This window comes from Schistocerca nitens, chromosome 8 (assembly GCF_023898315.1).
Source record: "Schistocerca nitens isolate TAMUIC-IGC-003100 chromosome 8, iqSchNite1.1, whole genome shotgun sequence".
Lineage (NCBI taxonomy): Eukaryota > Metazoa > Arthropoda > Insecta > Orthoptera > Acrididae > Schistocerca > Schistocerca nitens.
The window spans coordinates 337,031,159-337,175,337 of NC_064621.1; the positions used below are offsets into that span (position 1 = coordinate 337,031,159).

Here is a 144,179-nt window from a genome sequence, read left to right on the forward strand (position 1 = left end):
TTGATCACATTTCACCATCATATGCACAGCTATCCTGGCTGCGCACAGACAACTGCAGAGATTCCCATACCCGCTGTCATCTCTGTTCTCTTATCGACATACACTTTCCCTCGTATCTCTCCTCAACCTTAAAGCTCTTGCCTGAACGACATGGTAGGAACACTCGTTCCCATCAGAGCAAAATCCTTTCCGTTCCACTCGTTCAGCCACTTTTTCTAAGTACTTCACAATAGTAGGAATCCGACTCTGGAATAACCTCCTGCTCTGCATTAGAGATTCGAATAAACCTCCAGCTTCAGAAGACAGTTAATGACATATTTACTATACTAACGCAACAATAAGAATGACCATCGTCCCTGTACGTATTCGTTACCCTTGTACATCGCTCCTACCAACCTAACCTCCTCATTTTCTAGTATCCTTAGCCGATGTAATCTCCTTAAATTTCCTTTCCCCAGAACTCGCTACATCAGAAAACATCTCTTTTGTACATCTATAAATCTTTATTCTGTCTGCTACTATAATTATTGTTTTAATTTTAATTATAATTGTCATTATTTTTATTATTACTGTTGTCACGATCAGCAGCAGCAGCTGCAGTGCCAGTATTAAATTTATTTTTTTATAATCAGTATAATTTACTCATACTGACACTTGAGACAATCAAATTATTTTAATACTAGCTGTCATAGTGAAACTGTTATTTCTCTAGTATCTGTGATGTAAAAAAAGGTACTGCACGTTTGAAAGCATGGTTCGATGTAAGGGAGGGCATGATTGCCCTAATGAGAGCAGGTAAATAAATAAATTGTTGACAAAGGACACTGAGTAGAAAGACTGATAAGTGTATTCTATTAGTTCGAACTGAAAATTAACGAGACTATAATTATCACGATGCTTACAAGACTCGTATATAGTGCTTTATTCAGAGTAATCACATTACCAATTCTCTTCAATTCCAAGCCTGCAGTAGGATAGGTAATGTTATATACCATAGCATAAAAGTTAAACACTACTTTATATTTCTTACACATCTAGAAATGTACCACATTTCCCTTTGAGAGGATAATATACAAAGAATCTCTTCGTAGAACAATATTCGTATTAGTTAGTAAGAATAGTAGAATATGGTTTCATTTCATTACACGAATTTCACGAACAACAAACATTTGCAAGTACTTTATCACAGTGGAAACAGAAGAATAATGCTTTTTATCATAGTACAATATACTTACTCTATACAAAACCAAAATAATAATATCTGTAATGGCTCAACTGGGTCACCTCTTGATATAAGGGCTATTCGGAAAGTAAGGTCCGATAGGTCGCGAAATGGAAACGACATTGATGAAGCTTCACACAGATATGTTCGGCAATGTCTTTAGTATGCCTGTCAACCACGTCACGTCGCTCTTTTCAGAGTGAGGACTTAAGGATAGCTAGAACAATAGTGTCTCCCACCAAGTGTGGGTGGCTGCTGCAAGGTTTTGCCTGATTTCATGCAACCCCTCACAACGTACCTGTCATGCATTTCCTTCTTGATCACCCACCATACAGCCTAGACTCTGCTCCCTCTGATGTTCATCTCTGCTCACATTAACCGCTGGCTATGAAAACAACATTTTGGCACATACTACATAATGCAGACCAGCATAAAGAAGTGGCGGAAATCACAGTCAGTTGCCTCCTATGACGAAAGTATTGGGAAGTTGGTACAATGCTACGACAGATGTATAAGTCAGAACGGCGACTATGTACAGAAGTACCTGGATGGTGATGCGAACTGTTGCAAATAAAACATTTTTGATTTCATTGTGGGTTCCATTTCCAAACCGATCGGGTCTTACTTTCGGAATATCCCTCGTACCTTTGTCCACGACATTGTGTCATTGCTTATTGAATTTTCTTGCTCTAAATTTATATGAACATTAGAAATTATAGCTAAACAGTCGTTAGCTGTCAAAATTTTGTAGAGTCAGTTCATGTGAAAATGTAGCTACAAGTATGATCGGATGGATTTGGTATTGGATCAGATAGCCCTGAAATCACGTTGAACGTTAAGCCACCTGACTGCCTCATCTTCTTCTGTGGGAGGTCACCACATTAGGGTGTTGACCAACAGAGCCCCCACCATACCCAGGGCGAAAGACACCGTGCTGTCCAGTTTTGGCGCTGCAGAAGATGGATTGCACGATGTCACTGCAAACATAACAAGAAGGTCGTCGCTAATCGTGAAACATTTAAAAATGTTTTGCTGTATGTACCACACGTAAAATAATTACTAGAGCAATTTCCATGTCTTGGATTACACACTGTCGACCTCTGGACAGGTGACTGAACAATTAAAAATGTTTGAACATTGCCAGACTGAGCTGGGATTGCAGGAGTTGTAACTGTTTCCCACAAACATCTTGGAATGAGTGTGAATGAATACGTGAAATGTGACGAGACAATTGTTCTTGACAGACTAGAAACCAACAGACGCAGTAATAATCCAGGTATATATGTCAACAAATAGTCACGAAGAGGTTGAAAATAACATGAGAAGAGATTACAGGAAGAACTGAACAGTATGAAAATCTCATAATTTTTCAGGATATGAATACTGTCGTTGGTGAGGGAAGAAGAGCTAATTGAGGAGTTTGGATCGGGAACAAAGAATGAAAGAGGAGACAAATTTACAGAGATCTGACAAAGATACAAACTTTGGATCATAAGCGACTTCTTCAAGATGATTTAAGTGGCAAATGCCTAGTGATTCAACAGATACCAAATTGGTTTCCTAATTGTTAGGCAGAGATTTAAAAACGAAGTCGAAGACAGTAGGCCTTACCCAAGCTGTAATGTATGGACGGACCAAACATTTGTAATGATGAAAAATGAGTTACATTTCAAGAGATTAAACAGAGAAAAAGATGAAAACGGGAACTAACTGCACTAAAAAAAGGAATTTTAGCCGCAGTCAGAGAAGTAATGGGAACGGAAAGCGTAAAGAAAATAGAACAGTGGATTACTACAGACTTACTGAATATTCTGGAAGGAGGATAAAACTAAAAAATTTAAACAAAGAGGAAGAAATAGATAAACATAGTCACCCAGCCTACTGATATATACAATTATGAGATGAGTAATAAACAGGAAGAGGTATGCTACATTTCTCCAGCCATACACTGATGTTAAAGAACAACGTAGAAAAGATTCTGTGGAGCTGCATGCTCAATTGCTGTCTGTTTTATTATTCAATTTATTGCTCAAATTTCATTTCAGAGATTTGTAGCTACATTACTCCATACTGTCTCTCTCTCTCTCTCTCTCACTCAGACACACATACACACACACACACACACACACACACACAAAACCTCCATCCCTCTCGCTCTCTTTAACGCACATATACGCATGATACCGACTAAATATAATAATTCAAAGTATTATAGAAAATATTCCACTGTTCGCATCATAATTTTTAAAAGTGGTTTGCGGTTGTTAGCTAATAATACACTTTCTTTTCCTATATCAGTGAGTAGTATGTGATGAGAACTTGACTGAAAAGGAGCTTGTGTAATCAAACCATCCACGTAGCTTCAAGCAATGTAGTAAAATTTTTTCCACCTTCTGCTACCAGACAGTCCCACAGGTTACACAAACGTCGTACATACTTTACGTTCTTGCCTTGTTAATCAGCGTACATTCGCTAATTGATGGATTTATAATCCTCCGAAACGCTTTGTGGAAAGTAAAATATAATGAAAGGGACTGGTAACAGCAATTTGTGTTTTCCGTTAACGTTTATAACCGTCACTATCTATCTATCTATCGCTTGAGCCTTGTCCTGCAGTTACGCAGGGTCAGCCATCGTTAATCGGATTTGGCATGTTAATGTTTAAGGGGTGGCCGGATGCCCATCCTGCCGCCACCCCGTACCCCCCGGGACAGAATTAGTGGACCCCAACTGTCTGCGCCGAGTGTAATCCATGGAATAGTGCGAATGTGTTCAGATGTCTGCGAGCAAGGTAACTGAGGCGGAACATGGGGACCAGCCCGGTATTCACCTAGCGGGATGTGGAAAACCGCCTAAAAACCACATCCAGGCTGGCCGGCACATCGGCCCTCGTCGTTAATCCGCCGGGCGGATTCGATCCAGGGCCGGCGCGCCTACCCGAGTTCTGGAAGCAGCGAGTTAGCGCTCTCGGCTACCCTGGCGGGTGTTTATAACTGTCACTATCAAGCGTAAACTAAAATGTTCACATTTGAAGATATGAGAACCTACCAGTTAGCCATGAGAGCAACTTTTGCACATCACCTTCGGAAGCTAGAAGTTATAAAACTGTTTCGTTAAAAGAGAAATTTTTGGACTTTTTGTGGTACTACTTTCTGAAATGCTTTGGTGTACTAGGAATCTCCAACTGTACCCACACACCTAAAAGTAGGTTTCCTTACTGTCAGTGGCTGATAACGTATTTCCTTTTCAATTAAGTCTCCGAATTCATCCATACATCATTACAAACAGCTCATGACTGGACTATAATTTACTGCCAAATTAGGAACTCTGGTGTCATTACCGATACATAATGTACTGTCTCCTACCAAATATTCTGCAAAGCCACTACAAAAACGCAACGTTTATTCATTTGGCTCATGGCTTAAAGAAGCTGATGAATAAGCGTCTCAAATGCATAAGCAATGCCTTTTGTACAGTTTGCATAAGTGCTGACCCCTTAAGTTGGAGAAGTGCTGACCTTGCAAATGGGTACAAACACCGAATTGTATGGGTACAAAATATGGGAAACAGTATAGATACCTTTATTAGGCCAAAATGAGTCCTCGTAGTAGGCCAGCAGCTGGACATCAGTCATAGTTATATTGGCGGCTGTGACATTGCCGACGATGTCCGCTTCAAGGACTGTTGTTCCGTAGCACATGGACACGACTCCCAGCGGCGCCTTGAATAGTATCTGGTTACTCACAGACAGCTCGACTACAGCACCTGGAAGAAAATAGACAAAGTCATCTTAGTGTGTGGGTAGAAGAGGCGAGCACCCAACATATAAGCAGCTTATGCATGACTAGTAGAATGAAGGAAGGCCGAACCTTCACTGCAAATGTCCACTAGGGACTAAAGCTCCGACTCTAGTGGCGAAATGAAATGATCACGTAAGGTCAGTTATAGGTAAAGAAGGCGAAAGAAGTTAGCTCATTACCGAGATTCTGCGAAATCCAAGCAGTCTGAAAAGTACATTGAAGTGACAAGAGTCATGGCATAGCGATATTCACATATACAGATGGCTATAGTATCGCGTACACATTGTAGAAAAGGGCAGGGCATTGGCGGAGCTGTCATTTGTAATCAGGTGATTTATTTGAAATGATTTCCAACATGATTCTGGTCGCATGAGGGGAATTAACAGACTTTGAACGCGGAATGGTAGGTGGAACTAGACCTCTGGGACATTACATTGTAAGATGGCAAGAACTATGCCCCTTACATGAAGTCATTAAAGATCACCTAACTCACGTTGAGCGAACAGTAGAGCTGAACAAAATGACTGGTAGGGCTGAACAAAATGACTGACAAGGCACAATGCATCTTGTAGAGGGTATAGTATGGACGTATTGGAATAATTAATGTCGGGTGATGGATTTAAAGTAATTCACACGACATGAAAACTTTGTGGAAATGAGTCGATTTACTGGATGCTAGTTTACCCCAGGGAAGTATTTAGAGTTGACCGTGGCCGGCTGGGGAACGGCGAAGGGAAGCAACAATAGGCAGCTCAGGGCGGCTCAAGCTCTGAGAAAGCGGTAACGTGGCGCTGCCTCCAGCCGCCTTAAGATGAGTGACAGCATGGGAGGTTGACCCCGACCCCATGTTGGTGTACCAGGAAACAGACAGAGAACTTGTACGCCTATTGATAAATGTCTGTCGTCCTGTTTTCTGTGAAACATGCGTGAAAGCTGAGCAAAGCTAAGGTGGAGCAGTCAACAGAGGTCAAAATATGCGTGTTCATGACTATAGCAAATTCACACTGAATTCACAGTCTGCAGAGTCTGAAGCAAATCAGGCAAAGAGCGACAGAATTAAATACGCTGGCCTCCAATGGGAACGTAGGACCAAGGAATTTGAAGTACTCTCCTGGGAGTCAGAATTCTGGAAAACTTGGTGTTGTGCAGACGCTAAGCTTGATGGGTGGCCTGGGAAGAGCTAAATAACAGAAGTTGAGAGGAAGGGAAATTTTGTGGGAATTTGTTCACTTCCCAGAGCAGGCATTGGTCAGCACTGGGAAGCGACACATAATTAACACAACTTGCGCTGCAATTGGCGTAAGGGATTTTGCTGGAGGGGAAACCGAGGCGAAGAGCAGACTGTGAGAAGTCTCCATAGAGGTCTTCCGTTCACTGCTTGCCTAGAGTGCGGACGTGGGGTTCTTGACTCAGCTTGCCTGAGAAAGAGTGAGTATCTCAGCAGTTTACGACTTAGCAAATGGAACGCTTGAGCTTGGAGATATGAAGTTTTGGTTCAGCTGTGTACTGAGCAAGATAGCTAGGAGTGAATAGACGAGCGCAGCCTTGCAGCACCACGAGGTCGGCCGACATGCACACAACGACGCCGCTCCGCCACGCTGAATTCGGTGATATTGCGCCCGCTCCGGCCACTGATTAATTTGTTGGATCACGTCGGCAAAGTTTCCATGAGGGTTTCATGGGCCGTGTATTGTAGAATTCTTCTCGCACTTCGCATTACGCCTGGGTCAGTCGATAGGAATTACTTTTGATTTATCGCGCTTTACTCCACGCAAACGCAATTTATTACCACTGCCTGTTAGGACTATGTAATGTGATGACTGAAGGTCGTGTGTTAAAATAAATCTGTGCTAATCGACTGCATCTGTTTTCAATCAAGTAGTTGAAATCCCAAGTCACTTTCTTAATTAATTTTATGTTCAACATTTGCATCTGGTGTTCAATAGCTGAATATAACATCAATGTGCACCCCTTTTTAATTAAAAGGGATAAATTCTGAATCAATTAATGTCAACACTGCCACCGCAGTTCAATCAGGAGCCACAGGACCTTATTACTTTCTTTGCGTTATCCGACATTGCGGCAGTTTTGCACTCTCTGTTGATCTGTTCGTCAATTACCTGGGGTGAACACACACCAAAACCAGATAAGTGACGGGTGGGGTGTTACATATGGCTGACCCATGCCAGGATACGTTACTTTGGGGTTTGCTAGGAAGTAGTCTTAAAAAAGGGAAATTTTTCCACGTGATCCATTGCTTAGCCATTTTTAATTGAAAAACGGGTAGCATTAGTTACAATAAGTTACATTGTCTTCTTCATGTGCTCTCGTTTCAAACTGACATTTATAGGTGCCTCTGCATTGTATTTGTGAGTTGTTGGAGTACTTATGATGTGCAGTGTCGTAATCAGCCGATGCTGAGAACACAGAACACAATCATTGGTACTCGCCTTTTTTGGGGGAATTCTTTATGAACTGTTTGTCGGGTCATTGCTCACACCCAGTGTATCAATTTGTGTCTCGATATATGTTTTATGTTATCTACTTATTGAGTGTAAGGGGTACCTGGGCTCTGAGTTTTCGTGTAACATAAAAGTGCAAATGATAACGAGGGGAAAAACCAAGACAACGGCAGAATATAATCAGAACATGGATGATAGTAGGGAAAGCTCTACTGATGAGCGTGACGAACGCGAGCTGCAACTTCCTGAAACAGCGTCTCACGACTGGTTTATTCCGCTGAATAGCAAGGACGTTGATTCAGGCAGTGATACTGAGGGCTCGGGGGACGCAGGGAGTACAGGAGTAATCCATAAGTATGGAAGATCCAGCCTAAGAAGCCAGAGTGTGTTGGAACAAAACAGTGTCCGACCATTATCAAACGATTCATTCACAAGTAATCCGACAGGGGCGCGGAGACGGTACTTGTCTAGATATCGAAGGTTCCTCAGAACAGAGGAGAAGAGTCGCATTTTCAACCACAAAAGAACGAGGATCAAAATGCGGCTACTCTCAAAAATATTACGGACTGTTGCAACAGATGCAAACGGTGAACTTAGAGCAGAACGCCAACCTTAATGCCGAAATTAAAAAGGCGAATTCGGAGTTGAAAGAGCAAGTAAAAGAGGAGGTAAAGAATCTCGGCGTCAAAATAGAGAGAGAGATTGCCATCATCAAACGAACGGCAATTGAAGCCAAATTAATTGCGAAAGGTGCAAGGAAAATAGCGAGAGAAACTCGGGACTCCACGCAAAGCACGGCAAAAGTAGGAAAGGTCATGTTATCAAGGCTACAAAGCCGGATAAAACGTGTTGAAGAAAAGCAACAAGAGCAACCAGACATGTTGAACCAGAGATGTTGAAAGAGGAGGAGGCGATATTAAAAAGAAATTTAGAGGATGAGGTAAAACGTCTCATTACAGAGACATCAGGAAAGGAGAAGGATGTAATTACTGCGTCGACTGAACCGTCACTTGGCGGAACACAGATAACCGCTTCACGGTGTGATAAAGTTGACACTATAAGCAACGGGAGCCACGCCTTCATTCACAGCTCTGAGGCAACGAGCGAGGTAAACACGGACAGCGCGCAGCAGTCCAGTGATCACAATTGCTGCCGGCTGATTAGATGTACCGAACAACTGTCGAACATACAGAGGGGGAGAGATGACTATAGCGTGTCGGAACGAATTAGTCCACGTCCCGAAGTTCAAACGAATCGTAAGAACGGTCGAAATGATAACTGGAATGATGACCGGTTTGACTACAAGCATTTCGTATCAGTCCGAAAGTTCCATCTCTACAAGGACGAAGGTAATAGCTTGCATCCAAAAACTTTTATGGGACCATTCGAGTTATATTTGCCTCCACACTGGCCATTGATGTACCAGCTGGATTTTGTGTGCTCCCATATGGAGGGCGCGACCACTGAGTACATGAGAAATGTAGCGAAGACGAGCGTCTCGCTCGAAGAATTCAAAAATGCCTTCTTGGGCAAGTATTGGTCTAAAGAAATCCAAGAAAGGATCAAACAAGAAATTATGATGTCCAGAGATATGGAAGGGGCAGGGTACCGGAGTCCGGTCAAATTTTTTGAAAATATGACAAAAAGGAACCAGTACCTAGACAACCCATGTAGCGGTGCGGAAATCATCAGATTATGCCACATGAAACTTCCCATCTCGTATCAACAATCACTTGCCGGTCGTTGTGGTAGCGATACTGAGGTGTTTAAGGGCATTTTGCGCGAACTGGAATTCGCATTTCAAGGGGAACAGGCGCGGGAGAAACGCCGACAGCGGGAACAAAATAACAACCGTCGCAATAATGGACCCCAGTGGGATAGTAGGCCAGTACCGAACTACAACGGCCACAATCAAAATAAGAGTAATGACAACTCGAAGAGAAGGTACACGGAAGAAGAGCGACACTCTCTGGGGCAACATAGTAAATCACAAAGGACCTGGGGCGGTAATCAGCAGTCGGTAAGGGACAGGAATTATGGTTACCAAAATAACAACCAGGAAGAGGTCGAAGAACGCCCTCCGAAGCCTGGTACATCCCACCTTAACGGGCAGGATTACGAATGACTAGACCAGAGCGCGGACAGGAGTTGCAAAACGTCCGTAACCTCGGAACTAGTCAGTAACATAAACATTATCGAATACGAGGATGTCACCGAGTTACTCCTCGAAGAAAAGGAAGGGCAACAAAATAAAGAAATACACCCAGTAGTCAAAATTAAAATAGTTGACTTAACGGTGGCCGCTATAATTGATAGTGGAAGCCAGCTTTCAGCGATCTCAGAAGAGGTATTTAAGACATGTAAGAATGTACTGAACCCACCGACTCTTTCCACACAAAAGACGAAGGTCAGGGGTGCATTACTTGGAAAGAGTATAGAAATATCTCAACAGAGACGTTTAGAATTCGAATGTCAGGGACATCAGTTGACTGCTAATCTTTTTGTCATTCCTAAACTGTCCACCGATATTATCATTGGTATGGATTTCCTATCAATGAACAAAGCCATAATCGATTTGGGCCGAGGAGAAGTCACATTAGGAGAGGGTGACAAAATCCATCTTCGTTTCGATGAACAGGCAATCCCAGGGCAGGAACATAAGAGCTGTCTCAGACTACAGTTTCCAAACCAGGAGGAGTCAACAGGTGAAGTCGACGGCGGACAGGACAATCGAGATAGTACTTCGAAAGAAGCACAGTTAGTAGAAATACATAAGGAAATAAGCGAGAAATTGCAGGGCATAAAGGTCATAAGAGACGCAGGCAAAGAAGGGTTAGACAATGTGCTAAGAAGGAATATTGAAGTTTTTCTCCCCAAGACGGGCTCCATAAAGGGCTATCAATATAAATTTGACGTAAAGAGGCACAAACCGTTTCGAGTACCGCCATGCCCGATTCCGTGGGCGTGCCGAGATGGTGTTTTTATCGAACTCCAGCGGATGCAGAGGGAGGTTGTGATAGACCCAGCAAAGTCACAATACAACAGCCCCCTCAGGATCGTAGACAAAAGGAACGGGGAAATTCGACTTGTGTTAGATTCGCGGCAGATCAATACGATCATAGTTCCGGAAACCGACAGAGCCGAGAGGCTCGATGAGTTGCTGCAGAAATTCCATGGAGTTTCGGTGTTTCCCTCTCTGGATTTGAAATCCAGCTTCTGGCAAATCGAGTTGGATCCGGAATGTAGAAGATACACAGCGTTCATCGCATTTGGTAGATGCTATCAATTTAAGAGACTCCCCTTTGGCCTGAATATTTCGCCTGCAGAATTTATAAGAGAATTAGGAACAACTTTGGATGAGGGGTTAAGGGAGAGAATAACATGTTACGTTGATGATATCCTCATTGCGGAAATGACATGGGGATCTCACAAAAATCTTCTAGGAGAAGTGATCTCCAAATTAAGAAAACATGGGGTGACGGAAAATATAAAAAAAAGTCCTGTTTTGGAGGAAGACAAGTACATTTTTTGGGTCATGTCATCTCAGGGGAAGGAATTATGCCAGACCCAGAGCAGATGAGGGCAATCGCAGAATTTGCAACGCCTACCACTAGGAAACAGCTGAGAGGCTTTCTCGGTGTCGTGAATTTTTACAAAAAATTCATATATATAGAGGCATTGATGACACCACGACTGTGTCAATTAACCGGAAAGAATGCGGCGTGGGTATGCGACAATGATGCAGAAAGCGAATTCAGTATGCTAAAATCAGCTCTGGTAAAGGCTCCGATTCTGTCACATCCTGATCTGGCGCATGACTTCCGTATGGCCACGGATAGCGCGAAAACTGGGCTAGGCGTAATGGTCTTCCAAGAATATGAAGAAGATGGAGTAAAGATACACAAAACGATCGCGTTCGGGAGTCGGGTGCTGAGGAAAAGCGAAAGAAACTACTCAGTAACCGAACTGGAGGCCCTCGCGATAGTGTGGGGGTTCCAGAAGTTCAAGTACCTTTTATTCGGACGTAAGACACATGTCTATACCGATCATAGAGCTCTGGAGTTATTACTTACGGCAAAATTAACGCATGGGAGGCTTTCGAGATGGCTTGCTGTCCTCCAGGAATTCAATTTCACAATAGTCTACGTACCGGGACCCACAAATGTAATAGCGGATGCGCTACCCCGTTCCCCTCTGGGGATAAGCGATTATCAGGCTGAAGAACTGGAACAGGAACATTTCTCCTTGTTCTATCTACGAAAAGTGGCATTTGAAAATTATATCACAGTGACAATGCGTGATATTGGGCGAGAACAAGACAAAGATCCTGTGCTGAGAGGGATAAAAGAAAAGCGGAAAGACAGAACGCAAGCCAGGCTTAGGCAGCATTATCTGTTAAGAAAGGGGGTCCTGTTTTACAGAAGAAATCCGGGTGAGACGTTGTGGGTCGTGTGTGTGCCAGAGGAAGTAATAAACAAACTCATCTGATATACACATCTCAGTTATGCCCACCTCGGACCCAGGAAGTGCTTCTTGAAACTAAAATGCGTCTGTCAAAAACATGGAGAGACGAATACGCAAGGTTCTCGCGGTATGTAAGAAGTGTCAGAAGGCGAAAACAAGTACTGTAGCCATGCAGCCGCCTCCGTACCCCATTATTCCGGAGAAATTAAGACAAACAGCGGCGACGGACTCGATGGGTCCGTTACCAACCACACAAAGGGGTTATAGATATATCATGGTGGTCTTAGAATTAACGTCTAAGTACGTCACCCTGACACCATTGAAAAGAGCAACCGGGACAACGGTGAGCAGGGCGCTACGTGGAGATTTCCTGGCACAGGTAGGACCAGTAGAGTATATTTTGTCAGACAATAGGCCACAGTACAGGTCGGAGGTATGGAAGAGAACACTTGAAAGTCATGGAATTAAACCAGTTTTCTTATCCCGCTTCCACCCCAGTTCTAATCCCTGTGAAAGAACAATGAAGGATTTACGAAACCTTCGCAGCTTGTACTGCAGTAAGAAGCACGCCACATGGGACATCTTCATCAAAGATTTCCGGGAAGTAATTAATGAGATACCCCACAGCACCACCCTGTTAGCTCCAATCACGGTACTAAAGAACCGGGACCCGCCGGACAGGCTCCATCTGTTAGTGGAGTTTCCTCCAAGAACACGGCAGCGACATGGGACCGTCGTGGAGAAAGCCCTACAAAATATCCGACGTGGAGGCGAGAAGCGATAAGCACGAGCGGATAAAGGGGCGGGAGTACGACAATTTGTGGTTGGGGAAAAGGTACTCATTAAGACACACCGACTGTCAAACAAGCGAAGGAAGTTGTGCCACAAATCCTTCGCCGCGTGTAGTGGGCCTGTGCGCGTGCGGAGAATAGCGCATGCTAGCGCATTCGAAGTAGAATCCATAAAAACAGGAAAATCGCTGGGAGTGCATCCGATAACACATTTAAAGGCATTTGTGGAATGATGAACGGCAGACTTTGTACATGGAATTATAGTAAATATAGGCTTAGAATAATGATTTTGTTAAAGTCTCTTGTTTGTTTGTGTATATACTGATCTTAGTGGTAGAATGTCTCGTTTGTATGTGCCTATATTTTGTCTTTATTATTAATAATGATATCTCGCCTCTCGATGTTGTGAAAGTGAAGCACTAGATTATTTTGTAAAAAACACATGATTAAAGAACGCAATACAAGTATTTCTGGGCATACCTCTAGAAAAAGATAGCTTAGGAACTCTGTAAATTACAGAAAAGTTCCCGTAATTGTATCTCCGTCATTGGAGAATATATTTAAGGTGGCCAGTCCCGTAGGTCGTTACGAGGACGCACCGACGCATCTCGTATGCCCCTGAATACGTAAGAGGTGGACAGCTGTGCGCAGTTGCGTGAATTAGCTCACCCAGTGTATGTTAAAATGAAGGATGTAATCATCTACAGAGAGAACAGCAGCATTGATACGCCAGAAATACTTGTTGATACCAAGACAGTGTAACAACAGCGAGTGTGAGCAGTGAGCTATATTTCTGTTGTGCCATTATGACATTGCTAATCCGAAACATGTTCACAGGCCTTATAAAACCATTCGTGACAAAAGGAGAAAACGGGAAGAAAGTAGAGGAGAGAAGAAGTGTCGCAGGTACAATAAGAGAGACGTCTGCCACATAGGGAATTCAGAAGAAAAAAACAAGATTAGAGATAAAAAGCAGTAAATAGTAGGTATCTAGTCGGGTTGGTCAACACCGTGTTAGTCGTAGGAATTAGTAGCTAGAAATGGTGATGGGATCCTGTCCAGATAATATTGATTCCCTATCCCTTGATTGTGTGTGTGTGTGTGAACGATTGTGAAGGAAGTTGTCTTGTACATTTTATGTTTATGTATAAAAAAGTTCTGTTACATTTCTATTTTAATTGATCCTGAAGTTGATTTACAAACAAGTAAAATTATTCCTTTTGTAATGAAACCAGTTCATTGTCTTAAAAAAAGTATGGTACTGATGGTTAAACATGAGCACTTTCCATGTACTAAAATTAGTTAGTGTGTTAAGGTGGCGTAACTGAGCAAGAGGGAGTTGAAGCAACGACACCTGGCACACCACACACCAGCTGACAAGGAACGAGGACGACAGCAATGAGGGGAGCATACAGCTGACGATGGTGATGGCATGCAGACCACGCCCTGAATCGATGGACCGGTGGTCAACTCAGCAGCCAAGGAGAGGTGACATCCAGCACCTCTGTGTACGACAAAGAGGTCGGTCCTGGTCTCTGTACACGGTACGGATCGCGGGCAGCAATGAAGAGGTCCAAGAAGGTTTCTATATTTATTGATCGCCACGTCAGGTGGAGCGACAGCCCAGCTGACCTTTTGTGTCTAATGACACCAACTTTGAGGGCCTGAGCAAAAAATAGGCTCTCGTCTTATCACGGTCTCTCCCTTGCCCTAAAACGTCTATAGAAGGAGCAATGACATGTGGCTGAGCCGCGAGAGGTCACCGATCATAGATGCACCGATGGGGTCTTGTGCCTGTCGGTCAAGATGTCAACAACGAGCTCTTAGGTGAGAGTCATCCTGCCTCAAGAAAATGCGGACGCCTGTGGCGCCATCTCCGTAATCGACGTTGCTCTCTTCTCAGCCGTTAGCCAGCCCTCAACTTGATAGTCAGAACTAATGTCACTTCTGTTCCTGCAAGAAATTTGTGCCGTGTGGGTGAATGTGTCAGTGTGAATTCAAATGAGTAACATGCGCCTCAACGAATGTACTCATTTGTTCTGTTTATGAATTATGTTAAAAGAAGGTTATGATTTTATAAATGTGCCATTTGTTAAAACGTCATATATTTGCCATGCCACATCTGTTTGTGTTAGAATAAGATTTCATACTTATACCATGTTACAAATACACAACAGTGGTTGCTCAATACGCAATGATTCTTGTCATTTTGCTTGTGTTTTACATATGAATATCTCCGGATGTAATTAACATTTTATAATGCAACAAACGGCACTGATTACCTATTAGTTTATATGTTCAGATGTGCTAACAGAACTAACGGGGTTCCATTTAAGAAAACGTAGGTTTGTGTTAAAAACATACTTCCGTGCATTTTTTTATGGTTTGTATTAACCAATTACACTAGCCCCTCTGCTCACGTTCGGTCTGTGGAATCGATTCGTCAGTATTTGATGTGGTTTACGAAATATATCCAGCGGTAATGTTAGGTGACTCACCCTGTATATATAAAAGTACAAGTGTGTACACAATCCAGACACTGGACTGGGCCAGACCTTGTTGAATTGTGTAAAGATGACACTTACACCGTGCACAATATAAACGTCCTGAGACAGACACAAAAAAACCTTTATTTATAAAATGTCAAAGGGGGGTTCACATATAATTTAATGAGAGCAACTACTATCAATGTCACAAAATGTTACACGAATATTGTTCATGTATGTTTTTAGTAATTTAAGTCGAGTAGGGATGGATAACCTGGAGTGGATGGACCTTAAGTTATAATTGCGGGTCTTGCCATTCAAATAACAAGCACAGAGGTGCTTAAACGTGTGTATTTGCCTTTTGCAACGTGTGTCCTTGTAATATAACTGTAGTTTTCTTTTGGGTACTCTGACCAATAACTGTCTCAGGAATCGGCAGAGATTAGAGTAACATTAGAATAAATAATGACCACGTCTTTAACAGTAAATCCAGTCATTGAAGGCAGGTACCCTAGGAATGAGTGGGATTGTGCATCAGAGAGGAGGCAGTGGTAATCAATCGCCCGTAACTACTCACGTGAACGAATTAAAAATACCAGTTATGGAGATATTAATTTTGTACCACAGGTGGTAACACCATAGGAGTCATCACCTGTACTACAAAATTGATTTGAAGAGAGGAGCTATGTAAGACGGCAAGTACTATGCCCCTTACATGAAGTCATTAAAGATCACCTAACTCACGTTGAGCGAACAGTAGGGCTGAACAAAATGACTGACAAGGCACAATGCATCTTGTAGAGGGTATAGTATGGACGTATAGGAATAATTAATGTCGGGTGATGGTTTTAAAGTAATTCACACGACATGAAAACTTTGTGGAAATGGGTCGATTTACTGGACGCTAGTTTACCCCATGAACCTTGGACCTTGCCGTTGGTGGGGAGGCTTGCGTGCCTCAGCGATACAGATAGCCGTACCGTAGGTGCAACCACAACGGAGGGGTATCTGTTGAGAGGACAGACAAACGTGTGGTTCCTGAAGAGGGGCAGCAGCCTTTTCAGTAGTTGCAGGGGCAACAGTCTGGATGATTGACTGATCTGGCCTTGTAACATTAACCAATACGGCCTTGCTGTTGTGGTACTGCGAAAGGCTGAAAGCAAGGGGAAACTACAGCCGTAATTTTTCCCGAGGGCATGCAGCTTTACTGTATGATTCAATGATGATGGCGTCCTCTTGGGTAAAATATTCCGGAGGTAAAATAGTCCCCCATTCGGATCTCCGGGCGGGGACTACTCAAGAGGATGTCGTTATCAGGAGAAAGAAAACTGGCGTTCTACGGATCGGAGCGTGGAATGTCTAGATCCCCTAATCGGGCAAGTAGGTTAGAAAATTTAAAAAGGGAAATGGATAGGTTAAAGATAGATATAGTGGGAATTAGTGAAGTTCGGTGGCAGGAAGAACAAGACTTCTGGTCAGGTGACTACAGGGTTATAAACACAAAATCAAATAGGGGTAATGCAGGAGTAGGATTAATAATGAATAGGATAATAGGAATGCAGGTAAGCTACTACAAACAGCATAGAGAACGCATTATTGTCGCCAAGATAGATACGAAGCCCACACCTACTACAGTAGTACAAGTTTATATGCCAACTAGCTCTGCAGATGACGGAGAAATTGAAGAAATGTATGATGAAATAAAAGAAATTATTCAGATAGTGAAGGGAGACGAAAATTTAATAGTCATGGGTGACTGGAATTCGAGTGTAGGAAAAGGGAGAGAAGGAAACGTAGTAGGTGGATATGGATTGGGGCTAAGAAATGAAAGAGGAAACCGCCTGGTAGAATTTTGCACAGAGCACAACATAATCATAGCTAACACTTGGTTTAAGAATCATGAAAGAAGGTTGTATACATGGAAGAATCCTGGAGATACTAAAAGGTATCAGATAGATTATATAATGGTAAGACAGAGATTTAGGAACCAGGTTTTAAATTGTAAGACATTTCCAGGGGCAGATGTGGACTCTGACCACAATCTATTGGTTATGACCTGTAGAATAAAACTGAAGAAACTGCAAAAAGGTGGGAATTTAAGGAGATGGGGCCTAGATAAACTGAAAGAACCAGAGGTTGTACAGAGTTTCAGGGAGAGCATTAGGGAACAATTGACAAGAATGGGGGAAAGAAATACAGTAGAAGAAGAATGGGTAGCTTTGAGAGATGCAGTAGTGAATGCAGCAGAGGATCAAGTAGGTAAAAAGACGAGGGCTAGTAGAAATCCTTGGGTAACAGAAGAAATATTGAATTTAATTGATGAAAGGAGAAAACAGAAAAATGCAGTAAATGAAGCAGGCAAAAAGGAATACAAACGTCTCAAAAATGAGATCGACAGGAAGTGCAAAATGGCTAAGCAGGGATGGCTAGAGGACAAATGTAAGGATGTAGAGGCTTATCTCACTAGGGGTAAGATAGATACTGCCTACAGGAAAATTAAAGACACCTTTGGAGATAAGAGAACCACTTGCATGAACATCACGAGCTCAGATGGAAACCCAGTTCTAAGCAAAGAAGGGAAAGCGGAAAGGTGGAAGGAGTATATAGAGGGTCTATTCAAGGGCGATGTACTTGAGGACAATATTATGGAAATGGAAGAGGATGTAGATGAAGATGAAATGGGAGATACGATACTGCGTGAAGAGTTTGACAGTCACTGAAAGACCTGAGTCGAAACAAGGCCCCCGGAGTAGACAACATTCCATTGGAACTACTGACGGCCTTGGGAGAGCCAGTCCTGACAAAACTCCACTATCTGGTGAGTAAGATGTATGAAACAGGCGAAATACCCTCAGACTTCAAGAAGAATATAATATTTCTAACCCCAAAGAAAGCAGGTGTTGACAGATGTGAAAATTACCGAACAATCAGTTTAATAAGCCACAGCTGCAAAATACTAACTCGAATTCTTTACAGGCGAATGGAAAAACTAGTAGAAGCCGACCTCGGGGAAGATCAGTTTGGATTCCATAGAAACACTGGAACACGTGAGGTAATACTGACCTTACGACTTATCTTAGAAGAAAGATTAAGGAAAGGCAAACCTACGTTTCTAGTATTTGTAGACTTAGAGTAAGATTAGGACAATTTTGACTGGAATACTCTCTTTCAAATTCTAAAGGTGGCAGGGGTAAAATACAGGGAGCGAAAGGCTATTTACAATTTGTACAGAAACCAGATGGCAGTTATAAGAGTCAAGGGGTATGAAAGGGAAGCAGTTGTTGGGAAGGGAGTAAGACAGGGTTGTAGCCTCTCCCCGATCTTATTCAATCTGTATATTGAGCAAGCAGTAAAGGAAACAAAAGAAAAATTCGGAGTAGGTATTAAAATCCATGGAGAAGAAATAAAAACTTTGAGGTTCGCCGATGACATTGTAATTCTGTCAGAGACAGCAAAGGACTTGGAAGAGCAGTTGAATGGAATGGACAGTGTCTTGAAAGGAGGATATAAGATTAACATCAACAAAAGCAAAACGAGGATAATGGAATGTAGTCGAATTAAGTCGGGTGATGCTGAGGGAATTAGATTAGGAAATGAGACACTTAAAGTAGTAAAGGAGTTTTGCTATTTGGGGAGCAAAATAACTGATGATGGTCGAAATAGATAAGATATAAAATGTAGACTGGCAATGGCAATGAAAGCGTTTCTGAAGAAGAGAAATTTGTTAACATCGAGTATAGATTTAAGTGTCAGGAAGTCATTTCTGAAAGTATTTGTGTGGAGTGTATCCATGTATGGAAGTGAAACATGGACAATAAATAGTTTGGACAAGAAGAGAATAGAAGCTTTCGAAATGTGGTGCTACAGAAGAATGCTGAAGATTAGATGGGTAGATCACGTAACTAATGAGGAGGTATTGAATAGAATAGGGGAGAAGAGGAGTTTGTGGCACAACTTGACAAGAAGAAGAGACTGGTTGGTAGGGCATGTTCTGAGGCATAAAGGGATCACAAATTTAGCATTGGAGGGCAGCGTGGAGGGTAAAAATCGTAGAGGGAGACCAAGAGATGAATACACTAAGCAGATTCAGAAGGATGTAGGATGCAGTAGGTACTGGGAGATGAAGGAGCTTGCACAAGATAGAGTAGCATAGAGAGCTGCATCAAACCAGTCTGAGGACTGAAGACCACAACAATAACAACAATTTACCCCAGGGAAGTATTTAGAGTTGACCGTGGCCGGCTGGGGAACGGCGAAGGGAAGCGACAATAGTCAGCTTAGGGCGGCTCAAGCTCTGAGAAAGCGGTAACGTGCCGCGGCCTCCAGCCGCCTTAAGATGAGTGCCAGCATGGCTGGTTGACCCCGACCCCCTGCTGGTGTACTGGGAAACAGACGGAGAACTTGTACGCCTGTTGATAAATGTCCGTCATACCGTTTTCTGTGAAACATGCGAGAAAGCTGAGCAAAGCTAAGGTGGAGTGGTCAACAGAGGTCAAAATATGCATGTTCATGGCTATAGCAACTCCACACTGAATTCATGGTCCGCAGAGTCTGAAGCAAATCAGGTGAAGAGCGACAGAATTAAATACACTGGCCTCCAATGGGAACGTAGGTCCAAGGAACTTGAAGTACTCTCCTGGGAGTCAGAATTCTGGAAAACTTGGTGTTGTGCAGATGCTAACCTTGATGGGTGGCCTGGGAAGAGCTAAATAACTGAAGTTGAGAGGAAGGGAAAGTTTGTGGGAATTTGTTCACTTCCCAGAGCAGGCATTGGTCGGCACTGGGAAGTGACGCATAATTAACGCGACTTGCGCTGCAATTGGCGTAAGGGATTTTGCTGGAGGGGAAACCGAGGCGAAAGCGGACTCTGAGAAGTCTCCGTAGAGGTCTTCCGTTCCCAGCTTGCCTAGAGTGCGGACGTGGCGTTCTTGACTCAGCTTGCCTGAGAAAGAGTGAGCATCTCTGCAGTTTAGGACTTAGCAAAGGGAACGATTGAGCTTGGAGATATGAAGTTTTGGTTCAGCTGTGCACTGAGCAAGATAGCTAGGAGAGAATAGACGAGCGCAGCCTTGCAGCACCACGAGGTCGGCCGACGTGCACACAACGACGCCGCTCCGCCACGCTGAATTCGGTGATATTGCGCCCGCTCCGGCCACTGATTAATTTGTTGGATCACATGGGCAAAGTTTCCATGAGGGTTTCATGGGCCGTGTATTGTAGAATTCTTCTCGCACTTCGCATTACGCCTGGGTCAGTCGATAGGAATTACTTTTGATTTATCGCGCTTTACTCCACGCAAACTCAATTTATTACCACTGCCTGTTAGGAGAGTCATGTAATGTGATGACTGAAGGTTGTGTGTTAAAATAAATCTGTGCTAATCGACTGCAACTATTTTCAATCAAGTAGTTGAAATCCCAAGTCACTTACTTAATTAATTTTATGTTCAACATTTGCATCTGGTATTCAATAGCTGAATATAACATCAATGTGCACCCCTTTTTAATTAAAAGGGATCAATTCTGAATCAATTAATGTCAACACTGCCACTGCAGTTCAATCAGGAGTCACAGGACCTTATTACTTTCTTTGTGTTATCCGACATTGCGGCAGTTTTGCACTCTCTGTTGATCTGTTAGTCAATTACCTGGGGTGAACACACACCAAAACCAGATAAGTGACGGGGGGGGGGGGGGGGGGTGTTACAACATTTCGGAAACCGTTAGGGAACACAATGTTCTGAGATCCATAGTGTCATGAGGGTGCCGAAAATACCAAGTTTCAGGCCTTACTTCTCACCATGGACAAAGCACTGGCCGACTGCCTTCACTTAACGAGCGAGAGCAGGGGCGTTTGCGTTGAGTTGTCATTGCTAACAGAGAAGCAACACTGCGTGAAACAACCGCAAAAACAAATGCGCGACGTTCAACTAACTTATCAGTTAGGACAGTGCAGCGAAATCTGGCGTTAACGTGCTGTGCCAGCAGTGGTGTTCACCCAAGGACGTCATGTAGGCACCTTTTCAAGGAGTTAGGTATTTTAACTGCACCATCAGAGCACATGTATTCGCTAATGAAAAACGTTACAAATAATCCATCTCAATACGCGAAGAACAGTGATGTTCATATGTGCAACACTAGAGGGAAAAACGAACGTTCTTATCCGTTATTGAAGTTGTCAGTTGCTCAAAAGGACGTATATTATTCAGCAATAAAAATCTTTGATCGTTTGCCCAACAACATAAAGTGTCTGGCAGGTAGCAGATCAAGTTTTAAATCTAGCTTAATACCATTTCTTTTGGACAACTCCTTCTACTCCATGGACGAGTTTCTGTTTCAGAAATGGTTAAAAAAAAGTACCTCTAAATGTAGTTGCATGTGTAGAACTAAAAATTTCAGTAATATTAATATTAGCACCATTCATGTGTGTATATATATCAATCTGACTTGTTCCACATCATATCGATAAAATAATGGGGAAAATGATGTTCGGAACATGACATAACTAAAACTAAAGCTAGTGTCTTGGCTAACAGCACAACCTCCGCTGCAGTGTCTCTCCTGGGCTCGTGATCATATCGGTTGGCCCCTAGACTGGAAAACCGTGACCTGGTCAGATGAGTCCCAATTTCAGTCAGTAAGAGCTGACGGTAGGATGCGAATATGGTACAGACCGCACGAGGCCATACATCCCACTTATCAACAAGACACTTTTCAAACTGGTGGTGACTCCATAATGGTGTGGGCTGTGTTTGCATGGAATGGACGGGGTCCCCTTGTCCAACTGAACCGATCATGGAAATGGTTACGTTCGGCTACTTGCAGGCCACCTACAGCCTATCACTCACTTCATCCTTACAAACGACGATCGAATTTTATCGATGACGATGCCCTATGCCAGCGAGCCACAATTGTTCGCGATTGGTTTGAGCAACATTCTGCACAATTTGAGCGAATGGTTTGACCACCCAGATCACCCGACGTGGATCCGATCGAATATTTATGGGACACGATCGCGAGGTCAGTTCGTGCACAAAATCCTGCACGGGCAACATCTTCCCAGTTATGGAATTCCAACGACTTGTTGAGTCCATGTTACGTCAAGTTCCTGCACTACGCAGGACAAAAGAATATCCGACGTGACTTTGGTCATCTCAGTGGCACGTGTGCGACCCATCTTAGAATAATGCTCAAGTGTGTGGAGCCGAAATCAAACAACTCTAACGGGGGATATTAAAAGTACATAAAGAAGGGCAGCAGGAATGGTCACAGGTTTTTTTGGGCCTCGGCGTCATGGAAGTGCTGAAAAACTGAACTGGCAGACGCTTGAACTGCCTCGCGGAAGGTCCACTCACATAGTTAAGTGAGGAATCCCACGTATATATCGTGGAGGTACTGCGAAAAAGACATTAGACTAATTACTGACTATTAAACTATTTTAACAGACATACTTACACCACTCCACATGTAAGTAGAACGGGAGCAAGCGTAATGTATTGTATAAGGGAACTTCCATCACCCATGCACTTTACACTGGTTTGCAGAGTATAAATGTAGTTGTGGGTAGATGTAGGCTACAATGCTTATGAAAAGTTCAGTCGTAGTCCTCATCAAACGAACTTTATGGTTCTTCTGGATAATAGCAGATCCATGGTCCTCTTATGTTCTTGCGAACTTGGCGACATATTTTGTAACCGCCTGCTCTAACCAAGGACATGTCTATGAATTTTATAAAAGGTCTTGTCATGAGCAAGAACGGAGAAGTGCCCTTCTTGTTACATAGAGGATGCTTCTGAATCACCTACCGAACGGTGAGAGCATTATCAATGCCAGACACGCCCTTTATAAAACCAGTTTCCTCCCCTTTAATACTTGTATGAACTAGTGGTCTAAGATATTTTATACGTGTACCCACATTCACTTTACGTTGCATATATCGAGTTTATCGCACTATAATTCACACATTTTGTGTCAATTCCATTTTTAAAACGAAATCGCCATCACTTTAGGGGTTATTCATTCCAAAGGGGTCTTGCTTTATTTATACCACATAGCGATAATGTAGAAAACTAAGATTAAAGACCTATAAGGAGTGTTACAGACACTCTAGATTTCAGCAATCTGATATATATTCGTCTGTCCACTGGAAGTATGAATTAAAAAAACGCCTCCAGTCATAAATTTTCGCGTTTTATTTAATAGACGATGCATTTCGGACCCTGTGGGTCCATCCTCAGGTGTGCGTTGTCTTAATACATGATTTATTTTTGCTCTTGACTGAGGTGAAATGCATGCTCCTGTCATGGGAAGGTTTGATATTAAGTTACGAATTTCGTAAGTCAAATGCGGAAAATATTTGCGAAATAGAGGAAAAAATGAACATTGTAAACTTAGCACATAATCCAAGAAAAGCGTTTTTAACCTTTTGACATCATCATGCAATGGTTTCTCCATCCTGTTGATGCATATCACTTCACTCAAGAGGCACATTTGCATGCACATTTTTGTAAACACTTCACTGATGGTGTTGTATATGGTGTGACCTTTGATGAGCAGTGAGACGGCGTGAATTAGACAGTAGCATTAAGAGAGAAAAACAAGAAGACAGTGACAGTGAGTGGACACAATAGACTAGAACGTGAGAGACTATGGCTGTGAAACAAGAGACAGTGACAGTCAGAGAGAGACAAAGAAATAATGACAATGACTTGGTCTGAGTGACTGAGTGTGAATCGATATGTGGGAGTGGATGCGTATGAGTGACTTACTGCGAGCGAACTGCAGTGCGCAACCTGTTAAAAAAAGTGCGAATATGTTCTAACGTCAAAAGTTTTGGAACCTTTTTCAGGTGCTGAGGAACATAGAATGAGACAGCTTGTACATCACTTTTCAGTCAGAATCTTTTAAAACAGGAGCGTAGTAGCCTTTTTTGTACTTCGATAGGAGTATTTTTCCGCTGATAAAATAATACGCGACCTGTGACAGTTGTTCTGTATGTTAATCACAATATGTATCCTGCTTCAGTACATCATTTAAAATGTTAAAGAAACTTGCATAATTTGCTGACGGGCACAAAAGAGAGGGAAGAGTTAATAGAAGCAGAGACTTACTGTCTGCTGGAAAGTCCTCGGGAGCGTCGACGATGTTGATGACACCTTTGATGTTTGCAAGGAAGTAAGAGTCGTTCTGCTGCACGAAGTCGAAACGAAGGCTGTTGACGTCGGATGCTGTGGCCTGATACCACCATGTCTCTTCCACTCTCAGAGCGGTAGGTTCCTCTGCCGCAGGAGTTGTCGCCGGCGATTCTGTCGTTGCTTCGGGAGTCCAAGACACATTGATAAAGGCATCTGGACCACAACTGCCCTCCAGGTTGTCTTCTGTAAGGCGAGGAACTACTACCTGCAAAGTTCCGTCCTTATCCAGGACAAAGGAAGAAATCAGTAACGTGGAGGAATGCCTGCAGATAATGATTGACGCAAACTGCAAATGAAAGAAGAGGTGTCAAAATAATGACACTCAGTTCGCACTGAATATCTTAATTCTTCTTTAATTTATTTAGTTTTTGGAGTTCGTCCAAACAATAATTTACGCACTATAGCAGACTCGTTGTGGTACGCATCGGAATTTCACCAGATAATTGTTGCGTTATTAAACAACCGTTTATTGCTTTTCTTTATTGACACTATGTGTCAAGACTCAAAGTGCCAATACGATAGATATAGGGAGCATGGCAAACGAGGAGAGGAGGAAGACGAGTGGCGACTTGTTAGTAGCCATAGAAAAGTTTCTATTCCGTCCCTGTTAAAGACCTGCGTAATGCCGACTTTTAAATGATTTTTTTGGAAGAAAAACAGCTGATTACATTATAGTTTTTCCTTTCCCTGAGAGCTAGGGGAGGGATTCCCCCCGCCCCACCCCCCCTCCGCCTTGCACCCCGTCATGTGCGCCCTTGACCAAGCGTCTCAAAAATCAGCAAATCATAAAGAGGAAGACCTAGCAACTGGCGTTCCGGTGGCGACTGTAAATGTAAATACGAGAAGATAGCACTGGATCACAGCGATGTCATGCTAAAATTCTACATATCTGTGAGAAAAAAATAAGCGATTTCCCAATACCATATATGGCCAGTGGCTTCGGCAAAGATTTACATGTCCATTCGTCACGCGTAAACTCTGGGTGGTTCTAAAAATAGCGTTCTTAGGAAGATCAGTGATGGTAGTTGTTTGTGTTCACGTTAATGCTTTGTAACTGCATTAAGTATCGTCTGATGGGTAATGTTGGTATTTTACTAAGTACCAAGAGATCCGTTATCTGAATTTTTCATGGGATCTGGGGCAGAAGTAAGCTATTGTGTAAACTTTGACTTCTGCTCAATAAGATTTAAAATCGTTTCTTGCCCTAACTAACCTGAGTACGATAATGTTGGAAGCTGAAGAAATGAACAACAATTTGCGCCACGGCCGGGACTGGAGCCGGGGGAGGGCATTCGACTTGGATATTTCGTGCAGCAATGTTGACCATAGTGCTGCGGCGGTGTAATCTTCAGCATTTCTGTTTATTGGTTCAAATGGCTCTGAGCACTATGGGACTTAACTTCTGAGGTCACCAGGCCCCTAAAACTTAGAACTACTTAAACCTAACTAACCAAGGACATCACACACATCCTGAGGCAGGATTCGAACCTGCGACCGTAGCGGACGCGCTGTTCCAGACTGTAGCACCTACAACCGCTCGGCCACCCCGACCGGCATTTCTGCTTATTAAGCAGGATTAATGGTCACGAAGTAGATGAAGTTAAGGAATTCTCCTATCTAGGCAGTAAAATAACCAATGACGGACGGAACAAGGAGCACTTCAAAAGCAGCTTCAACACGATACCACAGTTCATCAAGAGTATTGACGGGCGTATTGTGACGAGCCAGTTTCTCGGCCACCATTGACCAGACGCTTTCAATTGGTGAGAGGTCTGGAGAATATGGTGGCCAGGGCAGCAGTCGAACATTTTCTGTATCCAGAAAGGCCCGCACAGGACCTGCAACATACGGTCGTGCATTATCCTGCTCAAATGTAGGGTTTCGCTGGGATCGAATGAAGGATAGAGCGACGGGTCGTAACACGTCGAAAATGTAGCGTCCACTGTTCAAAGTGCCGTCAATGCGAACAAGAGGTGACCGAGACGTGTAACCAATGGCACCCCATACCATTACGCCGGGTGATACGCCAGTATGTCGATGACGAATACACGCTTCCAATGTGCGTTCACCGGGATGTCGCCCAACACGGATGCGACCATCATAATGCTGTAATCAGAACCTGGATTCATACGAAAAAATGACGTTTTCCCATTCGTGTACCCAGGTTCGTCGTTGAGTACACCATCGCAGGCGCTCCTGTCTGTGATGCAGCGTCAAGGGTAACCGCAGCCATGGTCTCCGAGCTGACAGTCCATGCTGCTGCGAACGTTGTCGAACTGTTCGTGAAGATGGTTGTCTTGCAAACGTCCCTATTTGTTGACTCAAGCCGGCCGGAGTGGCCGAGCGGTTCTAGGCACTACAGTCTGGAACCGCACGACCGCTGCGGTCGCAGGTTCGAATCCTGCCTCGGGCATGGATGTGTGTGACGTCCTTCGGTTAGTTAGGTTTAAGTAGTTCTAAGTTCTAGGGGACTAACGACCCCAGAACCCATAGTGCTCAGAGCCATTTCAACCATTTGTTGACTCAGGGATCGAGACGTGGCTGCACGATCCGTTACAGCCATGCGGATAACACGCCTGTCATCTCGACTGATAGTGATACGAGGCCGTTGGGATCCAGCACGGCGTTCCGTATTACCCCCCTGAACCCACCGATTCCATATTCTGCTAACAGTCATTGGATCTCGACCAACGCAAGCAGCAATGTCGCGATACGATAAAACGCAATAGCCATAAGCTACAATCCGACCTTTATCAAAGTCGGAAACGCGATGGTAGGTATTTCTCCTCCTTACACGAGGCATCACAACAACGTTTCACCAGGCAACGCTTGTCAACTGCTGTTTGTGTACGAGAAATCGGTGGGAAGCTTTCCTCATGTCAGCACGTTGTAGGTGTCGAAACAGGCGGCAACCTTGTGTGAATGCTGTGAAAAGCTAATCATTTGCATATCACAGCATCTTCTTCCTGTCGGTTAAATTTCGCGTGTGTAGTACGTCATCTTCGTGGTGTAGCAATTTTAATGGCCAGTAGTGTATCTTTCATGTTCTGATATCCGTTCACTAGTTCACTCTCGCACCGATTTCGTAAACTCAAGCAGCATACAGCTTGCGTCTTTCGTTGAGCGAAGAAGATCTTTCACTCTGTTGCTGCTTCGAAAAATCGGAACCAGGGACCTTGCCGTTGGTGGGGAGGCTTGGGTGCCTCAACGATACAGATAGCCGTACCGTAAGTGCAACCACAACGGAGGGGTATCTGTTGAGAGGACTGACAAACGTGTGGTTCCCGAAGAGGGGCAGCAGCCTTTTCAGTAGTTGCAGGGGCAACAGTCTGGATGATTGACTGATCTGGCCTTGTAACATTAACCAATACGGCCTTGCTGTTGTGGTACTGCGAAAGGCTGAAAGCAAGGGGAAACTACAGCCGTAATTTTTCCCGAGGGCATGCAGCTTTACTGTAAGGTTAAATGATGATGGCGTCCTCTTGGGTAAAATATTCCGGAGGTAAAATAGTCCCCATTCGGATCTCCGGGCGGGGACTACTCAAGAGGACGTCGTTACCAGGAGAAAGAAAACTGGCATTCTACGGATCGGAGCGTGGAATGTCAGATCCCTTAATCGGGCAGGTAGTTTAGAAAATTTAAAAAGGGAAATGGATAGATTAAAGTTAGATATAGTGGGAGTTAGTGAAGTTCGGTGGCAGGAAGAACAAGACTTCTGGTCAGGTGAATACAGGGTTATAGATACAATATCAAATAGGGGTAATGCAGGAGTAGGTTTAATTATGAATAAAAAAATAGGAGTGCGGGTAAGCTACTACAAACAGCATAGTGAACGTATTATAGTGGCCAAGATAGACACGAAGCCCATGCCCACTACAGTAGTACAAGTTTATATGCCAACTAGCTCTGCAGGTGACGAAGAAATTGAAGAAATGTATGATGAGATAAAAGAAATTATTCAGGTAGTGACGGGAGACGAAAATTTAATAGTCATGGGTGACTGGAATTCGACAGCAGGTAAAGGGAGAGAAGGAAACATAGTAGGTGAATACGGATTGGGACTAAGAAATGAAAGAGGAAACCGTCTGTTACAATTTTGCACAGAGCATAACTTAATCATAGCTAACACTTGGTTCAAGAATCATAAAAGGAGGTTGTATACATGGAAGAATCCTGCAGATACTAAAAGGTATCAGATAGATTATATAATGGTAAGACAGAGATTTAGGAACCAGGTTTTAAATTGTAGGACATTTCCAGGGGCAGATGTGGACTCTGACCACAAACTATTGGTTATGAACTGTAGATTAAAACTGAAGGAATTGCAAAAAGGTGGGAATTTAAGGAGATGGGACCTAGATAAACTGACTAAACCAGAGGTTGTACACAGTTTCAGAGAGAGCATAAGGGAACAATTGACAGGAATCGGGGAAAGAAATACAGTAGAAGACGAATTGGTAGCTCTGAAGGATGAAGTAGTGAAGGGAGCAGAGGATTAAGTAGGTAAAAAGACGAGGGCTAGTAGAAATCCTTGGGTAACAGAAGAAATATTGAATTTAATGGATGAAAGGAGAAAATAGAAAAATGCAGTAAATGAAGCAGGCAAAAAGGAATACAAACGTCTCAAAAATGAGATCGACAGGAAGTGCAAAATGGCTAAGCAGGGATGACTAGAGGACAAATGTAAGGATGTGGAGGCATATCTCACTAGGGGTAAGATAGAACCAGCCTACAAGAAAATGAAAGAGACCTTTGGAGAAAAGAGAGCCACTTGTATGAATATCAAGAGCTCAGATGGAATCCCAGTTCTAAGCAAAGAGGGGAAAGCAGAAAGGTGGAAGGAGTATATAGAGGGTCTATGCAAGGGCAATGTACTTGAGGACAATATTATGGAAGTGGAAGAGGATGTAGATGAAGATGAAATGGGAGATACGATACTGCGTGAAGAGTTTGACAGTCACGGAAAGACCTGAGTCGATACAAGGCCCCCGGAGTAGACAACATTCCATTGGAACTACTGACGGCCTTGGGAGAGCCAGTCCTGACAAAACTCTACCATCTCGTGAGCAAGATGTATGAAACAGGCGAAATACCCTCAGACTTCAAGAAGAATATAATAATTCCAGTCCCAGAGAAAGCAGGTGTTGACAGATGTGAAAATTACCGAACAATCAGTTTAATAAGCCACAGCTGCAAAATACTAACACTAATTCTTTATAGGCGAATGGAAAAACTAGTAGAAGCCGACCTCGGGGAAGATCAGTTTGGATTCCGTAGAAACACTGGAACACGTGAGGCAATACTGACCTTACGACTTATCTTAGAAGAAAGATTAAGGAAAGGCAAACCTACGTTTCTAGCAGTTGTAGACTTAGAGAAAGCTTTTGACAATGTTGACTGGAATACTTTCTTTCAAATTCTAAAGGTGGCAGGGGTAAAATACAGGCAGCGAAAGGCTATTTACAATTTGTACAGAAACCAGATGGCAGTTATAAGAGTCAAGGGGTATGAAAGGGAAGCAGTTGTTGGGAAGGGAGTAAGACAGGGTTGTAGTCTCTCCCCGATGTTATTCAATCTGTATATCTAACAAGCAGTAAAGGAAACAAAAGAAAAATTCGGAGTAGGTATTAAAATCCAGGGAGAAGAAATAAAATCTTTGAGGTTCGCCGATGACATTGTAATTCTGTCAGAGACAGCAAAGGACTTGGAAGAGCAGTTGAATGGAATGGACAGTGTCTTGAAAGGAGGATATAAGGTGAACATCAACATAAGCAAAACAAGGATAATGGAATGTAGTCGAATTAAGTCGGGTGATGCTGAGGGAATTAGACTAGGAAATGAGACACTTCAAGTAGAAAGGACTTTTGCTATTTGGGGAGCAAAATAACTGATGATGGTCGAAGTAGAGAGGATATAAAATGTAGACTGGCAATGTCAAGGAAAGCGTTTCTGAAGAGTAGAAATTTGTTAACATCGAGTATAGATTTAAGTGTCAGGAAGTCATTTCTGAAAGTAATTGTATGGAGTGTAGCCATGTATGGAAGTGAAACATAGACAATAAATAGTTTGGACAAGAAGAGAATAGAAGCTTTCGAAATGTGGTGCTACAGAAGGATGTTGAAGATTAGGTGGGTAGATCACGTAACTAATGAGGAGGTATTGAATAGGATTGGGGAGAAGAGAAATTTGTGGCACAACTTGACTAGAAGAAGGGATCGGTTGGTAGGACATGTCCTGAGGCATCAAGGGATCACAAATTTAGCATTGGAGGGCAGCGTGGAGGGTAAAAATCGTAGAGGGAGACCAAGAGATGAATACACTAAGCAGATTCAGAAGGATGTGGGATGCAGTAGGTACTGGGAGATGAAGGAGCTTGCACAGGATAGATTAGCATCGAGAGCTGCATCAAACCAGTCTCAGGACTGAAGACCACAACAACAACAACCTGCTCGACGGAAAACTCTTCCCACACCATCAGTGGCCTCTTGATCATTAGGTCGTGGGGCAATGATTTGTGCTTCTTTCTGTACTTTCCTATTGGTTTCATCCTTTTCCGCAGTAATTTTATCCATCGTCTTCATCCCATAACTACTGGCTCCAAAAACGGACCTGAGGGTTTGAAGTTCAGCCTTCGGATATTCGTCATCGCTTATGCTGTGGGATCTCATGGTTAAAGTGTGCAGGACGAGTTTCTGCGTAGTGTGGTGGTGGGAGGAGACATGTTGGTACCTGTCCGTACTGGTGGGCTTTCTGTATACTCTACGGCCAAGTTTACCATCAGGCTTGAGGTAAAGTTCCACTTCGAGGAAAGGCGACACTCTATTCTTTTCTATCTCCATAGTGAATGTGATACGGCTGTGCTACTGATTGAGGTGTTAGTAGAAGTTCTGTAGATGTCCTTTTCCACGTGGTCAGATAACGATTGTGTCATCGACATATTGGAGCCAGCATTCTGGGCCTGCCAAGGTCCCTCGCAAACCATTGGAAAAAGCTGGAGTGTATAGGATCCCATGCAGCTGTGGAGATGTTTATGTGGGTACCACTAAAAGAATTGTTTCAAAACGTTTGGAAGAGCACAAGGGCAATTGTAGAAGAGGAGAAACGGAACGATCAGCTGTTCCGGAGCACGCTTTCCAGCCAGGGAACCATCATATTCGTTTCAAGGAGACGCAAGTTCTAGCTGCCACAAACGGATATTACGAAAGGCTCTACAGGGAGGCAATCGAAATCGCTAAACACCCTAATAATTTCAGTCGAAAGGAGGAGGCGTGAAATTAAACGGTATGTGGATGCCGGTGTTAAAGAACATGTGTACCACCCGTCCACCACTGGGTGATGGCAACGGCGATCGACGGCAGCGGACAGCGGCAAATTGCACTGACATTTTCAAAACACGTGACGTCACGCCGCGGCGCGGGAGGGCGCGGACACAGAATTTAGCGGCAGTCAGTAGCAAGCCAGCGGGTGTGTTGGACCTTCCATCGAGCTACAGACCCCCTTGAAGATGTCTCCCGCAGACGGGAACGAAACGTTGGGAATTGGGACAAAATTCATCAACCGACCACGGCATAACAGCCCGACTAATCATAATGGACACGTCAAAGAATACCGTAAAATGAAATCGTGCAGAGCTTCTGTGTGGTGAAACCAATGTGTCTTATTGCCTGCAGCTCGCCAGAAACATCACAAGTAATATGTGTAGCGTTGTGATCACCGTTGATTGACTGGACGGGGTGGCGCAGTGGTTAGCACACTGGACTCGCATTCGGCAGGACGACGATTCAAACACGCGTCAGGCCATCCTGATTTCGGTTTTCCGTGGTTTCCCTAAATCGCGTCAGGCAAATTCCGGGATGGTTCCTTTGAAAGGGTAGGGCCGACTTTCTTCCCCATCCTTCCCTCATCCGATGGGACCGATGACCTCACTGTTTGGTCCTGTCCCTCAAATTAACCACCCAACCAGCCTCATTGATTGCCTCATCTCACTTGTTTAGAGGCATAGAAAACACAACTCCTGGTGTAATGCTGTTTAGGATGCTAATCTGATAGTAGGGAGCAGTGTTTGTGGAAGAAGGAGGAGCGACGGACCACCTGCTAGGAAACGTGAATGAATTGCACGAGTGGTAGGGAGGGGGAGGGGGAGGGGGGGGTCGTCAATCCCTAAATGCATCTTACATAATAATACATATATAACCGAATTCATTTTAACATAATTGATTACGGACGTTCATTGATTAACACAATTCAGTCTATTCCTTAATAAGCGATGTTTGGCAGTGGTTAAAACGAACTTGGTGGAAGGCTTGCTGATTGTGGAGGTTGAGATGCTGATGGCGATGGTAATGATCGTAGTGTTGATGGTTTAGTGGTTGTTATGATGATTAACTACAGTAAATAGAAAATCAGAAATTCGAGCTAGGAAACGTTTTCAAGACGCTACTCCAGGTGGTTGTAAATAGAATGTGCGCAACGGAAATACTGAAAGCGAAAATGAAGATTTGGCCCTGTTTGACTACCCCCTGAAGCAGATCTTAGGATCTCTAAATGGTAATTATATCCTCTTTCTTGCACTTTAACATATAAATTACAACATAAACATAAATGAATGATTAAGGTAACTAGCAACTACCAAATGATAAATGCTGTTTCCGCTTATACATTTATTGTACATTAAAACTCCTTTATATTACAAATGTTTGTATATCAATGTCCAATGCACATAAAGAGATACAAATGAATTTTCTAACTAATACGACTGATCAATTTCCCAAATCTGCCCCTTTTTATGGCTACGCGATCTAATATGAATAACGCGAGACGACTGACATCTACGTACCAAACACTAGAAGACATTACTTTCAAAGATGATCTACAATGGTGTGCAACCTCAGTGGAAATAACACTTATCTGATCACAGCTGTTTAGCCTTGTAGCCCTCATAAGCCGAAGCAATTAGCAATATCACCGTATGTCGAAGTGATGGTTCTCGTACACGTCTGCGATGATGGAAGAACTCCAGCCATAAAATAAAGTCTTTCAGACACTAGGACGGCAGAAGGCGGTCCTCTGACTAGTATATAATACCGTCTTCTCCTCTCTCACTGTTCTAAAGACGAGAAACGCGAACTCCCATACACAAGGACGAAGTTCAGATAACGTCTCAACGTGAGTACGGGCAGAAGAAGTGCTCTCAATCACTGAACGCTGCGTACTCAACGACGACTCCCAACCCGGAGGCGAAGTCCAGAATCGTGTAAGTTCCCAACACTACAGTGCCCAGCCGTTCTAACTATAAAATCTCCTGAGAGCAAATACAGCAAGTCCGTCTGTACCAACAAAAGCTGATACTGAGCGACTGTCAAACCTGGGCTCTCAAAACGGAAGACCTCTTCTCTTCACTGGTGGCTTCCCAGCAAAACTCGGCTCCCCTCCCTCATAACTCAGAAGTCGAATCATATTCTCGAAACCATGGAATATTCTCACTCTCTACAGATTCTTCGGAACGCCGACCAACCATATTTTATACTGTTGTCGTCCAGCGCGGATAGTTTGCGAGGAAATATCTATAGTCATACAATGGTACGCTTCTCAGAGTAAAAATCCTCGGAAACAACCCAGCCTGCGATTTCCGAGGTAACGCTTCCTCGTTCCTCCCTGCTGCGTCCAAGATTTTCACAATTTCCGAAGTATATCCGGTTATCCTTCCGGTCCCACTACAATACCGGCGAGCCGCCGCTGTATTGTGCTCCTGCGCTCAGTTGCCCAGACCGTCCGTCTTGGCACTTCCTGTGTGAAGCAGGACCAACACACCCGTGCGGGCTTTTCCACCCAGGGCTTGAGTTACGCCTGGCGTTTCATTTCCACTGGCGTTCCAACCTCTAGTAGTATAGGCAATCATTCATTACGCCGTTTTGATAATAAAGACGTTCCGTCATCTTTCATACAATAAGCGTTAACAGTTGTTTACAAGGTGTACGTGACAAAGTCAGTCTTCTTTGAATATTCATATATACGATGTACAACCTACCAAATGATTCCTAATTCCGGTTGTAAATCACGGCAAAGTACCGGGAGATCAAAAAGTCAGTATAAATTTGAAAACTTAATAAACCACGGAATAATGTAGATAGAGAGGTAAAAATTGACACACATGCTTGCAATCACATGGGGTTTTATTAGAACAAAAACAAACAAAGTTCACAAAATATCCGACAGATGGCGCTGGACAGCAAAACGTAAGCCGATATGTTACAGAATCGCATCATCCCCAGACTGGCTGATAAACACCTGCTCGAACGTACGATGGTTATGCAGGATAGCGCTCCACCCCATATTGCTGGACGCGTGAAAGATCTCTTGCGCGCGTCGTTTGATGATGATCGTGTGTTCAGCCGCCACTTTCGTCATGCTTGGCCTCCCAGATCCCCAGACCTCAGCCCGTGCGATTATTGGCTTTGGGGTTACCTGAAGTCGCAAGTGTATCGTGATCGACCGACATCTCTAGGGATGCTGAAAGACAACATCCGACGCCAATGCTTCACCATAACTCCGGACATGCTTTACATTGCTGTTCACAACATTATTCCTCGTCTACAGCTATTGTTGAGGAATGATGGTGGACATATTGGGCATTTCCTGTAATGAACATAATCTCTGCTTTGTCTTGCTTTGTTATGCTAATTATTGCTATTCTGATCAGATGAAGCACCATCTGTCGGACATTTTTTGAACTTTTGTATTTTTTCGGTTCTAATAAAACCCCATGTCATTGCAAGCATGTGTGTCAATTTGTACCTCTCTATCTATATTATTCCGTGATTTATTCAGTTTTCAAATTTATACTGACTTTTTGATCACCCGGTATGTAGATGAGTGCTTGTAAGGTGCGAAATTATAGCCACCTCACACGTTTAGTATACAAGCGCTCTACAAAAAAAGTTTGTGATGAGCTCTTTCTAACGTTCCGAGCATTCCAGGGAACATACAGACTTACCTGATTGTCGGCGGTCGTGTACTGCAGCTGGATGGAGATAGCGGTTGACAGTCGCAGGCAAATGGTGCTAGCGTTGAAGTGGTGGATGTTGAAGTCGTTGCCGGGCACCTCTCCAGCTTCCTCGTTTCTTACTTGCAGCTGAGGAGTCCATGGGAGCCAAGACGCGTCCACTAAGAAATAAAAAGCATCAAAAAAACTTCCGTAATGTTCCTCGGGTATCATTCATCCTAGAGCTAGAAGCAACACAATACAGCGTAATACATGGAGTACAGAGACGTAATTTAGCTACAGATTTAACTGTGACAAACTGCCTCTTTTTCCCTCACAGAAAAAGTGCTTATCAGGTAGGAATAGGTTTGTGGGAGAACGGTGGCTCATTTTTCAACATGAGCTACAATGGAGCCACAGATTTGTGATGGGGCGAGAAAGTGGCCCTCCAAGAAGTAACGTGATATTTGCTCGTGGCTTCCGAAAATGGTCCATGTTATTCCGTTTTTGACCCCATAGAACACACGCATCCAATTTAAGGTCCGTTTATTTTATTTCTCGTTCGATCTGCCAGATACATTTTACAAAGAACAGGTAAGATTAATATAAATCAAAATAAACGTTTGAAACTTACAATGTGGAAACAAATTATATCAGTTATTACATTACAATTGTGTCAGGGAAACTACATTATTACATTAAATGGAACAAAAGTCACATGCCAGAATGAGATTTTCACTCTGCAGCGGAGTGTGCGCTGATATGAAACTTCCTGGCAGATTAAAACTGTGTGCCCGACCGAGACTCGAACTCGGGACCTTTGCCTTTCGCGGGCAAGTGCTCTACCATCTTTTTTTTTTTGTTGATTGATCTCATTTTGTTCATTTTTGTTCATTGTATCTGCTCGGGGCGGACGTCGCAAGACACCCGTTTCAGTTCGTCGTTGATCCATTAACTCAGTTTTTTTTTTTTTTTTTTTTTTTTTTTTTTTTTTTTTTTTTTTTTTTTTACAGAGGGCAGCTAACCCTCTGACCGAACACGCTGAGTTACCGTGCCGGCATCTGAGCTACCGAAGCACGACTCACGCCAGATCCCACAGCTTTACTTCTGCCAGTATCTCGTCTCCTACCTTCCAAACTTTACAGAAACTCGCAGGAGAGCTTCTGTAAAGTTTGGAAGGTAGGAGACGAGATACTGGCAGAAGTAAAGCTGTGGGACCGGGCGTGAGTCGTGCTTCGGTAGCTCAGATGGTAGAGCACTTGCCCGCGAAAGGCAAAGGTCCCGAGCTCGAGTCTCGGACTGGCACACAGTTTTAATCTGACAGGAAGTTTCAAAAATCACATAAATTGAAGACAATTAATTACACATTAACATTAAGATTATGGAGACATTTCCTGGCATTGTCCGTTGACTTGTGGAGCGACATCAGAGAGCCGTCTCTGAAACCATGAATGTTACAAACCAGAAGATGGTCCATTGTTTGTACCTCGCCACAGTCACAACAAGAATCGTCTGTATAGCCCCATTTGATTGTTTGCTGTCTGCATCGTCCAGCTCCCGTGCGAAACCTGTTTAGAGCCGACCAGTGTTCCCCGTTTAGATTGAAGCCTTCAACCCTTTTGGTTGGGTCGTGGATTAGGTGATGGTTTTCAACGACGCCTCTTCTCAGACCCTGCCATGCATTCTTCCATTCAATATAGAGACCCTCTGTGCCCAATGTTCTGCTCCAGACGGTAGGTTTCCTGGACTTGAGTGTCGTGGGTCCTCCCATGTCGGCATGTATGAGTAGCCTTGGGTTTGCTTCAATTTTTTCCTACTATGTCCTGGATTGCTTTCTCTGTACGTATGGAAGCAGGAGCGATGTTTGCCAGCACCGGAAGCCACTCAACGGGTGCAATTAAAATTAAATTAAGGTCCGTGAACAACGGAAAATAAACTCGATGGATAGTTTTTAGTGCACTTCCGTTTTCATTGCGAAGGAAAATTCACTTGTGTCTAGAAAGTTTCTCAGACAATTGAAAATACATGGTGATTTTGGTAAATGTGGACAAACTACAGGAAATGATTCCTGAGAGAATAAGAAATAAAACAGTCATCTAGACATATGGCGAGAAGTGCGTTCCAATGGGAGATACATTCACTTGAAGGTGGACATGAAAGATTTTTGACATTGTAGGTTTCAGTGATGGAAAGCTACGACAAGAACAAACCAGGCAAGTGGGAATGTTCTGTTTGTACTTGTGTTTTAAGTTAATACTCGAAACAGCAGTAATGTCCATAACAACGGCACGCTCAGCACTGGTGCCAGGCGGCAACCGCTTCACTGCTGTTGCCGACTCTGTTGTGGACGTGTATCATGTAGTGCAGCGCTGAGAGACGACGGCCCAGTAAGCCAGCAAGGAATAAGCCGACAGCCGCGCGGGATTAGCCGAGCGGTCTAGCGCTGCAGTCATGGACTGTGCGGCTGGTCCCGGCGGAGGTTCGAGTCCTGCCTCGGGCATGGGTGTATGTGCTTGCCCTTAGGATAATTTATGTTAAGTAGTGTGTAAGCTTAGGGACAGATGACCTTAGCAGTTAAGTCCCATAAGATTTCACACACATTTGAACAATAAGCCGACATGGTCCTTACACACGAACAGGCAAATGGCAATGGGCGACTGTATCGGGATAAGTATCCCGACGACAGAAACCGCCGCACAAACTACTTGCGACAGCGATCCGTAGTTAGTGTGAGACAGACTAATTCACGGGAAGGGACAACCATGATAGGCCTGCCCGGCTGGTACGTTCTCGGGTCTTAGAGGAACAGGGGTGTGCATTGTAGAATATGACGCCAATATCAGCACACGCAGAGGGAGACCAAGAGATGAATACACTAAGCAGATTCAGAAGGACGTAGGTTGCAGTAGGTACTGGGAGATGAAGCAGTTTGCACAGTATAGAGTAGCATGGAGAGCTGCATCAAACCAGTCTCAGGACTGAAGACCACAACAACAACCATCAGCACACGATAGATGGCCCACCAGCATGGGGTAAGCCGCACAACCATGTGGAACATTATCCACCCTAACTTCCACTATCCGTATCACTTTCAACATATACACAACTTGTTACCTACACACTTGACTCCGCGGCGACAATTTTGTCGCTGATTTGCCTAACAGCCCATTAAGGTGCTACGAATTCCGTCACCAACGCTGTTCACAGATGATATACAAGGAGTGTTATCGTCAATCTCCACAACACTGTGGGCCACGAAGCATCCTCATAGTATGGTGTAAGGACAGCGAACCGTCAGTACCGGTTCAGCTCAACGTATTCGCGGTGATGATTGGCGACGGCCTCGTGGGTCCAGTCATCCACAACCCCTCACAGGCGAGGTACACTGTAGTGACACAAGTCACGGGATACCTCCTAAGATCGTGTCAGACATCCTTTTGCCCGGCGTAATGCAGCAGCTCGATGGGGTACCGACTCAAGTCGTGGGTAGCCTCTGCAGAAATATTAAGCCATACTGCCTCTATAGACGTCCATAATTGTGAAAGTGTTGACGGTGGAGGATTTTGTGCGCGAACTGACCTCTCGATTATGTTCCATAAATGTTCGATGGTATATCGTGCAAGTTGGGTGAACAAATCATTCGCTCGAATTCTCCTGAATGTTTTTCAAACCAATCGCGAATAATTGTGCTCCGATGACATAGCACGTTGTCGCCCATAAAAGTTCGATACTTTAATGGCTACAAGTGGTCTCCAAGTCGCCATACATAACCATTCCCAGTCACTGGCCGGTTCAGTTGGATCGAGGACCCAGTCTATTCCACCTGAACATACTCCACACCATTATGGAGACACCACAGTGCGTTGTTGCTTACTGGGACCCATGGTTTCGTGGGGTCTGCGCCACACTTGAACCATCAGCTCTTACCAACTGGAATTGTGACACATCAGACCAGGCCACGGTTTTATGGTTGTCTAGGGTCCAACCAGTATGGACAGGGACCGGCACTCCTGGCGATGTCGTGATGTCAGCAGAGACACTCGCGTCGGTATGCCGCCACAGCCCATTAAGGCCAAATTTCGCTGCACTTTGGTTCAAATCGCTCTGAGCACTGTGGGACTTAACTTCTGAGTTCATCAGTCCCCTAGAACTTAGAACTACTTAAAATTAACTAACCTAAGGACATCACACACATCCATGCTCGAGGCAGGATTCGAACCTGCGACCGTAGCGGTCGCGCGGTTCCGGACTGTAGCGCTTAGAACCGCTCGGACACCCCGGCCGGCTTCGCTGCACTTTCCTAACTGATACGTTCGTCATACGACCCACATTGATTTCTGATGTTATTTCACTCAGTGTACCTTGTCTGTTAGCACGCAAACGGCACTGCTCCCAGTCAATAAGTGGAGGCCGTCGGACACTGGGTTGTCAGCCATGAGAGGTAAAGCCTGAAATTTGGTATTCTCCACACACTCTTGACACTGTGGATCTAATTCCCTAATGGTTTCCTAAATATGTCCCACACATCTAGCTCCTACTACATTCCGCGCTCGAAGTCTGCTAATTCCCGGCGTGCGGTCTTAGTCACGTCGGACATCTTTACACATGAATCACCTGCGTACAGATGACAGCTCCACCATCGCACTGCCCTTATAAACCTTGACCACGGGATACTACCGCCGTCAAGATATGTGCATATCGCTATCCCATGACTTTTGTCACCTCATTGTACATCTGCACTTCCTGCGGGTGATCGCCCAGTGTTCCTGGCTGAAAGACGTGCCTTTGGTGGTAAGAAGGATAATTCTTCTACTACACGATGGTGCTCGAGCACACTTCTGCGTTTCCGTGTAGAGGAATATCGATAACATCGGATGTGTTGGTACAGTCGTAAGGCCACTTCGCACACCTTGTCTAACAGTAGCCAATCACAGCATATCGTGCTCTACACTTTGCTGTACAGAGACACAATACATTTCCACTCATATGTCCATATAACCATTTTGACTCCTTATCTTTTCAGACATCGTTACTTGATGTAAAAATCACAATTGCGAAATCTGTATATGAATATAAACTTCGCGCCACGAAAGAATTATCTGAATGGGACGGGAGTCTGTACATCTACAGACAAGCAAACCACTACTATTTCAGAAAATTTGGATGATTTATTCAAGAGAAATAGCTTCACAAATTGAGCAAGTAAATACCGCGTTGGTCCACCTCTAGCCCTTGTGAAAGAAGTTAAGCGGCTTGGCATTGCTAGACAGAGTCGTTGGATGTCCTACTGAGGTATATCGTGCCACATTCTGTCCAGCTGGTACACATATCGTCAAAATCCGAGCAGGTTGGAGGACCCGGTCCATAATGTTCCATATGTTCTCAAGTGGGATCCGGCGACCTTGCTGGCCAAGGTAGGTTTTGTCAAGCACAAGACAAACAGTAGAAACTCTCCCGTGTGCCGGCTGGCATTATCTTGATGAAAGGTAAGACCAGGATGGCTTGCCACGTAGGGCAACAAAACGGACTGTAGAATGACGTCGACGTACCGCTGTGCTGTAAGGGTGCCACGATTTCCAACCGAAGGGATGCTGCTCTGAAAGGAAATGACGCTCCAGACCATCAGTCCTGGCTGCTGGGAGCTGGGACGGATGGTGGGCGGTAGTCAGGTTGGTATCCCACCGCTGTCTCCAAAGTCTCCAGAGAGGCTTCGCTGGTCATTCTGGCTCAGTTCGATGCAGGACTCATCACTGAAGACAATTCCACTCCTGTCAACGAGATTCCAGGCCAAAGACGCGTCTGGAGACGCCCCCGATTGCGGTGGGATGCCAACCGCCATACGACCCGACAACCACCAGTGCTGACCTGGGGTGTCATTTCTTTTCATAGCAGGACCACTTTGGTTGACGTCCGCAGCATCTTTAATCACAGCGGTACATCGACTACGCCCTGTTTTGTTGCCTTTCATGACAAGACGTCCTGAGTTTACATTGCAGCAAAACGATGCCCGACTGCACAGGACGAGAGGTTCTACTGCTTGTCTTCGTGCCTGCCAACTTTACGTTGGCACCAAGGTCGCCAGATTTCTCCCCAACTGAGAGCGTTTGGAGGCCGGCCGCTCCAGGCATCTCCGATTTTGACGAACTACTTCTCCAGTTGGACAGAATTTCGCTTGATGTCACTCAGAACATCCAAGCTCATATGTGCTTGAATACGGACCAAAGGTCGAACAACGCATTATTGGTTTTCTCAGTTCGTAAAGCTCTTTGTCTGGAATAAATCATCCCTTTTTTCTGAAATAGTAAGCATTTGTTTGTATGTACGTGTACATACCGTTTACCGACTTGCGTCCGATTCGGATGATTCCTTCGTGGTGCGTTGGTTTCTTTTTCTGTGAACATATGCATACATATTTGACAACCTGCTGCACAGTGGGTAACATTTTCTATTGCATTCTCGAATACATCGAGAATGGTATCACTTTCGGGATCTTTATCCTTGTGGTCCTCTCGCGAAGTAGAGGAAGATCTAGTTTTACAGTCCACAGGATATAACAAAATGGTACGACCAAATTTCTGGACACACATAAAAGAGGAAAATATGAAATGTGGACATTGTCCAGAAAACGTAGAACTCTTGTCCTAAAACTATTCACAGTACATTCATCATAGGAAAGACACAGGAACAGAACATACCAGCGAATCACTAGAATCTATTTCTTACATGGAATGTTCAAAACGCTCTCACGGCTGGGTATGGTTAAGTTTTAACCCTTAGGTTCACCGCCAGTGCTTCCTGCTCTATTTCACCCGAGACAACGTTGACAGGAGACCGACGACATTGCTTGGGTTCACATGAAACTCATTTTATTGCTTACACGTAGCATTTGAAAGTTCTTACGTATCGGATCCTGGTACAAGATTCAGAGATTGTTTGAGCTCCTATCGCAGAAGACTGTGGCCCCACGCGCAGTTCTCCAGAGTAGGCCACTGCATATGGGATTCATTGCGACAGCGATTTCTTCCACGCATCAATGCTAATCTATGCTGTTTTAAACCTTTCCACGTAAGAAAGAGTTTCCTGCGGTATACTGGTACGAATATCAAGAGCTCAGATGAAAAGCCAGTACTAAACGAAGGAGGGAAAGCACATAAAAGAGGAAAATATGAAATGTGGACATTGTCCAGAAAACGTAGAACTCTTTTCCTAAAACTTCTCACAGTACATTCATCATAGGAAAGACACAGGAGCAGAACATACCAGCGAATCACTAGAATCTGTGAAGAAGTGGAAGAGGTATGTAAAGGGTCTATACAAGGGATATGAACTTGAAGACAATATCATAGGAATGGGAGAAGACGTAGATGAAGATGAGATGGGATATATGATATTATAAGATAAACTTGACACAGTACTGAAAGACCTACGTCGAAACAAGACGCCTGGAGTCGACGAAATTCCGTCAGACCTACTGATAGCCTTGGGAGAGCCATCCCTGACAAAACTCGTTCTTCTGGTTAACAAGATGTATGAAACAGGTGAAATTCCTCAGACTTCAAGAAGAATATAATAATTCTAATTATAAAGAAATCAGGTGCTTAAGTGTGAAAATTATCGAACTATCAGTTCAATAACTCTTGGCTGAAAAATATTAACACGAATTCCTTACAGAGGAATGGAGAAAATGGTAGAAACTGACCTCCGGGAAGACCGGCTTGGACCTCGGAGAAATGTAGGAACACGCGAGGTGATGCTGATCCTACGACTTGTCTTAGACGATCGGGTAGGCAAAGGCAAACATGCGTTTAAAGTATTTGTAGATTTAGAGAAAGCTTTTGACAATGTTGACTGGACTACTCGGTCTGCAATTCTGAAATGGAAGCAGTGGCTGAGAAGGGAGTGACACGGGGTTGTAGCCCATCTCCGTGGTCATTCAATTTGTAAAGAAGACCAGAGAAAAATAGTGAGTAGGAATTAAATGTCAGGGAGAAGAAATAAAAACCTTGAAGTTTGTCGACGACGTTGTAATTCTGTCAAGATAGCAAAAGACATGGAATAGCTGCTGAACGGAATGCAAAGTGTCTTGAAAGGAGGATATAAGATGATCATCAACTGAAGCAAAACAAGAATAATGGAGTGCAATCGAATTAAATCAAGGGTTGCCAATACAAATAGTGTAGGAAAGGAGACACTTTAAGTAGTAGATGAGTTTTGATATCTGTGCAGCGAAATAACTAAAAAAAAAAATGTTCACATGTGTGTGAAATCTTATGGGACTTAACTGCTAAGGTCATCAGTCCCGAAGTTTACACACTACTTAACCTAAATTATCCTAAGGACAAACACACACACCCATGCCCGAGAGAGGACTCGAACCTCCGCCGGGACCAGCCGCACAGTCCGTGACTGCAGCGCCTGAGACCGCTCGGCTAATCCCGCACGGCGCGAAATAAATGATGATGGCCAAAGAAGAGAGGATATAAATTGTAGACTGGCAATGGCAAGATAAACGTTTCTGAAGAAGATAAATCTGTTTTGAATATAGATAAGAAGAGAATAGAAGCCTTTTAAAGGTGCTGCTACAGAGGAATGTTGAAGGTTAGATGGGTACATCACGTAACTAATGAAAAGCTACTGAATAGAATTGGGGAGACAAGGAATTTATGACACAACTTGACCAAAAGAAGGGATCGGTTGATGGGACACATTCTGAGACTCAAGGGATCACCAATTTAGTACTGGAGGGAAGTGTGGGGGATAAAAAACGTAGAGATGAATACAATAAGCAGATTCAGAAGGATTAGATTGCAGTAGTTATCCGGAGACCCTCTATGTTTGGCCTTACCTTTATGCCACTCTTCACCGTAAATTACCGAATAGCTTTGTGTGTCTTTGTTTTCCCAAAGTTTTCTATTTATGTTCCCTGAGCTTCCAAGAGGTACGGAGCATAATTCTGTTATCTCTACTTTCGCACGGATTTAATTCTATAGAATATTACAGATTGGCTAGGTCTTCCAAATGCGTCTAGCTCTTCTTTTCAGGTTTTAAAGAGTTTTAAGGAGTGAACCCAGTAAAGAAAATTTTCCGTAGGCTTTTACGTGTCAGAATAAAAATGTTCGTTCGTTTTACTTCGATGAATTTCAACGTTGGAAATAAAATGTAAAAGTGTTTGAAAGCGAATTTACCTATTCGAGATTTGAAAAGTCATTTTGTGGGAGACATTTGCTTATTTATCCAGTATAAAAATGAGATTTATCAGATATATTAACACCTCAGTCATTTACACCTCTTCCTGAGGAACGCGAAATAAGCGTAATTTTACCGTTTACTCGTGACAAAGGAGACAACGAGTTTTCTGCAATGTATGACATGGAAAGAAAGGGCAGTATGTAGCTGTCTGACCATTGTCACGTAAAATCAGTACTAGGAGTGGAAGGCTTGGATTTGCGTGAAGGATCCTGGAAAAGTAGAATGCATTTTAAAGGAAATCGCATACGAGACGCCAGTGCGACCAATTCTAGAATATTGTTCCAGCGTTTGGAGTGATTATCTGGTAGGCAAGACAGAAGACATGGAAAGAATTCAGAGACGCTCTGCTGCGATCGTAAAAAGTCGGTATGCGGGCTCCTGCTACAGGTCTCGAAAGTCCAAAGTATGTCGACCGGCCGCCATGTCATCCTTTGCCTTGCACTATCATGCGGACATGGTATGGAGCTGCATGTGGCCGGAACACCGCTCTCCCAACTTTTTCCCGACTTTCCAGACTTGGAGTCGTTACTCATTCCAGTAGCTCCTGAACTGACATCACGAGGCCGTACCGCGAATCGAGTCCAAGTCTTCCGCACAGCTGCCATCTGTGCCGAACATTAAGTTATGGAGGCAGCACAAGTCGGTGCAGCCAGTACCGAAGTGTAAATAAATGCTCTGTAAACTAGAATGGTAATCATCAGAAGAGAGGTGTCGTTATTATCGCGAAACTACACTATGTGATCAAAAGTGTCCGGACACCTGGCTGAAAATGACTTACAAGTTCATGGCCATCGGTAATGCTGGAATTCAGCATGGTGTTGGCCCACCTTTAGCCTTGATGACAGCTTCCACTCTCGCAGGCATACGTTCAATCAAGTGCTGAAAAGTTTCTTGGGGAATGGCAGCCCACGCTTCACGGAGTGCTGTACTGAGGAGAGGTATCGATGTCGGTCGGTGAGGCCTGGCACGAAGTCGTCGATCCAAAACATCCCAAAGGTGTTCTATAGGATTCAGGTCAGGACTCTGTGCAAGCCCGTCCATTACAGGGATGTTATTGTCTTGTAACCACTCCGCCACAGGCCATGCATTATGAGCAGGTGCTCTATAGCTTAGAAAGACGCAATCGCCATCCCCGAATTACTCTTCAAGAGTGGAAAGCAAGAAGGTGTTTAAACCATCAATGTAGGCCTGTGCTGTGACAGTGCCACGCAAAACAGGGGGTGCAAGCCCCCTCCATGAAAAACTTGACCACACCACAATACCACACCCTGAGAATTTTACTGTTGGCACTACACACGCTGGCGGATGACGTTCACCGGGCATTCGTCATACCCACACCCTGTCATCGGATCGCCAGATTGTGTATCGTGATTCGTCACTCCACAAAACGTTTTTCTACTGTTCAACCGTCCAATGTTTACGCTCCTTACACCAAGCGAGCCGTCGTCTGGCTTTTAGCGGCGTGTTGTGTGGCTTATGAGCAGCCGCTCGACCATGAAATCCAAGTTTTCTCACCTCGCACCTAACTTAGTACTTGCAGTGGATCCTGATGCAGTTTGGAATTCCTGTGTGATGGTCTGGATAGATGTCTGGCTATTACACATTACGACCCACTTCAACTGTCGGCAGTCTCTGTCAGTCAACAGACTAGGTCGGCCTGCACGCTTTTGTGTTGTACGTGTCCCTTCATGTTTCCATTTCGCTATCACATCAGAAACAATGGAGCTGTGGATGTTTAGTAGTGTGTAAATCTCGCGTACAGACGTATGACGCAAGTGACACCCTATCACCTGACCACGTTCGAAGTCCGTTTGTTCCGTGGAGCGCCCTGTTCTGCTGCCTTACGATGTCTAACGACTACTGTGATCCCTGATACGGAGCACCTGGCAGTAGCTGGCAGCACAATGCACCTAATGTGAAGAACCTGTGTTTTTGGTGTGTCCGGATACTTTTGATCACATAGTGTATGTTGGGTAAATTTAGAGACCTTCAGAGAAGATTCAACGACCATTTGTACACTGCCACCATCACAGATCCCGCGGAAGGCTCACGAGAATCGGATAGAGTTTAGGGCGCCTGGAGAGCCATGTAGACAGTCATTTTTTCTGGCTCATTACACGAATCGAATGAGAAACAAAATCTCCACGCACTGTCCAATGGTTTGCGGAGTAGATACTTAGATGTACAGGTAGAAGGGACAGTATTAAGCTGTGCAGTCAAGCTTATCTCCTTCCAAGCCACCGGACCTTGCTGTACTAATTGATTAACCTGTAATCTCAGACTACTGATTGGGAATGCTATCTACTGATTAGGAATGCTATCATGTTGTTTATAAAAAGATATCAGCGATACATACATGATGGAAAACAAATGGCGTATATTGAGTTCAGGTGCACAGACGGAATTTTTGTAGTGACGCAGTAATAAGAGCTATCTCTCTGGCACACTGAACTGTTAGAGTCTTGGAAAGGAATTGGGTCAGTTCTTACATGTAAACCTAAGATGGAGAAAGTGCTCGGGCTGGTCACTGATTGGCCAACAGAAACGGAGGCTGAATCGTTAGTCTGCTAATTGGTTTGATGCAGCCAGTCACGAATTCCTCTCCTGTGCCAACCTCTTCACCTCAGAGTAGCACTGGCAATCCACGTCCTCAGTTATTTGCTGGATGTATTCCAACCTATGTCTCCTCCCTTTGCAGCACCCTCTAGCCCCATAGAAGTTATTCACTAATGCCTTAACGCACGTCCCGTCATCCTGTCCTCTTCTTGTCAGTGTTTGCTACGTGTTCCTTTCTTTGCTGATTCTGCAGAGAATCTCCTCACTCTTCATCCAATTTCCAACATCATTTTGTAGCACCATATTTCAAACACTCCGATTTTCTTCTGTTCTGGTTTTGCCACAGTCCATCATTCTCTTCCATACAAGGCTTTGCTGCAGATGCAGACACTCAGAAATTTATTCCTCAAATTTAGGTCAATGTTTGATATCAGAAGACTTATCTTGGACAAGAATGCTTTTTTTGACAGTGCTAGTCTGCTTTTTACATCCTCCTACCTCCGTCTGTCATGGGTTGTCTTGCTTCCAAGGTAGCAGAATTCCTTCCCTTCGTGTACTTGGTGATCCCCAATCCTTTTGTTAAGTTTCTCGCTGTTATCTTTCCTGCTACTTCTAATTACTTTCGTTTCTCTTCGCCTTACTTTCATTCCATATGGTGTACTTATTAAACTGTTCGTTCTATTCGACTGATCCTGTAATTCTACTTCACAGTCACAGAGGATAGCAATGTTATCAACGAATCTTATCATTGCTATCGTTTCATCCTGAATTTTAATTCCTCTCTTGAATGTTTCTTTTATTTCCGTCATTGCTTCTTCAATATATATAGTGAACAGTAGAAGCGAAAGACTGCATCCCTGTTATACACTCTTTTTGATCCGAGCAGTTTGTTCTTGGTCTTCCAAACTAATTGTTCCCTCCTGCTTCTTTTGCATATTGTATGTTACCCGTTTAGCCCTAAAGCTTACTCTGATTTTTCTCAAAATTTCGACCATCTGCACTGACCGAAACATTAATCACTCTATGAATCCTTTGACCTAATGCTTCCAAACTGACGATCCAGCATTTCTACGGCTTTTGGATATATTGACTAAAATTCCGTACTTACGTGAGGCTATTACCGGCATATTTAGACAGAAAAAAAATCATTCCTACAGATGAAGAACGGTGTTAGTGCAAAACAACTGTTTGGTCTGTCTTACGTTACGGATCTTTTCAGACGGAGATCGCATCAGAGCTTGCGCAGAGGATTTGTACGTGAAACTTATAGCCAACTTTCTGACTGTGAGATAGTCTGTCATTGGCACCGATGGTTACACTTAAAGTGCAGCTATTCACTAAGCTAGTGTGTGGGGCCTCATTATCGTGTTGTAGAGAAACTTTGTAGATATGCTAATGCGTTAATTCAGAACCGATTAAGGCTGGAAATAAATTAGTTCCAATTTTGGACATCAAGTACAAATCTCTCGCTGTGAATGCAAGAAAGACATGACAAATCTTCCCGTATGCAATGGATTAGGAACGGGACGTTGGAAGAAATGGTCAAAGAAGAGAGAAAGGCTTAATGTTGATTTTATTATTAACCTCTGCTTACACAATTTGTTCAATATGAGCTCCAGAGACATCGACGAGATGCTGTACAGCGCCAGATTTGCACCTGGCGGACAAAATTGCAACTAATTTTTTTCACCGTAAATCGGTTCCACATTAACGCATTAGGATATCTACAAAGTATGGCTGCCAGACTATAATTGTAGCCCACACTAGAAGTCCGTGAGTTGCTGCACTCTTAACTATAACAACCCTGGGTGAGGGATACGGGACATCATACTGACAAATAGCACAGACAGTTGGCCGTAGTGCAGTGACTGCAGAACAAATGCTGACGAGATATATTCAGGACGACAGAGAGGCAAGTAGAGTAGGTACAGATCCTTCCAGAAGAACCACACCACAAAAAGATCGTAGGATTGTTCGAATGACCCCGATGAATAGACTAGAGGCGAAAGCCGGAGAGGATTAACCACAAACTGACGGGAACAGATTACTGGAAACAAGGTTGGAATCTCGAGTTACCATGCGACGTTTACCGCCGACACCATACTACAGACAAGATGCTGTAAAGCCAAAGACAACTGGAACGTTGACTGGCATCTGTCTGTGACGATCACATCGACGCTAACGGTCCTGAAAGCGACACTGCGAAAGAATGGAGGAGGCAGCGATTATCGAGTCCCACATCTCTCCAGTCCGTTGCATCGTATTGTGGGGAGGAACTGGATATGGCTACAATACTGATTTAGCAATTGCTGATGGAAGCCAACATGTGGCAACCCTGTTCTGTTTTGACATCCTTCATTACCAGGACACCAAAGGTCATATTCCAGCAGGATATTGTAAGACGCCACCGCACATCAAATGCCTTTAGGAACGTCGCCTATTCTGTCTTCTATTTTGTCACCCATAGAGAATGTTAGGGATGCTATGGGAAGATGTCTGCTGTCCTAGAAACCTCCAGCCGTCAATCATCTTGAAATGACGAGGTGGCAAGAAATTCTTCAGGATGACATTCAGAGGGCGTTTGCTTCCAAGCCACAACGAATAAAAGAGAAAATTATAGCTCTTGGAGGACGTCGGTAATTAGATCCGAATTACATGAACGTTGACTCATTTAACACCAGTTACGTGATGAACATCTGCACAAAGTTTGAAGTTATTGGACTGGTGTTTCACGGTGTAACATTTCCCACTTCCGTAAGTGTATAAATGAATAACTCCATGTAATCTTGTCTATTAAACACGTAATAAACAGAGCTATTCGTTTTTCGCTTAAGTAGTATCCAAAACCTATAATACTCAAGAAGAGCCACGATGCAAAAAATCCAAAGAAAGTATACTGTGTAGGTCGTTATCAGGAAAAACAAAGGTACGGATCGCAGCGAGGTATGTTGAATCCCTTAATTGGGCAGATAGGTTAGAAAATTTAGAATGGGAAGTGGACAGGCTAAAGTTAGATATGGTGGGAATTAGTGAAGATCGGTGGCAGAAGGAAAGGGATTTCTTGTCAAGTGAGTATAGGATTAGAAATAAAAAACCAAATAGGGATAATACAGGAATAGGTCTAATACTGAATAAGAGGAATGTAGGTAAGCTACTATCAACAGCATATTGAATGCGTTGTCGTAGTCAAGATAGACACGAAGCCAACAGTCACCACAGTAGTACAAATTTATATACCAAATAGTCCGTGGATGATGAGAAGACTGGTGAGAAATATATGATGAGATAAAGAAATTATTCAGATAGTTAAGGGAGAGGAAAAGTTAATTGTGAGGCAGGAATCGAATTCGGTACCAGGAAAAGGAAGAGAAAGAAAAATAATAGATGGTTATAGGCTTGGGGAAAGGAATGAGAGGAAGCCACCTGGTAGAATCTTGCACAGAGCATAATTTAATCAGGGATAACAGTTGCTTTAAGATACATGCTGAAAAGGTTGACTATATGGAAGACACTTGAAGACACTGGAGGTTTCAGATTGATCACGAAGTGGCAGTACAGAGGTTTCAAAATACATTTTAAACTTTAGACATTTCCCGGGGCGGATGTGGACTCTGCCCACAATTTATTGTTTACAAAGTACAGATTAAAACTGAAGAGGTTACAAAAAGGTAGGACATTGAGGTAGTGGGACGTGGATGAGGTGAAAGAACTAGAGGCCGCTGCAACCGTGACTGAAACGGTGGTTTTTTTCCAGCAGCAGTAGGTTTATACGTTATGACGCGGTATCATATCCAGAAAACTTTTATGTCGACTAATGGTTTCCTTTGAGGGTTAAGTTGGGAAATTATACTTTAAAACATGTGGATGAATTTTGATATTTGGGCAGTAGAGTAACTGATGACGGCCGAAGTAGACAGGATGTACAATGTAGACTGGAAACGGCAAGAAAAGCGTCTGTGAAGAAGATAAATTTATTGACATCAAATATAGATGTGAGTGTTAGAAACTATTTCCTGAAGGTATTTGTCTGGAGTGTAGCCCCGTTTGTAACTCAAACATGAGCGATGAACACTTCAGGCAAGAAAAGAACAGAAGCTGTTGGAATGTAATGCTACCCATGAACGCCGAAGATGAGTAGATGATGTAACTAATAAGGGCGTACTGAACAGAACTAGAGAGAAAAGAATTTTGTGGCACAACCTGACTGAAAGAAGGTATCGACTGAAAGGACACATTCTGAGGCATCAAGAGATCACCAATTTAGTACTCGAGGGAAGTGTGGCAGGAGGCGGTGAGTAAAAATTAGAGAGTAAGACAACAGTAAGCAAGGATGTAGATTGCAGTTGTTATTCTGATAAAAAGGGCTTGCACAAGATAGAGTAACATGGAGAGGTACATCAAACCAGTCTTCAGAATGACGAGCACAAAACAAACAGACTGGACAATGACCAATGACCCCTTGACTAAGAAGGTCTGGACCTGTATAAGCGAAACAGAAGGTAGTAACAGACCTGTTACTAGTTACAATCCCAGGATACACCGTCGAGTATAGGGATAAATTCAGAAATGCGGTAGATAACTACCAAAGATTTATACTGCGAGTAGAATCTGCAAGACGAAAAGGGCCTCTGTTGAAAGGTCTTTCTGAGAAGCTCACGATATAGTAGCAGAATGTAAATACCGACGGAACGAGTAGCCCTAAAAGACGGAAAAATACTTTGTGTTACTGTGTATTTTATACAAGTACTGCATAATCTACATGCTTGGTAAATAAATATTTGTACATATCTCGAGTCGAGTGGTTCTAAGAACGTTCTGGAGCGAACGATTCGTTCGCCCAAATCGCCCGATATGATTCCCGTCGATTTATTTATGGGACTTAATCGAGAGGTCAATTCGTGCACAAAATCCGGCACCTACAACATTTTCGCAATTCTGTACTGCTATAGAGGCAGCATGGCCGAATATTACTGCAGGGGACTTCCAACGACTTTTTAAGTCCATGCCACGGAGTTCGCGCACTAGGCCGAACAAAAAGAGGGCCGACACAATATGTTTCCCATGACCGTTGTGGCCTCAGTGCAGTTTAAGCTACTGTGCTTCATTATGATAGGGCTCGATTCCTTAGTGGGTAAGTACTAGACTGCAAACCGGGTGGTCTCCTGTTTGATTCCCTGTCCTAGGACTTCTTCTGTCACTCATCGGTTTTTCAGCTCTGGAAATGATTTGTTTGTGTGGAAAATGCTAATCTGCACAGAGATTTGGTGTCCACTTTAAACTGTAATTAATCTACACTATTGACTTTTCGAAGGTCGAAAAAAGAAGACAACGATTCGTTAACTCAAATAGGACCATGGCTAGTAAAGCACTGTAACGTTCACAAGAACCTACGAGTTGAAGACACCTTTACTTTACTTCATTTTGTAAGGTGTGCTGCTGTTACAGCTGATAAGCTCTAATTAAATTTACGTGTAGTTAATATATCCGATGAAAGTGTGACAGCTACAGTGAGATCTAAAGTACAATAGGGCAAATGACTGTTCAACAGGCATAGTAACAAAAGTGCCAGCAACGTTAAAAGACCTAGGAAAAGTTAAAGGAAAAATAGGAAATTCTATCCAGAGCGTTTGATCTAATCGGGACTGCGTGTACAGTTACAGTAATAAGACGAAACAGATGCAGATTTAATGGAAGAAGTAGGAATCTGAAAAATCATTTTAGTTGCAGAAACTCACCACAGGACACGACCACAACCGCGGCCAGAAATAAAGTCTTGCTCGCCATCACCGCAATGATTACGCTGCGCTCTCCGTAACTGACGCTTTCAACTGAGATATGCGAGATCTTGGTCACCTGACCTCCAGCATCTCTCGATAGCCCACGCACAACAGTACAAAGTACCTCCGATAGCGGCAAGCGTATCGTGCCCGAGATCAAGTTCGTTCAGTCATGTGACTAGTTAAGGTCATCAATAAAGGAACTTTAATCGATGTGGTATTTGATCTCTGGGATGTAGGCACAATCAACAAGAGGCGGTTCTACATCTACATAGACACTCCGTAAGCCACCGAAAGGTGCGTGGCAGAGGGTACCCTGTACCACTACTTGTCATTTCCCCTCCTGTTCAATTGGCAAATAGAGCGAGGGAAAAACGACTGTCTGTACGTCTCCGAATGAGCTCTAATTCCTCGTATCTTATCTTCATGGTCCTTAAGCGCGATGTATATTGGCGGCAGCAGTATCGTTCGGCAGTCAACTTCAAATGTCGGTTCTCTAAATTTTCTCAATAGTGTTTTCCGAAAAGAACGCCATCTTCCCTCCACAGATTCCCATTTGAGTTCCCGAAGCCTCTCCGTAACATTTTTAAGTTCTAATCGAACATATCGGTAACAAATCTAGCAGCCCTCCTCTGAATTGCTTCGATATCTTCCTTCAATCCGACCAGATACGGATTCAAACACGCGAGCGGTACTCAAAAATGTCACGCCAGCGTCCTGTATGTGATCTCCTTTCTTTCCTAAAATTCTCCCAATAAACCGAAGTTGACCATCTGCTTTCTCTATCACAGTTTTCACATACTCGTTCCACTCGTTGCAACGTTACGCCCAGATATTTAAACGACTTGCCTGTGTCAAGCTGGACACTAACAATACTGTATCCTAACATTACAGGTTTGTTCTTCCTACTCATCCGCATTAACTTACGTTTTTCTACATTTAGGGCTAGCCGCCATTCATCACACCAACTGGAAATTTTGTCAAAGTCGTCTTGTATCTTCCTACAGTTACTCAACTTCGACCATTACCGTGCACGACGGCATGACCAGCAAACAACTACAGACTGCTGCCCCCACTGTCCACCAAATCATTTATGTGTATAAAGAACAACAGCGGTCCTATCACACTTCATTGGGTCACTCCTGATGATACCCTTCTCTGATGAACACCCAACATCGTGGACAACATACTGGTTTCTATTATTTAAGAAGTCTTCGAGCCACTCACATATCTGTGAACTTATTCTATACAGGGTGGTCCATTGATAGTGACGGGGCCAAATATCTCACGAAATAAGCATCAAACGAAAACACTACATCGAAACTCGTCTAGCTTGAAGAGGGAAACTAGATGGGGCTATGGTTGGCCCGCTAGATGGCGCTGCCATAGGTCAAACGGATATCAACTGCGTTTTTTTAAATAGGAACCCCCATTTTTATTACATATTCGTGTAGTACGTAAATAAATATGAATATTTTTGTTGGACCACTTTTTTCTCATTGTGACAGATGGCGCTGTAATAGTCACAAACATGTAGGTACGTGGTATCACGTAACATTCCGCCAGTGCGTATGGTTTTTGCTTCGTGATAGATTATTACCCGTGTTAAAATGGACCGTTTACCAATTGCGGAAAAGGTCGATATCACGTTGATGTCTGGCTATTTTGATCATAAAGCCCAACGGGCGTGTGCTATGTATGCTACTCGGTATCTTGGGCGAAATCATCCAGGTGTCCGGACCGTTCGCCGGATACTTACGTTATTTAAGGAAACAGGAAGTGTTCAGCCACATGTGAAACGTCAACCACGACCTGCAACAAATGATCATGCCCAAGTAGCTGTTTTAGCTTTTGTCGCGGCTTATCCGCACATCAGTAGCAGACAAATTGCGTGAGAATCGGGAATCACAAAAACGTCGGTGTTGAGAATGCTACATCAACATCGATTGCACCCGTACTATATTTCTGTGCACTAGGAATTGTATGGCGACGACTTTGAACGTCGTGTACAGTTCTGCTACTGGGCACAAGAGAAATTAGGGGACGATGACAGATTTTTTACACGCGTTCTATTTAGCGACGAAGCATCATTCACCAACAGTGGTAACGTAAGCCGGCATAATATGCGCTACTGAGCAACGGAAAATCCACGATGGCTGTGACAAGTGGAACATCAGCGCCATTGGCGGGTTAATGTGTGGTGCGGCATTATGGGAGGAAGGATAATTGGCCCCCATTTTAACGATGGCCATCTTAATGGTGCAATGTATGCTGATTTCCTACGTAATGTTCTACCGATGTTACTACAAGATATTTCACTGCATGACACAATGGCGATGTACTTCCAACATGATGGACGTCCGGCACATTGCTCGCGTGCGGTTGAAGAGGTATTAAATAGCATATTTCATGACAGGTGGATTGGTCGTCGAAGACCGCACGTTCACCGGATCTGACATTTCCGGATTTCTTTCTGTGGGGAAAGTTGAAGGATATTTGCTATCGTGATCCACCGACAACGCCTGACAACATGCTTCAGCGCATTGTCAATGCATGTGTGAACATGTTGTGGCGTAACAAGCGAGCTACGCCACACTGAGAAGGAAGCCGAAAGGCACGCGTACACACACGCCGACTGGCGTCAAGTCTGGAACAGGATACGTTATGACTGCTATAAAGAAAATACGTAGCTTTGGAACATACTTAACTTTTAATGCTTCCTTTGGTACATCTCTCTTGACTATACAAATGAGACTCGTAAGATACATGCACTGATACAATTGGCGCCTTGCTAAGTCGTAGCCATTAACTTAGCTGAAGGCTATTCTAACTGTCTCTCGGCAAATGAGAGCAAAGGCTTCGTCAGTATAGTCGCTAGCAACGTCGTCGTACAACTGGGGCGAGTTCTCGTACGTCTCTCGAGACCTGCCGTGTGGTGGCGCTCGGTCTGCGATCACACAGTGGCGACACGCGGGTCCGACATGTACTAATGGACCGCGGCCGATTTAAGCTACCACCTAGCAAGTGTGGTGTCTGGCAGTGACACCACAGAACATTACGGAAGGCGAACTACTAGCTGTAGAGAGGAATGTCGTTACACGTATTGCCAAGTACATTGAGGTTGACGGACATCATTTTGAGCATTTATTGCATTAATGTAGTATTCACAGGTAATCACGCTGTAACAGCATGCGTTCTCAGAAACGATAAGTTCACAAAGGTACATGTATCACATTGGAACAACCGAAATAAAATGTTCAAACGTACCTACGATTTGTAATTTAATTTAAAAAACCTACCTGTTACAAACTGTTCGTCTAAAATTGTCAGCCATATGTTTGTGGCTAGTACAGAGCCATCTGTCACAAATCGAAAAAAGTGGTCCAACTAAAACATTCATGTTTCTTTACGTACTACACGAATATGTAATAAAAAAGGGGGTTCCTATTTCAAAAAAAGCAGTTGATATCCTTTTGACCTATGGCAGCGCCATCTAGCGGGTCAACCATAGCGCCATCTGGTTTCCCCCTTCAAACTAGACAAGTTTTGCTCTTTCTAGTTTTTTAGTTTGACGATTATTTCGTGAGATATTTGGCCCGGTCACGATCAATGGACCTACTCCCAAAATGTCAAATGATCCAGCCATTCAGATAGTCTGAACTTCCTGGCAGATTGAAACTGTGTGCCGGACAGGGATTCGAAACAGGATCTTTGGCTAGAGGTTCTGGCGGAAGTAAAGCAGTGAAGGTGAATCATGAGTCGTTCTTGGATACCTCAGTCGTTAGAGCGCATGCCTGCGAAAGTCAAAGGTCCTAGGGTAGAGTCCCGGTCTGGTACACACTTTTAATCTTCCAGAAAGTTTCAGACCAGCGCACTCTTAGCTGCAGAGTAAAAGCTCATTCTGGATCCAGACTTTCTGCTGACCATAAAACTACTGGAAACGCCGATGACCTCTTCACACTGATCTCTCCATGGACACCACTCCGTTGCGGTTACAAATACGGTACCGCTATTCGTATTGTAGAGGCACTCGAGCTACCCAAATGCAAGGAGATCCATGTTTCGAATGGAGCGTAAAAGATTAGTCAAAAAGAACTCCAATCAGCATATAACTTAGTACGAGAAAGAGAACGGAAGATAGCCGCGAGATAGCGCAAACGTTTATAACAAAACAGTCGAAAATTCATGAAGAGTATCCTAGTTTTTTGGGAAGCCCGCGTAGACATGCAATGGCCGGACGTTTCGTGAGCGTGCGGTGATAACGAATGAAACGGAAGAACGTACTTTTTATTCCTGTGTGTACCACATAACGTGTCGTAGATGGCCGCGATCTTTATAGCGCTGCAACCTCGCCAACTACATGGAATTAACAACTAAGAAATTCATTATGTGGTCAGTCTGAACCGGAGTTGGACCGGTACATTTAAAACTGTAGCATTTCGAAGCAGAGCAGTCATCGAATGGAATGCTTCCTACCGCTATTGTTGATTACGTGCCTGACACTCGACTGAGAAAGTATTTTCAGGGGGTGCAAAATGGCAGGGGAACTGAATGTAGCAGTGTCCGCTTAATGAGCCCCGTTGTTGGGTAATTATTTTCATTTATAAACGTTAACATTTAGCTGGTGTGATATGTGCTCTTTCCCCTTCTTATTACTTTACTTCCAGTTTCCTAAGCGAGTTCGCTGGACATATATTTGCTAAAGGTTGTGTTGCAACATTAAAAAAAAAGCAAGTAAAGTTACAGATCTGTGTTTACAATCTCCAGTCTTTCGTTAACCAATGCCTCTTCAAATGGCTCTGAGCACTATGGGACTTAGCTTCTAAGGTCATCAGTCCCATAGAACTTAGAACTACTTAAACCTAACTAACCTAAGGAGATCACACACATCCAAGCCCGAGGCAGGATTCGAAACTGCCACCGCAGCGGTCGCGCGGTCCCAGACTGTAGCGCCTAGAACCGCTCGGCCACCCCGGCCGGCTAACCACTGCTTCTCGTAAGCTTTATAGTACGATACTTGTATTGTTGGCAGATATCGTTGAGTGGCTACACACGATCACATCTACACTCATGTTCACAAGAAACAGAACACGTTGAACAACTAGAAATAGGACGTTCATATTCACAGGACATGTACATTAGGTACATTAGGATGTTCTGCAGAAATGATTAGCATTTGAACCATGTCGGCCCGCGGGTACAAGGTCAACATCGACATCACGGCGCCGGCCACTGTGACCGAACGGTTCTTGGCGCTTCAGTTCGGAACCACTCGTTTGCTATGGTCGCAGGTTCGAATCCTGCCTCGGGCATGGATGTGTGTAAAGTCCTTACGTTAGTTAGGTTTAAGTAGTTCTAAATCTAGGGGACTGGGACCTCAGATGTTAAGTCCCATAGTGCTTAGGGCCATTTGAACCATTTGACATCTCTGCGCAACACTACCTACCGGTAAGATGTGCGTGGCCTCTCGTTGAAGCTATATGGGATGGATACTTGAGCAGGCATGCAGGATACATGCGCGAACCGTACCGTGAAACTAATGAGTTTGAAAGAGGGCGAATTACTGCAACGAGAAAATGTCATGTATCCATCCTGTAAATTACTGCTCATGAAGGACGAAGTGTTTCGGCACTGCAACCGGTGTGTGCAGAATGTTTCACGGAAGACACCCCCCCCCCCCCCCCCCTAGAAGATAGACACCTCATCCCAGTGGCATTGCAGGACAGATCTGCGATCTGCATCCTCAGCTCTGGATCAACAGTGGAACAGCATAAGACATCGTACACTATCAGGGGCGACCGTCCCGTCGCCGTTTATTACGGCATGGGTTACGTGGGTGCGCGTCGTCCAATTCTCCGCCTACCTTTGACGAATGTATAGAAACATGCTAGACGGCAGTGGTGTATGGAGGACGACAATGGGGACAGGAATGGCATAAGATAGTGTATGCCTATCAGTCAACAGGACGTGCACTGAACTGAAGCGAGTCAAATGCTAATCATTTCTGCAGAACTCACCAACATAAATGTCCTGTGAATATGATCGTCCTATCTGTAGTCGTTCAACATGTTCTGTTTTTCTCTGAACATGAGTGTATAATGATTATAATGGCTCAATGGCTCAATGAAAATATGCTGGACTGCCAACTAAATGTCTGGGGCACATCTAGTCGGTATTACGATTACTACCATCCCTTATCGTTTCTTTCACCTACAATAATGATTCGTACATGCGAGTAATGCGCAATTGCACCGTGGTTCGCAGTCCACGTTGAACCGTAACTCCCCCTATAAATGTGTGGGTAGGTTATTTCAGAGTAACAATTAGGCAAGGGTATGGAAGGACATATCGCATGCGCCAGGTTAGCCGAGCGCGGTAACGCGCTGCTTCCTGAACTCGGGTAGGCGCGCCGGCCCCGGATCGAATCCGCCCGACGGATTAACGACGAGGGCCATGCCGGCCAACCTGGGTGTGGTTTTTAGGCGGTTTTCCACATCCCCCTAGGTGAATATCTGTCTGGTTTCCACGTCCCGCCTCAGTTACACGGCTCGCAGACATCTGAACACTTCGCACTATTCCATGGATTACACTAGTCGCAGGGTACGGGGTGGCGGCAGGAAGGGCATCCGGCCACCCATTCAACTAACATTGCCACATCCTATTAACCATGCCGACCCTGCGTATCCACGGGACAAACGGCACAAGCAAGAGAATGAAAAGAAAGATTCTAGGGCATATCACCTCCAATATCATTATTGTCTAGTAAAGCTCTGCGACATTCAAAGTAACCTTCAATTCGAAGACAGTTGCACTTTACTTATGGGACATACAACAAACCTTCTGATATTCAGGCTCAGGTCGATGGTTGGTTAATACCGTGTTGCACATTCTGCGAGGTAGTTCAGACCACCTGCAGGGGCAAAGCCGGACGATATGGTGATTTCTCTTCTTGGCTTTCTTGGAACTTAACTGAAATTCGTTCTACTACGCTTAGCTAGAGGCTGAAGTTCACATACGAAATTGTTTATCTGCAGAAAATAAAATGAATGCACTGACGATGGCGAAATATCACTGAGATCTATATAGATTTTAAAGAAGAATATTGTGTTTGCTCAAAGCAGAAACCTACACTCATAATTATCTATTACCATGGAAACCTCTCACTTAATTATACGCAATTACAAGACACATCCCGCTATTCATTTTGAATTCTAGGCCGCTGCGTCGAATAAGAACTTGTGATAATGTTTTTCCCACAAGTGACTCCACAGTGTTTTAAGAACTGTTGTTACCCGCATTATAATCTTGTTCACAACTAGTGTTCTCCCGATATTAGAATAACAGATTGCGGGAAGCAAGGACATAATTGCCATAATTTCTTTTGTACAGACGTGAAGTGACGTAAAAGAAGGAATTAAAGTGTCTATTTTATTCTTTGTTTAGGATCAGTACAACATGCCTTTATGGAGATTGTTCTTTTACACTGTATTAGTATTTGTTGGCTGTTCTTCCATTTTTGTGCAGCAGAAATGAGTTATTTTATGATTTATGTCTTGTTGCAATGTCAACCTCTATTAAGAGATTTCAAGCACTCTTCTCCATCTAGAAGTTAGACTTTTATGTGATACAGAAAAATATTAGTGTTTTGTACTTTTATATGTCCAAAGTGTACATATGGAGGGTCCTGAGAAGAACCGTGTGAGTCCATGCTTGTGAAAAATTCATTTTATCCAGGAGATCTTTGAGATTATCTGGCTGCCTCTGCTTCTTGGCTTTAGATATTTTCCTTGAAGTGACTCTTCTTTAGCAGTAACCAGAGGACATGTGTGACTTATGGTATGTCACGGACGTGAGCTACCAATCTTGAGCCACATTCCACCTCCTGATATCAGGCGGAAGAGCGCGCTGCTGCGTGAGTACCGGTAGATTGCCAATAACACCGATCTTCCAATAATGGACGACGTATTCCCTGCGGACCGAAAAAGACTGCGATCAAGACATCCCACTCTCATCACAGCCAGGACTCTCAAGGGAGCTGAATTCAATCCCATCGACGACTGGAAACGCTGCTGGCAACAAAACTGTTCTTCACAATGCCTGAACCTGCCTTGCATCCAGAAGAAACCCCCTGGATTCGACAAGCCTCGGGCAATTAGGACTATCTTGAACGCATCCAAGCGGGAAATGTATGAGGTGCAGACACTCTCTATAAGTGGGTCAAATCTTCATCACCATCCTGTGACTGTTTTGCGGAACGACACAAAATGTTGTATCGACATTTGTCGCACGTGCCAGCAAAGATCCTTTCAAAGATTTCCTCACAGTGACGACTGGTGTTATAAAATACATAGAAGACCTTGATATCCGTCTGTAGCTGTTGTTATTTATGTTATTTTATGCTGGAGAGCTGCGCTTAAACGTTGACGTGTAGTAGTTTTGCAATCTTTGTATATGTATTGCTATACGATAAATAAACAACTCCTATATGCAACATGATCCGTATCTTCTGCTTCATAGTTTATCACATGGGACATCTGTAAAATTACAGATACAGAAATATCATTTATAATATATATTTTTTTAGAAATACTCATTCGTCCGATAAAATCGCAATTATTGCAGTCGATTACAATTTGTAGTTTCACAATAACCATATTCGGATCTTTTAAGAGACTGAAAAATTGCAATATAATCTAGGAAGACGCTGGTGGTACGAGTAATAAATGGTAAAATTTAAAAATTATAAAAAAAAATCTGCCACACCAAAATTATTACCATGGCTATACCACAAAAATTGATTGTGTTGAATCACAGATGATGTTAAATTTGAGATAAGTAAACTTTTTTTAATCATTCTTCTGACTGGTTTGATGTGGTCCGCCACGAACTTCTCTCCTGTGATAAATACTTCATCTTAGAGCAGCACTTGCAACCTACGCCCCCAATTATTTGCTGAATGTATTCCAATCTCTGTCTTCCGCTAGAGTTTTTACCCTATACAGTTCCCTCTCGTACCATCGAAGTTATTTTCAAAAATGTGTGTGAAATCTTATGGGACTTAACTGCTAAGGTCATCAGTCCTTACGCTTACACGCTACTTAACCTAAATTATCCTAAGGACAAACACACATACCCATGCCCGAGGGAGGACTCGAGCCTCCGCCGGGACCAGCCGCACTGTCCGTGACTGCAGCGCCATAGACCGCTCGGTTAATCCCGTGCTGCTCGAAGTTATTCCCTGATGTCTTAACAGATGTCCTACCATCGTGTCCCTTCTTTTTGTCAGTGTTTTCAGTAAATACCTCTCCTCGCCGATTCTGCGGTGACCCGTCCTCATTCCTCACCGTATAGGTCCATCTAATTTTCAACATTCTTCCATCGCGACACATCTCAAATGCTTCTTCTCTTCTACTGCCGTTTCTCAAACGTCCTTGTTTCACTACGATTCAATGCTGTGCTCCGAAGGTGCATTCTAAGAAATTTCATCCTCAAATTTAGATCTATGTTTGACACTAGCAGACTTGTCTTGGCCAGGAATGCCCTTTTTGTTAGTGCTGGTCAGCTTTTTAATGTCGTCCTTGTTCCGTTCGTCATGGGTTACTTTGCTCCCTGGATAACAGGATTCCACAACTTCTTTTATTTCATGATCAACAGTTATCACAATTTTCTCGCTGTTCTCATTTCTGCTACTTCTCATTACTTTCGTCTTTCGGCGATTTACTCCATATTCTGTACTCATTTCATTCAACTGGTCCTGCAATTCTTTTTCACTTTGACTGAGGGTTAGCAATGCCATCAACGAATCTTAACACTCGTATCCTTCCACACTGTATTTTAATCCTACCCTTAAACCCTTCTTTCATTACTGCCATTGCTTCTTCGACGTATAGACGTATAGCAGGGGACAAAGACTGCAACATTGTCTTACCCCTGCTTAATCTGTGCACTTCGTTCTTGGTCTACTACTCTTATTGTTCCGTTCTGGTTCTTGTACATATTGTATATTATTTGTATGTAATTTTGTACATCTAGCAACATCTGACAGTGTCGACCGCGTTTTACATGGCAACAAATCTTATGAATGTGTCTTGATTTTTCTTCAGTCTTGTTTCCATTATCAGACGCAATGTCAGAATTGCCTCTGTGGTGCCTTTACCTTTCCTAAAGCCAAACAGATCATCAAACATATCATGAATTTCTTTTCCATTCCTCTCTTATTATTTTTTACAGCATCTTGGGTGCATGACCTCTTAAGGAGATTGTACGATAATTCTGCACTTGTCGGCTCTTATTATCTTTGGAATTTTGTGGATGATGTTTTTCCGAAAGTCTGATGGTATATGACTAGTCTCATACATTCTACACAACAAGGGTAATATTGTTTTGCTGCCACTTCTCCAATTATTTTAGAAACTCCGATGGAATATTGTCTATCCCCTCTTGCAAAGCTATTTCCAATTCTGGATCTAACACAGGATCGCCTATCTCTTCTCTATCGACTCTAATTTCTTCTTCTATCACTTCAGCTGACAAGTGAACATGTATCGTGTCAAATTACATAACGGTAGACATATGTAGCTGATGTCAAAAATGTAAAGGCGCCTTTCGCGACATATGAGGAAGCGAAGAAATAATTTACAACGCGCATAGAAAAACTAAGCCTGATATTGGACCGCGAATTTACTAAAGGATATATGTCCTACAGTATTTCTAAAAATGTTTACCAAATACACTATGTGATCAAAAGTATCCGGACACCCCCAAAAACATACGTTTGTCATATTAGATGCATTGCGCTTCCACCTACTGCCAGGTACTCCACGTCAGCGACCTCAGTAGTCATTAGACATCGTGAGACAGCAGAATGGGGCGCTCCGCGGAACTCACGGACTTCGAACGTGGTCAGGTGATTGTCACTTGTGTCACACGTCTGTACGCGAGATTTCCACACTCCTGAACACCCCTAGGTCCCCTGTTTCCGATGTGATGGTGAAGTGGAAGCGTGAAGGGTCACGTACAGCACAAAAGCGTACAGGACGACCTCGTCTGTTGAGTGACAGAGATCGCCGACAATTGAAGAGGATCGTAATGTGTAATAAGCAGACGTCTATGCACACCGTCACACAGGAATTCCAAATTACATCAGGTTCCACTGTAAGTAATATGACAGTTAGGCGGGAGGTGAGAAAATTCATAAGCCACACATAGTCCTCGCTTGGTGTAAGTAGCGTAAACACTAGACGATTGAATAGTGGAAAAACGTTGTGTGGAGTGACGAATCACGGTACACAATGTGGCGATCCGATAGCAGGGTGTGGGTACGGCGAATGTCATCTGCCAGCGTGTGTAGTGCCGACAGTAAATTTCGGAGGCGGTCGTGTTATGGTGTGATCGTGTTTTTCATGGTGGGAGATTACACCCCTTGTTGTTTTGTGTGGCACTATGACAGCACAGGTCTACATTGATGTTTTAAGCACCTTCCTGCTTCCCACTGTTGAAGAGCAATTCGAGGATGGCGATTGCATATTCCAACACGATCGAGCACCTGTTCATAACGCACGACCTGTGGTGGAGTGCTTACAGGACAATAACATCTCTGTAATGGACTGGTCTGCACAGAGCCCTGACCTGAATCCTATAGATCACCTTTGGGATGTTTTGGAACCACGACTTCTTGCCAGGCCTCACCGACCGACATCGATACCTCTCCTCAGTGTAGCACTCCGTGAAGAATGGGCTGCCATTCCCCAAGAAACCTTCCAGCACCTGATTGAACGTATGCCTGAGAGGGTGGAAGCTTGTCATCAAGGCTAAGGGTGGACCAACACCATATTGAATTCACGCATTACTGATGGAGGGCGCCACGAACTTGTAAGTCGTTTTCAGCCAGGTGTCCGGATACTTTTGATCACATAGTGCATATTCATTATCAATAACTGCTCTCACAAATCTCATTATCCGCACAAGGATGACATCACAAAGCAGCAACACAATATAAAATGAAGTATACGTTTCACAAAATGAGCATCTTAAAACATTTAAAGTGCTAAAATAGAGACGTTTCTCAAGGCAGAAACTAATTAGCAGGGGAATGGATGCTTCATTAGTTGCATTTCAAACGGTGTCAGAAGACCAGCAAGCTACGTAGTGACTAATATTTTACCAAACACGACAATTTAAATTATTTTTTAAGATCACGCAGCAGTACATCCAAAAGGATTTCAGATACTGTCATGAGAATTGTTTTGGGCAAGAAATTGTGTGTTTCTTCAAAACAGAATGTTTGCCATTAACAATTACACTATGAGCAACTGCACATAACTTGACCATAACGTGACATATATGCAGACCGCCAGCAACCAACTCGAATATTGTTGCTGGAAGAAACTTTCAGAAAAAGGATTGGCACTACTAGTTAGGAGAAAATTTTAGAGCTAAATTGTGTGTCAAAGTCATTGATTAATTTCAAAACATCTCTCCACTGCTTTGGACAGTGAGAGCGCAGTTCAGTCCGTTGAGTAGAGATCATGTTGTGTACAGTCAATCTCAGTGGCTCTTTTACTGTTATTTCAGAGAGTATTCCGAATGGAAAATAATCCCTCTCTCCTTTACACATTTTCGTAAATAGCGAGAACAAAGTAAAGGTAACCGTCCACTTTACAAGCATTCATCAGAACAATCTACATGAAAATTCATGCAAACATCAGAGGGTAGCAGTGGTAAGCCATCTCTGCTAGAAGCGTGCTGTGAAGGTCTAATCATTGGTTACGTGATTCTTCTAGTCTTGGGAACATTTGTTAGTGGAGACACTGTCGGTACACTGCGGAAGCTACACTAAGATGCCCTGTAGGTAAATGGAAATGAGCGTTTGGTGTCATTGGCCGGGAGGCCCCTTACGGGGCAGGTCCGGCCGCCTTTGTGCAGGTCTTATTACACGCGACGCCACATTGGGCGACCTGCGCGCCGCATTGGGATGAAATGATGATGAAGACAACACAACACCCAGTCTCTGAGCTGAGAAAATCCCCAACCCGGTGGGAATCGAATCCGGGCCCGTAGGACGGCAATCCGTCACGCTGACCACTCAGTTATCGGGGTGGACGCCCTGTAGGTGGTACTGTGCAAGATAGAGAAATGCTTGCATCTTCACTGAGATCATCCTGCAATATGATTTTAAACTAAGGAGTCTTTATATTTAATATTTACAAGAGTTTTTAAATGTTCCTAGCTATGCAACCGAATGGGCCATCATCATGAGGTCGAGATGACTGATTTTGCTTCCACTGGGCTCCTTCTTACATACATCTGACCAAAAGTATCCGGGCACCTATTAGTAACCATTATATTTTCAGTGCAGTGTCCGAATGTCTATGGAGCAATTGCAGCCCATTCTTCAGCAGCCGAAAGCAGAGAGGGTAGTGATGTAGGATGCTTGGGTGTGGAGCAAAGTCGACATTCTAACTCATCCGAAAAGTCTTCCACTGAGTTTACGTCGGGACTTTGGGGGCCTGGCCATTTCAGCAGTACTACTGTCCACAAACTATTGCTTCGCAGATGCTGCTTGCGACAGGGTGCATTGTCGTGATCACACAATCATCATCTCTGAACTGTTCCTCTGCTGTACGCAGTAAATTCTAGTGGCGTCACCTCAAGCATCAGGATTGGGAGCCTTACGAGCAGCTGCTCGACATTGTACCCTATTCTCTTTAATTATGCTAGATGGACTGCTAGCTCACAAGCGATTCCTTCCGCTGATTTCGTGCGATATTTTACAACTACCCTCCGCAATGCTTGACAGGCCCATTACGTTAGTAAATTATGTCTGTCTGGCCGTGGTTTAGCTGCAGTTGTTCCTTCACGTTTCCACTTTACATTCACATCGCCAACAGTACACTTGGGCAGATTTAGAAGGGTTGAAACGTCGCTGACGGTTTTGTAACTCAAGTGACATCCATTGACTAATCCGCATTCAAAGATACTGAGCTTTCCTAACCGGCTCATTCTGCTGTTAGTGCTTATCTAGCGACAGCACAGTATTCCCCACCTCCTCTTATACTGGTGACACCGTCTTTACTGACATCTAGTGGTCAAGTCCACGTTAATCCCCCCATCCTCCGCCGACGAGATGTACCGGAGTGCGGCTCCGCTAGAGAGGTGGCAGGGGAAATGCGCTACAGGGAAACGAACCGCGGTCCTCAGAATGGTTGGCACCACCACAGGGCTCAGGACGCCGTCAATGGGAAGGAGGGATGCTAGTTGGTGCGATCATCTGACGTGGTGTGAATGGATCTAGCCGCAGTCGTGATTTGACCATTCTCAAGACTGTGCCAGAAGCCCTACTTACTGTCAACCGCTGTCTTTCGTTATCAACTCATTGCATACCCAAAGAGCTACACAGAGTCTTTAAAAACGGAGTGTGTTGGTCGGTTGTAATACATTCTAAGACTAAAAAAGGCAGTAGAAACTTCAGACTGGAATCACGTTGACTAGACTGGAGTTGTCTTCAGTTATGAGTTCCGTTTGGAACTGAGCCTGGACGACCTACGAAGACGCGTCTGAAGATGCCCCGGACAGTGGTGGAATATCAACCTATCTGTCACCTGGCGTGCGGCCCAACAGCCAAGAGTGATAGTCTAGAGTGCCATTTCATTTTGACTGTCATCTTAGGCACCCTCACCACAGCGGTACGTCGACTATATTCTACGCCCAGTTTTGTTGCTCTTGATGGCAAGCCATCTTGAAAGTACTTTTCAGCAAGATAATACCCAGTCGAACACGGCGACAGTTTCTACTGCTTGTCTTCGTGCTTGCCAAACCCTACCTTGGCCAGCAAGGTCGCCGGATCTCTTCCCAACTGAGAACATTTGGAGCAATATGGTCGGGGCCCTACAACCAGCTCGAAATTTTGACGATCTAACTCGTCATTTGGACAGAATTTGGCACGATAACCCTCAGGAGGACATACATCTCTGTCAATCAAGTCAATCCGAATAACTGCTTTTATAAGGGCCAAAGGTGGATCATCACGTTACTGACTCACTCAATTTTGTGAAGCTCTTTCTCTTGAATAAATCATCCAATTTTTCTGAAATTGTTATCATTTATTTGTCTGTACATGTACATCACCTCTATTGATTTCCAACCCACGCGGATCTTTTTTATTCCAAGGAACTCTTTGAATGCGAGTCGCAAAAGGAAAATAATTTTTACAGCATTCTACGCCCCACATATTGTTTACCATTCAACATTATTGGCTCTGAGCACTATGGGACTTAACATCTTAGGTCATCAGTCCCCTAGAACTTAGAACTACTTAAACCTAACTAACCTAAGGACATCACACACATCCATGCCCGAGGCAGGATTCGAACCTGCGACGGTAGCAGTCCCGCGGTTCCGGACTGCAGCTCCTAGAACCGCACGGCCACCGCGGCCGGCAACGACAGTATTGGCTGCTAATGGTAACAGGGGGAGGAATTGGAGGCATTTAATGATGAACACAGCATGCGGCTACCTAGTGTAGTTGAACTTCTACAGTGCTAGTGATGTTGCTACAAAGCAGAGCAACGGCAACGATAAACAAAGCAAACATTGCATACTGTCTACAGCAAAATTTGCAGAAGTGAGAAAGAAGTGGGTGATGAAATATTAGCGCTTCTGCGAGATGACTCACTAGAATGTGAGTTGTCGCATATGCTCGACAGTGCGGAAAATGCACACTGAGGAGGCAGAACATTATGACCACCTGCCCCACAGCCGGTATTTCCACCCTTGGCACCGATAACAGCGGCGACGCCTCTTCAGATGGAAGGAATGAGACCTTGGTTGGCCGCTGGAGGGAACTGCACACACAAGTCACTGAGTTGCCGTAAATTCCGTAGAGGGGGTGCTGAGGTGTAACATTTCCGAGATGTGTTCGATCGGGTTCAGATCTGGCGAGTTGGTGGTCCAGCACATCAACTGGAATTCACTACTGTGTTCTTCGAACCACTCCATCACACTCCTGGCTTTGTGACATGTAGCATTATCATGTTGAAAAATGTCACTGGCGTCGGGAAACATGATCGTTCTCTGAGCACTATGGGACTTAACATCTGAGGTCATCAGTCCTCTAGAACTTAGAACCACTTAAACCTAACTAACCTAAGGACATCACACATATCCATGCCGAGGTAGGATTCGAACGTGCGACCGTAGTGGTCGCGCGGTTCCGGACTGTAGCGCCTAGAACCGCTCGGCCACCCGGCCGGCAAACATGATCGTCATGAAGGGGTGTCCGTGGTCTGAACCGATACTCCTTGGCCGTCAAGGTGCCTTGCACGAGCTCCACTGGACCCATGTTACCAGGAGCGTAGTTGAGCTGCTTGTCCCTGGCACGCAATACAGGTATCAAGGAGCTGTCTTCCAGAAAGACGACGGATTCGCGCCCTCCCATCGGCATGATGAAGAAGGTATCGGGATTCATCAGAACATGCAACGCTCTGCCACTGCGCCAACGTCCAGTGCCGATGGTCATGTGCCCATTTCAGTTGTAGTTGACGAGGTCGTGGTGTTCACATTGTCACATGCATGGGTCTTTGGCCGCCGAGGCCCATCGTTAGGAAATGTCGGTGCACTGTGTGTTCAGACACACTTGTACTCTGCCAGGCATTAAAGTGCGATGTTAGTTTCGTAGCAGTTCGCCACCCATCCTATTTTAATGGTCTGCCCAGCATACGACCCCCGACAATTGTAGTGAGGGTTGGCTGCCCAGTCCCATGACGTCTAGACGTGATTTCACCATGGTACTCTCGTACCGTACGTTGAATTCCATGGGCATTACCTCCTGTTGCAAGAAGCAAATGAACGGGTGTATCAATATTCTGCACGTAGCGAGCGCTGATGACCGTCCCCTCCAGAAACACCAAATATGAAAGGGAGCTGTAGCTCATCGAGCTCCAGACCTTAAGGCCTAGGGTTGGGTCAGCATGTCTAGGATGAATGTTCACCAGGGCTACATCGTCCGCACAAATGATCATCACTTGCGTGCCGACAGACTCTACTTTCATCGTTGAAGACTACGGCGCGCCATTCAATCTTCCACGTGATCCTCTTAGGCACCTTTTGAGCTGTGCACGAAGATGCTGAGAGTGGAAGACGGGCTAGAGTTGTATATGCCCATAGTCCCAATAAACGGTTTGCAACAGTTCGTGTTGACACGTCTGGGTTCACACGCCCTCTTATTTACGCTGTGTTAGCTGCACGATCTGCCACTGCTGCCCTTACAATACGATGCTCCCTGGCGGACGTCTGGGCTGTGTGCACGTCCAGAACCTGGTCTACAGGTGTGACAATGTTCACGTGACCACTGATACCAGCACGTTGCATAACTGATGTAGCACGTCCAACTTGTGTGGCAGTTCTCCAAAAGGACCATCCGGCCACTCGAAAAGCCATAATCTGGCCCCTTTCAAACTCGCTGTAGGAAGCACAAGTTGCCTGCTTACTTCACAGGGATGCACCAAATTGAGCCTTCCAGCTGTGCACATTCCCTATTAATGGATAAACACATAGAGTGCTCTGGTAGCTACACCACTACACTATCTGTTGGCGGTAGACGTTCAAACCATTATCAGTACAGATGCTATCACCCAAGTGGCACATGCCGTCATTGGATCAAAATCAGCGTCGTCTTTCCAAGTGTACTATGCAGATCAAATGGTTCAAATGGCTCTGAGCACTATGGGACTTAACATCTGAGGTCATCAGTCCCCTAGAACTTAGAACTACTTACACCTAACTAACCTAAGGACATCACACACCGAGCGAGGTGGCGCAGTGGTTAGACACTGGACTCGCATTCGGAAGGACGACGGTTCAATCCCGCGTCCGGCCATCCTGATTTAGGTTTTCCGTGATTTCCCTAAATCACTCCAGGCGAATGCCGGGATGGTTCCTCTGAAAGGGCACGGCCGACTTCCTTCCCCATCCTTCCCTAATTCGATGAGACCGATGACCACGCTGTCTGGTCTCCTTCCCCAACCAACCAACCAACCAACATCACACACATCCATGCACGAGGCAGAATTCGAACTTGTGACAGTATCAGTCGCGCGGTTCCAGACTAAAGCGCCTAAAACCGTCCTGCCACACCGACCGGCTGTTACTATGCAGTGAATTAACCTTCAGTTAGAAGGCTGGCTAGAAGCGAAAGTCTGAAAAGTGCCCAGTAGTGATTGCTCAGTAAGCGTGATCTAAGGATTGTTGTTAATAAACGGAAACAGCTTATCAGTAGTTTATAATTTTAAATTTTTCGATTGTGATGAAGAATATTAAATTTTTTAACAAATAACATACACATACGAAATTATTAAAATGAGTGCTCTTGTACACGGAGAAGCACATAGGCTACAGCAGTGAGGCCACTGCACGTGACAGGTACTGGCAGAAGTAAAGCTGTGAGGACGGGGCGTGAGTCGTGCTTGGGTAGCTCAGTTGGTAGAGCACTTGCCCGCGAAAGGCAAAGGTCCCGAGTTCGAGTCTCGGCCCGGCACACAGTTTTAATCCGCCACGAATTTTCATAAAATATCGTTTTCATCTGTGGTATTAAACCAAACTGTTGACGATTTACGTTTGTAATTAAGGGATAAAACTGAAAATTAAAAATATTATGCTGAAAGTTGGAGATGTTAAAATGAAGCAATGCACATTCGTTGAAAGCTTATGAAATGACACTTGGAAAAGATAGGAGAGCGAAGAATAGGAGCTTGTATTGTCGAAGGATGTAAGTATACACAGGGATGATAGAGGTGTCTCCTAGGCCATGAAATGAGGAAGAAATGAAGAGGAAAAGATAGAGCCCTAACATATAGTGGGATGGGCTGGGGACATAGCATGAGTTGATAGCTTGTATAAATATCTGGGTGGATTTAATTGTATGGGCGAAAGATCGGTCGAAGCTTCGTTGAGAGAGGTATGATGTGATGATGATGATGTGTGTGTGTGTGTGTGTGTGTGTGTGTGTGTGTGTGTGTGTGTATGTGTGTGTCTCTGTGTGTAAATGTTCGGTTGGCAATATGTGTCGGTAAAAGTGCGGAAGATTAGCAGGATTGGAAATCAGAGTTGAAACAACGAGGTTGCTGGAGTCGCGTTTGTGTATCATGTGAGACTTACGCAGATGTTTAACGTGGGTGAGGGTAAGTGGGAATTTAATGAGGAGTTAAATGATTGATGAAGGACATGGTAAACGCGTGTGAAAGTCAAACCTGATTGCATGTCGCTCAAGGATTTGAAAGGAATTATGAAACTTCAATAGAGCCGTTATACAAGCTTCATTGTGCGTAAGAACTTAGGCTGCAAATAGGAAGTAAGAGACAAAGAGTGCACTGTAGTTCTGACAATGTAGGCTGTTACTGTTTACATGCTACTTATACTACCTATATATTAATATAGTTCGTGTATTTTCTTTGGAGTGAAAAAGTTCGTGGTTAGTAAACAGCATATGAGTGCTCTTGTACACGGAGAAGCACATTGGCTACAGCAGTGAGGCCACTGCACGTGACAGCTGTCCACAGCAGGTGGCACAGAGATGTCGCACTGCCGTGCTGCGGGCTGCGTGTGATACGGGGATCGTGGCACGGGGGCGCTGTATCTGATGGCGGTGCCGCCCCCTGACCGGACACTCCCACAGTTTGATTCTAGCCGCGACAACCCCGCCCCCTACATGTGCTGCCACTTACCGCACGCCACGAGTGTGTCACACGCTTATTTGTCGTACGATGTTCTTAATTTATCTCTAGCATTCCTTCCGTAACTACTGTGCACCACTGTTTTCATGATTTGATCTTTCATATACACTACTGGCCATTAAAATTGTTACACCAAGAAGAAATGCAGATGATAAACGGGTATTCATTGGACAAATATATTATACTAGAACTGACAAGTGATTACATTTTCAAGCAATTTGGGTGCATAGATCCCGAGAAATCAGTACCCACAACAATCACATCTGGCCGTAATAACGGCCTTGATACGCCTGGGCATTGAGTCAAACAGAGTTCGGATGACGTGTACAGGTACAGCTGCCCATGCAGCTTCAACACGATACCACAGTTCATCAACAGTAGTGACTGGCGTATTGTTACGAGCCAGTTGCTCGGCCACCATTGACCAGACGTTTTCAGTTGGTGAGAGATCTGGAGAATGTGCTGGCCAGAGCAGCAGTCGAACAATTTCTGTGTCCAGAAAGGCCTGTACAGGACCTGAAAGAGGCGTCGTACATTATCCTGCTGAAATGTAGGGTTTCGCAGGGATCGAATGAAGGGTACAGGCACGGGTCGTAACACATCTGAAATGTAACGTCCACTGTTCAAAGTGCCGTCAATGCGAACAAGAGGTGACGGAGACGTGTAACCATTGTGGCACCCAATACTATCACGCTGGGTGATACGCCAGTATGGCGATGACGAGTACACGCTTCCAATGTGCGTTCACCACGATGTCGCCAAACACGGATGCGACCATCATGATGCTGTAAACAGAACCTGGAATCATCCGAAAAAATGACGTTTTGCCATTCGTGCACCCAGGTTCATCGTTGAGTACACCATCGCAGGCGCTCCTGTCTGTGACGCATCGTCAAGGGTAACCGCAGCCATGGTCTCCGAGCTGATAGTCCATGCTGCTACAAACGTCGTCGAACTGTTCGTGCAGATGGTTGTTGTCTTGCAAACGTCCCCAACTGTTGACTCAGGGATAGAGACGTGGCTGCACGATCCTTTACAGCCATGCGGATAACATGCCTGTCTTCTCGACTGCTAGTGATACGTGGCCGTTGGGATCCAGCACGGCGTTCCGTATCACCCTCGTGAACCCACCGATTCCATATTGTGCTAACAGTCATTGGATCTCGACCAACGCGAGCAACAATGTCGCGATACGATAAACCGCAATCGCGATACGCTAAAATCCGACTTTTATCAAAGACGGAAACGTGATGGTACGCATTTCTCCTCATTACACGAGGCATCAGAACAACATTTCACCAGGCAACGCTGGTCAACTGCTGTTTGTGTATGAGAAATCGGTTGGAAAATTTCCTCATATCAGCACGTTGTAGGTGTCGCCACCGGCGCCAACCTTGTGTGAATGCGCTGGAAAGCTAAACATTTGCATATCCCAGCATCTTATTCCCGTCGGTTAAATTTCGCGTCTGTAGCACGTCATCTACGTGGTGTAGCAATTTTAATGGCCGGTAGTGTAAACTTAGTATGTGCATCTCATTCCATATCCTACGAATAGTATTAATATTTTCATTCAAAATGCAAAAATTGAATAGCCAAAGAAACTAGTATACCTGCCTAATATCCAGTAGGGCACCGAAACACGTGGTATGGACTCGACGGGGTGTCTGAAGTACTGCTGGAGGGAATTGCCACCATGAATCCTGCAGGGCTGTTCATAAATCGGTAAGAGTACGTGGCGCTGGAGATCTCATCTGAACAGCACGTTGCTAGGCATCCCAGATATGCTCAATAATGTTCATGTCTGGGGAGTTCAGTGGCCAGTGGAAGTGTTTAAACTCTGAGGAGTGTTCCTGTAGCAATTCTGGGCGTATGGAGAGTCTCTTTGTCCTGCTGTAATTGCCAAAATCCGTTGTAATGCACAACAGACATTAATGGATGCAGGTGATCAGACGGGACGTTTACATACGTGTCACCTGCAGAGCTGTATCTAAAAGTATCAGGGGTCACATACACTCCAACTGGACAAGCCCCACACTATTACAGAGCCTTCAGCAGCCTGAACTGTCCCCTGCTGACATGCAGGGTCCATGGATTTATTAGGTTGTCTCCATACCTGTACACGTCCAACCGCCCTATACAATTTGAAACGAGACTCGTCCGACCAGGCAACATGTTTCCAGTCATCAACAGTCCAATGTCGGTTTTCACGTGGCCTGGCGAATGGTTAAGATTTGTCACGTGCAGTCGTCAAGGGCACACGAGTGGACCTTCGGCTTCGAAAGCCCATATCGATGATGTTTCTTCGAATTGTTCGCACGTTGACACTTTTGGTGGCCCAGTATTGAAATCTGCAGCAATTTGCGGAAGGGTTGCACTTCTGTCACGTTGAACGGTTCTCTTCAGTCGTCGTTGCTCCTGTTCTTGCAGGATCATTTTCCGCCCGCAGCGATGTTGTAGAGTTGGTGTTTTACCGGATTCCTGATATTCACAGCACACTCATGAAATCGTCGTACCAGAAAATCTCCATCTCTACCTCGGAGATTCTGTCTCTCATCGCTTGTGCGCCGACTTTAACATCACTTCCAAACTCAGTTAAATCTTGATAACCTGTCATTGTAGCAGCAATAACCGATCTAACAACTGCGCCAGACACTTGTTGTCTTAGATAGGCGTTGCCGACCGCAGCGGTGTATTCTGTCTGTTCACATATCTCTGTATTTGAATACGCATGTCTATACCAGTCTTTTTGGCACTTCAGTGTAGATATAACATTCTAGATGTAACAATTCCTACGCTTCTGCAATGCCTGGGAAAAAAGTGAAGCATCCAGAATGGAAGGAGGAATCGAAATGAACACTGGTTGAAATGGTATGTGGTTTTACTTCAGTGATTACAAAAATCGAGTCAAATTTGCATAGCACTTGCCGACTCTAGCTCACTTAACAGTATAACGTTGCACCCCTTCTGGCCTGGATACATACACTGGTACAGTTGGGAAGGAGTCGTATCGTCTCCTGAATCGAGTTGGCCCACTATTGTTGTAGCTGGTCCTTGATGATATACTGGCAGCTGGTCCCACACGTGTTGTGTTCTATCAGGGATGGCTCTGGATATCTTTCTGGCCACAAAAGTACCTCATTACGCAGGCAGTTCATTGAGATACGTACCACATGTGGACGACAATTGTTCTGTTGAATACTAGTGCCAAGATAATCTCACATGAGATGTTAACACATGAGGACATAGGATTTCCGTGACCAATCTATGTACCATCAGTCACAACCAATCGTGTCCTGACGTCATACCCGATGGCTCCCAATATCATCATGTCAGAAGTAACACCACTATGCCTCTCCAAAACTTTGTATGCGGGGCCTTTCCCCAGGTCGTCGCCATACTCTCATAGGTGGCCATCTGAGGCCGTACAGAATCGCGATTCATCAATGAAGATAATTTGACTCCATTCATCAACAGCCCATGCTTCCTGGTCACAGCACCACTCCAAGCGCAACCGTTTATGTCGTAATGGTTCAAATGGTTCAAATGGCTCTGAGCACTATGGGACTCAACTGCTGAGGTCATTAGTCCCCTAGAACTTAGAACTAGTTAAACCTAAGGACATCACAAACATCCATGTCCGAGGCAGGACTCGAACCTGCGACCGTAGCGGTCTTGCGGTTCCAGACTGCAGCGCCTTTAACCGCACGGCCACTTCGGCCGGCTGTCGTAATGATAACGGTAGTCTACGAATGGCCGGTAATTCTCTGGTCTCGCTTCTAGTACTCTCCGATCACTGCTGCATGATGGCCTGCCTACTCGTGAAATATGGGGTGCCTAGGAAACCTGCTTTCTCAGGTAGCTAGACAACAATTCAAACAAATCGTATTAATGAATTTTATTACAGAAAATAAATGACAATACGTAACTTTAAGAAATACATATGCGTCCCGAGCAAAGGGCAACATGCAGTGCAACGAATGTCTTTCAGTGTATCTAGTTCAGTACATGTGAAGTAATACATGCTTCTATACAGGTCGCTGGCCCTGACGCTTCTGTAGAACTCGTAGAACTGGCTCGCGACCAGGCAGCGTGGCACTTATGTCCTCTTGGTGTAGAAGGCTCTTTCGTCGCGTTGTCGTCCTGGAGAGGGGTCGGTCAGCATGCAATTGGCTGACGTCGTCTCACAGCCCTCTCTGCTCTAACGTTCCCGTCTGGCGTGCCGGAGATTGGCTTTACGCCGGAACACAGGATGTTGCAAGAAGTTCATTACTTGTGCTCGCATGACAGCTGCACACTCGTATAACAGGTGCAGATGTGGAGGGGTTGCTGTGTGCTTGGTGCACAATAGGGTGTTCCACCCTTGTGGTGGTCAGGCGTGATAGAAAGGAACCTTGACGACGCCTATGCCTGTCCTCACGTCTCTATACTGTTATACTGTCCAATATCGTGGCTCTGTCATATCCGAATGGCACACAAATCTCGATATTGGACGATACGACCAGCGGGCCAAATGGAGACCCACACGGAGGCCCACTTCAAACTCTATGAGGTGCTGACAACACTATGACACACGAGTACGCAGCATCTTCGTGATCACTCAACATTAAGGGAAGATGTGTTCCTATTTTATGGTTTTCTCTGTTGGTTCTATTCGTTATGGCGCCAGGTACAGACTGGGAAGTAGTAACATGGTTTTTCAAGCAAGTAATGTAGAGTTCACCGGGCCTCCATAGCAGATTGTCTAAAACCACATCTGGCACTGTTCTTTCTGGGAAGATCAATAGTCTTCTACCCAGGCCTAAGTTCTCTTTAGCATTTCGATGTAAGGCTACTGCGTGAAGCAGAGACCGAAATGTCCAGGAATGCGTCTGTAATAAGGTAACTAGGTAGGTTTGTAGGAACGCGGACTGCAGGAAAGGGCCCAGCAGCTGCACAATCTATATTCGTTCCTGATTCTAGCTTCAGGTGCCAACAGGACAGACAGGTGAGGAAATGCGAGGGCGTGTTGGAAATTAATGTCTCCGAATTTTTTACTCTGTTCTTATTATCGGTTGAGGTTTTATATGATGCGTGTATTACTCTGTCAATTTTCACACTTCACTGACGCAAGTAGCATTCCTCTGCCGCTAGAGGGCTGCTAATTGTAGCACATAACTGTATCTGTACGTGAGAAACAGCGTGCAGTAATCGAGTTTGTAACTGCAGAAAAACTTCGTCCACCCTGCCTTCGGCATGCCAATGCCATACCACACCCGATCGTTGAATCTGCACCAATCCGACTCCTGCCATCGGTCATCCTCCTTACATGTAATAAAATGGAACACCTACAGCCATTGAAATGTTCAAATGTGTGTGAAATCTTATGGGACTTAACTGCTAAGGTTACCAGTGCGCAAGCTTACACACTACTTAACCTAAATTATCCTAAGGACAAACACACACACCCATTCCCAAGGGAGGACTCGAACCTCCGCCGGGATCAGCCGCACAGTCCATGACTGCAGCACCTAAGACCGCTCGGCTAATCCCGCGCGGCTACAGCCATTCTTACGGTGTTACTTGTTACATGGCTACCAGTTTTGGTGCTTTAGCCTTAACTCACGCTAAGGGGGTTAACTCCAATCGTATATAGGGTTCCTTCAGTAGTCAACATCTATGAACTAGTTTTCGCAGACTACCTGTAACAACGATCTTGTTTCTCCAACCATCGACTACCAATTCAGTGTTCCATCTTACTACATAAGTCGACTGCTGAAGTCCCTCAAACCTCCAGTCAGAATGATGGACATACAAAAAAGTCCTCCACACAGTCCCGAAATGGCCCTATCAGATTTTCATATGTTTTCATAATTTAAAGGACACCTGCGAGCACTTCACTTTGATACAAGACATGAGGTTGTGGCTCCGTCAACAAAGTCAGACATTCAACAGTGATGGTATCAACAAACTCATTTCTCGTTGGGAGAAATGTGTTCGTCCTCAGGATGATTATGTTGAGTAATAAATATGAAGAAATGAAGGATATAGATGTAGAATGTTAATAAAGTTTGAGTTTTATTTAAAAAGCTTTACGAGATTTCACGTTAAAAATTCTGAGACCTTAAAAATTTTCCCATTCCATCGTGGCAGGCTGTTACAGAGGAATTACTTTTCAGCACGTTCACTAGTCAAAGCTGATGCTAATCATCTTCCAAATAGCTTCTTGGTCTCAAAACTTCTAATTTACGAAACTGTGCTCCGAGAGAATATGTGACGCACGGTCTTATATGTATGGTATATTTGAATATATAACTAATTTTGAACTGAGTTTCATTAATACGAGGCCTGTTCAGAAAGTAAGCTCCGATTGATTGCCAAATTGAAACCACAGTGAACATCAGAAATGTTTTACTTGTAACAATTAGCTACACCTTTCAGCTACTTCTCTACGTAGTCGCCGTTCTGACTTAGACGTTTGTCATAGCGTTGTACCAACTTTTCAATAGCCTCATCATAGAAGGCAGCCGCCAGTGCTTTCCGCCAATTCTCCACGCTGGCCTACACCTCGTTGTCTGTGTCAAAATGTTGTCTTCAAAGACAGCGGTTCATGTGACCAGAGATGAAACTCAGGGGGAGACAATTGCGGACTGTATTGTGGGTAATCTAACATTTCCATTTGAAAACGATGCAGGAGCATCTTCATTGCCCCTGCAGAATGCGGCTGAGAATTGTCTTGAAGAAGAAACAGCACGACAGTTATGTAATGTTAGCTGCATAGCTTCAGGCGAAATTTCTCACCAGGCACTCGTACTTGGCGGCAGACACTATTTTCTAGACATCTTTACGCACTCACTGCGAGCTCAGAAATGAGAAGAGCGACGTGATGCTAACTGGGGTTATACTAGAGACACTACCCAACACATCTGTGCAAAGCTTTATCGGATTTTCATAGTCGTTTCCATTTCGCGACCGATCGGAGCTTACTTTCTGAACGCCCCTCGTATATCCCGAACGGGGCGTTATATCAGCCGAGGTTTCAAGCGCTATCACGGCGCACACGCAGTTACCTGTGGAAGCTGAAACTCTGTGAACAGAACCTCGCAAGTTCAAAAACAGCACAATACGGCACCAATGTTTGAGTACGAGTTACACAATTGACCACAATTACGTATTAAAGAAAATAGTCTAAAGCGCAGCCTGAATGAAAGTAATTTAATAGTTGTCATGTGCAAAAGAGTTTTTAGATTATCACTGAAATGAACCAACTTTGGACATCCGAGGACAACAACTTGTTTTAAGTGACCAATACTGACCAGTCAACGCTTGAGAAGAGGTGAAGCCAGAACTCTACAAGAAGATGTGAATAATTACATGCTGCTTCCAGCACAGCAGAAAGAGTGCTTGGGCACATAATTTCAATGTTGTTGGTATAGTCTTCAGTCCAAAGACTTGTCTGATGCAGATCCACCATTATCTATAATCCTGAAACCTCTCCATCTCTGTGTAACCACTGTAACTTACATCCATTTTGAAACTGCTTGAAACGCTACACTCAAGCCTAGGTTTGCATCTAGGGAACTGCCCCACCCCTGCACGCTCCCCACCAGCACTTCTGTGAACTCATAATTATTGATACCTCAGGAAGTGTCCTATCAATCGCGCCTGGTTTTGGTCAAGTTGCGCCCCAATTTAACACAGCACCTCTGCATCACTAATTCGACTTTCCAGTCTGATCATCAGCATTATTTTGTAGCGTCACATGTCAAAATCTTCTATTCTCTTACGATGTGGACTGTTCATCGTTCAGGGTCCTCTTCCGGTTACACTCCAAGCAAATCCATACATATTATAAAATGAATTTACATATGTTTGTATTTTCCAAATTTCCTCCTAAACAACTATAACGATTTCAACCAAATGTGGTACACATATCATTTACTATCTGGAAGGAATCGTTGTGGGGACAAGTACAGCCTACAAATCAAAGGGGTAGTGTTGGAGTGGAAATGCAGCGTTGCCAACGACTCCAGAATATCCTAACTTCAATCATTCAGGACCTGGGAATAAGAGCGCTTATTGAGTTGCAACAAATTTAACACATAATTTCAAACCCTTATGAAACTTTCCCTTTCTGATAACCCTCACAAAACGATGAAAGAAAACAAATCTTTTGATTACTATACTATACTAACTCCGGAGGACGTCGTTATCAGGAGAAAGAAAACCGGCGTTCTACGGATCGGAGCGTGGAATGTCAGATCCCTTAATCGGGCAGGTAGGTTAGAAAATTTAAAAAGGGAAATGGATAGGTTAAAGTTAGATATAGTGGGAATTAGTGAAGTTCGCTGGCAGGAAGAACAAGACTTTTGGTCAGGGGATTTTTTTTTTTTTTCTTCTGACTGGTTTGATGCGGCCCGCCACGAATTCCTCTCCTCTGCTAACCTCTTAATCTCAGAGTAGCACTTGCAACCTATGTCCTCAATTATTTGCTTGACGTATTCCAATCTCTGTCTTCCTCTACAGTTTTTGCCCTCTACAGCTCCCTCTAGTACCATGGAAGTCATTCCCTCATGTCTTAGCAGATGTCCTATCATCCTGTCCCTTCTCCTTATCAGTGTTTTCCACATATTCCTTTCCTCTCCGATTCTGCGTAGAACCTCCTCATTCCTTACCTTATCAGTCCACCTAATTTTCAACATACGCCTGTAGCACCACATCTCAAATGCTTCGATTCTCTTCTGTTCCGGTTTTCCCACAGTCCATGTTTTACTACCATACAATGCTATACTCCAGACGTACATCCTCAGAAATTTCTTCCTCAAATTAAGGCCTGTATTTGATATTAGTAGACTTCTCTTGGCCAGAAATGCCTTTTTTGCCATAGCGAGTCTGCTTTTGATGTCCTCCTTGCTCCGTCCGTCATTGGTTATTTTACTGCCTAGGTAGCAGAATTCCTTAACTTCACTGACTTCGTGACCATCAATCCTGATGTTAAGTTTCTCGCTGTTCTCATTTCTACTACTTCCCATTACCTCCGTCTCTCTCCGATTTACTCTCAAACCATACTGTGTACTCATTAGACTGTTCATTCCGTTCAGCAGATCATTTAATTCTTCTTCACTTACACTCAGCGAATCGTATCATTGATATCCTTTCTCCTTGTATTTTAATTCCACTCCTGAACCTTTCTTTTATTTCCATCATTGCTTCCTCGATGTACAGATTGAAGAGTAGGGGCGAAAGGCTACAGCCCTGTCTTACACCCTTCTTAATACCAGCACTTCGTTCTTGATCGTCCACTCTTATTATTCCCTCTTGGTTGTTGTACATATTGTTTATGACCCGTCTCTACCTATAGCTTACCCCTACTTTTTTCAGAATCACGAACAGCTTGCACCATTTTATATTGTCGAACGCTTTTTCCAGGTCGACAAATCCTATGAAAGTGTCTTGATTTTTCTTTATCCTTGCTTCCATTATTAGCCGTAACGTCAGAATTGCCTCTCTCGTCCCCTTACTTTTCCTAAAGCCAAACTGATCGTCACCTAGTGCATTCTCAATTTTCTTTTCTATTCTTATGTATATTATTCTTGTAAGCAGCTTCGATGCATGAGCTGTTAAGCTGATTGTGCGATAATTCTCGCACTTGTCACGGTTATAAATACAAAATCAAGTAGGGGTAATGCACGAGTCGGTTTAATAATGAATAAAAAAAATAGGAGTACGGGTAAGCTACTACAAACAGCATAGTGAACGCATTATTGTGGCCAAGATAGACACAAAGCCCACGCCTCCTACAGTAGTACAAGTTTATATGTCAACTAGCTCTGCAGACGACGAAGAAATTGAAGAAATGTATGATGAAATAAAATAAATTATTCAGATAGTGAAGGGAGACGAAAATTTAATAGTCATGGGTGACTGGAATTCGGTAGTAGGAAAAGGGAGAGAAGGAAACGTAGTAGGTGAATATGGATTGGGGCTAATAAATGAGAGAAGAAGCCGCCTGGTAGAATTTTGCACAGAGAACAACTTAATCATAGCTAACACTTGGTTCAAGAATCATGAAAGAAGGTTGTATACATGGAAGAAGCCTGGAGACACTAGAAGGTATCAGATAGATTATATAATGGTAAGACAGAGATTTAGGAACCAGGTTTTAAATTGTAAGACATTTCCAGGGGCAGATGTGGACTCTGACCACAATCCATAGGTTATGAACTGTAGATTAAAACTGAAGAAACTGCAAAAAGGTGGGAATTTAAGGAGATGGGACCTGGATAAACTGACTAAACCAGAGGTTGTACAGAGTTTCAGGAGAGCATAAGGGAACAATTGACAGGAATGGGTAGCTTTGAGGGATGAAGTAGTGAAGGCAGCAGAGGATCAAGTAGGTAAAAAGACGAGGGCTAGTAGAAATCCTTAGGTAACAGAAGAAATATTGAATTTAATTGATGAAAGGAGAAAATATAAAAATGTAGTAAATGAAGCAAGCAAAAAGGAATACAAACATCTCAAAAATGAGATCGACAGGAAGTGCAAAATGGCTAAGCAGGGATGGCTAGAGGACAAATGTAAGGATGTAGAGGCTTATCTCACTAGGGGTAAGATAGATACTGCCTATAGGAAAATTAAAGAGAGCTTTGGAGAGAAGAGAACCACTTGTATGAATATCAAGAGCTCAGATGGAAACCCAGTTCTAAGCAAAGTAGGGAAAGCAGAAAGGTGGAAGGAGTATATAGAGGGCGATGTATTTGAGGACAATATTATGGAAATGGAAGAGGATGTAGATGAAGATGAAATGGGAGATACGATACTGCGTGAAGAGTTTGACAGAGCACTGAAAGACCTGAGTCGAAACAAGGCCCCCCGGAGTAGACAACATTCCATTGGAACTACTGACGGCCTTGGGAGAGCCAGTTCTGACAAAACTCTACCTTCTAGTGAGCGAGATGTATGAGACAGGCGAAATACCCTCAGACGTCAAAAAGAGTATAATAATTCCAATCCCAAAGAAAGCAGGTGCTGACAGATGTGAAAATTACCGAACAATCAGTTTAATAAGTCACGGATGCAAAATACTAACGCGAATTCTTTACAGACGAAAGGAAAAACTAGTAGAAGCCGACCTCGTGGGAAGATCAGTTTGGATTCCGTAGAAATATTGCAACACGTGAGGCAATACTGACCCTACGACTTATCTTAGAAGCTAAATTAAGGAAAGGCAAACCTACATTTCTAGCATTTGTAGACTTAGAGAAAGCTTTTGACAATGTTGACTGGAATACTCTCTTTCAGATTCTGCAGGTGGCAGGGGTAAAGTACAGGGAGCGAAAGGCTATTTACAATTTGTACAGAAACCATATGGCAGTTATAAGAGTCAGGGTCATGAAAGGGAAGCAGTGGTTGGGAAGGGAGTGAGACAGGTTTGTAGCCTCTCCCCGATGTTATTCAATCTGTATATTGAGCAAGCGGTAAAGGAAACAAAAGAAAAATTTGGAGTAGGTATTAAAATCCACGGAGAAGAAATAAAAACTTTGAGGTTCGCCGATGACATTGTAATTCTGTCAGAGACAGCAAAAGACTTGGAAGAGCAGTTGAACGGAATGGACAAGGTCATGAAAGGAGGGTATAAGATGAACATCAACAAAAGCAAAACGAGGATGATGGAATGTAGTCGAATTAAGTCGGGTGATTCTGAGGGAATTAGATTAGGAAATGAGACACTTAAAGTAGTAATGGAGTTTTGCTATTTGGGGAGCAAAATAACTGATGATGGTCGAAGTAGAGAGGATATCAAATGTAGACTGGCAATGGCAAGGAAAGCGTTTCTGAGCAAGAGAAATTTGTTAATATCGAGTAAAGATTAAAGTGTCAGGAAGTCGTTTCTGAAAGTATTTGTATGGAGTGTAGCCATGTATGGAAGTGAAACATGGACGATAACTAGTTTGGACAAGAAGAGAATAGAAGATTTCGAAATGTGGTGCTACAGAAGAATGCTGAAGATTAGATGGGTAGATCATATAACTAATGAGGAGGTACTGAATAGGATTTGGGAGAAGAGAAGTATGTGGCACAACTTGACTAGAAGAAGGGATCGGTTGGTAGGACATGTTCTGAGGCATCAAGGGATCACCAATTTAGTATTGGAGGGCAGTGTGGAGGATAAAAATCGTACAGGGAGACCAAGAGATGAATACACTAAACAGATTCAGAAGGATGTAGGTTGCAGTAGGTGTTGGGAGATGAAGAAGCTTGCACAGAATAGAGTAGCATGGAGAGCTGCATGAAACCAGTCTCAGGACTGATGACCACAACAGCAACAACTATCCCCATTCACCCAGCAAAACTGCCCCACAAGGCAAGACGTTTTAAATCATTACTTCTTTACTATTAAATGTATTTAAAAATCTTTTGCAGCCACTACTCACATATACCACTCAGTGTACCAGCAAAATTATATCAATGACATCACTGGGATCCATGAGAAACTGCATCATCATGTATTTTTAAATTTATTCATTGGCAGACAGTACCCACATATACTGCTGCATGTACCTAATGCTGCATGTACCTACAAAAATATATCATTGTACGACACATATTTCAGGAGATATGACGATATAAACACTGAGATGCGTGAAAACTGCCGCATTATCTCTTTACTACTTATCTGTTCATAAAACATACTTCACTGGATGTACGTGTAAAATTACATCACTGAACGATGCATAGTTCAGATTATAAGACGTTAAAAACATTTATCTGCATGAAATGAAGCTGTTGATGACATTGTCATTCTGTCATCGACAGACAAGTACTTGAAAGAGCAGTTGAACTGATGGTTACTGTCTTGAAAGGAGATTTTAACAACAAAAGTAAAAGAAGGGTTATGCAATGTAGCGAGATTAAATCATGTGATAAAGAAATGAGGCCCTACAAGTAGGAAAAGGGTTCTGGTATTTGAGGAGCAGAAGAAATGATGATGGCTGTAACAGAGGACATATAAGAACAGATTGGCCATAGCATGTAAAACGTTTCTGAAAAGGAGAAATTTGTTAATGTCTGATGTAAATTTAAATGTTATAAAATATTTTCTGTAAGTATTTGTCTGCAGTGTAGCTACAAGCAGAACTGAAACATGAATGATAAGTACTTAAGACAAGAAGAAAATAGATGTTTTTCATATTTGATGCCACAGAAGAATGCTGAAAACTGGGTGGGTAGGCTGAGAAAGAAATGAGAAAGTACTGAATTGCTTTGTAAAAAAAATGAGTCAGTCTGAATAAAAGATGGGAACGATTGACTGCACAAATCCTCAGGTGTCAAGAAATCTTCAATTTAGTAATGGAGGGGAGTGTGGGGTTAAAAATTGTATTTGTATATGAAGGGATGAATGCAATAGGTAGGTTCAAATGGATATAGATTGTAGAGTATTTAGATATGAAGAGATTTCCATAGAATAGGCTCAGACCTACCTCAAACTAACTTTGAACTGAAAATCAGAACAAACAAGTGGAAAAACGAAAGGTATGAATGAGAACTGTAAAAGTCAATGAAATAAACAAATATGGTCCTAATAGATGGGAAAACTTTTAATCATTCACAATGGTATTTTAGTATCAAGTTGGTTCAGTGGAGATAAAACTGGACACCTTTTCATTTATTCCAAGACATAAGAATTGAGAAGTACTGAAGTTGAAGAGAATTCTCATATTAACAAATACATATTTCTTGAAAGATATGAAAATGTCATTAACGTTGCTGCATATGAAAAGGTGTTTTGGGTGATTATGTTATCAAAAATCTTGATAGCATGAGAGAAATCTTTATAGGACAAGGACATGAAGAAATAACTGCTTTTTGTAGGAAAGGAAGACAGCTTAAAAGCTGTCAGTAAAATAATAATTGGTTGCAATATATTTTAAGAGTAAATTAATGAAACATACATATAATTTAAGAAACATTAGTTATAAATATGAATGTCAATAACATAACCTAAAATGAAAGTTTGTAAAAGATTGACTAAAGATTCCTAATCAAGAAAGAATAACATGTAAGGACTAAAATTGAAAAATAGAATAAATTACCAGTGACAAATATGAACAATATTAAGCAGTCAATCAAGCTGTTATAAACACAACTCAAAATCTATTAATTTGAGGAATGGATCAAAATTCTACCATACAGAATATATTTATCCTAATTAATAGTTAATATTTTTGACATTTATTTTCTGTTTGCTCAGGAACTGCACTTTAGAGGAGGTAATTCTATCAAAGGTGTTGAATCATCATCACCTGTAAATATTCTGCTGAACTTCAGATGATCAAGAGAAATGCAAGAAGAAATGAGAAACATAGGAAAAATTGATACTTTGTCATACCACAGTTCTTGACAATCATTAATTATCCGCTACAAGATATAAAGCTTTTATTATTTACAGTTCAATTTGTTATTCATGACATAGTTAATATTAATAATAAATTTAAGGAAATAATGATATGGTGACACTTTTAACATGAACCAGATTAATACATTAAAGTACTTAAAAATATGGTGGTCATGATAAAGAAGTTGAAGAATTAATTATAAATAAGGATCTGTTACTGTTAACAAATGCTATTTATTGTTGCTGTAAATTGAGTATAGGAATGTGAAATCATGTTTAAAAGAAAAATCTTCAGCAGCAGAAGCAGCAGCCACCTAAAATCTAGTGCCAGTAAAAGCATTGTCTAGATTTTGTCGTGCATTACAGCTTCCAGTGAATTGCATCCATGCTCCATATGCATGTTTCTTAATGTCATCTGTCAACATTCCACTAGATCATGCCCACATTCTTTCCGTTTTTCTAGAAATTCAGATTCCTGGGTCCCAATACCATCATTTCACCTGGTTATACATCCCAGGCACCTTTACTTTTTTTGGTATCCTTGTAATTACTTTTCCATTAAAGTTTCTTCTGTGATCAAAATATTCGTTTCCCTGTCTTTCCTAGTCTTTCTATCATCCATCTCCCCACTGTATGCTGAGTGACACTGAGTTGGTAAATGATTTATGCAATCAACCAATATGTCTCGCTGCTGTAAGTGAAAACTGCTGATTGTGAATTTGCTGTGTGTGACACTCTGTAATCTGTTTCAATAAAATATGTATTCTTCAGTACACTAATACAGGTTGAATGGGTGTCTTGTTTTTCAGAGGTTATTAATATAGATTCTTTAATTGAGTCACAATCTCTTTAAAATCTATGAACCCCTACAAAGTGGTAATTGATACTCATTACTATGTTCTAAAATACAGTTGACTACTTGCTACTATTCTGCTGTGTTAGATCCACTTTTAAATCCGGCTAAATACTGTGCTTAAATCAAAACTAACGTTTTTTTTACGATGATGATAAGTTACACAACCAAAGCTGAAATGCTTGCAGTTATTTTATATCTTGTTAGTATTCATCCTTACGAAACAGTATATGTGTAGCATGGTTCCACTAATGGTACACTGTCTAACACCAGGGACATTCTCTTACTAATTTTCCGTATTGCTTTTGTAGGGGATAGTGTTGTACCCCGAGAATACTGTACCTAGGAACATATGATGTTTCCTGCTCAGTATTTCAGTGTATTGACCGAATAACACGAAGGAATACGCAGTAGAGACTGTCATAAACAGTTTCCGACATTTGCTACTGTTTTTGTTGTTGTGAGACATAAAGTTGTGTCTTGTGTGGCATTTGTAAATATTTTGAAGTCTGCATACTGATGTGATGTACAGCATATTAAATCTGTTTGGAAGAAAACGTTAATTATTCAGTAGCAGACTTTAACGACAAGTAAAATTCTATATATTTCTAAAACTATCTGTATTATGAGTGACTGACTGTTAAGCTGTACTTTGTCAGATATGCACCATCTTGTGCCCTGAAATGCAAGAAGGTCTTTTACCATGGAACACGGGATACTTGTAAATGATCTTTGTTTTTCTACACTCTTGACAATTTGACCTGTATTGTAAAGGAATATTCTGATTAGTTTCCAATACCTTCTGTTTAACATTGTATTTAACTTATAACTCGTTTCTGGTAATACTTCCTCTTATGTTGTCACTTGCATGTGTGTAGTAGAGTAATAATGTAACAGATAGATTCTACAATATTGACAAGATTCACTCAATTGTACTGCTTTTAAATTTCAATAGAATATTCGTTCCTAGTTACAAGAATGTGTTCTATCTTGGAACAGGTTTTCACATTTGGAAAATCATTAATTTTCCAGATAAATGTTTGCAGTTTCAGAAAAACAATGCAGCACACAAAAAGTGAATACCAACATTTAAAAATGGAATCAGAAAGTATATTAAACTTCTGTAACAGTTCTGGCTAGAGGCCAAGATCTGTCAGTCTTGCAAAATGCAACTCTTTCCCCTTATGTCTCAAATCTAAGTACAATAAGTTCTATTGAAACCCCATCATTTGCAGGCATTTTTCCTTTCTTTGTACCTGAAATGACTTTATACACCTCATGTGATATTAGTTATGGAATGGCATTCAGAATTCTAATTAATGATTGCATTTCTGAGTCATGTTCTAAAGTACACAAAAATTTTAAGAAATGTTTGATTTCTTGCGCAATTTTTCCACCGTTTGCTAGTTGCTAGTTACTGTACGATTGTTACCTCAGTGAAAAATATAATTAGTACCCAAATGAGAGTTAGTTTTGGTATCTTTCTTTCTTTCTTATTGTTTATCGGTGTTTCTTTTATCATATCTTCATAGTAACATCCTCTTAGATAAATTTAAAATAGTTTTATTTAAGTAGTGTATTCTATAATCATCCTCTTAATGTTTTCTTGAAAGTCTTGCCTTAGTAATGCGACAGGTTTCGTTCATTTTGCCACGATATGATTGATCTATAAATCATTACACTTTATTTAACGTTTCAGTAATGTAGTATATCAAAATACACACATAGCAGCGTGAGGAGTGACTTTAGCTGGTAACAGGATAGGAACTGAGAAACAATTATGTTTAGTTACCTGAAACGAAGGAACAGTAAATACGTATAGATATTTTCTGAAGTATATCTTAGGGAAAAAAACATATGACGTCATTACAGTTCAGTACATTGTCTGAAAACAGAGAATAAAATAATTACATAAATGTTTATTTACTTCAGTTGCTTTATGTGTGGCTGCGTATGTCCACTCCAGAGGAACCATGACAGTCGTATCAGTACAAATCGTACAGAGACAAATCAAACGATAAATGAAATATCATCAGAAAACAGTGAAGTCAATTCTTGGAAACAAATGTTGCTTAACATAGGTACGTCCCTTCAAAACATGTAAAGACGTTACTGGCTAATTCCCTATTTGTGTGTCTTTACCACGGTAGAAGTGGCACCATAAAGCTGCCACACAGCGTTGCGGCAGTTATCGCGTACGCAGGTAGTAGATGAAGGCGCCCAGCAGTCCGACGCCGACCACGGCTGCCAGTGTGCCGAGGACGATGGCCACCGTGTCGTCTGTCTCCAGCACAGGCGAGGACCTACACGAGCTCACTACAAACATACAACAACATCGGCACTGATCGTCGTTTTCGGCCAAAATTAAGTAAATGTTGGTGTACGTGTACTGGACATTTGACAGCAAAACAGGAATCAGAAATAGTGGATGTTGTCTAATCTAATATTACAAAAACGTCTGTTTACATCAATACGTAAACTGTGCAAGTCTCTGTAAAGTGTATTGAAGAGGGTACTTCCGGTTAAAAAGGTTTTTAGTGCTTCTTCCGGTTCCATTCTCGAATGGAGCGTGGGAAGAATGATTTCTTAAACCGTTCTATGTGCATTGTACTTAGTCTACTCTTGTCTTCACTATGAAGGGAGCTATAGTTTATTGCTCAATTAAAGCTGATTCTAGAAAATTTGTAAGTAGGCTTCCTCGGGATAGCTGCATCTATCTTCAAGTGCCTATCAAATCAGTTTTTTTCGCACCTGCATGACACTTTTCCATGTAAAATTCCGAATTGCGGTTATGTCCGCACCATCTGTGGCCGATTCAGCGTAGCTGGAACGCAACTTCAGTTGTGTGTGTGTGTGTGTGTGTGTGTGTGTGTGTGTGTGTGTGTGTGTGGTGTATGAATCATGTTCTGTAAACTCTTGCACCACCTCTCTGAAGAAGAGCACAACATTTACTTGTTCAGATCTGGGGACTGCTAGACGAACTGCAGACCACGATTCATAACAATTATAATTAATCGCTTCCAGAGACTTTAATTTTATATTAAGTTATGTAAATTTTGTTTAAAGCGTTTTGTAAATTTGTGATGCAAGTGTATTTGTGAAAATTTCATTGTTTACCCAAGAATTTATTTAATTTGATAGTAACATGAGACAGGAAGCTTTTTGAAAATTTTGGTTTATGTAAATTTACATTGATACGCTCATGAATACATATGACAAGGCAGTTGAGCGTAACTGTGTAAATAAAGACTTTGAAGAGGACACAATTTGGCGCCAAGTGAGAGTGTAACGTACATCTTAACACGAAGTGGTATTAATGATGTGGCTGTTGTGTAATGTTGGCTTATGTACATGGATTGTGATTCGGATAGAAGTTGACAGAAGATCGTGAAGAAACTTTAGACCACATATGAAGGTACTGGCCACAAAATCTGCTGACAGCCAAGTATGAAGCCACTTATGGAAAAAGACATAAATATTGTTTGTCCCACTTCGCTGTAAGTGTTGTAATGCTATATTTACCTTCATATGACGAGAGATGGGAAAATGTAATTCACCCAGGAACATTTCGAGCATCATCATTTTGGTGGTCCACGTGTTGTGGTGTACAGAGTCATAATGTTGCTTGAGCGTACTGGCTTCCTAATGTTTGAACGCGCTACACTCACAATTCAGTTTTATTGTGACACTCTACCCCTTCTCCATGTGTGTCTTTCCGGGGGTGCATTCGGCAGTGACTTCAGTTTTATGGATGGCAATGAGCGACCGCATCCAAGAGCACAGGTGGAGGACCAGTTGGAACGGGAGGACATCCGGCGAATTGACTGGGCTTCCCGTCTCCCTAACTTAAATCCTATCGAGGGGGAGACATACTGTAGCATGTCCACATGCAGCAACAACCAGCCAGCATTTGTCAGCCGCTCTGACAGAGGACTGGAACACCCTATCACAAGAACACCTTACCAACCTTTTGGCCAGCATGAAAGCACGTTCAGAGCATGCATGCCGTCCGTGGTGGTCACCGACCCTGTCATTTTGCAATGACCAGGAAACCATTATAAGTCGCGGTGACTTCAGTGTCAAAACTGTTTTTGAATTAAACTGTAGTTTCTACTCGTTTTGACTGTGTATTCTTTCAGTTATCTTCTGGGCTATACTGAAACAGTTCTTTCTATGTCTGGCCCAGGATCCATCGACCTGTGTTATTTCACAGCGAAACATCATGTGAAAGTTATTTTTGTCTTTAAATTTCCTACACCAGTGTGTTATAGTTCAAATGGGGGTTACCTCAGCTGTAAATTCTGTATATGTGACACGGGTACCATCGGGCACTGAAGACTTGTATAATTTTAGCCATTTCAGCAGTTTCTCAACGCCTCTGACACTAATCTTGATGTCACTGATAGCCACAACATACAATGTATGTTACCATGGATTTTGTAAGAAAGGTTCCGATAATATGCGGCTATATCGTCATTAAAGGCTTCGCGCGTTGCCCTTTTGGAGCCAAATGCTGTCACTGATCTCCCATTTCATAAGACTATGATTTGTTTTATACCTATTATACAGTAGTTACTGACTTGTTTAGAAGTTTCTTGATAGTGGCTGTATAATACGGAGGCTCCTACCCATCATTAAGTGTTCTATACACTCAGGTGACAAATGGCGTGTTGTAGCGATATGCGCGTATAAAGATTGCTGCAGTATCGAGTACACAAGGTAGGCAGTGCGTTTGCAGAGCTGTCATTTGTACTCAGGGGATTCTTGTAAACAGGCTTCGACGTGACTGTGGCCGCATGAAGGAAATTAACAGACTTTGAACGCGGACTGGTAGTCGGAGGTAGATGCATAGGACATTCCCAGTTCGGAAATCGTTATGGAATTCAGGATTCCGACATCTACAGTGTCAAGAGCGTGCCGAAAATACCAAATTTTAGGCCTTATCTCCCAACATGGACAACGCAATGGCTGACGGCCTTCACTTTACGACGGAGAGCAACGGCGTTTGCATAAAGTTGTTTGCGCTAACAGGCAAGCACCATTGCGTGAAATAGCGGGAGAAATCATGTGGAATGTACGACGAATGTATCCATTAGGACAATGAGGCGAAGTTTGGCGTTAATGGGCTATGACAGCGGACGACCGACGCGGGTGCCATCGCCAAGAGCACGACATCGCCTGCCCTGCTGGGCTCTTGACCGTATCGGTCAGATGAGTCCAGATTTCAGCTCGTAAGATCTGAAGGTTGTGTTAGAGTGTGGCGCAGATCCCACGAAGCCATGGACCCAAGCTGTCAACAAGGCACTGTGATGGCTCCACAATGGTGTGGGGTATGCTTACATGGAACATACTGGGTACTCTGGCCAAACTGAAGCGATCATTGACTGTAAATAGTTATATTCGGTTATTTGCAGACCGTTTCTAGCCATTCGTGTACTTCATGACCCTAAACAACGATGCAGTTTTTGTGGATGACAATGCGCCATGTCACCTGGCCACGACAGTTCGCGATTTGAGACCTGAGTTTCTCCTGGCGTATACAACTTTCAAATAACTTCCGGGAATTCAGCCAGGTAACACTTTCAGCGACCGCCCATGGCTGAATTCTCGGAAGTTATTTGAAAGTTCGCGATTGGTTAGAAGAACATTCTGGACAATTGGAGCGATCGATTTGGCCATCCAGATCGCCCGACATGAACGCCATTGATCATTTATTGGGCATAATCGAGAGATCAGTTCGTGCACAAAATCCAGCACCGGCATCAGTTTCGTAATTATTGTATAGTATTATTGTATTGTACTAAACTGGGGACCTAGAAACGACGGAGAGGCTTCGTCCCGCCGTTGCCTTTCACTGGTTCACAACCCCACAACAGGCCACAGCAGTCCACCCACCCTTCCGCCGCCCCACACCAAACCCAGCGTTATTGTGCATTGTGCGGCTCGTCCCCCAGTGGACCCCCCCTCCGCCCATCCCACCTAAAGGGAGCGTCTGATACCAGACGCGTGTAAACCCAGGTGTTTGCGTGGCAAAATGATTATGGTGTGCGCATACGTGGAAACGGTGTTTGCGCAGCAATCGCCGACACAGTGTAACTGAGGCGGAATAAGGAGAACTAGCCCGCATTCGCCGAGGTAGATGAACAACCGCCTTAAAAACCATCCACAGGCTGGCCGGCACACCGGGCCTCTACACTAATCCGCCAGACGGCAAGCCTTCCCGCTCGGGAAGCAGCGCGTTAGGCCGCCGGGCGGGCATTCCGTAATTACGGACGGCTATAGAGGCAGCACGGCTCAATATTTCTGCAGAGGACTTCCAACGCCTTGTGCAGTCCATTGCACGTCGTGTTGCTGCACTTCGTGGCGTAAAAGGAGGTCCGACACGATATTAGGAGGTATCCCATGAATTTTGCCACCTCAGTATATGTATTGTAAATTAAAGTCCCCCCTACCCAGAGAGGTTGCGCGGTCATTAGCACACTACATTTGCATACGGGAGGACGACAGTTCAAACCTGCGTCCGGCCATCCTGATTTAGGTTTTCAGTGATTCCCCTAAATCGCTTCAGGTAAATGGTTCATTTGAAAGGGCACGGCCTTCCTTCCCTACCCTTCTCTAATCCGATGGGACCAATTACGTCGTTGTTTAGTCCCCTCCCTCCAACCAAACAACTAACCGAAGTCCCCTGCCGAGTTTTTCTCTCTGTACGTGAAGGCTTATCCCAGGCATTACTGTAAGGATTTTGATGTGCTTTTCACTGGTAGACAGGGTGATTCACGAGGAATTTCTGTGCATATAATTTACTAACGCTACGACAGACAAGTCGTCCGGCTGTAGGACTTGGTGCTACCCGTGCGCTAGTAACATATAAATCAAACTTAAGTACTTTTCTTTCAGATCTGCCAAACTCCAGATATTTTTTTGCACAAACAGAAGAATACTTAACTGCCTATGATATCTACTGAAGTATCTGGAACGATTAGAATAACATTACATCTGTGAGTTTTGCTTAAGATTAATTCATACCATCTGTGATATGTTATTTACGCAGCAGCAATACAGATTCAAAGAATATTCGAAGTACATCCTGCAACTCTAATTCTTTCCGGCTTCTACCAAAAACAAATGTCCTTATTATCTACCTTTTCGATTTACCGCAATATATCTTGGTATAATCTTCAAAGTGTGTTATAGTACAGTATTAATTCTGTAATTGCAAAGTCTTTTGAAATATACTGTCTTATTCGAAACATTCTTCAAACGGTGTCGCCAATTTATTTCTTTTGCGATTGACAAAAGTAACTTGTAGGGAAGCAGCCTACTCACGCTGTAGTAAATTCACATCAGTCTTTCCATTGTGTGCCAGCCAGTCCGCTGTAACTAGCTCTGACGTCATAAACGTTGCGCAATACTTTTAAAAATCAAGCAAATAACCTAAAACGTTTCTAGCATGTCAGGAGTAATACTAAATTAATATGTGTTGAATATCAGTTCGATAACTTTAACCATTTTCGAAATTTGGACGCTTTTCTGTAAAAATCATTGGCGCAACAGAAAAGAGCTAGAGACTTAAAAATTTATATTTAGATTCCTTTCTCATAATATTTTAATAGAAACAGTACTTTGGATTTCACAAATTAAAATTTTAGTGGAAATTCATGATTTTCTGGTTTTTGTCTTAAAAATTAAGGAAGCAAGATAGATTAAGTAGGCTAATAAATAAGGCTAGGATGTTTAAGGAGAATGGAGATTCGCTATAATCATAAAGATGTAAGAAGTTTCAATTGAATAACTATAAAACTATAGTGATAGCGTATCTCCAAAGGGCAAGTTCAGAGCTCGTCTACTGCGTGTAGTGTAATTAAATTAATTCTCTCGCCCGAAATATTTAACTTAGCCACGTCAAACTTTTATTATGATTACTTACCTGTGTGCTGAATGCACATTTAAATTGAGAGCTTCATAGGCCATCAGCAAAAGAAGCTATGATTTATTCAATAACTTAAAGTGGTGCATTACTAGCCCAGCGGCTAGTCGGGAGAGCCGATTTGATCAGGCGTTCCCTTAGCCGTCCGCACCGTGGCTTTATATATAAGAACGCTGCGAGAGGAAGCAAGGCCCCAGTTCTCTCCAGACGCTGAATAGCACACCATCTGTGTCGGGAGTCGCGTCGCGTCTCGTCGGTATCATTGCTATAAACAGCCTCGGATGCCGTAGTAAGTTACTCGGGATACGCGTAACCATGAAATCATTTTCGAGTGAAGTGTTAATTCTGGGATGACTTTAATTACCTATCTTCAGTTTGCGTATGTCGTATTTTCACGTGCCGTCGCGGGACAGACATTCTACCATTATTTCGCGTGGCGTTTGATGAACCTAATCATCAAATTATGGCGAGCATTCACTTAAACATTTAATTTGGACAGTTACAGTTGCATCAGCGCATTAGACTCTGAACTGCTCTGTTAGTCAGATTGTGTGGATTCTTTTTTTTTTTTTTTTTTCTTCATCTGTGACTTTCAGAAAATAGAGAAGGTTTTTTTTTTTCACGATCGTTTTTGATTATGAATCCCAGACAATTTCCTAATTCCTCAGAGCTTTAAGCTGTAGCTCTAAGTGTATTTCTCAGATGAAGTGGGCACTAGGAATTCTAATTACAGGCTTCACGTTTTGCTAATCACTTTCTGGTTGCCAATATTGTAGTTAGAGAGCCAGTGTTGAGAACGGCAAAAGGCAGCATAAATAATAGGAACATTTATATAACAATTAATTCTACTCGCCGCCCCACATATGGTTAAAACGGCAAGGAATGCATCTTTTCTACATTACAAACCAAACATTTTAAATAGCAACATTAATTCCACCCGCCGCCCCACATATGGTGAATCGGCCGGGAAATGCATCATTTCCACATTCTACAAAACATTTTATATAACAAACAATAAATTCCACCCGCCGGCCCACATATGGTGCATCGGCCGGGAAGTGTTTCTACATTCAAACATTTATACAACATTAAATTTTCTACCAGCCGCCCCACAAACTGACGAGCAAACTTCGCAATCAGAAATCCTAAACTTATCCTTCGAGTTAGATATATTTATAAGCGTACCAGATGAAGGAAGCAGTAAGATACCTTGGTTTGGCCAAAAGGGCTCCTCGTGGTAGGCCAGCAGCTGCACGTCGGTGAAAATGAGAGTGACGGCTGTGACGTTGCCGTAGACCTCTCCTTCGACCAGCGTCTTCCCGTAGCACATGGACACGATCCCCAGCGGCGCCTCGAACAGTTTCTGGTCTGTTACGGACAGTTCGATTACCGTGCCTGCAAAACATAGGAGGTGATGTCACAGAACATGAGCACAAGAGATGACTGGTCATGATAAACGTGTCAGTCGCACTGTTAGCCGAGGGAAAGTCTTCCAGTCATTCCTGTCCGTTCCGAGATGATGTTCCGTATCTAATGATCATGTTGCCAATAAGAAATTTAACTGTAACCTTCGTCAGTTCTGAAATCTATTTGAATGATGATAGCAGATACAGTGCCATGTTCTTTCTCTGTAATTCTACTACGACAGATGTTTCTAACAGAACGTTTTCACACAGCGACGAAGAAACAACACTCACACATAAGGATGTTCCCAGGCTTTCTGTTGGCTTGAATAATATTTGAGCGATAGAAACGAGTGTACAGAGTGGTTGTAATTAAACTTTGGCTACTTGAAAGGGCCACTTTGACAAACGAGTGACCGAGTGAGGTGGTGCAGTCGTTAGCACACTGGACTCGCATTCGGGAGGACGACGGTTCAAATCCACATTCGAACATCCTGATTTAGGTTCCCCGCTATTTTCCTAAGTCGCTTCAGACAAATGCCGCTATGGTTCCTTTGAAAGGTCACGGCCGACTTCCTTCCCCATCCTTCCCTAATCCGATGGGACCGACGACCTCGCTGTTTCGTCCCCTTCCCCGAATCAACCAACCAACGAGCAAACGAGTGGTCACAGGACAATAGACCTTCGTGGAAACATTTGTAAGGGCATGCAGCAGTAAAACAAGGAATGAACCATAGAATGGAACACATTTTAATTTCCACATTAGAGAGTAACATTTTTTTATTGCATACCATATTTACTTTTCGGTTTCAAAACGTTCTTCAGTGTGCTCATATTACTTTAATGCGTCGATATTGGCGAAGAGCAGCAGTAGTATTGCTATTGCTTTGATGAAACACTATTACATTTAAAACCGTAGACACCTTGTCCATATACATGTTGACTGCCTTCGGCTATAATACGCGCTTATGCTTGTGTTTCAGCCCTAAGTCGCCGTCCCAGTACCACAGCCTAACGGCAAGTCATGATACAAAACCCACTAAGAACGCAAATCCTGAAGCGTAGAGTCTGTTAAGTTGGGCACCTATACGGTAAAGAGTTTTCCGCCAACACTGACTGAAGTAGCCTGAGTTTAATTATATCCATCTTGTGTTACAATAGACAATTGCTGTAACGTTTGGTGTACCCCAACGAAACGTATTAGAACCAGCAATACAGACACTACACACAAAAAATTTGTCAAACAGTCTTCACAACTCCCAAATATTTCGCTAATGATGTTCGCCGCATGGTTGTAATAACGTAAAGAATGACCTAGTATTTTCATTCGATTTGCTTGATAGCAGCTCTCTTCGATAATGCAAGATAATTTCCATAAACAAGAGAAAAAGTCCTATGGTACTGAACGTTTCGTCTGTTTTCTGTTTGTAATGGGACTTTTGTTTCCTGCAGGCACTTTCCATAAAATTTTTCATCGTTAAATAGGGGTCGCAGTATGCAAAATTTTGTAAATTACATCATGGTTGCCTTTCGACTCTAAAATTGTGTACTGTAAATTACATCTTGGTCGCCTTTTGACTCTAAAATTATGAATTTGTACCACGTTATATTGCAGTTTTGGCCGTATTAGGTAGAAATATTTCTGCTTCAGTACATGTTAAAAACTACCAATCTTCAGACACACGTATATGAGCCGATGAAATACATTTATCTCAGATGATTGTTAGATTTTGAAAAGTACTAAAGCACAATTATTTCCAATTGATAATAGCCAAAGAGCCAAAGTTGCAATAATGGGCTGTACAAATAAAAATTTTACACTCAAAAGGTGACCATGACGACATTTATAATAATTTTTCACATTTGGGACTGACTCCCTTGCCAGTTCGTTATTTTTTTTTATTTACGCACTATGTGTCCACAAGATATACAGACTACAGTTACGCACAACTTGCACATGACTCTACCGATTTTGCTGATATTTGTATGTTTTATTTATATGCTGTTGTTATTATTCGTATTATTTAAACTGACTAGTTTTCATTGGAACTCAATGTGTTGCCAACTTAAGACAGATCTAGTAATTGTATTATTTCATTCCTCCTTGTAAACTTCTTCCCCCTCGACCCCTCAACATACGGTTAACTGTATATACGCTTGTGGAATAGAGGGGTGGGGGGCTGCTGCGAAGATGAAGGAGAGAGTGAGGGGGCTGCAGGTAGATGGCGGAAGGCCATAAATGCAAAGGTTGGTACATCCGGTATGATCGGAAGAAGGAAGATGTGTAATGAGGAAGGATATGAAAGCGAGGACCTAAGGAAAGAGGGACATGAAGAGTAATAGCACAAATAAATGCACCCTTTTCCTAGCTTTTTTTTAGTGCATGCATTCAGTGAGGAGAGAGAATTATTCACATCATATGAAGTCCTATGTTTCTCTGGTCATATAGCAGACGTATTTAATGTGTTTATGTTCTTTGAGACACGCAAAATTGCTGCTTCAAACTAATTATACTAACGTTTCTGTCCACTGTGCTTGGTCAGTGATGAATTGTTTGTATTATGATACCATGTCGTGTGTTTTCGATTTTTTGTTTTTGCCAAATGCACTTTGCTCAACGTGTAGTCTTCCATGGACCCTGCAATCAGTAACGTGCTGTAATTGATCTAGTCTCTGTTATTTAGTTGGATCGTGTTTCTATGAAGAATTTCTTTCTCAAATAATTTTTATGTGCTTTTCTTCGAATGTATTACTTTTTAGGTACATGTATTGATCGTGATATCATTGTGTACCGTTTTCGTGTGGTTGTACTGCTCACTGCTCCAATACCTCACGTTTTACCACTTTAGGATGTAAATACAGCAATAATTGTGATACTTGGTCTTCTCCAATATTTTTATTATTATGTCAGTTGCATATCCACAACTCTTGATCTGACTTTTCCTGTCGCCATCTGTTCACATAGCTATGCTCAAAGGTTCTCTTTACTAGTCTGCAACTCCATTACGCAGCATGACGTGATCCCCATACTCCTTTGTCTCATACAGCTCTTTCTGTTCTTAATCTCTGATACCGCTTCCAGTGCTTCATTAGTTTTTGATATTTAGTGTTAAGGTTCCCATAATTCCTAAAGGCGCTTTTTAAAATTGTTCCAGATTATTATTTATTTCTTAGTTCATAGCAGTTGTAATTTTGTAGTGATGAGCCTTGATACGATGATTACGAGTAGTTCTGTACCAGTACATGTCTCAGATTCTGTCTTGGTGTGTTGAATGTGTGAGCTTTGCCATTAGTCACTATGTTTATAGTCACCGTTTTCCGTGTGGGATTAACAAGCTTAGAATTCGATTTCCTGATCGACGTTAGCGACAGCAGGGAATACTTTCTTGTCCAGTCGAGTAACACTGCTAATCAATCACGGCTACCAATTAGAATTTCTAGAATTTGAGTTGGTAAACTGATCTTCATCTCCTCATGATTATGCATATGATTGAGGTTTTTAGTCAGTAATTTAACATGTTAAAATGAAATATTGTTTATGTTAGTCACCTTCTCTTCAAATTAAATATTCTATGAGTAAATTCCCACATTAGTATTTACAGCTAGAGTCAAAAAAATTAACGTTATCCATTTAAGTTAAGCCCATACGCATAGTGCATATCTTAAAGCAATGGTCTGCTCACAATTAACTTTCTATGCACGGAGGTTTTTCAGTATAACTGTGGATTTGTGAAACTGTACAGAAGCAAAATAAAACAAACTTTTGTATTTCTTAGAGCTGCAGTTTTTCTGATGTATGTGATGTAGCTTACTTTCTGGCGCAAATAGGGTAGGATAAAACGTCATTAGAATCACTGAATGAAACTCTAAATCTCTATCCCACAGGTTTTAGATTGCTTAATGAAATTAGGTGAAATAAGAGAGAGAAAGGGAAGAATGCGACCTCTCTTAACAACTCGCAGTTAGCATGAATAGGCAGAAGACCAGTTATCAAAAAAAGAAAAAAAAATTAAGGAGAAACTTACTGTTTGGCGAATAGTCTTCGGAAACGTCATTAAAATTAATGAAGCCTGTAATGTTTGCTATGAAGTAAGAGTCGTTCTGCTGTACAAAATCGAAATGAAGTGTGTTGCTGTTGACATCGTCAAATACTGTGGGCTCGGACCACGATGTCTCTTCCACATTCAGTGCATTAGCTTCCTCTCGCGTCGGAGTCTCCGTCGTTGCGTCTGGTGAAGGCCAGGACAGATGCAGAGAGGCGTCTGGACCACAGCTGCCTTCAACATTTTCCTTTGTAAGATGTGGAACTATGATCTGGACCGCTCCGTCCTGTCGATGACAGAGGAAAAAAATCAGTAACGAGCAAGAAAGTCATCTGAAAAAGAGTCATGAAAAATTGTTTTGAGCTTCAGTTGAAAGGCGACACTACAAAAAGTGATCATTCGGCTGGTGGCGAATACTTTCTCTCTTCCTTTCTTTTTCTGAGATGTTGGAGGAAATATTTTCAAGATACAATATTAGTCATTTCTTTATTTTTTAAACGACATGACACGCATGTCAATTAGATAAAAGGAAACCTGTTATGCAGTGAGTTGATAGCGATTGTAAATTTCAATATTTGAGGGTGGCATTTTCCAGTGAGGTTTCCTTGACAAAGTTCGCGAGTGTCCAAGGAAGTATAACATATGGTGAGCACCGGGAATTATGACTGATCTGTTGGCTTGGTAGACTTTGGTCAGCACTTGGGAATCCTAAAATGGCATATGTGTGTAGATAAGAGTTGCATGCCTTTTTGCCGTGGATGCACGCTTTTGTCACTTCATAAAGTGTCCTAGGAGAGACAAATACGGTCTTTTAAAAGCGACAGGTGTTCATTCATCTACATCTACATCTACGTGATTACCCTGAAATTGACAATAAAGTGCCTGACAGAGGGTTCAATTGACAACCTTAAAGCTGTCTCTCTACCCTTCCACTCTCGAACGGCGCGCGGAAAAAACGAGCACTTAAATTTTTCCGTGTGAGTCCTGGTTTCTTTTACTTTATAGTGATGATAATTTCTCCCTATGTAGGTGGGTGCGAAGAGAATGTTTTCGCAATCGGAGGAGAACACTAGTAATTGAAATTCCATAAGAAGATCCCGTCGCAACGTAAAACGCCTTTCTTTTAATGATTGCCAGTCCAATTCACGTATTATGTCTGTGGCACTATCTCCCCGATTTTGTGATAATGTTACCGTGAATGACCGAAATTGGACAATGTCGACTTTTACCGGTGAATGTCAACAGCTACCAAATACGTCGGTGAAAGATCGAATATTTCATTACATTATTGTACATTCGGACCCTCTCCGGTGTGTGTCGACAATCACAGGAGGTCCAAAACAGAAGAGTCAAAAAACAAGCGACTGCCTCTCTACCGCCAAATCCTTTGTTCTGCTCGGAGTCAATCAGCTTTGTCAGTCTTATGCAAGCTTTGATAACGCCAGCAAAGTTTTCTTAATTTTTTTCCGATACCCTAATTTATACTATATGGATACTGCAGTAAATCGTGATCTTTTCCATGAAAAGTTAAATGCATTAGTTGTGGGTAAACGAGAAGACAATTGTTTTTATTATTCTCAAGAAAAGTATTCTAAAATACTTTCTGAAGTGGTTTCTGCTAAAATTAAATGCAACACACCTTTGGATTACAGAACGATTAAAACGTTTTGATGTTTTAGAAAGTAATGATGAAGAGAAGTTAATTGTACCATTAAAACCAGGAGAAACGAACATACAGTATTACGTTACCAATGAAGAATTGTGCAGTATACTATATGAAACTCACATCAGAATAGGCCACGGAGGAAGAACACTTATGCTTAAAGAGTTGGAAGTTAAATACAAAAATATTACATATGAAGTTGTAATGTTGTATTTAAATTTATGCAAACAGTATCAAATGAAACAAAGTGCACCTAAGAAAAGTATCGTTGTGAAGCCAATGGTTAGTTCTGAATTAAACTCAAGATGTCAAGTTGATCTGATAGATCTGCAGTCAAACAGAGATGGTGAATATAAGTTCATAATGGTGTATTAAGACCATTTAACCAAGTTTGTCCAGCTACGACCTTTGAAAACTAAAAGAGCTGAAGAAGTAGCTCATCACGTTCTTTCAATATTTTTAACATTTGGTGCACCAGCAATATTGCAATCAGATAATAGTAGAGAATTTAGTAATCAAGTCATATCCGAAATATGCGCTATGTGGAAAGATGTTAAAATAGTTCGTGGAAAGCCTCGTCACAGTCAAATACAAGGCTCAGTTGAAAGGGCCAATCAGGATATACAGAATATGCTAACTGCATAGATGAACGATAACGATACAAATAAATAGTCAGATGATTTATCCTTTGTTCAATTTGCCAAGAACACTACATACCACGAAGGAATACGTCAAAGTCCTTATGAAGCCACGTTTGGCGTTAAAGCAAAAAGAGGCATAGCATCGTCTTTTTTGCCTGGCGAACAAATCGCAAATATTGAAACTGAAGAACAACTCAAAGAAATTGCCAATACTTCTGAAATCGAAGAACAGCTTGAAGAAACTGTTAATGCTTATAAAACAACTGGAGCGGTAGTCATACCGAAAACCATATTCCAAAGGAAAATATTGAAGAGAACCTACAACGCCTTCACATCAAATTCTGTCTGAAAAACACAAGATGATTTCTACAAAAAGAGCGGCCGCGAAAGAACATCTTCTACTGCAAGCAACAAAGAAGTTACGAACCTCACAAAAACAATTTCCTCCTGCTTAAATTGGTGATAATGTACGAATACAAGTCCCTGATGTCGACCGTGATCGTTCAGATAGCCGAAATTTGTTAGCGGTTGTTGTTGGAATAGAAGACTCCGACTTCTATAAACTGGCAAATAAAAATGGTACCCTGAAGCAGCTTTACACACGTAGTCAGTTCGTAATTTGTAAAGAAAAGTTACTTTCCATAGATGAGATTTCCTTTCAAGAAATGTCGCTGAGAGAAGCAGCTGCAGCTAATTTGAGAAGCGGGGGCAAGGCTATACATGCTGTCGTTGCAAAAGGAAGTGTTCCACAAATAAATGCAGTTGTAAAAGCAAGGGACTCTTGTGCAATTCAAAGTGTCATAATAGTTTAAATTGTTGCAATAAATAAGATTTGAATCACATAAGTAAGTAATATATTTATAATTATTATTTTCTTTTCTCTTGTAGAATGTACTGTGTATTTTAAATTCTTGGTCATTCCTTTCAGAAAGAGAGGCGAAAAAGTTACGTCACCCTTGTGACGTTTTATAGCGACTGAATTACGGAGAAGAAAATATAAATCTCCATGTTCAACATTCACCATTAGTGCATGGTGAATGTCAACATTTACCTGTGTAAGTCAGAAATAAGGGTATTTAGCAAATATTTCTGACATACACTAAGCGACTGTGTGAATGTTGACATTCACCGGTGAAAGTCGACATTCTCCAGATTTCGGTGTTTCACTGTAGCAATAATACTAAACGAGCTGCCCTTCTCTGAACTTTTTCGATGTCATCCATCGGTTCCACCTGATGCGCATCCAACACCGCACGGCAATACTCCAGAGCAGGGCGGACAAGCGTGGTGTAAGCAGTCTCTGTACTAGGCCTGTTGCACCTTCTGAGTGTTCTGCCAATGAATCGCAGTCTTTGGTTTGCTCTACCCAGAACATTGTCTATGTGAGCGTTCCAATTTAGGTTATTTGTAATTGTAATCTCTAAGTATTTAGTTAAATTTACAGCCTTCAGATTTTTGTGACTTATCGAGTAATCGAAATTTAGCGGATTTGTTTTAGTACTCACGTGAATAACTTCACACTTTTCCTTATTCAGGGTCACTTGCCACTTTTAGCACCATGTAGATGTCTTATCTAAATCATTTTGTAATTCGTTTTGGTCATCTGATGACTTTACAAGAAGGTAAATGACAGTATCATCTGCAAACAGTCTAAGAGGGCTACTCAGATTGTCTCCTACGTCGTTAATATAGGTCAAGAACAATAGAGGGCCTGTAACACTTCCTTGGGGAACGCCGGATATTACTTCTGTTTTACTCGATGACTTTCCGTCTGTTACTAAGAACTGTGACCTCTCTGACAGGAAATCACGAATCGAGTCGCACAACTGAGGCGATATTTCATAGGCACGCAGTTTGGTTAGAAGACGCTTGTGCGGAACGGTGTCGAAAGCTTTCTGGAAATCTAAAAATATGGAGTCAATTCAACATACCCTGTCGATAGCACTCATTACTTCATGAGTAAATATTTAGTGAGACCTGTCTCGAAAATTCGATTTACTACTCTTGAATGGAGAAATGAATCGTCTCTGGTCCTAATTTCTCTGTAATAAAAGTGTTTTATTGAATCTATTGGTGCTAATTAATATTTTCAAGGCTCTATTTTGCCGTCTTTAAAGGGACAGTAGTGTGTCGTCATCCGACAGGAACCACATTTCAAAAAAGTGCGGTACGACTGTATAAGCCGTCCCTAGTGTTTAAGCAGCCAAAAGTGTTCTTAATGGCCGCGATAACGTGCGAATTCCAAGTCACACGTTTGCCAATTTCTAGCGCCAAATCGATCACCGAATTACGCCAGGATAAATCTCTTCTGCCAGTAGATAGATCATGCATAGTAGTAAAAAATGTGGCTAAATGGGGAGAAAGTTGAACCAGCTGTGATAAATCGAAGTGTCGTGCGCTTACAGGCTCACTTCATCACACATTATTGTTCTTGGCAGCTTCTCTGCCTTGCGTTCTTGATAGAAGGGTTTTATTAGTCCTGTGAAGATTGTCACCCCTGTGACGGGGTGAATATACACTATCTGACCAAAAGAGTCCGGACACTTATTAATGGATATTAACATGACGTGTGCCGTTCCTTGAGCTGGGTTGGTTTGTTGGAATATAGCAAACAGCGATGTCATCGGTCTCATCGGATTAGGGACGGAAGTCGGCCGTGCCCTTTCAGATGAACCATCCCGGCATTGACCTGAAGCGACGTAGGGAAATCACGGGAAACCTAAATGATGATGGCCGGACGCGGGGTTGAACCGTCGTCCTCCCGAATGCGGGTCGAGTGTGCTAATCACTGGGCCACCTCGCTCGGTCCTGTGCCCTTGTTCATGACGGATGAAACTCTACTGGCGATACTTTCATTGAGGTGTCTGAATGTCTATGGAGCAATGGTGGCCCAATCATATTGGACCCTGGAGTCTGAAACAAAGTCGACGTTCTGACTCACTCCACAGGAGGTTCATTTGATTCAAGTCGGGATTCTGTGCAGTTCAATCCATTTCAGGAATGTCATTCTCCGCAAACCGTTGCCTCACAGATGCTGGTTTATGACGGCGGAGTTTTTTTGTCATGCTGATACAAACAGCTATCGCTTTCGAACAGCAGCTCTACAGCACTACACATTGCTGTAAAACGTGTTCCTGTCCTTCCGTACTTAGACTGGTCTTAAGGGCAGTAAGGAGACCACATCATATCCAGTAAAAACATCTCCGTTCTTCACGCTTGGCGCTACATGTTATGGCAGGTAACGTTCTGCAGCCGCTCCCCAGACTCAAATCCTGCCTTCGGATTGCCACAGTGTCTAATTATGAGAAAAACCGTATTGGTTCATGTTTAATAAAAATATCCTAAACAACAGTGCTAAAAATCTTGTATAAGAGATTTAGCAGTACCCATAGTTCAAGTAACAATGGAACTAAATCACACTTCGATGTATGTTATAAATTCTCATAAGTCATAACTGAGTTCTGACTCAGAATTCTAGAAATCGTCAGTTAGAAAAAAAATTTACAAATGGACACTATAGCCTTGATCTAGGACATGAAGATAAAAATGGTTCAAATTGCTCTGAGCACTATGGGACTCAACTGCTGTGGTCATCAGTCCCCTAGAACTTAGAACTACTTAAACCTAACTAACCTAAGGACATCACACACATCCATGCCCGAGGCAGGATTCGAACCTGCGACCGTAGCAGTCGCACGGTTCCGGACTGCGCACCTAGGACATGAAGATACATCACAGTCAGAATTCAAATTACACAGAGTGAATGCACATTGTAACAATGTGGACTGAGAGTAAATCGAAGACAGACGAAAGTAATAAGAAGTAGCAGAAATGAGAACAGCGAGAAACTTGACATCAGGATTGATCATCACGAAGTAGATCAAGTTAAGGAATTCTACTATCTAGGCAGCAAGACGAACGGACCAAGGAGGACATCAAATGCAGACAAGCACTGGCAAAAAGGCCTTTCCTGGCCAAGAGAAGTCTACTAGTATCAAACATAGGCCTTAATTTGAGGAACAAATTTCTGAAAAATGTACATTTGGAGCACAGCATTTTATAGTAGTGAAACATGGACTGTGGGAAAACAGAAGAGAATCGAAGCATATGATATGGTATGCTACAGGTGAATGTTGAAAATTAGGTGGACTGATAAGGAAGAATCCGAGAGGAAAGGAATATGTGGAAAACAATGACAAGGAGAAGGGACAGGATGATAGGGCATCTGTTAAGATATTAGGCAATGGCTTCCTTGGCACTAGAGGGAGCTGTGGAAGGCAAAAACTGTAGAGGAAGACAGAGATTGGAATACATCCAGCAGACAATTGAGGACGTAGGTAGCAAGTGCTACTCTGAGATAAAGAGGTTAGCACAGGAGAGGAGTTCGTGGCGGGTCGTATCAAACCAGTCAGAAGGCTGATGATAAAAAAAGTGTGAATGTGTGTGGATGTAGAGCGGATATATGGACCAACAGATATCGGAAAATGTTTTACCTATCCAGCTAGTACTGCGCACTATGCTTCTCATGATTAGGCTCTGCGAAATCTGGTATTGGTGACAAATGGTTAAAATGGCTCTGAGCACTATGGGACTTAACTTCTAAGGTCATCAATCACCTAGAACTTAAAACTACTTAAACCTAACTAACCTAAAGACATCACACACATCCATGCCCGAGGCAGGACTCGAACCTGCGATCGTAGCGGTCGCGCGGTTCCAGACTGTAGCGCCTAGAACCGGTCGGCCATCCCGGCCGGCTTATTGATGACAACTCACTTTTCCAAGTAGAAAAAAGAATGGGAAATTTATTAAGAACTTCATCGAGCAAGCATTATTCAAATTGTTAGGAGTTAATCCCCAGCATTTTAATAATAATTCATTTTCCATTGGCCATGGCACAAATATATGAAAGGCACAGCAATCTTTTCAGCATTATGTATGCCCTACACATGTTTTGAACGGAGTCCTGAAACACTTGTTGGATGATGGTTATTTGATAAATGGGCTCGGAGCGCTTTATTCGACGAGTTATGCTGCTGAAGATAGTGTGTTTCATGAAGAAAACTGGTGACGTGAAGTCGATGTAGACAATTCTGAAGCAAGAAACGGAGAGTAAGTGGAATAGCTTGTTTAGAATGCTACACCATGCAGTAAGGTAGTACGACAAAATCATAGAACTACTTTTGAAGAGAGGAGTCTCTGAAGAACTTACAAGTCACAACAACACCACAAAAGAAGTCTTGACATTTTTAGAGCCATCCAAAGATGCAATAAGAATGCTGAAAGGCGGGAAGTTTCCAACAATTGATTTTGTTTCTTTGTGGGTGCACAAGCTGGGAATTCATCGTAATACAGGACCCGAAGATACAGAAGAGCATACGTTTAAATTACTATGGACGCGATGCGTGACCAGCAAATGAAAACTGCGCTTAACTGCAAAACGCTGGTTTCAGTATTTTGGCAGTACAGTACAGCGGTTGTATTTTCGTCTATTACATGCGTACACTACGAGTGCTGAAACATCATTGTCTCTGTCTCGCAGATGAGAAAGTCGAAATTCCGACGTTGCACATAACAGTAACAATTCTATAATCGAGCTTCCGGTGTTTGGAAGTGATAACAAAATTATAACGTCGCAATGATACCTTACTCTGTTTTGTTATTTTTGTAAATATTTTTATGACTGTTGAGAGAATGTCTGCCACACTCAACAGCCAAAACCATGAAGTCTCCATTTTCGGAGTGACTAGACTGTGAGCCACTCAATCTACCGAAGACGTTGACTTATATGTAACCCGAACGGATAGTCGTGACAACGAAGATGCTCTTGAGAGATGAAAGCGTAACCGCAGGCTCTTTTCCAAACTATCAAATTTATTGAGGTGAACGTTTTGTCTTCCAGACTCAAATGTGAATAGTGAAATAAATTTCAGTGCAGTTTGGACGGAAGAAGCGAACTTGATTCGAGACAATTCGATTTATTGTAACTACGCGAACAGGGAATAATTTGGAGAAAATTTGTTCTTGTTTCTAATTTGTTAGGTGTTGAAGTTCACGTAAATGCATTTGAATCAATGAGATGTTTCAATAAACAGCGATGTGATTTTCATTATGTGACCAACAAAAGTTGGTAGTTACATAGTTTTCCCACGAAACTCCAAATTCCTTCCAAATTTTCTTTATTGCGTGAAGCACGCTGCTCTCTCTTACGGATCTAAAGATGTCGCGATTACACAATACCATACAGTACAGCATAACAAAGTTATCTGAGTGTAGTTCTAGTAGCTGGCTGCAGTTTGTCAGGAGAGACGCCGGCCGGTGTGACCGAGCATTTCTAGGCGCTACAGTTTGGAACCCCGCGACCGCTACGGTCGCAGGTTCAAATCCTGCCTCGGGCATGGATGTGTGCAACGTCCTTCGGTTAGTTAGGTTTATGTAGTTCTAAGTTCTAGGGGATTGATGACCTCAGATGTTAAGTCCCATAGTGCCAAGAGCCATTTGGACTATCTAGTATTTTAAATTAAAAAAGCAAGCCTCTCAGTCGTTTAAAACGCTTCAGAATGTATAACCTTTTTGACTGAATGCAAAAATGTACTGCCAAGGAGAATTTATGTGGCAAACCCTGACAGTATTTTCATAATAACAATAAATTCAATAGTTGAGCACAGCTTTTAGACATTTTAGACAGTGTAACATAACAAAATGATTTGTGATTAATTGAGAACAAATGCGTACAATACAGATAAACCTTCACTGCGAAATCTCAGCTCCACCAGAACAGGTAAAAGGGCATGAGGCTCCAATCACCTATTGTTGTTATTGTTGTCTTCAGTCCTGAGACTGGTTTGATGCAGCTCTCCATGCTATTCTATCCTGTGCAAGCTTCTTCATCGTCCAGTACCCGCTGCAACCTGCATCCTTCTGAAGCTGCTTAGTGTACTCATCTCTTGTTCTCTCTCTACGATTTTACCCTCCACGCTGCCCTCCAATACTTAACTGGTGATCCCTTGATACCTCAGAACATGTCCTACAAACCGATACCTTCTTCTAGTCAAGTTGTGCCACAAACTTCACTTCTCCCCAACCCTATTTAGTACCTCCTCATTAGTTATGTGATCTACCCATCTAATCTTCAGCATTCTTCTGTAGCACCACATTTCGAAAGCTTCTATTCTCTTCTTGTCCAAACTATTTATCGTCCATGTTTCACTTCCATACATGGCTACACTCCATACAAATTCTTTCAGAAACGACTTCCTGACACTTAAATCTATACTCGATGTTAACAAATTTCTCTTCTTCAGAAACGCTTTCCTTGCCATTGCCAGTCCACATTTTATATCCTCTCTACTTCGACCATCATCAGTTATTTTGCTCCCCAAATACTAAAACTCATTTATTACTTTACGTGTCTCATTTCCTAATCTAATTCCCACAGCGTCAACTGACTTAGACTACATTCCGTTATCCACGTTTTGCTTTTGTTGATGTTCATCTTATATCCTCCTTTCAAGACACTGTCCATTCCGTTCAGCTGCTCTTCCAGCTCCTTTGTTGTCTGACAGAACTACAATGGCATCGGCGAACCTCAATGTTTTTATTTCTTCTCCATGGATTTTAATTCCTACTCCAAATTTTTCTTTTGTTTCCTTTACTGCTTGCTCAGTATACAGATTGACTAACATCGGGGATAGGCTACAACCTTGTCTCACTCCCTTCCCAATCACTGCTTCCCTTTCATGCCCCTCGACTCTTATAACTTCCTCCTGGTTTCTGTATGAATTGTAAATAGCCTTTCGCTTCCTGTATTTTACCCCTGCCATGTGCAGAATTTGAAAGAGAGTATTCCAATCAACAAGCTTTTTCTAAGTCTACAAATGCTAGAAACGTAGGTTTGCCTTTCCTTAGTCTATCTTCTAAGGTAAGTCCTAGGGTCAGTATTGCCTCACGTGTTCCAACAAACTGATCTTCCCCGAGGTCGGTTTCTACCAGTTTTTCCATTCGTCTGTAAAGAATTCGCGTTAGTATTTTGCATCCGTGGCTTATTAAACTGATTGTTCGGTAATTTTCACATCTGTGAAAACATGCTTTCTTTGGGATTGGAATAATTACATTCTTCTCGAAGTCTGAGGGTATTTCGCGTGTCTCATAAATCTTTCTCACCATATAGTAGAGCTTTGTCAGGGCTGACTCTCCAAAGGCTGTCAGTAGTTCTAATGGAATGTTCTCTACTCCCGGGGCCTCGTTTCGGCTTAGGTCTTTTAATGCTCTGTCAAACTCTTCACGCAGTATCTTAACTCCTACTTGATCTTCCTCTACATCCTCTTCCATTTCCATAATATTGTCCTCCAGTAAATCGCCCTTGTACAGACCATGTACACTCCTGGAAATGGAAAAAAGAACACATTGACACCGGTGTGTCAGACCCACCATACTTGCTCCGGACACTGCGAGAGGGCTGTACAAGCAATGATTACACGCACAGCACAGCGGACACACCAGGAACCGCGGTGTTGGCCGTCGAATGGCGTTAGCTGCGCAGCATTTGTGCACCTCCGCCGTCAGTGTCAGCCAGTTTGCCGTGGCATACGGAGCTCCATCGCAGTCTTTAACACTGGTAGCATGCCGCGACAGCGTGGACGTGAACCGTATGTGGAGTTGACGGACTTTGAGCGAGGGCGTATAGTGGGCATGCGGGAGGCCGGGTGGACGTACCGCCGAATTGCTCAACACGTGGGGCGTGAGGTCTCCACAGTACATCGATGTTGTCGCCAGTGGTCGGCGGAAGGTGCACGTGCCCGTCGACCTGGGACCGGACCGCAGCGACGCACGGATGCACGCCAAGACCGTAGGATCCTACGCAGTGCCGTAGGGGACCGCACCGCCACTTCCCAGCAAATTAGGGACACTGTTGCTCCTGGGGTATCGGCGAGGACCATTCGCAACCGTCTCCATGAAGCTGGGCTACGCTCCCGCACACCGTTAGGCCGTCTTCCACTCACGCCCCAAGATCGTGCAGCCCGCCTCCAGTGGTGTCGCGACAGGCGTGAATGGAGGGACGAATGGAGACGTGTCGTCTTCAGCGATGAGAGTCGCTTCTGCCTTGGTGCCAATGATGGTCGTATGCGTGTTTGGCGCCGTGCAGGTGAGCGCCACAATCAGGACTGCATACGACCGAGGCACACAGGGCCAACACCCGGCATCATGGTGTGGGGAGCGATCTCCTACACTGGCCGTACACCACTGGTGATCGTCGAGGGGACACTGAATAGTTCACGGTACATCCAAACCGTCATCGAACCCATCGTTCTACCATTCCTAGACCGGCAAGGGAACTTGCTGTTCCAACAGGACAATGCACGTCCGCATGTATCCCGTGCCACCCAACGTGCTCTAGAAGGTGTAAGTCAACTACCCTGGCCAGCAAGATCTCCGGATCTGTCCCCCATTGAGCATGTTTGGGACTGGATGAAGCGTCGTCTCACGCGGTCTGCACGTCCAGCACGAACGCTGGTCCAACTGAGGCGCCAGGTGGAAATGGCATGGCAAGCCGTTCCACAGGACTACATCCAGCATCTCTACGATCGTCTCCATGGGAGAATAGCAGCCTGCATTGCTGCGAAAGGTGGATATACACTGTACTAGTGCCGACATTGTGCATGCTCTGTTGCCTGTGTCTATGTGCCTGTGGTTCTGTCAGTGTGATCATGTGATGTATCTGACCCCAGGAATGTGTCAATAAAGTTTCCCCTTCCTGGGACAATGAATTCACGGTGTTCTTATTTCAATTTCCAGGAGTGTATATAGTCCTTCAACCTATCTAAGCAAAGAAGCTTAGAACTGGGTTTCCATCTGAGGTCTTGATATTCATACAAGTGGTTCTCTTTTCTCCAAAGGTCTCTTTAATTTTCCTGTAGGCAGTATCTATCTTCCCCCTAGTGAGATATTCCTCTACGTCCTTACATTTGTCCTCTAGCCATCCCTGCATAGCCATTTTACACTTCCTGTCGATCTCATTTCTGAGACGTTTGCATTCCTTTTTGCCTGCTTCATTCACTGCATTTTTATATTTTCTCCTTTCATCGATTGAATTCAATAAATCTTCTGCTAACCAAGGATTTCTTATAGTCCTCGTCTTTTTACCTGCTCTGCTGCTTTCACTATTTCATCCCTCAAAGCTACCCATTCATCTTCTACTGTATTTCTTTCCCCCATTCCTGTCAAACGTTTCCTAATGCTCTCCCTGAAACTCTCTAGAACGTCTGGTTCTGTCAGTTTATCCAGGTCCCATCTCCTTAAATTCCCACCTTTTTGCAGTTTCTTCAGTTTTAATCTACAGTTCATGACCAATAGATTGTGGTCAGAGTCCACATCTGCCCCTCGAAATGTGTTACAATTTAAAACCTGGTTCCTAAATCTGTCTTACCATTATGTAATCTATCTGAAACCTTCTAGTATCTCCAGGCCTCTTCCATGTATACAACCTTCTTTCATGATTCTTAAACCAAGTGTTAGCCATTCACCTACAGATTGGAAAGGCGGCCAAAATCACTCAAAGACCACATTAATATTTTGGATGAAGCTTAAGCTTGCTTAGAAAAAGCATCCATTCTAGTTAACAATTCAGTAACATTTTTCTTTTTTGAGTCATCAATGTTCTGACTGGTTTGATACCGCCCGCCACGAATTCCCCTCCTGTATCAACCCATTAGCACTTGCAACCTACGTCCTCACTTGTTTGCCGGATGTATTCCAATCTCTGTCTTCCTCTACGGTTTTGCATTCTATATATCCATCTAGCACCATGGAAGTCATTTTCTGATGTCTTAACAGGTGTCCTATCATCCTGTCCCTTCTCCTTGTCAGTGTCTTCCACAACTTCCTTTCCTCTCCGATTCTGCGCAGAACCTCCTCATTCTTCGCCTTATCAGTCCACCTACTTTTCAACATTCGTCTATAGCACCACATTTCAAATGCTTCGATTCTCTCCTGTTCCGGTTTTCCCAAAGTCCGCATTTCGCTACTATTCAATGCTGTACTCCAAACGTACATTCTCAGAAATCTCGTACTCAGTCATTACCTACAAGTTTCAACGACGCAAAGTGACCGTGCAAAGGCTCAGTGGAACGCTGCGTACAAATCATGGAACATACAACATCCGCTCACATGAGCTTGCCTCTTCTCCAGAATGTTGAGAAGGATAATTCAGATCCATTTCATATATATTTTTGCTATTGTAGAACAATCTTACTTCGCTCTCCCACTCGCTATATGTTTGCAAAGACAGCATGCCTCTTGAAGGAACTGATTCGTTTAACTCTCAATATTTAAATTGACATTGGTGGACCTGTGTCCTTCTCGTATTCTGTTTCAATTACTTAATCCAGTGTATGTAATTGATCACGTAGACCACGTAACTAATCAGGAGGTACTTAATAAAATTGGGAAGAAACGAAGTTTATGGCACATCCTGACAAGCAGAAGGGATCCGTTGTTAGGACACATTTTGAGACATCAACGAATCACCAATTTAGTACTGGAGAGAAGCGTGGATGGTAAAAATCGTAGAGGGGGACCAAGAGATGAATACAGTAAACAGATTCAGAAGGATGTAGGTTACAGTAGTTACTCGGAGGTGAAGAGCCTTGCACAGGATAGAGTAGCACGGAGAGCTGCATCAAACCAGTGTTCTGACTGAAGACCACGATAACACATGTAACTGAGATGAACAAATGTGAGTTCCACAAGAGCAGTCGGTATCTGTTGTCTGCTAGAGCAGTTTTACGAACAGTAGTAGCTTAGTCAAAAGGCAAAGAGGTTTAACTTGACCATTAGGCCAGGTACCTGATCAGGTAGTACAGCTATGTTGGCAAGGGACAGTTGCCGTCCTTGGCTCCCCCTACTCCACCGGAAAGCGAGGCACGGTTACCACTCGTCCAGTACAAACACGCTTTGCTGCTAAGACTGGCTAAGTGGCTCTGAGCACTATGGGACTTAACTTCTGAGGTAATCAGTCCCCTAGAACTTAGAACTACTTAAACCTAACTAACCTAAGGAAATCACACACATCCATGCCCGAGGCAGGATTCGAACCTGCGACCGTAGCGGTCGCGGAGTTCCGGACTGTAGCGCCTAGAACCGCTCGGTCACAACAGCCGGCGCTAAGACTGGGTAAGGACAGACATGGCTTTGGACAGTCTGTGGATGGAGATATTTGAACTTATTTAGCGTGTGATGTTGAGGTTTAACAATATTTATTTCAGCATTTTGAATATTAGGGGGAAATAATGTTAATCATTCATGGCAGGAGTAATTTCGAGTGTGGATTTACCACCATTCCTCTTTTTTCTTTTTTTTTACTTTGTCTATGATTGAGCTGCGTGCCCGTGGTATTCAGTGTAAAGCAACATTATTCTCCAGTACTGTTAGTAATATGCAATCGTTTTCGATGTTCAAATAAATTCGTGGAGCACCATTGTACAAAACCTAGGATTCTATTTCATATATTTCTTGGCTCTCGGGATCATGAAAACTGGTGGCTTTATTCAGCTAGGACGCCACGTGACTGGTGATAGATATCAAGTTCATTCTTCCATTAATTAGTAGTAAATGCTTGCATTTTACTTAGTGCTTACATAATGTACACACAGATTTTCAAATGTAAGTCGGTTTTCTCGTGAAAGAGACAGGGTTTGTCTGTCTGATCAACCACGTGCCACTAATATTGCATCGAATTTCATTTTGTTCTTAATCATTAGGTGGATCTAAATTTTCAGAATAGAGTGAGCACTACTGGTGTAAGTTATTTCCTTCATTTTCATATGATAGTATCTAATCGATCTACTTTTGGGATTTATTTCATGCTCACGGTTGAGCTTAGATATCTCTGCTGAGAATTCAGTTAGTCCCATAGTGTTTATTGGTAGCAGAAGTTTACTTCTTTTTATGACTAGATGAGCGTGTGATTACAATGTTTCTACCGATTCAGACCGTTCCCAATCATTATTCAGGCTAATAAATTTCTAAAGTTAATTTTTATGTAAAGTGGAAACCTTGCCTATGTCGTACGTTCGAGAGTGTAGTACGTTCGAGAGTGTAGTTTCAATCTGTATATCCAAATCAGAACAGCGAAATTTTGATACATAAGTAATTCGTATGGAACGTTAAAAAGAAACCCAAACCACCGTACCAGACATTACAGTCCAATAAAATCCTTAATGTATACACAAAAGAAAAGCTCAACTTATTATCAGTAAAATTGGGTGTGATACTCTGACCCCTTTGTTGAATGATTTACGTGAAATAATATACTCCATTTCACTTATGAGGGAAATTCAAATTTCGATAGTGATATTTGGGCCAGTCAATTAAATAAGAGATTAAGTAAAAATTAATGGAATTAAAGTAACAGGGTGTTTTATGGCGAGGCTGCAAGATACATACGTTCACTACCTCAACACTTACCCAAATCGCAAAGTACACCGGCATCTTACATGTCCTCTCCTCCCAGGATACATAAGTACATTTATAATTAGACTGTTTTAGTTTATAGAGCAGGTATCAGAAACATGTGACTACACTACCAGTACGGATATGAAGTGCAGTACCTATCGATTCGAGGCAAAGATCAAATGAGTGCACGCAAGAAATTTGGGACGAGTTCCAATGTTAAACGCTTCACACAGTTTTACAGTATTAAATAACATAAGGTAAGCGGTGTCTTTACGAAGCATTATTCAGGTGTTCAAATAATTAAATGGGAGGTAAGGATATGGCATCTCAACACTTCTTAAATTAAACGTGTCAGAAACATAAATAAGCATGTAGGACAAAGGCGAAAAAAGAAGATACAGAACAACCTAGGGTCTGAAAGAGCCACAATACAAGAGGTTTACGTTTCAGCTGAAGAGACAAAACTGAAAATGTAATTGAACATACGATGCTTTTGACAATTAGCCCAGAAGGTTGATAGAATGATACATACACGTGAAGTGGTAAGTAGAAGATCTACAGTTGAAAAAAGACTTTGGGAGGAATATCACAACAGATGAAACTCTGAGTACTCTCACAAGAATAAGGTGCATGTGACTATTGAAAACGACACAAAAAAAGAATGAACTGTCTTCGCCATAGAAGTGTGTTATATGTTGTGTTGGTGGTGGTAATGTTGTATAGCGTTGAGGATACTATAGTTCTGATGGTAGCAACCATGTTACGCAGGAAGTCGCATCCAGGAGTAGATCACTGTACAAGCATTGGAGTTCTGTTACATTCAGAGTGGTCTAGAGCATGAACGTACCCTAACGCGTTCCGTCTTGTACTGCACCAGGATGGAGATGGAGGCAGACAGCCGCAGACAGATGGTGGTCGCGTTGAAGTGCAGAATATTGAAGTCGTTGTTGGGCGCCTTCTGCAGCTCCAAGCTGCTTCGCTGCAGCTCGGACGCCCACGGAAGCCACGATGCGCCCACTAAAAAGTAAAGTACAAGTATTGGCGACATATTGCCCCTCCCTAAATTCGTTGAAAAATAGCACATCTTGGACCTGAAACCAACAATACGTAATTCATAATTTCACAAGTGCGGATGTAATTTAATCACAGATCTACTACAGAATTACTCTGTAGTGAAAAACATGTCCTGTACTGGCACGAAAACGCAAGCGTTATAATGGTTGGCACTGATTCTGTCTGTTAAAATCCTAACACGAGGGGACGAAACAAACACAACGTCACTGCCCGTGTTTTTCTCTAGTTTTAGTTCCTAAATCTTTATTTGCGCAACGGAATTTTATATATTTTCATATGACGTACACTGTTTGAAATGAAATGTTATTGACAGATTCTGCGACTTGTAGACTGTAATCTTAAACACTGAAATTTCCAAGTCTTTATCTGGAAACGGTATCCTCACGTCTCTTCTACTTCGAAGAAACGTTCTGCTACACATGCGTACAATCTGCTTTGTGTTAACTTCAAAATGATGGTGAGCTACTCTTGAACGCGTCGATCTTTTCTTGGCATTGATTCGTAGGTAAATTATTAAGTTATCACATGCTATTTCGAATTATGTTTGCAGCATATCTGTGTTATCATACAGCATTGCTGTTGACTGCTAATTTCCCTATGTTCAAAAATGGCTCTGAGCACTATGCGACTTAACTTCTGAGGTCGTCAGTTGCCTAGAACTTAGAACTAATTAAACCTAACTAACCTAAGGACATCACACACATCCATGCCCGAGGCAGGATTCGAACCTGCGACCGTAGCGGTCGCCCTGTTCCAGACTGTAGCGCCTAGAACCGCACGGCCACTCCGGCCGGCTTTCCCTATGTTCACCAGTATGTTAAAATAAAACTTTTTAGATAATTTTCTCTTCAATTTTCACATCGATCTTATTCCGTTAGCAATTTCTCAACATCTCGACAGCGGTTCCATGTCTTCCTCCGCCATTCACTGGTACATCACCACACTTGACGTCTGAGACCATCCCATTTCTGTGCTGAGCTACTGCGTCGATTCTTGCTGTTCAGCTGTTTTGGATTCCACGCTATGCTTTCCACCAACGATGCCATATGGCTTCACGGCATTTGCCACTGAGTACAATATTCTTCTAAACAATTTCCTTTACTTACCGATGTTTTTCTTACACACTACGAGATAAAAAGTATCCTAACACCCAAAAAAACATACGTTTTATATATCAGGTGCACTGTGCTGCCAGGTACTCGATATCAGCGACCTAAGTAGTCATTAGACATAGTGAGAGAGAGAAGAATGGGGTGCTCCACGGAACTCACGGACTTATAACGTGGTCAGGTGACTGGGTGTCACTTGTGTCATACGTCTGTACGCGAGATTTCCACACTCCTAAATATCCCTAGGTCCACTGTTTTCGATGTGATAGTCAAATGGAAACGTGAAAAGAAAATTGAGGATGTATTAGATGACGATCAGTTTGGCTTTACGAAAGGTAAAGATAGCAGAGAGGCAATTCTGACGTTGCAGTTGATAACGGAAGAAAGACTAAAGAAATATCAAGCTGGTTCATAGGATTTGTTGACCCAGAAAAAACGTTCGACATTGTCAAATGGTACAAGATGTTTGAAATTATAAGGTAAATAGGTGTAAGCTCCAAGGAGAGACGGGCAATATACAGCACGTACAAGAACCAAGAGGGAATAATCGGAGTGGACGACCAAAATGATTCAAGGGTGGAATTAAAATTCAAGATAAAAGGATATCAATGATTAGATTTGCTGATGACATTGCTGTCGTCGGTGAAAGTGATGAAGAATTAGAGGATCTGCTGAATGGAATGAACAGTCTACTGACTACAGAATATGGACTGAGAGTAAATCGAAGGAAGATAAAAGTAATGAGAAGTAGATAAAAAGTAGGTCAGCACTGGCAAAAAGGGCATTCCTGGGCAAAGGAAGTCTACTAGTATTAAACACAGGCCTTAATTAGAGGAAGAAATTCTGAGAGTGTACATTTTGAGCACAGCATTGTGTCGTAGAGAAATATGGACTGTGGGAAAACCGGAAAGGAAGAGAATCGATGCATTTGAGATGTGGTGGTACAGACGAATGTCGAAAATTAGGTGGACGGATAATGTAAGCAATGAGGAGGTTCTACGCTGAATCGGAGAGAAGAGGAATATGTGGAAAACACAGACAAGAAGACCGGACAGGATAATAGGACGTATTTTAAGACATCAGGAAATATCTTGGTACCAGAGGGAGCCATAGAGGGTGAAAACTGTAGTGCTGATCCAAGACGAAGAGGTTGGCAAAGGAAAGCAATGCGTGGTGAGACGCATCAAACCAACCAGAAGCCTGATGCCTCCAAAAAAAAAAAAAAAAATTATATATATATATATATATATATATATATATATATATATATATATATATATATATATATATATAGTCGTCTTGTATAAACCTAAATGTATAATATTAAAAATATTCTAATTGAGCACGACGAAAAATAAATAGATGAATAAAATAAAAGCGACGGCAATAGGAATTTATCCAAGAAATAGATTTGTAGATGCTTTGTTTGGCATTTAATTATAAATGGTTCAGAAAATTGGACATTAATGAAAAAGAAAAGAAGTATTTTTAAATCTTTGTGAGATCTCTTTGGGAAAGAATGAAGAAAATAAATAAATGGATAGGCACTGAGTAGTCGTAAGAGTAAATGAAACACGGAATCTTTTGAAGTACAACAGAAAGAGTAGAGCGATCTAAGTACGAAATTCTAAGAAAAAAGAAAAATTCCACGAAAAGAAGCTCGGGTGGGAGAAGAAATAGCACGCTGACAGGTTTGGGGGAAGGATTATCCTGCCAAAGACTAAACTAAACAGCAAGGAATACGGTCACGAAGGATAAAACTTAGCTGAAACCTGTCGTTGGACTGAGTTATACGTGGTGATAGTGACTACAACAATTACCAGTCATTAACAAGAAGTATGACTGTCACTGGCCATTGAGAAACATTTCCATACCGTGGAATTACTCTCCTTAACTTAATGTTTGAAGTCTACATTATTTATGTATTTTATCCCACAAAATCCAACGCTATTTCCACAAAAATGTACTGCTACTGTGAATTAGAGGGTGCTCACTCAACAAATTGGTCGACAGCAAGAAGCAGAGACACAGAGAAAACAAGACAAGGTCGGGCTCTATGGTATGAACCTGTTCCCGTAGTGGAACCAATGACTGAAGTAAAAACTGTGTACCATCTGAACAAAAACTAGTGGCTACCGACCACGTGGAGTCCTAAGTGAAGATGGCTGAGCGTCATAAACAAAGGTATCGCACAATTTACATTCACTTTCAATTTTTTACTGTCCTCAAGTCTGTCAAAAGCTGGTCGAGATTATATCCTACACCGAAAAAGTAACAACTTCGTAGTCATTGTATTGCTAATTGTGATACGAATTAACTGACGTAGAGAAATTATAATGAAATACAATTTAAAAACGGAGATCGTAAATCGTGAGATCGCATTCCGAGATCCGACGAAGCGGACCCTGTCACAACGATAAAACTATAGGAAGAAAGAGTCATCTAAACAGCTGGTTCGATCCATCGTACTTCGTAGTGTATACGTCTGTTGTAAGAGGAAGGCTCTTGCACTTCCACGCCTTGTTTAATATATCCAGTTCAGGTACGACAGCCTACTAACGAATACGAACCACAGTAGGCCAAGGAATTTTTCACGTTCATGGTTAGCCACGCCAAGGTTAAGGAAAAACGCCACAGTACCGATAGGGAATTCAAAATGAAAATTAATTAATAAACTATCGAGATAAGCGGGCTTGCTAATACAGCAACAGAAATTAGATACAACAGATGTGGATTGAATGCAAGAAGGAATCTGCTGCAGAAACTCACCACAAGACACAGCCGCTAGCACGACCACAACCACAGATCTGCTTCTAATCATTTCAACGTTTGTGCCCAGGTATGAGAACCCGCGCTGCCAAGTGACATGTACGGGGAACTACGCTCGGCATAAGCAGCATCTTCCGATAACACAGCCATCAGTGCAAAGTACCTGTGATAGCGTTAAGTACGCCGTGGCAGAGATTATGTACCTCCTGTCACAAAATGGCGAAGGCTATCGATACAGCCACGTTTATCGATACCGAATGTAAGCGGAGGTGTTCAGCCACAGTTCAGAGCGCTAATGGTAATGAAGTTTATACAGGGCCTCCCAAAATTACAATCAGAAATATACAGAGGGTGAATGACTAGGCGTTTTACTATGAGATGAGGAACCAATGACTAGGAATGTACACGTACGTAGTTTCAGTATAATTTGAACGATTTACTTGAACATGATTGCTGCTCCACCAATATTATCGATACGATAATGTTTGAAGCGTATATTTCAGGAAGTAGTTGACGGAAGCTTATTGATGAATCTTATCCGGCAAGACCGGATTCCATCTCTACAAAATATAGTGTTAGAAGTACTTTGATCATCTGAGTTAGTATAAAGACCTCATTTTCCATTAGAATCTATCCGCAACGATCAATTTCTTGCTGTTAATATGATGCTTATCACGATAGTATCCTCTATACATCCGTTCGGCTTTCGGAGTACTACATTCTGCAGTCTCATAAAATAACACGTATAGGCAAGTTCGGTATGGGGTAGGTAGTTATTTGTTACGAATTACGGACCTCACACGGGTTACGCATTTCAAAACTCATACAGCCTATTATATTGATTTCCGACAATTGTTTCCTTGTACAGTTTGTTAAGCGACTATTCCGGAAATAAATTTCAGTAGAAGGCTGCCTATCTTGCATCTTTCAGAGGCAACAAAAATTTGATTTTCTATATTTCGTGTCATTATTGACCGAATTTAACAATTTAAAATGCTATTATACTCTATTCATTAAGAGGTATAATATTATTTTAAAAGTTATAACCCCAGTATTACACTCAGAAACTGTGCGTCTCTTTTGAGGCAGCTTAACAGTTGGCGCGGAAGTACCCGTACTTTATTCATTCATCATTTGAGAATGAGAACACTCAGCGACTTCCAATAATCTTTACACATACTTTCCATCCTTAATTAAGCTCTTTCTCGCTCACTGCACTCCCTCCCTCCACCCTCACGCAAGCACACACACACACACCCACACACACAAAATTATGAAAGGACTAGTTTATCGCTTACTGCATTTTCGTTGTTCACACAGTAAAACAGCAGCGTCAGATATGTTGTTTTAATTTATCACTTCTTTACTATCGATTCCATTCTCAACACAGTCTGCAGAGCGTCCACATATAGCACTGAACGAAACTGAAAAATTATGTCAATCTTTGATACATAGTTCAGTGGATAAGAGGTCATAGACATTTATATTCACGAAAAACTAGTTCCTGGTTAAAATGGTGTGCACAAAAACTTCAACATCCGGCAAGACGTTTTAATTTTTAATCTCCTTACTACGAAATTCATTCACAACACACTTTGCAGACGTTATATACACAAATCACTGAATGTATCTGCAAAATTATATCACTGTACAACACATAGTTCGTGAGATACAACTCATGAGCATTAATAAGCGTGAAAACTTGTTTTTTCTTAAAATCGAGCTCAGATTACACAGACTATATCCAACCAATGTTTCATAATGACAGCACTCAGCGACTTCCAACAAACTTCAACCGCGAAAGGCAAAGGTCTCGAGTTCGGGTCTCGGTCCATCACACAATTTTGATCAGCCAGGAAGTTTCATATCAGCGTACACTCCGCTGCAGACTAAAAATTTAATTCGGAAAACATCTCCAGACTGTGACAAGCCATGTGTCCGCAATATCCTTTCTTCCAGGAGTGATTGTTCTGCAATTTTCGCAGGAGAGCTTCTGTGAAGTTTAGAAAGCAGGAGACAAGGTACTGGCGGAAGTAAAGCTGAGGACGGATCGTGAGTCGTGCTTAGGTAGCTGGCACGGTAGCTCAGCGTTTTCTGTTAGTGTTAGCACCCCTCTGTAACAAAAAAACGAGTTACTGGGTCAACGACGAACTTGGACGGTTGTTACGGGACGTCCTCACCGAACAAATGCATCGACCAATAACGAAAAAAATGAGATTTGAAAAAATAAGTTGGTAGAGCACTTGCCCGCGAAGGTAAAGGTCTCGAGTTCGAGTCTCGGTCCGGCACACAGTTTTAATGTGTCAGGAAGTTTCGTATCAGTGCATATTCCGCAGCAGAGTGAAAATTTAATTCTGGAAACTTCAAGCAGTTTCTCGGATGCAGTGCGGAAAGGATGACTGCTTCATTGCATTGTAATAAGTTTCATCTGCTATTCGTGGTTCCTGTGGGAGCGATACATAAGAAACTGTAACATATTGAATGACTCCCTTACATATTTGAAATTCTCCTGTTACGGGGAAGGTTCGTTTCATGGAAATATCTTGTTAATGGAACAACTAGAAAGATTCCTGGTCATGTGTAGAGTTAATAAAGGGTCCTCCTTCTAACGCTTCTACGTAACCTATTTATCATTCTCTCTTTCTCTGATAATTACTTCTCTGATTTTCATTCTCATTGTAAATACGGGATTCTGTTTTAATTGTTTGGTATAATAGCAAATTAATTGTTTGGTATAATAGCAAATCAATTAATTTATTGTACTGATTGCAACATTTAACATCTCGATAATAATGTCAATCTGATGGGTGCCTTTACAAATATACGCAAACGGATAATTTACTCGGGTAATGGATGAGGACTGGACGTATTTACATTAATGCTATTACTTGTGTGCTCGAGTCATACATTTACTGCAACCCGGATTTTATTTCATGGATCACGATTAGTATGGTGCAACAAGTTACAAGTAATGCAGCACAGTCGAACGTTACCTGGACTTGGTTACGAAATTCCGAGCTAAGATGCATTTCGCGATTCTAAATTAGCAGAGATCTGGCCGAAAGCTCCGCACACTAACGAGCCGCTACACATTGCTTGGAGGGCCCCTTTTATGCTCGCCTCCAAGACGGCGGATTTCTCCAGAGCGACCAGAATTCGGTCCAGCCCAGCCTCTGTCCCTTCTGCGCAATGCGGTATCTTACCTCGCAGTCCAACTCCTTTCAGACTCGAATGCTAAGACGGTTCCTTAAGCAAACTGCCGACTAGGGTCTGTTCCTGCGGTGAAGCCGCACGTGTAGCTTAACGGAGAGAAACTGTCCAAGAATGGAATATTGTTCTCGCTACTCACAACGCTAATAAGACAGGCTAATTCACGAAAGGCACGTGACATTCCCTGGACTATAAGATTGAACCCACGTGTTACTTGGAACCTTCATAAACATTATCCACGTGATGATTATTAAAATCGCCCTACAATATATTAACACACAACTTAAATAACAAGAAGAAACTCTCTAGCATTCTAACTGATTCACTGTATTAAGCAAACGGTGGGTCTACACATTGCGTACCACGTGCCACCAAGTCCACGTGTTGGCCTACTATTCAAATTAAATCTCGGGATCGTGATTACTATTCCCTTCTTTCACGATGCACGAATTCCCAGAACATATAGAAATTTCGCAAAGCGTGGGAACACATTACACATACCTTGTTCTCGCCACTGGGGCGCTCGTGCACAGTGAATCTATTAGTCACACGTACTATTCTAATCAATCTCAAAACATGAATGGTATCTCACACACGCATCTTAATTTAATATATATCCTGACCTTAAACATTACCAACTGTGTCTTACCATTTCATCGTGATCTTGTGCAACACGACTCAGAGATTTACCATTATCAAGCTTCATACGATATATTAAAATATTCAAAAGATTCTTAAATATTTCACAGATGCATCTTAATTTAAAACCTGTCCTGATTTCCTAACGCTGAAATAAGAGTTAGTATTGTTGTTGCTCACTTAAGGTGAACTCACCAACTATGCCTTGCTTTCTTAGCGGAGCTACCCAACACGTCCACTCACCATGAAGTCCGCTGCCAGAGTGGTTTAGAACAGCACATCACGCAGCATTCTTTGTTCCCCCCGAAAGTCCTCCAAAGTATCTTATAAGAAGCTCCCCTCTTTCTGCCAACCTTACTCATCTCTGCTTGACCAAGACCTGAAGTTTCGACTAGCTGTTGCTCTCTTTGGGGCACCCTCAAATCTCTGTCCAGCAGACGCTATCAATTGCTGCAATACTGAAATTGTGCAAATATATATATATATATATATATATATATATATATATATATATATATATATATATATATATATATATATATATATATCACACACAACATGGGATATTGATTAAGGGAATTATACAGGAAATGTTGGCTTTACAAGGTGTAACATTAATAAATGACCATTGATTTTGCCTTCCTTGAGTTTGCTATTATTTTCTGTTCTAACTGAGTTTACTTTTATGAGAGGATACAAGTAAGGACCTCTCAATATTACATGCAACCAGCGGAAATATGCTCCTATCGGAGCACAAAAAAATCCAATATGCTCCTGTTCATTAAAAGACTCGGAATGATAAGTGAGGTAACAGCTGCCTAATTCTACCTTCCTCAGCACTTTCAAAATTGTCCCAAAAATTTTGGCATGTGAATATATTCACCCGTTTTTGTTCTGATAGAGATGGAGACAGCAGCAGCAGGAAAGAGACAAAAAATAATAAATAGTGGAGTAGTAGACAGTGGTTGTAGTATAGTTAAGAGCGAAGGAAACAACGGCGGTGTGAGAGAAAGAGACAGTGGCAATGGAACATAGCTCACAGTAACAGAACAGTGCTAGGAAAAGAATGAAGGAGACAGTGCCATTGCAAGAGTAATAAAGAGAAGGAGAAAGTGATAGTACGTGAGAGCCAGTGATAATGAGAGAGAGAGTCTATGACAATGACTACGAGGGAAAGAGAGACAATGACACTGAGAAGCGGCAGCAGCGGCAGGAAGGTATGAATGAGAAAGTAGCAGTAAGAGGAGCAAGAGGGAGACAGTGGCAGAGGAGACAGTAGTTGTAGCACACAGCGAAAGAGACTGTGGCTGTGAGGCAGGGGACAGTGACAGAGAGACATACAAAGAGATACTGACAATGAGTTGAGCTGAAAGAGTGTGTCGCTATGTTTACATGGGATCCCAATACAGGATTTCGTAAACCGAGTTCCCAATAACGCTTTTGTTGGTCATGTAGATACTCCGGAATCGATTCTGGAAAGCCACTTATTGCTGCCGGTTTTCCACTTCCATAGTCGATTTTCGCTACCATGTAAAAACAGAACCGCTTTTGAAATGTGCTTGTGCCGTCAGGCTACAATTTGTTCCAAAAACTTCGGCTAGTATAGACAGAGTGACTATCTTCTCAGTGAAGGAGAAACAGAAAATTATTCTAAGCACGAAGCAGATTGGAAGAACTGTTTGTCAGACGTCATATTTGGCTGGGCTAGCAAACGTTTATGGGCCTTAACATATAAATGCGACAGCGAGAAACGGTTTCCGAAATTTGGTTTTCGTCCTCTGGAAGGTATGTCGCACATAAACGTAGTGACTGAAAATGGGCGAGTGGTAGTGGATGGGTATGAACGACTTACAGCGAGGGACTATTGGATGCGAGCGAATTACAGTTACGGGAGCTTGTGGGTGTGAGAGGTGAGTTGCATATTAAAAAAGAGGACGAATATGTTCGCATGCCAGAATTTTTGGGGAAATTTTTAACAGTGCTGAGGAAGGGAGAATGAGGTAGCTGGTACCCCACTTTTTAGTCAGTCTTTTAATAAACAGGAGCATATTCACCGTTTTTGAGCTCCGACAGGAGCATTTTACCTTGCTATAACTGGGCCTGTAACTCCTATGGAAAGAACTTTATCGGCCAGTAAAATTTTATAATTTACTTATGTGCCGCAAAACCATATAATTTTATACCTCAGACCGGATTTTATGTACACAAAAAGTTTGCATGTGCTTCACTAGTACAGCGAAATGGAGTTTCCTGAACTGTTCTGGTAATAACGGTGACGTTTTGCAGCATATTCCTCCCTACAACGTCACTTCATAAATTACGTTTTCGCCTCACACCGAATTGTACGCACTTATTTTACGTGTACAAGTAAGGGTGGCTTTGAACCTCTGTATCTTGGAAACGGGTAAAGATATCGAGGAAATTTTCAAGGTTGTTCGAGAACTTATGAATATATTACAAAACTTCAACCATTTGCTTTTCGTAGCCGTCTTGGAATTCGAGGCCCGACAACCATGTTCTTGGGGTTTTGTTAGGAATCACCCATGAACTAAATGGTGCCTCCATAATTCCCTTAAGGCGTACCGTAGACCTTAGCCAATTGCTCTATTTGCCTAAGCTCGAGGAAGAGTGTAATACTCAAACTTTGACCCTATACTGTACGATAGTTACAGTAAGACGATCCTTCTCCTGGGTGTACAAATGGTCCCTATCCAAAGGGTTATCCAAAACGTTTGATCACCAATAGAAACCGGGTTATGAGCGCCGGAAAAACCCCGTTCTTATGTGCGGTGTTTTGGAATGTATTAGGTAGTGCATGCCTGGAATGCGTATCGATCCTTCACTTGATAAAGGTCCTCGAAACTTTGTAAGTAGGCTTACGTTGACTAGTTGGCGTCTGTATTACATCACTTGCCAGTTCAGGATCTTCAATATCTTCGTGACTCCTCCTCGTGGGTCAACCAAACCTGTCACCATTTATGATATCTTCCTTTGCATATTTTCAATTTCGTCTGTCAGTTCGTCTGTACCAAATACTAGAGCAATATGCTGCAGTGAGCCGCAGGAGTGTTTTGTAAGCAGTCTCCTTCTTTCCAGGCAACTGTTGCAAATAAAACGTTTCTGGTTTTCACTGTGGTTCCCTTTCTGCGACTGATCGGAATTTACATTCTGGAGAACCCTCGTATTTGATGTCTATAGAGAGAGATCATAAAATGGTAGTTTAAAACAAAAGAACTCGTGTGAACACACACATTACCTCTAATAGTTCTCTGACTAAACGATACTAAATGTCTATCATGTTTAGCAAACATGCCTTATTTATTTTTATATAGTTCTTACTTGTCAGGCTACAAATTCGTTTGTTTCTAGTACATTTTTAACAGCTCACTGAAGCTTTACAACAGTTCGCAATACATTTTAAGCAGTTTGCAGTACATGTACAATAGATGACAATCATCTTTGAATTGGTGACGGTAAATTTTTAAAACGTCCGCTATCATTTGCATCACTATGTATCGTTATGAAGACGTCAATTTCCAGCCTGTGAAATAGCAGTTCTTCTGGCCGTACCTCAATTCTTCCGTCTCCTTCCAACATTACAACCAAAAATCCTACGATATTAGTGGATATCCTGGTATCGAGACACAAACTGCAGCTTGTCTGACCTACTAAATGTCCTCTAGTTGTTCACTGCCATGTTTTCCGAATTAATTTCTTCCCGTCATTTGCTCTTCCATAACAATCAGACCTACGAACATATCACCCGCTTGCGCATCCGAGGTCTGCGTGGAGACGCTCTACTCTTGGATAGCGAGTAGCGAGATCGAATCTTGGTGGTGGAAGGAATCTTCACCGCCAGTATTTACCTGCAAGGGAAGGAGGGGAGGCGGTGAAGTCAAGTAACTGGTCATGGAAAGCCATAGCATGGTGATTCGTCTGACGGATGAGCACTTTTAGTTGGTGGTTCCGTTGGTGCTGTTACCGAGGAGAAGTCTATACACACACACACATATATATATATATATATATATATATATATATATATATATATATATATATATATATATATAGGGTGTTTCAAAAATGACCGGTATATTTGAAACGGCAATAAAAACTAAACGAGCAGCGATAGAAATACACCGTTTGTTGCAATATGCTTGGGACAACAGTACATTTTCAGGCAGACAAACTTTCGAAATTACAGTAGTTACAATCTTCAACAACAGATAGCGCTGCGGTCTGGGAAACTCTATAGTACGATATTTTCCACATATCCACCATGCGTAGCAATAATATGGCGTAGTCTCTGAATGAAATTACCCGAAACCTTTGACAACGTGTCTGGCGGAATGGCTTCACATGCAGATGAGATGTACTGCTTCAGCTGTTCAATTGTTTCTGGATTCTGGCGGTACACCTGGTCTTTCAAGTGTCCCCACAGAAAGACGTCACAGGGGTTCATGTCTGGCGAATAGGGAGGCCAATCCACGCCGCCTCCTGTATGTTTCGGATAGCCCAAAGCAATCACACGATCATCGAAATATTCATTCAGGAAATTAAAGACGTCGGCCGTGCGATGTGGCCGGGCACCATCTTGCACAAACCACGAGGTGTTCGCAGTGTCGTCTAAGGCAGTTTGTACTGCCACAAATTCACGAAGAATGTCCAGATAGCGTGATGCAGTAATCGTTTCGGATCTGAAAAATGGGCCAATGATTCCTTTGGAAGAAATGGCGGCCCAGACCAGTACTTTTTGAGGATGCAGGGACGATGGGACTGCAACATGGGGCTTTTCGGTTCCCCATATGCGCCAGTTCTGTTTATTGACGAAGCCGTCCAGGTAAAAATAAGCTTCGTCAGTAAACCAAATGCTGCCCACATGCATATCGCCGTCATCAATCCTGTGCACTATATCGTTAGCGAATGTCTCTCGTGCAGCAATGGTAGCGGCGCTGAGGGGTTGCCGCGTTTGAATTTTGTATGGATAGAGGTGTAAACTCTGGCGCATGAGACGATACGTGGACGTTGGCGTCATTTGGACCGCAGCTGCAACACGGCGAACGGAAACCCGAGGCCGCTGTTGGATCACCTGCTGCACTAGCTGCGCGTTGCCCTCTGTGGTTGCCGTAAGCGGTCGCCCTACCTTTCCAGCACGTTCATCCGTCACGTTCCCAGTCCGTTGAAATTTTTCAAACAGATCCTTCATTGTATCGCTTTTCGGTCCTTTGGTTACATTAAACCTCCGTTGAAAACTTCGTCTTGTTGCAACAACACTGTGTTCTAGGCGGTGGAATTCCAACACCAGAAAAGTCCTCTGTTCTAAGGAATAAACCATGTTGTCTACAGCACACTTGCACGTTGTGAACAGCACACGCTTACAGCAGAAAGACGACGTACAGAATGGCGCACCCACAGACTGCGTTGTCTTCTATATCTTTCACATCACTTGCAGCACCATCTGTTGTTGAAAATTGTAACTACTGTAATTTCGAAAGTTTATCCGCCTGAAAATGTACTGTTGTCCCAAGCATATTGCAACAAACGGTGTATTTCTATCGCTGCTCGTTTAGTTTTTATTGCCGTTTCAAATATACCGGTCATTTTTGAAACACCCTATATATATATATATATATATATATATATAAAGCATAAAATTGAATTTCATACGAAATTTCGGTAGTAATATTGTAGAATTATCCAAAGCATTGTTTGATAGGTTTTGTAAATAGCTACAAGGCCTTTTTGCAACGTAAATACACATTATTCTTGCAATAATGAACATCGTATAAATAGATATACACTTACTGCAATGCGAATGCTAAGCGAAGAAACTCTCTGCATCAACACAAACTCTTTGAACACAACTTTACTCATGCTCTTTGGTTTATTTACGTTTTGGAAGGCACGTGGAAGTTGTTACGTACGGAAAAGTTTGTGAAGTACTATAAAATTGACCACACTGGAAAAAATATATTATGTTTTCCAGAAAAATGTGTACACCAAGAACAGACCAGCAGATACTGACCTGTATGCAACGCAGCTAAATCGATCTCATAATTAGATAATTCTCGCCACATGCAGTGCTAAGACGTTTCGTTTCTACATTTTGTCACAGCTACACGAACTCCACAACGCTGCAAACAAGCAATCTATATGGACCATCTGATGATGAATCGCTGGGAGATCCGAAACCAGTAATAGGAAATAAATACTGAAGAATCAAACAAGAGGCGTTTGGTTGTAGTAATTTCTGGGAGCGTTTAATGATAATCATAGTATCAGGCATGTTGAACAGAGTATCATTTACTAACCAAAGTTGGCAGCGAGAAGAATCAATATATTGGCAGCTCAAATTCCAGCGACCTCTACCCATTCAGTATTAGAGACGATAAGCCAAGAGAACGTGGGCGCAATGAACGGCTTAATGTGTTTAGTTTGTCTAAAATCGTTAGAAATTCTTATAAAAATGAATTATTTCTTATGATACGTGCTTGAAAAATTTGTGTTTCAAGACACCATAGTGTTGTGGAACACTATCTACACGAGCTAACACAGAGAGCACATGGCACGGAAATTTTGTAGGAGAATGTATAATTTGTAGTATTTTGACAATCCTCTAATAAAAAGTGTTTCTGCAACCCAACTGCGTGGACCAAATCTTATTAGATAGTCTGAGGGACTGGGTAGTAAAATCAAAGTACATATAACTGCAGTGTCAAAGGTCTCCATGTTCGTTAAATACGTATGCCCGTGAGAATTTATGTAATGCTTGCGCAGAAAGGTGCAATCGATTTGGCGTCTGTGTTTTGTGTAACGATTTTAGGAGTCATGGTACTGCGAGCGAGAGGTGTGCCTAACAATTTGATCATAACTGAACATTCTTTGTCTCTTAACACAGTCTTAAGCCTAAGTTCTCTGTCAGGAGGGGCAAACCGGCAATTGATTTGTATTTAATTATTAATTAAGTAACCAACAAGCCAGAGTCATTAAAATACTATCAAGAAACACCCTTAAAAACTGTCCAACCGTGCCACAGAAATTTAAAGAACTTTCTAATAATAAACAGGATAGTCTTATACCAATAAACCTTATTTAAAAAATAAGTAACCTTTAGCCAGAACTGTGCTTGTGGAATATTGATTGAACACAGCCGAACAAAAAATAAACTCAGGAAGCAATATCCGTTAACAAGGGAAGGAGCACATGATGCTGTAAATCACTAAGAGATCCTGTAGATAACGCATAAGGCTTTCTTAAACTAAGCACTAGATATCGACCACTAACATCGTCCTCATGACTTCGATTACAAAATGTTACTTACTCAAAAATCACAAAACGTAGATACTACATTCACCTTCTGATTCAATAAAACGTCCGTAAGTTAGAATGGTACAGTGAAACTGCTTTCAAGCCGTGCAAGAACAACTTTCTCTCGGTACACGATACAGTAGCATCTCGAAAACACATGCCCCGTGGACTTAATACACGGGCCCACTCGACATCGGAACCCGCCGCACAGCTAGGTGTGTCCACACCGCCGTCCTCGTGAGCAATGTGACCAGGTTGTTCGCTCCACTGTAATTCGTGGCCGCGGGGAGAAAGCTCCTCCAGTCTGGCAAGCACCATCCCAGCACGTGCTGCCGAAGTGTGAATTTGTTGTTGTTTTTTACTCTAAGAGGGTATGCGGAAAATAATAAGCGTACAATTAATTAAGGAAACTATCCAGTGGTAATAGCGAGGGCATAATCAGGCTGGGACGACCGGACAATGGCCCCGATGATAAGGTGTCTCTGAGAAAAAAATAAGAAAATAAAACTGGAGAGAACCATAATTCATAAGATTAAGGAATGTGACGAAACAAGTGTAGAAATAAGTCTTAAAAACATAGTGTTATCATGTGCAACGGGGACCATAATATGACGTTGTTTTTTTTTTTTTTTTTGTTGCTAGGTGGGGTCGCTTCATAAATATGGTCAGCTTTGTTTTTTTAAATGGGATGCTATAGATTGGTGCTTATTTTCTGATAGCGGCTATCGAGACGAATCTAATGATGTGTAACACTAAGGTCTTTGAAGGTCAACGAAGGTCAAAAAGGTGGCATGAACATCCATTTACAGAAGGTGTTCGAAGAGATGACCATTGGTATAAATGCAGTGCTCCAATCTTCTTACCATGGACTGAGTGGTATTCCTTATCACTTCGGCTCTTATCGAAGCACATGCTCTGACAATTCTCTCACACATATCTTCAGGAACGGTTTTATAAACAATGTCTTTTATCGAATCCCCACAAGAAAAAAATCTAGAGGCATCAAGTCTGGCGAACGGGCCGGCCACGACACATCTCGTCCGCGTCTAATCCAACGACTTGGGAATTGTCTCTGCAACTCATTTCTAGCCATCAGCGAAAAATGTGCCGGAGACCCACCGCGTTGATACCACATTCTTTTCCTTGTTCTTATAGGTATTTCTTCTAATAACAGACCTACTGTTTCTTGCAGGCATGTGCTGTACTTTCTACCATTAAGATTTCCTTCGACGAAAGAGGGGCCTATAATTCTGTCCTCCCTAATCCCACACTATACATTCACTGACCACTGTTTGTGGTGTGCAACTTGCCGCAGCCAACATGGATTTTCAGTTGCCCAATAATGCATATTATGCAAATTAACATTTCCATGGTTCGTGAATGTAGCTTCGTCAGTAAAGAAAATCAAATTAATAAATAATAAATGTGTCATCCCTCTGAATCTAAAGTTGAGCCCAACGGCAGAATTCAATGCGACGCATACAATCCGTACCAGTTAACTCTTGGTGGAGGTTGATGTGGTAAGGATGATATTTATGGCGATGCAGAACACGAAAACAGCACTACTCTGGCTCACGCCAGATTCGCTTGCGATTTGAGGGGAACTAACACAAGAATCTCGAACCACAGTGGCAAGAGTTGGAGAAAGTTTCAGCGTTTTCCCACTTCTATTTGAATCATCAGTCATGTGACTGGTTTGCTCCAGCCCGCCACGAATTCCTCTCCTGAGCCAACATCTGCATCTCAAAGTAGCACTTACAACCTACGTCCGAAATTATTTGCTGGATGTGTAACAGTCTTTATTTTCTTCTAGAGATTTTACCCTCTTCAGCTCCCTCTAGTACCATGGAAGTTAATCCGTTATGTTTTAACATATCTCCTACCATCCTCTCCCTTCTTCTTGTCAGAGTTTTCCAGATATTCCTTTCCTCGCCGATACTCCGGAGCAGCTCCTCTTTCCTTATCTAATTAGTCCACCTAACTTTCAACATTCTTCAGTAACACCACATGTCAAAGTCTCAAATTCTCTCCATGTCGCACTACCATACAATGCTATGCCAAAACGTACATGATACTGATAGACTTCTGTCGGCAAGAAATGCCCTTTTCTCCTGAGCTAGTCTGCTCTTAATATCCTCCTTATTTTGCTGCTTAGGTAGCGGAATTCCTTAACTCCATCTGCTTCGTGATCCCTTATCCTGATGTTAAGTTTCTCGCTTTTCTCATTTCTGCTGGTTCTCATTATTTTCGTCTTTCTTCGATTTACTCTCATTCTACAGTCTGTACTCAGCTGACTGTTCATTCCATTCGCGAGACCCTGTAATTGTTCTTCGCTGTCACTGAGGAGAGCAATGTCATCGCGAATCTTATCACTGACGTCCCTTCCCTCTGAATTTTAATTCCGCTTTAGAACCTTTCTGTTATTTCCGTCGTTGCTTCTTCGATGTGTAGATTCAGCAGTGGAAGCGAAAGGCTATATCCCTGTCTTACACCCTTACTACAAGCGCATTGATAAATGTCGGCGTGGCTCTGCGATCTTGGACAGTGATCTGGTGGCGTCGCAGCGAAACGACGCACGCATACATATAAACACAATGGCTTTCTGAGCTTCTTTACATGTTAAACTGCTTTCTGTTTCATTATAGCCTCTGAGGATGACGCCAGCATTAACAAATGAAACCTTAGTTGCAGAAGCATGACTTGGACCACGACATAAGGTCCAAAATCAGAAAAACCACCAAGGATGCAAATACCAGATGTTGCAGCCTACACCGTGTGATCATTTAAGAGAGATAAGAATTTAGATTGCTAAGTACTTAGATTTCATTAGAAGTTCACATTTTTACATGGTATTTTACATGGTAAACTTACGCATTTCTACAAAATTTTATATCCGTTCTGGTTTCGCGTTACAGTATCATATTGGATATTATTTCACATTTTGGACGTTATTCAATGTTGCAAGCAATTTATTTTATTTTATTTTATTCTGAACGTATAACTATTTATTTCGAGTTAAATACAGATTCTCATAAGAAACATTTAATTAAAAAGTATCTTGAATAGTGTGTAGTATTTGTTATGTGTAATAGTTCAGGAACGAATAGCTGCTTGATGAATGGATGGATCATGGAAAAATTAATAAGATTATACGGGGTGGTACGATACAGTCTGAAAAGCTTGCACGCGTTAAAATGCGCTACTGTGCAGACATTCGTGTGTCCGTGAGTTACCACTTTTTCAGATGCTCATTACCAGTTAAAATGTGCCTTTTTCGGAAGAGTTAAATTTAAGCTAGATGAGCAAAAGTTACGTCTGTTCTGTTTGAAGAAAGCAAACGAAGTGTACATTTGGAGACACTGTCTCTGGCAAGCTGCTTGAATTTGGGCGGGCGACGACCTCATTGGTTAACATCGGTGCTAAATAACTGGGAAACGGCGCAACGTACCGAATTTTTTTCTTAACAATTATCTCTCAGTACAACGCCCTCTGCAAGAGCCTTACAAGCTTTTCAAACTGCTTCTGACTACCCTGTCTTTCACTTCAATAGAGATTTTTTAAGTGTATCGTACTTATTGTACTTTTGGACTCAAATGGGAAAAGAGCTACCCGGAAATGCTGTAGTGTAGTGTCCATATGTCTGATGAGTAGAGCAGAGAGAGGGTGGGGGGGAGGGGGGGGGGGGAGGATTGCGCAGCTGGCTGTGAGAGACGATGTGTGGATGTTATTATATTTAGTTGGGAGTGGGGTTGGGTGGGGGAATACATGTAGGAAGGGGACGGAGCCAAGATGATTCTGTGATGATGTTACAAACTTTCAAGGATTATGAGCATTGGTAAATGTATCAATTTGAGGTAAGCGACCCTGATCCGGAAACTAACAAGCCGAAATTTGTAAGCGAAAAACGACCTGATGCCTCTGACAGTGGATCTGGTCTACCGCAAGCTCTTTGTTATCCATATTTTGAGAGGAGGTAGTAAGAAACAAAACAAGAAAAGATTTGCTAGTAAACATGGGCTCTAAAATGCATAGCTTAAGTGGTATGAGCTCTAGTTCAGTCGAAGAGATGTGTTTCACACTAGCAGCGATGAACAAGTGCTCATAGCTCTTAAAGTATGCATTTTAGAGCCAGTATTACCTAAATATGTTACACTATTTCTTTGTCTAAGGAAAAGTTCTTATAGCCCGTTCGTATATAATGCCATTTGTTATTTTTACAGTCGTGATGTATTATCCACTTACCCTTCCGTTGTCATTAACAAGAGATTAGTCACTGTTCGAACGCAGTAACTTGTAAAAGTAAGCAAAAACATTCAACGCAAAGAAATTCCTTCATCTTCCAGACAAACACCTGTGAAAGAAAGACAGAGTATCTTAGAAGCCGCGCGGTCTAAGGCGCTGCAGTCATGGACTGTGCGGCTGGTCCCGGCGGAGGTTCGAGTCCACCCTCGGGCATGGGTGTGTGTGTTTGTCCTTAGGATAATTTAGGTTAAGTAGTGTGTAAGCTTAGGGACTGATGACCTTAGCAGTTAAGTCCCATACGATTTCACACACATTTGAACATTTTTGTATCTTAGAAGAGCTCATGGAATCCTTTGCTCTTTGGAAACGGCCAGGAAGACGAAACAGCATTACAAATATAAAAATTGAAGTACAGTCATTTACTGGTGAAAGTAATGTAACGACAATTATTATTTAAAGAACTGAGTGGAAGTACCGTAGTATATCTTACATGCGTCTTTCCGTATTGATGATCATGAATCATAATCAACATGTAAACTAATTTCTTGACTGAGAGGAATAGGAAGTTCTTTAATGTGAACAAAAGCCACGAATGCATCTTGTATTTGGAAACTGAGTCCCATTGAGTTCAAAAAATTCGTTTTTCGTGGCCAAGACATCAGTGTGAGATTACTAGCTTCTCCAAGCATTGTGGAACAGCCGGCCGTCGTGGCCGAGCGGTTCTAGGCGCTTCAGTCTGGAACCACGCGACAGCTACGGTCGCAGGTTCGAATCTTGCCTCGGGCATGGATGTATGTGAAGTCTTTACGTTGGATAGGTTTCGGGGACTGATAACCTTAGATGTTAAGTCCCATAGTGCTCAGAGCAATTTGAGCCATTGTGGAACAATACTCACCTTGAAACACGGACAGTTACCCCGCTGGAAGACGCTGTCGCCATCAGGGGAGACATTAAACATGAATGGACATATGTGCCACGTAGTGATGTTCACATAGTCCATAGATGTCATGCTGCCTTAGATGACCCATAAAATGCACCCCACAGCACAATACCGCCACCACCCGGCCTGCATCCGTGGGTGCTTCACGTTGCGAACAGCCGTTCGAATGGATGACGGATTACCCAGACACGTCCTTCGACCTGGTATAACAAGAAGCGTGCTTCAGCACACCAGGCAGTACCTTTCCATTGATACACAGTCCAGTATCGTTGATTCCTTGCCATTTGCAGTCATGACTGGGGATGTTATTGGGTCAACAGTGGAACACGTAGAGGTTGCCTGCTGCGGAGTCCCATTCTTAGCTATGTGCTCTGAACAGTGTTATTTGAAACACTTGTGCCTGTACCGCTCTGCACTCTGTGCTCAGACCTGCCACAGATCGCCGCCCAGCCTGATTCACACAGTGGGCAAGCCTTCGACCTCCACATTGTGTGATGTGACGTGGGTGTCCAACTACCGCAGTTTCACCGTAATTGAACCATTTCCCACGGATGTTCATGAGAGCCACAGATCAGCCAACCTGCTTCGTCCTTTCTAAGATAGTTGTTCCCAGGAGCTAGGCCACAACAAATTGCACGTCATCAAAACCGCTGACATCAATGAATTTCCCCCTTTGCGGATAGTATTGTCGCTAACGTGATTCCCCATCCGTCTCTGGTCTACTTCCTTTCCCAGGTCAAGTAGTAGTCACAATGTTTTGGATCATCAGTGTGTGTAATCTTATGTATTCACGACGATAATAAGATGAGAGCTCTTCGGGTGCACCTAAGGGAATGCTGGCAATATTTTTCATCGCGAGTCACACGTGAATGGAACAGAATAGAGGAAAAGGTGGCTTAAACTGTTATGATGTAAATGGACATTGATTAAGATTATAATGTGTAAAACATTCCAGAGAAATAAAATCTCCATTCACAAGACAATATTATTCCCTTGTTGCAAAAGTGGATGTAGTGCAAGTATGTCATTGGCTTCAAACGCTCATGGAAGCAAATTGGAAATGTGACGTGGCAGACACTCGCGATTTATGGTGAATAGACGGAAACGATATTATGGCAATAAAAGTAAGAAAACTGAGTCTGCTGTCCACTGTTTGTCTACTCTTGCTCTGCTAGTGGACATCCAAGAACGCGGAGTCCAGCTGTGTATCCAACCCGCACAACTGCTGTGATGGGAGGGCCGCATCAGCTCCAGGCGCAATGTTTCGTGGCCCTTTCGGAAAGAATCGCAGTGTTTGGCCATTGCGATTTGACAAACAGCCAACAGATATTTGTTCGTACATCTTCTGTTTTCAATAACAATCTTTTACTTTCAACGATCGCTTGGATACGAGTATGCACAAAAATATTCACGTTATGGGTTTCGGAAAATACTTGTCATCTTCACATATGCTTAATCCACAGAAAGCTTAGTACAGGCAGAAAATTTCTAATTAGGCGCTTTGAACACGATAAAGGCATTTAAAATTTTGTTGGCTGCTCATATCGTCATACGATAAAAGACTGAAATTCCAAGATGTTTGTTTGAACCTTTTTGTCGATTAAGCACCTCTGAAGATGGCAACTACTTGCCGAAACCAGTAATGAAAATATTTTTTGTATATATTTAAGCTATGGTTAACGTAACAAAATACTGTACAAATATCTCAAAGGTCGCATGCTTCCAGTCCGAATATGCCAATTTAAAAAAAGAAAAAAAGAAAAAAAACTGTTTCTAACTTCAAAAATATGTGACCTACGTTTTCAGGAAAAACTTAACCAAGTGTAACTCAGTCCATCCAGAAAAGTTTTAGACCAAAATAGTATAACCCAAGCCATATGTGATCACGAACTCGAAATGGGGTGGATACTCCGACGCTGAAGTACATCCAATCTCTCGTCAGATCCTCTGTCGACAACATCCAAAGGAACAGTTCGTCCACACAATAAATACTGACAAGAGAAGTAATCTCCTCGAAGACAGGGCAACTCATCCTGTCGTTCAGGAAACCGATTTGCTCTGTAGCAATCATTTTTAGACAGGTTTCCCTATGAGCTGAAAGTGGTTAGAGACATAAAGCATACGGAAGGCTTTTGTCATGGCAAACTCCTATCCTCTGCAGGATTGCTACAGGTCTTTTTAACTGTGATTGTTGTCACTCTAACCTAGTAAAGTAATATGCCGTCTTATATTTCTCTGAAGAGGTAAGTACGTCAGGTGATATGCTATTCACCGAAAAAAAGGCCCATAAAATTTCAGCCTGGATATGGCACAAGAAACTGCAAAATCTCATGGGGATTTGCTGACCCCCAGATCCACACATTATGTGTGTTCACATTTCCACTTGGATGAAATATTGATTCATCACTGAAGACGACACTAACCAGAAAATCTTCATCGTCGTGGAGTTACATTTCGCATGCAAAGTTGGCACGTAGACCGTAGCCCTTACGCTGCAGGGCTTGTAACAGCTGCGAACGATATGGACATAGTTGTGTCTTCTTAAAAGTGATGTCACTGACGTCACTGGACTTGCTAATTCACAACTTGTCTTCCAAACTGATTTCTTGTGGCTACGCGTGAAGGATATTTACAGAATAAAAACCCGCTGGAGCTGCCAGTAATTTTTTCAATTTATTCCACGACCGGTTTCGAAGATTAGCCCTCTAGTGCCCTGCTTCACATGTCACTCCGGGTTTGAAGTGCTGCAGAGACTACAATGTACTTCCTTTCTGCTTAATGCCTGGTGTGGCACGTCTGTTAACGCCTCCCTAGCGATCTCTGGTGGTGTTCATATGAATCAGTGGTGTGGACAAAGCGCACCGAGGTACTTTCGTCATTCCACGGCTGCTGTGAACAGCCATGTCACGCCAGGTAACATCATTGCATCCATCGTCTGCGTATTATTGCAGTTTATAGGAACATTTTGATGTATTGATTTTTTGTTGCCATCCCGCAATCGTACCGAAGCGCCAAAGAAATTGGTAAAGGTATGCGTATTCAAATACAGAGATATGTAAACAGGCAAAACACGGCGCCTCGGTCGGCATCGCCTGTATAAGACAACAAGTGTCTGGCGCAGTTGTTAGATCGGTTACTGCTGCTACAATGGCAGGTTATCAAGATTTAAGTGAATCTGGACGTCGGCGCACGAGCATCTCCGAGGTAGCGATGAAGTGGGGATTGTCCCGTAAGAGCATTTCACGAGTGTACCGTGAATATCAGGAATCCGGTAAAACATCAAATCTCCGATATCGTTGTGGCCGGAAAAAGATCCTGCAGGAACGGAACCAACGACGACTGAAGAGAATAGTTCAACGTGGCAGATGTGCAAGCCTTCCGCAATATGCTGCAGATTTCAGTGCTGGGCCATCAACAAGTGTCAGCGTGCGAACCATTCAACGAAACATAATCGACATGGGTTTTCTGAGCCTAAGGCCCACTCGTGTACCATTGATGACTGCACGACACAAAGCTTTATGCCTCGCCTAGGCCCGTCAATACCGACATTGGACTGTTGATCACTGGAAACATGTCACCTGGTCGGACAAGTCTCTTTTCAAATTGCGTCGAGCGGATGAACGTGTACGGGTATTGAATCCATGGACACTGCACGTCAGCATGGGACTGTTCGTGCTGGAGGAGGCTCTGTAATGGTGTGGGGCGTGTACCGTTGGAGTGATAAGGGACCCCTGATATATCTCGATACGACTTTGACAGGTGAAACGTACGTAAGCATCCTATCTGATCAGCTGCATCCATTCATGCCCATTGTGCATTCAGACGGATTTAGGCAATTCCAGTAGGACAATGCGACACCCCACACGTCCAGAATTACTACAGAGTGGCTCCAGGAACACTCTTCCGCTGGCCACCAAACTCCTCTGTCATGAACATTATTGAGCATATCTGGGATGCCTTGCAACGTGCTGTTCAGAAGAGATCTGCAGCCCTGCAGGATTCATGGTGTCAGTTCCCTCCAGCACTACTTCAGACATTAGTCTAGTCCACGCCAAGTCGTTTTGCAGCACTCGCGGGGGTGCTACACGATTTAGGCGGGTGTACCCGTTTCTTTGGCTCTGCAGTGTAGTAAATATTGTTTGTGAATGGAATAACTCTCTATACTGTGTTATAATACGTTTTGAAAACGCATGTTACAGATATGGTACGTTGTGTATTGAGTAACAATGAGTAATACAATTGTGGATGAAGCCCAAATTATTTCGTTGCATGAAACAATGGAACTCGTGATAAAATTAAAGTGAGAATGTTCATCGCTTTTGCTGCTATTAATTGAAGATATGCTTTCTATTCTGGATTATGTTGCTGTCAGTGACATAGAAGACTTCGACTCGGATGATACTCATGACTCTGATGAAACAATTGCAGTTATGACAAGAGGCTTGTCAGGACGTGAGCAAGTATTCCCTAATGTTTCTGAGGCTAAATGCTGTTTAGCTGAAGAAGCCTTATAGGCGAACGACAGTGCTGCAGATTAGTTTGATCGACTACTGTGGCAGAAGGGAGATTTTGCTGCAGTCACTGACCCATTTCTTCCTGCTCCTGTATCAGATCCTACTTGACTAATGAGTACTCTGCAGTATTTCAGAACTCTGGTGACGGACGATATGCTTCACAACTTGGTAGACCAGTCAAATAAAAACAGCACACAAAAAACCAGAACAACAATGAACACAGACAAGCTGGAAATGCAACAAATGTTAAGCATGTGCCCGAGAATGGGGCTTGCTCAAATGCCTAGCATTCTCTACTTCTGGGACACCCACAACGGCCGCCCACTCGTTTGCAACATAATGGCATGAAATAGATTTGAATAATTGTTGAGCGTCATCCACTTCGAAAATAATTTGTTGGCAACTTATTAAACTAAAGCTAATGATAAGCTCTGGAAAATTCGATCTTGGGTGAATCGTTAAAAAAAAAAGTTTGAAAGAAATTCCAGAAGAACAGTGTCGATGAAGTAATGATTGCAGAAGCACCTGAAACAATTTATGCCAAGTAATCCTGTAAGGTGGGGATTCAGAATGTGGCCTAGGGCCGGAGCTTATGGCTACTTATATGACTTTGACATTTATCAGGGCGCAGCAAGATGAAACGTGAAAACGGAAGAGAGAAGCAGGGGAAGGGTTCGCATTTGAAGTGGTCGTAAAATTAAGACACATTGTCAGAAAACTACAATTTCAAGGTGCATGCCGACAATTTTTTTAGAAACGATATATTTGTTCAGTATATGTTGACTAGGTGTATCTATTTAACTGGAACAGTAAGAGCAAACAGGCTGAAAGACTGTCACCTGCTCAACGAAAAAGACATGAAGGCCAAAAGACAAGGAGCAATAGTCAGCCTGGTAGACCACACAGGTTAATTCATGGTAGTGAGATGGTACGACAACAAACCTGATACTCTGCTATCATCTTTCGTTGGTGATGAGCTCTAGGATAAGTCAATCAGGTGGAACAAATCACAAAGAGAATATGTTCAAGACCCAGTACCAGCTGTTATCCCAGCCCGTAATGCCTGTATGGGTGATATTGATCTGACGGACATGCTATCAGCATTATACAAATACCACATAAAATCTAGAACGTGGTATTTATACAAGTTCCGGCACACAGTTGCAGTTGCGGTAGTCAACCGAAAGGCATGCAAGTTTATTCAAGAACGACACATTACATTACGCAAATTGCGGGTGAACTAGTATTTGCAAGGAAATACAAATCAAACCGAGGACGCCCAAGTGAAGATGACACACCAGAAAAGTAGAAGA

The 144,179-nt window shown here is 42.7% G+C and overlaps 2 protein-coding genes and 1 non-coding gene across 3 annotated transcripts; 1 reads left to right on the plus strand and 2 right to left on the minus strand.

Moving 5' to 3' along the window:
- Positions 1 to 841: 841 nt before the first annotated feature.
- Positions 842 to 53,075, minus strand: LOC126198835 (uncharacterized). The gene is made up of 5 exons (XM_049935413.1): positions 52,940 to 53,075; positions 35,412 to 35,581; positions 24,335 to 24,638; positions 4,802 to 4,987; positions 842 to 2,199 (listed from the first exon to the last, which is right to left on the minus strand). The coding sequence occupies exons 1-5, from the start codon at positions 52,986 to 52,988 to the stop codon at positions 2,096 to 2,098; spliced, it is 813 nt and encodes a 270-aa protein (XP_049791370.1). The 5' UTR covers positions 52,989 to 53,075; the 3' UTR covers positions 842 to 2,095.
- An 18,364-nt stretch (positions 53,076 to 71,439) lies between these two features.
- On the plus strand, positions 71,440 to 71,514 carry Trnas-cga (transfer RNA serine (anticodon CGA)). The gene has a single exon. It is a non-coding gene; the product is annotated as a tRNA-Ser (tRNA).
- Positions 71,515 to 89,725: 18,211 nt separating this feature from the next.
- Positions 89,726 to 122,154, minus strand: LOC126198984 (uncharacterized). The gene is made up of 5 exons (XM_049935651.1): positions 122,014 to 122,154; positions 117,909 to 118,078; positions 101,288 to 101,591; positions 97,069 to 97,254; positions 89,726 to 90,248 (listed from the first exon to the last, which is right to left on the minus strand). Exons 1-5 carry the CDS (start codon positions 122,063 to 122,065, stop codon positions 90,121 to 90,123), a joined length of 840 nt encoding a protein of 279 aa, XP_049791608.1. The 5' UTR covers positions 122,066 to 122,154; the 3' UTR covers positions 89,726 to 90,120.
- Between the last annotated feature and the right edge of the window lie 22,025 nt (positions 122,155 to 144,179).

Excerpts from the sequence above, each read along its gene's own strand:
- LOC126198984 (XM_049935651.1), bottom strand. The coding sequence starts at position 122,065 with ATGATTAGAAGCAGATCTGTGGTTGTGGTCGTGCTAGCGGCTGTGTCT. Across the intron at positions 118,079-122,013 it reads GCTAGCGGCTGTGTCTTGTG|TGGGCGCATCGTGGCTTCCG; the intron begins GTGAGTTTCTGC and ends TTTACTTTTTAG. Across the intron at positions 101,592-117,908 it reads ACAAGACGGAACGCGTTAGG|GACGGAGCGGTCCAGATCAT; the intron begins GTACGTTCATGC and ends TGTCATCGACAG.
- LOC126198835 (XM_049935413.1), bottom strand. The coding sequence starts at position 52,988 with ATGGCGAGCAAGACTTTATTTCTGGCCGCGGTTGTGGTCGTGTCCTGT. Across the intron at positions 24,639-35,411 it reads ACACGACCGCCGACAATCAG|GACGGAACTTTGCAGGTAGT; the intron begins GTAAGTCTGTAT and ends GTCCTGGATAAG. Across the intron at positions 2,200-4,801 it reads CTCATTTTGGCCTAATAAAG|TGACATCGTGCAATCCATCT; the intron begins GTATCTATACTG and ends TTATGTTTGCAG.